The sequence below is a fragment of the Canis aureus genome, chromosome 20 (assembly GCF_053574225.1).
Source record: "Canis aureus isolate CA01 chromosome 20, VMU_Caureus_v.1.0, whole genome shotgun sequence".
Taxonomy (NCBI): domain Eukaryota; kingdom Metazoa; phylum Chordata; class Mammalia; order Carnivora; family Canidae; genus Canis; species Canis aureus.
This window is the reverse complement of record NC_135630.1, coordinates 37,257,372-37,359,611: the sequence shown is the minus strand read 5'-3', so window position 1 is coordinate 37,359,611 and position 102,240 is coordinate 37,257,372. Positions and strand designations below refer to the sequence as shown.

Below are 102,240 nucleotides of genomic sequence, written 5' to 3'. Positions count from 1 at the left end.
AATAAATAAAGAAAGAATAAAAAAATAAAAACAAAAGTAGATGTTAGAAAAAAATCCACATATATCAATAATCACAATAATATAAACAGATTAAATTCCTGAATTAAAAGAGATTACCAGATTGGATTTTTCAATACAATTATTTACTATTTACAAGTGGCACACCTGAAAACTAAAGATAAAGCAATAGTAAAAAATGTGTTAGGCAAAAACAAACCAAATGAAAGTTGAGGTAGCTAGATTATTATACAAAGTATACTTTATGGCAAAAGACATTATTAAAGATAGAGTCACTATATATAATGATAAAGATTTAAATATTTTAAAATTGCATGCATTTAATAATGCAGCTTCAAAATACATAAAGCAAAAAAAAAATGACAAATTCATTGTTATACTGGGAAATCGCAACAAAAATTGTGTGTGGGTGTATGTGTGTCTATAACAACATAATCTTAAAATCATAAGGTATAAGGAAATTACATTTTTCTCAAGAAAACAGAATGAAAATATATTAGACCTGGGCAAATCTCAAAAAATTCAAAGAATAAATGTCATACAGATATATTTTCCAAACTTGGCACAAAAAAGTTAAAAATCAAGAATAAAAGGCTATATTTTAAATGCCCATACATTTTGAAATTTAAAATATAGATTTCCAAACCATTAATCAAAAAGAAAATTATAATGATTTTTTCCAAAATTTAAAATGGAATGGTAATCAAATATCTCCTTATCAAAAATTTGAGGATGCAGCAAAAATATTACTTAGAAGGAAACCAATAGTCTCAATTATTCACTAAGAATTTTTTTTTTAAGATTTTACTTATTTAATGAGACACAGAGAGAGAGAGAGGCAGAGGGAGAAGCAGGCTCCATGCAGGGAACCTGACATGGGACGACATGGGACTCGATCCCGGATCTCCAGGATCACACCCCGGGCTGCAGGCGGCGCTAAACCGCTGCGCCACCGGGGCTACCCTATTCACTAAGAATGAATACACTAAGAATCGACCCAGTAAAAGTAAAAAGAAAGGCATACTAAATGGAGGATCAGAAATTGATGAAATAGGTCACTAGAAAGGACTGACCAAGTCAAAGCCTGGTTTTATGGTAAGACTAATCAAATTGATCAGTCTTTGATAAGTCTAGGCATGAGAAAAAGAAAGAAAAGACTCAGAAATAATCTTAGTATAAAAAGAAGACAAAACTACAGATGAAGCAAATTAAAAAGATAGTAAGAGAATACTACACATGAATTTATGTGATTAAATTGGACAACTTAGAATGGACAAAAATATAACTTACGAAAATGGATTCCAAAAAAGAAAGTCTGAATATTCCTAAGTTATTAAAAAAAAACTATCAGTAGTTTAAAATTTTTCCACCCCCACCCTCCAAAAAATTCCCCCAAAAAACCCAAGGCCCAGATGGTTTAGCAGAAAAATTTTTACTAAACTTTTAAAGAACAAACCATTCCATCTTATATAAACTTCTAAAAATTACAAAAAGATAAACTATTCTCCAACTTATTCTAGGAGGCAATGAGTGATAACAAAAATAGACAAGAACTATATGAGAAAGGAAAATTATAAGCCAATCTCACTCATGAACATAAATGCAAAAATCCCAAATAAAGATATCAGCAAATTTAATCTTGGATATATAAAAAGATTGAATACCATGACTAAGTTTGACATATTCCAGGAATACAAGTATAATTTAACATAAGAAACTCTATAAATATTCACTACATTTTTAAAAACATTTTTTGAAGATTTATTTATTTTAGAGAGAGAGGAAGCATGAGCAGGAGGGGCACAGGGAAAGAGAGAAGACTCCACACTGAGTGCATAGCCTAACCCAGGCTCCATCTCTTGACTCTGAGATCACGACCTGAGCCGAAACCAAGAGTTGGATGCTTAACTGCGCCTCCCAGGCACCCCCCAACATTTTAATATCTCAATAGATACAGAAACAGACATGGTAAAATTTAATACCTATTCATAATTTAATTTTTTAAAGATCTCATAGCAAAACAGGAATAGAAGGGAGCTTCCTTAATCTGATAACCTATTAAAAATTCACAGAAAAAAATTTACAGAAAATATTACTCTTAATGGTGAAATGTTAGCAGTTCACCTAAAATCATGGACAAATATGAGCGCACCTGAGTGACTCAGTTAAGCAGCTACCTTCAGCTCGGTCATGATCCCAGGGTCCTGGGATCTGCTTCTGCCTCTGCTCCTCCCCACTGCTCATGTTCTCTCTCTCAAATAAAAAAATAAGTGAGTAAGTAAGTAAGTAAAATCTTCAACCACGGAGACCAGAGACAGAAAGATGACATATTTTAACTGCCAAAAAAATAAAGAGATTCAACCAAGAACTCTAAATCCTGCAAAACTATACTTGCAAAATGAGAGACAAGGAAGATCCACTTCCAACGTGACAGCGAGAGGAGCTCCATTGAGCTCCATTGAGCTCCCTAGTGAAACTGGTGAAAATTAGTTTTTAAAACAGCATTTAAAGCCTCTAAAAATGGTTTTAGTGGCAAATAGCAAATGACAAAAGATATATTTAAGAAAATCTACCCCCAAAAAATTGGTAAGAAAGGCAAGAGTGTGTGGTATTTGAACTAAGACCATTCCTTTCCTCCTTCTTCCAGCTCATTGAGGTAAAAAGACTCCAGAATGTTCCAGAAAGACTCCAGCAAAGAACCCAGAGTTCCCTCTCCCCAAACCACCAGTTGAAGAGCTTTCTTAGGAGAAGCAGAACTTCAGTGTTTCTCATTGCACCCCCAGCTTCCTACTGCTGAAGCTAATTCCAAGCAAGTATCATTGAGAGATATAGGCTCCTTTCTACTGCCCAGCCCCTACTTTAGAATAGAGGCCCTACCTTGGGTGTGGCATGCTAAGAATACTGAGGCCCCAATTACCCTTGTTTCAGCTCATCAGGTAATGGTTACAAACCAAAGGGACTTCAGGCTACTGCCACTACTCTAACATTCACCTCCTGGAGCAGAGGTATGACTCAGAAGCTTGCCCTAGTTCCCACCTGCAGCTCCAGAGCCTTGGCTCAGAGATTAGTGTAAATGAAGCAGGCTATAAAATAGATAGCTCCTAATCTCTTCTCAAGGACCTGACTTCACTTTCAACAGAGCGTGGGGAAGTTCAAACCTAAGGGCACTGTCAAGAACACTCAAGGTTTTATAGAAAGGCAAAGGGGAGTTTTATGGATTTTAAGATGACATAGCCTAGAATGTCAGCTGGCTGGTTTACAAGAGAACCATGGAGTAAGATGGTTGGGGCTGGAAAGACCCACCCTGGGGTCAGAACAAATATCAAACACAGACCCAAGAAGCTATTCCTTCAAAGGAGCCACACTTTGATTGGATTAGTCTGTAGAACAATTTGTGCCTGAAGGCACCACTGGAAACAATAGAGCAATCAGCTAGCAATTAGTGGAGTTTAACAGTTAGGTGTGTTCAGGAAAAGAGAACTCTACCAATACCACTGTCATCCCAAGGAACTATGGGTATTTCCAAGTTGGATCCCTGAGGAGCAGTGAATTACAGGCTTAACACTGTATGGGAGGAAGGATAATCCAGTCACAAAAAACAAACAAGCAAATAAAAATAAACCCTTGTGTGTGGGGGTGAGGCAGTAGCCATAGTCCCTACAATATATTATCTAAAATGTCTACTTTTCAACAAAAAAAATTTTTATTTTAATTTTATTTATTCATGAGAGACACACAGAGAGAGGCAGAGACATAGACAGAAGGAGAAGCAGGCTCCCTGCAAGAAGCCTGATGTGGGACTCAATTCCAGATCCTGGGATCAGGAGCTGAGCTGAAAGCAGACGCTCAACTGCTGAGCCATCCAGGCATCCCCAACAAAAAAATTCTAAGGCATGCAAGAAACAGGAAAATATAACCCATATACTGAGAAAAAAATACGACAACAAAACTGACTGTGGAAATGACAAGATATAAGATTTCACAGAAAAAGGCTTCAAGGGATGCCTGAGTGGCTCAGCGGTTGAGCCTCTGCCTTTCACTCAGGGTGTGATCCTGCAGCCCCCCAGATCGAGTCCCACATCGGGCTCCTGCAGGGAGCCTGCTTCTCCCCCTGCTTATGTCTCTGCCTCTCTCTCTGTGTCTCTCATGAATAAATACATAAAATCTTAAAAAAAAAAAAAGGTTTCCAAATACCCATTATAAATATATTTAACTATGAAAGAGAAATGAAGACACAGGTAAACAAAAACCTAATACGATTAGTTTATATATAATATTAATTATACATAATATAACTAGAGATAATTCATCACTAGCAAGCCTGCTTTTACAAGATACACGAAAGGGAGTCTCCAGGCTGAATTAATAGGACACTAGACAGTAACTCAAATCCCCATGAAGAAATAAAGAACACTGGTAAAGGTAACTATAGAGGTAAATATATAAATATATTTTTTATTTATAACTCTTTCTCCCATCTTGTCACCAGTTAGACCCCTAGACCTGACTTTTACTGCTCACCTGCTTGTACCCATTGACCTCTGTCCCACATTTTTCCTCTAGCTCTTCTTTCCAGCTTGTCTCTTAACTCAAGCAAAAGACCCTAAAGGCATAACATCCCAGTGATGGAAATCAAAACTACCCCTCAAGTAATAATGACTATTCAGAGGTAGAGCTCTGTGGCCCAGACCACTCACTGCACTTAACCCCCAATTTATGTCAGTACAGTTGGACCAGGGATTGATCCATGGAGTAACCAATAGTCATCTTTACCCATTATAATATTAAAATCACCACCCAAGGAGGAGCACAAGCCACGTTTACATAACATACAGTGTATGCATAGGCCTTAAGGTGCATGCACAACTTAAGCCTGCCTGTATATATGAAGACAAACTCCCCTAGCTACATATTCATCCTAACTCTAAATAAAAGGAATCCTGTTCAAGGATTCATGGCTTTGGATATTATTCCCCAACATCTTCTTATTTGCTGCACATAAAGTCTCTTTTATGCAACAACTCATCTGATATAGTTTCTACCTGTGACTCATCAAGGAGTGAACTCAGTTTACAATCTAAAAGACAACACAAAGCAATAATTACATATCTGTGTGGATGGGCACACAGCGTATGATGATGTAATTTGTACAATAACATCACAAAAGAGGAGAATGGAATAAACGGGAGCAAAGTTACTGAAATTAAGTTTTTATTAGCCCAAACTAAATTGTTGTCAGTTAACATATCAATTATAAGTCCCAACACAATAAGAAAATGAGTTAAGATATATAGTAAAAGAAATGACAAGGGAATTGAAATGCCATACTAGAAAATGTCTTCAACACAAAGGAAAGAAGTAATGAAGAAATTGAGAAATAAAAGAAGATATGGGGTGCCTGGGTGGCTCACTCAATTAAGTGCCCAACTCAACTTCAGCTCAAGTCATGATCTCAGAGTTGTGAGATCAAGCCCCCCATCCAGCTCTGCACTGGGCATGGAGCCTATTTAAGATTCTCTCTTCCTCTGCCCCTCCCTACTTCATCTCTTCAACAGGAAAGAGAAGAAAAATACATAGAAAACAAATAGGAATGGGGCACCTTGGTGGCTCAGTCTGTTAAGTATCTGCTTTTGGCTCAAGTCATGATCCCAGGGTCCTGAGATTGAGCCCCACATTGGGCTCCCTGCTCAGCATGGAGCCTGCTTCGCCCTCTCCTCTCTGCTCATGTTCTCTCTCGCTATCTTTATTTCTCTCAAATAAATAGATTAATTAAATAATTAAAAAAAAACAAATAGGATGGCAGTCATAAGTCCTACCTTATCAATAATTGCATTAAATGTGAAAATATTTAACATCCAGTTAAAAGGCAGAGATTAGCAGGATGGATTTTTTTTTTTTTTTTACATACCTAACTATGTGTTGGCTGCAGAAACACAATGTAGATTCAAAGTCACAAATAGGTTGAAAGTAAAAGAATGGAAAAAAACATACTGTGCAAACAGTAACAAAAGAGAACTATGTCATAAAAGACTATGTAATAAAAGACTAATAGACTACAAGATAATATTTGTTACTAGAGACAACATTTTAGAACAATAAAAGTGTCAACTTATCAAGAACATATAACAGTTATAAACATATTTGAACCTAACAACAAAAATACATGAAGTAAAAAACTGTTGCAATTGAAGAGAGAAATAGGCCACTCAACAATAATAGTTGGAGACTTCAACAGCCCATTTTCCATGACAGGTAAAAAGCTTGATGAAAGATCAACAAATCAAAGATTTGAACAACATTATAAAACCACTAAACACACATCTATAGAACACCCCATCCAACAACAGCAGAATATACATTCTTAAGTACACATAGAACATTCTCCAGGAGAGACCATACAGTAGACTATAAAACCAGTCCCTATATGTTTTAAAAGATTGAAATCACACCAGGTATGTTCTTCAACTGCAGTGGAAAGCTGGAAAATAGCAGAAATACATTTTGGGAATTCACAAATATGTGGAAATTAACACGCCAGTTAGTAAAAGAAGAAATAACAAAGGAAATCAGATAATATTTTGAGATGAACTAAAACAAAAACATGATATACCAAAGCTTATAAGATACAGCTAAAGCAGTGCTTAGACAAAAATTATAGCTGTAAATACTTATATTTAAAAAGAAAAAAACATCTCAAATCAATAACCTGAAGAAACTAAAAAAGCAAAAGCAAATGAAACCCATAAAAAGCAGAAGAAAGGAAATAATGGAGACTAGAGTGGAAATAAGGAAAACAGAGAAGAGAAAAACAATAGAGGGAATTCACAAAGCAAAAAGTTGGTTTTTTGAAAAGATCAACAAAATTGATAAATCTAGACTGATCAAGAAAAACAGAAAGAAACCTTAAATGACTAAAATCAGGAATAAAAGTGGGCACTTTACCACTGACCTTCCAGAAGTAAAATAGATTATAAGAGAATACCATGAGCAATTGCCTGTCAACAAACTAGATAGATTTCTAGGGAAAATTCCTAGAAAAATCACAAACTATTGACACCAAGAAGAAAATCTGAATGGACCTATACCAAGTAAAAAAAGACTGAATTAGTGATCAAAAAAACTTTAGCCCTAGACAAGAAGGCTTCATTGGTAAATTCTACCTAATTAAAAAAAACAATTAATGATAGGTCTTTACAAACATTTTCAAGACATAGGAAATATAAGACATTTCCTGTTATGGGTTGAATTAGGTCTTCTCCACTGCACACCCACCCAAATTCAGTTCTATTCCTCAGTACCTCAGAATGTGACCTTATGAAGTGATGGGGTCTTTACAGAGAAAGTAAGTTAAAATGAGGTATTAAGGTGGGCCCTAATTTAATATAGCTTATGTCCTTATAAAAAGGGGAAATTTGGACAAATGTACACATAAAAGGAAAATGATGTGAAGGCTCACAGAGAGAAGACGATCATCTATAATCCAAGGACACAGGTCTGGAATTGATCACTCCCTGGCAGTCTCAGAAGGAGCCAACCCTGCTGCCACCTTGATTTTAGACTTCCAGATGTATGAGAACTATGAGACAATATGAATCAAGAAATATGAGGTAGTAAATTTTTATTGTTTAAGCCTCCAAGATTGTAGTACTTTGTTACATCAGCCATAGCAAACTCTATGCAGCCATTATCATCCTTATAATGAAACCAGAGAAAGACATCACAAGAAAACCACAGATCAATATCCCTTGTAGATAAAGACACACCAAAAAAAAAATCCTATATAAAATACTAGAAAATTGAACCCAGTAACATATTTTAAAATGTTATACATCATGACCAAGTAGAAAATCAATGTAAAATGCCATATTAATAGAAGAAAGGACAAAAACTGCATAACCATCTCACTAGATGTGGGGAAAAAAAAGCATGTGAGAAAAACTAACACCTTTTCATGATAAGAAATACATGATAAATTAAGTATAGAAGGAAACTTCTTCAACCTGATAAAGGGTATATATGAAGTACCTCTAACTAATATCATAATTAATGGTGAGAGCTGAGTGTCTTTTTCCTAAGATCAAAGGAAGAGAAGGATAATCATTCTCACCAAACTGTATTGGAGTCTTATCCTGGGAAATTGGGTAAGAAAATAAATAAAAGGCAGTGGAAAGAAAGAAGTAAATTATTTGTTTATAGGTGACATGATCTTATATACAGAAAATCCTAAGGAAGCTACTAAAAGATTAGAGCTAATAAGTGAATTCAGCAAGGTTTCAGGATAGAAGATCAATATATAAAAATCAGTTGCATTTCTATATCCAAGCAATGAACAATACAAAAATTATATTAAGAAAACAATTCCATTAATAATACCATCAAAAATACTAAAATACTTAAGAATAAATTTAACTCTGGGTGTGTGGGTGGTGCAGTTAGTTAGGCATCTGACTCTTGGTTTTGGCTCAGGTCGTGATCTTAAGGTCATGAGATCAAGCCCCACGTTGGTCTCTGCATGCTGCATGGACTCTGCTTGAGATTCTCTCTCCCTCTCCCTCTGCCCCTCCTACTCTTGCTCTCTCTCTCCCTAAAATAATAAATGAATCTTTGAAAAAAAAAGAATAAATTAACTCAATAAACAAGAAAAGTTTCAAATAAACAATCTAACATTAAACTGAAAGGAAGAACAAAGAAAGCCCAAACTGAGAAGAAGAAAAGAAATAGTAAAGATCAGAGAAGACATTGATTGGAAGAACAAACAAACATGGTTAAAATGTCTATACAAACCAAAGCAATCTATATATCTAAAGCAATCCCTATCAAAATACCACCAGCATTGGGACACCTGGGTGGCTCAGTGGTTGAGCGTCTGCCTTTGGCTCAGGTCATGATCCCAGGTCCTTGGATCGAGTCCCACATTGGGCTTCCTGCAGTAAGCCTGCTTCTCCCTCTGCTTATGTCTCTGCCTCTCTCTTTCTCTGTGTCTCTCATGAATGAATAAATAAAATCTTTAAAAAAAAAATACCACCAGCATTTTTCACAGAGCTAGAACAAATAATCCTAAAATTTGTCTGGAACCACAAAAGACCATGAATAGCCAAAGCAATCCTGACAAAGAAAAGAAAAGCTGAAGGCATCACAATTCTGTACTTCAAGCTATATTATAAAGCTGTAGTCAGTCAGCAAGACAGTATGGTACTGTCAAAAAAATAGACACATAGATCAATGGAACAAAATAGAAAACTCAGAAATAGACCAACAACTATATGATCAACTAATCTTTTACAAAGCAGGAAAGAATATCCAATGGAAAAAAGACATCTCTTTAGCAATGGTGCTGGGAAAACTGGACAGCAACATGCAGAAAAATGAAACTGGATCACTTTCTTACACCATACACAAAAATAAACCCAAAATGGATGAAAGACCTAAATGTGAGATAGGAATCCACCAAAATCCCAGAGGAGAACACAGGCAGCAACTTCTCTGACCTCAGCTGGAGTAACTTCTTACTAAACATGTCACCAGAGGCAAGAGAAACAAAAGCAAAAATGAACTATTGGGACTTCATCAAGATAAAAAGCTTCTGCACAGTGAAGGAAACAATCGACAAAACTAAAAGGCAACCTACGGAAAAGAGAAGATATTTGCAAATAACATATCTGGTCCAAAGTCTATACAGAACTTGATCAAACTCAACACCCAAAAAACAAACAATCCAGTTATGAAATGTACAGAAGACATTAATAGACGCTTCTCCAAAGAAGTGTGGCTAACAGACACATGGAAATACAAATCTTCATCACAGAAATACAAATCAAAGCTACAATGAGATATCACCTCACACCTGTCAGAATGGCTAAAATTAACACAGGAAACAACAGATGTTCCTAAGGATGCAGAGAAAGGGGAACCCTCTTACACTGTTGGTGGAATGCAAACTGGTGCAGCCAGCCACTCTGGAAAACAGTATGGAAGTGCCTCAAAAAGTTAAAAATAAAACTACGCTTTGATTTAGCAATAACACTACTGAAATACAAAAAAAAAAAAAAAAAAGCAAATGATACAAAAATACAGATTCAAAGGGGTGCATGCATCCCGATGTTTATTGCAGCATTATTAACAATAGCCAAACTATGGAAAGATCCCAGGTGTCATCAGCTGATGAATGGATAAAGAAGATGTGGTATGTGTGTGTGTGTGTGTGTGTGTGTGTGTGTATAAATATTACTCAGCCATCACAAAGAATGAAATCTTGCTATTTGCAATGACGTGGATGGAGCTAGGGTGTATTATGCTAAGTGAATTAAGTCAGTCAGAGAAAGACAAATACCATATGATTTCACTCATACGTGGAATTTAAGAAACAAAACAGATGAACATACGAGAAGGGGGAAAAAGAGAGGGGGGATCCTGAATGATAGAGGACAAAGATCAGAGCAGAAATAAATGACATAGAGACAAGAATGAAAGAAAAATAGAAAGAGAGGAAGGAAAGAAGGAATGAAGGGAGGGAGAGTGGGAGGGAGGGGAAAAAATCAATGAAACCGGTATTTGGTTCCTTGAAAAGATAAATGAAATTGATAAATCTTTAGCCAGACTTATAAAAAAAAAGAACCCAAATAAATAAAATCAGAAATGAAAGAGAAGTAACAATTGAATTATAAAGGATTACGAAGAATTAAAAAGGATTATAAAAAGTATTAGAAAAAATTATCTGCCAAAAAATTGGACAACCTAGAAGAAATGGATAAATTCCTAGAAATGTGCGATCTTTCAAATTGAATCAGGAAGAAATAGAAAGTCTGAACAGACTGATTCCTAGTAGTGAAATTAAATTGGCAATCAAAAACTACCAAAAAATAAAGTCCAGGACCAGATGGATTCCTGAGTGAATTCTACCAAACATTTAAAGAGGAGTTAATACCTATTCTCCTCAAACATTTCAATAAAGAAGAAGGAAAGCTTTAAAATACATTCTATGAGACAAGCATTACCCTGATACCAAAACCAGACACTACAAAAGAAGGAAACTACAGGCCAATATCCCTGATGAACACAGATGTACAAAAAATCCTCAGCAAAATATTAGCAAACTGCATTCAATAATACATTAAAAGGATCATTCACCACAATAAAGTGGGATTTATTCCAGGACTTCAAAGATGGTTCACTATTTGCAAATCAATGTAATACATGATGTCTGCAAAATAAAGGATAAAAAAAATCATATGATCATCTCAATAGATGCAGAAAAGCACTTGACAAAACTCAACATCCATTCATGATAAAAACCCTCAACAAAGCAGGTTTAGAGGGAACATACCTAAACATAATAAAGGCCATCTATGAAATGCTCGGGGCTAACATCATATTCAAACAATATGATGGTAAAAATGGTAAAAAAAAAAAAAAAAAAAAAAAGAGAGAGAGAGCTTTTCCTCTAAGGTCAGGAACAAGACAAGGATGCTCACTCTCACCACTTTTATTCAACTGATACTGTAAGTCCTAGCTATGGCAATCAGACAAGAAAAAGGAGTTAAAGGCATCTAAATTGGTAAGGAAGAAATTAAACTATTACTGTTTGGAGGTGGCATGATACTATACATAGAAAATCCTGAAGACTCTACCAAAAATCTACTAGAAGTAATAAATGAATTCAATAAAGTTGTAGGATACAAAATACCCAGAAATCAATAGTTTTTACATACTAATAAGGAAGTAGCAGAAAGAGAAATTAAGAAAACAATTCCATTTACAATTGCAACAAAAAAATAATAATACCTAGGAATAAACTTAACCAAGCAGGTGAAAGATCTGTACTCTAAAAATTATAAAACATTGATGAAAACAATTGAAGACCACCCAAACAGAAATATATTTATGCTCATGGATTAAAAGAATTAATACTGTTAAAGTGACCATTCTACACAAAGCGATTTACAGATCTATGCAATCCCTATCAAAATACCAACAGAATTTTTACAAAATTAGAACAATACTAAAATTTATATGGAACCACAAAAGACCCCAAATTAGCAAAGCCATCTTGAGAAAGAAAAGTAAATATGGAATTATCACAATTCCAGGCTTCAAGATATACTACAAAGTTGCAGTAATCAAAACAGGATAATCCTGGCACAAAAAAAACAAGTAACAACAACAATGAACTAATACAAAAGAAAAGGACACATAAATCAATGGGACAGAATAGAAAGCCCATAAATAAACTCACACTTATATAGTCAATTAATTAATGAGAAAGGAGGCAAGAATTTACAATAGGGAAAAGATACTCTCTTCAATAAATGGTGCAAGGAAAACTGGACAGCTACATGTAAAAAAAGAATGAAACTGCACCATTTTCTAACACCGTACACAAAAAAATAAGCTCAAAATGGATTAAAGATCTAAATGTGAGACCCAAAACATAAAAGTCCTAGAAGAGAACACAAGCAGCAATTTCTCTGACGTTGGCCATAGCAACGTTTTTCTGAATATATCTGCTAAAACAAGGGAACAAAAGTAAATATAAACTATTGGGACTACACCAATATAAACGTTTTAAGGAAATCAACAAAACAAAAAGGCAACCTCCTAGATGGGAAAAGATACTTGCAAATGATATATCTGATAAGGAGTTAATATACAAAATATATTAAAAATTTATATAATTCAACACAAAAAAATCCAATTAAAGAAAAGGGCAGAAGACCTGAATAGACATTTTCCCAAAGGAGACATACAAATGACCAATAGATGCATGAAAAGATGCTCAACATCACTAATTATCAGGGAAATACAAATCAAAACCACAATGAGATATCATCTTACACCTGCTGGGTTTGAGCTCCACAATGAGGGGGATAGGGTAGGGTAGGGTGGGAAATGGGTTCCGTTTGGGTCTGGAACTGGACAGATGGTGGTGTGTGTGTGTGTGTGTGTGTGTGTGTGTGTGTGTGTGCAGGTCTCTTCGAACACTTTATCCCTGGACTCAAAGCAGATGCAATCATCACTAATATTCAAGTGAATGACAATAAAACATTCAAACAAAATAAGAGCATAAAGAGGAATAGCAACAGTGACAGTACTCAAGGCAGGAGGTGTAATTGTCTCTCAGATGGGACTCACAGCTTTCAGCATCCTCCAAAAATTAAAGTCCAGCACAATGCAATTTGGGGGCAGACATCCAGCCATGAACACTGTCACACACCACATTGACAAGGACCAACAAATGTGTGTGTGTGTGTGTGTGTGTGCAGTCATGTCACTTGGATTATGATGACAAACATTATATTCACAGGAGGGGTGTGTGCATGCATGTATTTCCAGCTTTATCCAGGTATATATGCATTCTAGGGTTTCCCCTGTGCACACACTCACATTTCTCTTCAAACAACTGGTCAAAATGAGCTCAGTAAGTACTGACAGGTTGCTACCTGGCGTTTTTGTAGATTAACTTACCGTTTATTAGAACTCAGTGATTTAAAAATGAAACAAAAAAGTAAAAGGAAAAAAAGCAAAATCACATGGGGTGTTTTCTAACTCATGAGTGTGGAATGGTGAAGGGAGGTAAAGAGGGGAGACCAAAGAAACACATTGGGTTCAGAGCACATGCCCCATACTACGGCACAAATAGAAGATACAACATAGGGAATATAGTCAATGATATAATAGCATTATATGGTGACAGATACACTTGTGATGAGCACAGGATAATGTATAGAGAGGTTGAGTCATTATGTTGCACACCTGAAACTAATGTAATGTTGTGTGTCAACTCTAGTCAAGTGAAAAAATTAAAAATACATAAATAAGTAAAATGTAAAATAAAAAGAATAAATTTAACAAGAAGGTCTAAATATACTGAAATACACTGAAACCTATATAACATCATTGAAAAAAAATCAAAGAAGACTTAAACAACCAGAAAGACACTCCACCTTCATAGATTGGAAGATTCAATATTGTTAAGATGACAACATTCCCCAAATTGATCTACAGATTCAGTGTAATCTCTATCAAAATTCCATCTGGTCTCTTTTTGGAGAAATTGATAAACAGATCCTAAAATTCATATGGAAATACAAAGGACAGAGAATAGCCAAAACAATTTTGAAAAAGAACAAAGTTGGAGGACTCAAACTTCCCAATTTCAAAACTTACACAAAGCTATAAGTAAACAAGACTGGCCTAAGGATAGCCAGGTATATCAATGAAATAGACTTTAGAGTCTAGAAATAAACCCACACAACTATGGTCAATTGATTTTCAAAAAGGGTGCCAACTGAATGGCTAAGGAATGGTCTTTTCAACAAATGGTGCCGACACAACTGGCGGTCTCACACGAAAGAAAGAAGCTGGACCTCTATCTCACACCATATAAAGATTAACTCAGATGGATACACAACCTAATGTAAAAGCTAAAAGTATAAAACTTGTGCAACAAAACATAGATGTGAATCTTCATGACTATAGATTAGGCAGTGATTTCTTAGACATGGCATGTAAAGCACAGGAAACGAAAGACAAATGGATGAAACAGACTTCATCAAAACTGAAAATTCTCGTGCTTCAAAGGACAGCACCAAGAAATGAAAAAACAACTCACAGAATGGGAGAAAATATTTGAAATCCTTTATCTAATGAGGAACTTGTCTCCAGAATATATAAAGAGCTCTTACAACCCAACAATAAAAAGATACCTGATTATATGCTAAAGACCACCAGATTATATTCTTCATAGGTAAGTTTTATGATATGTGAATTATATTCCAATTAAAAAAAAGACAGTGAGGGCAGCCCGGGTGGCTCAGCGGTTTAGCACTGCCTGCCCAGGGTGTGATCCTGGAGACTTGGGGTCGAGTCCCACGTCAGGCTCCTTGCATAGAGCCTGCTTCTCCCTCTGCCTGTGTCTCTGCCCCTCTGTGTGTGTGTGTGTGTATGTGTGTGTATGTGTGTGTCTCTCATGAATAAAAATAAATTAAAAAAGACAGTGATGCAGAAGTAAATGTGAAGACATTTTAAGAATATCTTTTTTCTAAGAATATCTTAACCAATTTAATTCAAATATATTCTCCTGATGTGGATTCAGAAGTGATTTATGATGAAAATATTTTTCAAAGAAATACAAAATGTGAAGTAATTAGAAAACATTATGTAATTTTTAAATTGACAGTAATTTTTCTTTTATTGTTGCACCAAAATAATGTTACATCTTACATAGATAGCTTCTTCAAATCAATGAAATAGGGCATGACAGATCTGGCATTGCAGGTTACTAGGGGAAAGGAGGTAATCAATACATGGTTCTTGGATAATCAATTACATACGTGGGGAAAAAATCAAATCCCACCTTACAACATTTACTAAAAGTAATTCCAGATAAAGACTCAAATTTCAAAGGTAAAACATTAACACTTAAAGGAGAAAGTAGAGAACATCTTTATGACAAAGGGGCAGAGAAAGATTCTTTAACAAGACACAAAAGGCACTAAGCATAATATAAAAAAAAAACTCAACTATATTAAAAATTTTAAAGTCACTGAATGGTACATATTAAAGTGCTAAATTTGATGTTACATGAATTTCACCTCAGTAAAAATATTAAAAACTCTTGTTTATCAAAAGACACTTTAAGTAATATGAAATAGTAACTATACTGGAATTAAAATTTAAAACTTAATGTTAATTAATTAAAGTCTCATTTAAAAAAAAAGAACAGAGAGGGACAGCTGGGTGGCTCAATGGTTGAGCATCTGCCTTTGGCTCAGGACATGATCCCAAGATCCTGGGACTGAGTCCCACATGGGGCTCCCTATGAGGAGCCCGCTTCTCCCTCTGCCTGTGTTGCTCATGAATAAATAAATAAAATCTTAAAAAAAAAAAAAAACAGAGAAAAAAATTTGTAAGAACAAAAATCAATTTTCAAAAAACTACACCCCAAAAGAAAATTAGAGAAAAGATATGAATAGGCAATTCATAGAAAAGGACATATGGGGGAAATGTAAGCATACAAAGAAAAAATGAAAATAAAGGAAAATGCAAATGAAGATCACAAAGAGCAAACCATTTCCACCAAGCAGATGTGGAAAATTAAGAAGTCTGACAAGTACTGGACCCGTGTGGATCCGAGAGGGCTTTCATATTCTACCAATGACAGTATAAACTGATGCAACAACTTTAGAAAACAACTTAGCACTATCTTGTAATGTCAAATATTTGCCCTAATTTCCCCTAGAGATACTTAGAAACATTCCTGTAGGTGTACAACAGTAAAGTATTCCTGGGTCTTCTGGGAAGGCAACAACCTTGGCGTTGTGGGTGTGTAATCTCTCCAGATCTCCCACAATAATATAGGGCAGCCAGGACTGCAAAACTAAAGTCTCATGGGCAGTAACTATGACAGACTATCACCCAGATAGTCTGATAAACCCTAAAATGTAAACCCTAAAACTGTAAACCCTAAAACTGAATGGGTGGAGACACACCTATGAGACCTGCACGGCACAGCAGCTGAATCAGAGGAGGCGACAGAGTGTGTGATAGACTTAAAAACTTCAAAATAACTGACAGGCAAGCATGAGGAAGCCAGTGGGCCAACTGGAGAAGGGATCTGCTTACTCTGACATTAGGTGGGTGCCAGGGGCAAAGTCTGAAGGTCCTGGAGAAGATTGGGACCAAGAAATACTCAGAACTGACCAGGCCAGGCTCCCAACCAGGACAAACCCCAAATGAGAAGTAACTGCTAGGAACAAAATCCAAAGGAAGCACGTCAGGAAAATAGAGAAAAGAAAAAAAGGCCCAGATAAAAGTAGGGGAGGAAAACAGAGTCAGGAGATCTCAGGAAGGAAGGTGCCATAGTTCTTTGCTACTTAATAAAAACGACAGAAGAAGATGCTCTAAAATTGTGAAATTGGAACAACTCTTATACCTCCTTTCTAAAAGTTCAGGAAATCTGGGGCACCTGGGTGGCTCAGTGGTTGAGCATATGCCTTCAGCTCAGGACATGATCCCGGGGTCCTGGGATCGAGTCCCACATCCGGCTCCCCACAGGGTATATCTCTCCCTCTGCCTATATCTCTGCCTCTCTCTCCATGTCTCTCATGAATAAACAATAAATAAAATATTTAAAAATAAAATAAACTTCAGAAAATCTAATGTTATATAACACATGTTACAGAAAAAAAAAATTAAAGTCAAATCCCATACTGTTATCAAGGAAAAAGTAAGGAACAGAATAGCATCCCTGCAGACAAGGGAAGCAGGTCAGAGAAACGCACAGATGAAAACTGTAGCCTAATATTTCAAAATGGCAAAAAGATGGGGAGGAGATGGAATGAGAGCCTACAGATTAAGGGAGATTTAAAAGACACTTTAAAAAAGAAAACACAAAAAGCTGAACTGTAGCATTTAGGACTGGCCACAGTACAGCATGAACAGAGGTGATCAGCACAAAAATCCAGCTGGAGGAGTGAGAGCTACTGTTTTTGGAAATGGGAGCATTTCAGGCTGATGGGGTCCATCTCCTTGCCACAGAGGTGTTTAAATGCATTCCCTTGTTAATTCATTAATTTTCATTTTATTTTACACTCTATATACATGTGTATGTGTGTGCATGTAATATTATTTTAACAACTAAACTTCTTTTTTAAAAAGAATGTTTACAGAAGTATTGTTCATAATTGCTCCAAAATGGAAGGAGCCCCAATCCCATTGACAGGGGAACACACAAATAAATTGTACTATTCAGAGGATGGCTGATTATCCAGCGATGAAAATAAACCTCCCATTCCTCCAGTGAAACTTAGAAACAAAATATAGACAGAAAAAAAGCCAAAAAAAAAAAAAAAAAGAAAATTTTACAAAAAGCTATAGAATACCATTTTTATAAACTTTAGAAACCCAACAAAAGTTATACAATACATTGTTGAGAATCTGCATACAAATGCAATTTTAAAAACTATTTTAGGGAAGCAAGGATGGTAAATACATAATTTAGGATGGAATACGTACTTGTGGGATTTTAAAAACTACATGCGAAAGGGAATAGAATGAGAAACCCAGAATTCAGGATGGTTTTCAAGGAGGACGAGACAAGGAAGGTGCTCATAAACTTTCTTCTTATGTGATGTGGGGGGTAAGCAGTGTACTTCCCATTACTATTTCATAATTTACAAATCATGAAGAGTTTAATCAGATCTGCACACAGAGAGGGGATAACGTGAAAATGGCATTCTCCCTTTTATCAACCAGCCACTCCCTTACTCAGTGGCTCAAAAGATAGCTGCTGTGTGCCTATTGTATGCCAGGCACTGGGCAAGGCTCTAGGGCAGAGCAGTGAATGAACAGATGCCACTGCTGCCCTCTGGGAGCGCACCAAGCTCCGAGGACTGAAGACGGTGCCCAGTGTGAAGTGGCTTTCCCACAGCCGCAGGTCAGAGCCAAGAGCATCCACACTCAGCACTATCAGTGTCAGGGTGAGTGGGGGACATGGTCTTGTATCCGTCGGAGGAGCTGATTTTTAAATTAAGGCAATTAAACAGCCAACAGGAAATAGCAGAAAGGGCAGACTGGCACTCCAAGGCCACGGTCCCCCAGCACTGCCGATTCGGTTCCATGAGGAAGTTTTAATTTTCTTAAAAATAGAATACACATACATGCATGCATACACATACACGTATACACGTGTGCGCACACATGTGCTCACACATCCAGGTTGTTCCGAGTTTATGTTCTCCCTCTGTTGCTGTGTTAGGATCTCCTTTTAGTTATGTATTCAAGGTGATGATTCACGGTGGCCAAGCTTTGTTACATTCTAGGGAAGTCCCATTTTGTTTTGAATGTCCTTACGTGATAGAATAGAGAGCTGGGAATTCCAAATCAATCTCTAAGATTTAAGCTATTTATTATTTAAATCTCAGAGTCTGAGAATTGTCATCCAGAGCCATATTTGAACTCCAAGCTTTTTTTTTTTTTTTGAAAGAGAATGTCAGGAAAGTGGGTTCCCTCTTTATCTATTTATTTTTTAAGATTTTATTTATTTATTCATGAGAGAGGCAGAGACACAGGCAGAGGGAGAAGCAGGCTCCCTGCAGGGAGCCCGATGCAGGACTTGATCCCAGGACCCCGCGATCACAACCTGAGCCAAAGGCAGATGCTTAACCACTGAGCCACTCAGGAGTCCCAGGCTCTCTCTTTAATCCCAAGTAACTGGCCGTGTCAGGTGGTGGGAGAGAACTTGCCTGGGTTCGGGAGCCACTGGGGCTGACCTCCCAGCATAACCCAGCAGAGTGGGCAAGTTCAGCAGCTTCTCCTGACTCAGCTTCTTCATCCAGCAGAGGGGATAAAAGCCACCACACAGGCTGTTGCAACAATTAAAGGGGATAATACATGGATGGCAAAGAAGAGAATGCATGTAATGAGAGCGCTGGCTGGCTTAAGTCCTGGCACCTAAGAGCACCAGTGTGTGTGCTTACACATGAGTGTATATGCACACATCATGTATGCATGTGCATATCATTACAAATACAGCCAGTCCTGCAAGATGTCTCTATTACAGAATCAGCCTGCAAGAAGTTGTACCTGAACCACCAGGGATCCTCTGGGTGGAGTGTGCTGTGTCCATTCCAAGTGCTTAATTGGCTAGGCACTTCTTGATTCTGTTGGCCAGCGTAGCCAGCAACTGCACTCCTGTTAGTTCCCTTCACCATTTCTGCCATTCCTGAGAGTGCAGGAGCCTTATTGTCTTTATATCAACGTTTCCTTCAAATCGACTCACTTTTTTTCCTTGAATACATTAATTTTTAAAGCGTTCCTGTGGAGAAGCAGCATAGCACAGAGGTTAAGAACAAAGTCTAAAGCCAAGCTGTCAGGATTTCAACATTGCCTCCCCCACTTCTGAACCTGATTTTACTCCCTCGTGCCTCAGTTTCCCATCTATAAAATGAAAGCAATTACAGTTCTTGTCACAGAGGTTTATAATATGATTATGAGAATCAGCGATTTCCCTTTATAAGCATTTAAAACGAGCCTTCCAGAGTAAGTGCTATATAAGTTTGCTAAATGAGATCTCTAACATCAATGAGAAACCAGGATCACTTGCTTCTTAACACAAATTAAAGATAAAAACAAAACGGTGCTATTAAATTCTAGCTAGATATTTGCCTGCTAAATACTTAGCAGGGTAGCCCTGGTGTCTTCTTAAAAATGTAAAACAGAGAGGACGGCATGAAGCTAAGGAAATCTTTAAGACTTGCCAATGGCAAACCGAGGCCTCCTCCTCCCCTCAGCCAGAAAACCTGGGGGAGAAGTGAAACAAGAATAACTTTCTCGGGGTACTACCACCTGAAATCATTCCTGGGTGTGCTAGGAGGAGGCTGCATCCACTCCGGAAAGTTCTAGAAAGGCCTATCAGAGGTAAAAAGCTGAGAAAGTGAGAGGTACCCCACGTAGCACATCTAAATGAAAAATGAAAGCAGGCACCCCTGTGTCGCTCTATCAATCGCGAACATCCCTGAGTTGAGAGCAAAATATCTCACACTGCTAGGCTGGATCTGAGGCAAAGAATCTGTTTTCACTTTAAACTGGTGTTGTTGTACAAGGCGCTGAGAGTGGGACTGTCACTCACCTATATCCTCCTCTCTGACCTTCATCTGGGGGTGACTCAGCAGTTAGTGACTCCAGTAGATGACTCTAGGTGACAGCTCCCAGCCGACATGCCTCCTCTTCTCTTCCGTGGGCAGAATTGGCTCAATTGTCATCTATGTATGCTTTTAACCACCAGTGTCACCTGAAAGGGTGGCTGGAGGGGTAGGCAAGAGATGTGGGATCCTGGCACCTCAGAACCTCCTGTTCTGTGTGGTGCATGTTCCCAGCGCATGTCAGACTCAAGTGTCTGTGGGCCCTGATGGATGGGGTGAGCACCCCGGTGCAGCCACCCACCCCCATAAAAGGATTAAGGGTGATGTTCAGAAAGCAGAGCTCCATCCCCAGAGGAAAGGTGCCACAGAGCCATCAACACACAGTTCTGCATAATCAGTTCAACACCAGAACAACAGAAATGGGAAGGGAAGATTAAAAAATAATCCAAATTTCATAGCCCTGAGGGGTGTGATGGAATGGGAAATCGGGTGAAAGCATTAAACCCAGAATCACAAAACACTCACATCTGAGTCTTTTAAAACCTCAAGGCTAAGGTAGGAAACAACATTTTTGCCCTTGGGAGAATTATCTTAAGTCCCTCTGAAAGAGTGCCCACTTCTGAACTCCTCTCTTTGTGGCGACATTATGGAGTCTGGCCACCTCAGGTTAGTGTCAGGAATAATTCACTGGGCTGTTCTCAGTGGAGGGCAAAGTTGGGAGATCTCTCCATGCGGCCCCTGGTGGGAGGCCCAGGACTCCTGCAAGATGCTGGCAACCATCTCCCTCCAGGCTTTAGGTGGGGTGCCAAGGGCGGCACCAAGGGGCAGCATGGGCAAGTGGGGGTCAGGCATGCACAGGGGTTTCACGCCCAGCATCTCCCCAGCCCTCTCATGCTCTGCTCTATGGAATGTGCTTGCCCGGCCCTGCTGCCAGGGTGTGAGCCCCCAGGTTTGCATTGGTTCTTTCTCCTCCCTCTATCCTCCCATGCCTCCCTCCTTTTCCTCTTGGTCCCCTTTCTTTTCTCCATGCCCTATTTCTGTTTTTTAAGATTTTATTTATTTATTTGAAAGAGGGAGAGAGTATAAGCAGTGGGGAGGGGCAGAGAGGAAGGAAAGCAGACTCCCCACTAAGCAGAGGGCCTGATAGGGGGCTCCATCCCAGAATCCTGGGATAGTGACCTGAGCCGAAGGCAGACACTTAACCGACTGAGCCATCCAGGTATCTCCGTGCCTCGTTTCTACTTTAGTGTTTAAAGACTGAGATTGGGGACGCCTGGGTGGCTCCACAGTTGAGTGTCTGCCTTTGGCTCAAGGTGTGATCCTGGGTCCAGGTATTGAGTCTCTCCCTTGAGAAGCCTGCTTCTACCTCTGCCTGTGTCTCTGCTTCTCTCTCTCTGTCTCTCATGAATAAATAAATAAAATCTTAAAAAAAAAAAAAAGACTGAGATTGGAGGGTTTTCCCATTTCTGGGTTCCATACCGCCAAATCCAAAAATCAGAAATTGGGCTTTGACAATAAGACTGAGTCTTGGAAACTGAGACTTCCCAGAAGGTCCAGAATACAAGCTCTCTCAGACTGCATGACGAAATGCCCACATTCAAGATCGCAGTGGAGACATTCAAAGTTGGCTACCTGGTTGTATCCAGCTTTGTTTACCCTGCTCACCATGATATGAAAACGGTTTCAGATATCATGCTGACTCCTCCTCCCTGCCACATCCTTTTCTCCCTCCAAACACTACGGTTCTTAGAAGCCTCCCATGATTAACCAGAACCCAATATCAGTGTCCCAATGTCCTCTCAATCTTCATGACCAGGAGAGTGCATCTCACTCATATCTTCTTGGCCTTTCCAGAATTTTCCAGCATATGTACAGCTCACTCCAAGTGCATATACTAGGGGATGATTTTAGGTGGTAGCTAAGGAGTGTACATAACCAGCCAGTGACAAGAACTACCTACCGTCACTGAGCCATATTGTGAGCAGGCACCTGCTAAGCATCTGACAGACATCCTGATATTGAATCCTGATGACACCTCTTGCAGTAGCCATATTTGGCCTAGTGTTACAGACAAAGAAAATGGAGCTCAAAGTAAACTGCCCACAGTCATACAGACCCCAGAACCTGAGAGATTTCAATGAGCCACTGGGTTTGTGTGATACTGATTTAGGTATATCGTCAAATTTCCTCCACCCTGAAAATACTATTTCAGGTTTCCTCCTGCTGTTACTATGCAGAAATACTGAGGTACATCAAGCTGTGTTCATTTTGTATGCTATGTGTCTTTTTCTTTTTTTGGCAATCTAACAGCTAAAATATTTTTCATGCTTAAAACTTAAACACATGTATATAGATAAGAAATAAATATACAGGGATGCTTGGGTGGTCCAGTCAGTTAAACCTTGGACTCTATTTTTTAAAAATTATTTATTTAAGATTTTATTTATTTATTTATTCATGAGAGAGAGAGAGAGAGAGAGACAGGCAGAGACATAGGCAGAGGGAGAAGCAGACTCCCTGTGGGGAGCCCGATGTGGGACTCGATCCCAGGACCCCAGGATCACACCCTGAGCCGAAGGCAGATGCTCGAGCATTAAGCCACCCAGGTGTCCCGTGTTGGACTCTTGATTTCAGTTTAAGTCATGATCTCAGGGTTGTGGGATCAAACCCTGAGTCAGGCCCCATGCTCAGTGGGGAATCTGCTTGAGGATTCTCTCTCCCTCTCTCCCCTCCCCTACATCACACACACATGTGTGGGTGCACATGCACTCTATTAAATAAATAAATAAATAAATAAATAAATAAATAAATAAATAAATAAATCTTAAAATATATATATACCACAGGTATTCACCAATAGGATCTTATGGCTGACAGTTTGCTCAAGGATTTAACACAGAATTTCATGTGAATGAATTTAGATTTGAGTGTCTGTAAGTACCATAACGTGAAAACCTCTAAAATTTGGCCTGAGGCAAATTAGTATGTCTGGGCCTCGGTCTTCTCATCTGTAGGGAGAGGACACAATATCTTGTCCAAGGTTGTGCACAAGATCAGATATTCGTATACAAAAAGCCCACCACAGTCCTCACAATACATCAGTATCTTGTCATTTCCTTCTCAGGTTCCTTAAAGAAGGGATACACATTTGTTGGCATATTCTTACTAAATTCTTAAAAATCAATAATTTAGTCAAACCCAATTCATGTACATATACACCTATATATAATAAAATTATCCGCTGTGCATAAAATCATGTGAAAAGAATGACACAGTAACTATCACCTGACATTTTATTTAACATGATAGAGTGCCACTGTCTTAGTACAAAGTGACCTTAACCGCTTCGAAATTCCTTCCTTATTTTTCCAGTAACAAATCATATCGTGAAGGAAGACCTTCAGCAGGGTCATGTAATTCGAAAGGGCTTCTTTGGGGATATGTACTGGCATCTTTGGGGACTTTGGAGGAAAGACTCAGTAATTGGTTTTAATGAGGCTTTTCTCCCTCACAGGACCTATCCTGTCTCCCTTTTTATGTGTCAGGTCCTCAATGGTGGGAACCACATTTTATCTCTCTTTTGTATCCCTTAACCTAGCCAACTCATCAACAAACACATTTTAAGCAGATAGTGCATACCCAACACTGTGTCAGGACATGGAGAGAATACAAAAGAAGCAGAAATTGGGGTCCTAGCTGTGAGACACAAATAATCTCGTCAGGCAATTTGGGCACAGGCTGAGTTATCTGCATGTTATTGCTGGTATGTGAATTCCTTAATATAAGTTCCAGAAAGCCCAGGAGCTTTTAGAAGAATACAGATGCAATAGGGAAAGTGAGCCCATTCATTCATATGTAAATAAATAGACCTGTACATTTATTAAGTCCTGATATGTGCCAAGCCGTGGAGCTACAACCATGAATAAGACTTGCTCCCCAAACTTGGAAAGAGCCCCATTTGTGGGGAAGATCAACATATAAAAAAAACAAGGCAACAGTGTGTTCTAAGTGTTATAAAAGACCAGGGGGCCAGGGGCCAGGACATGGTGAGGACCCAAAGGAGAGCATAATTGAGTCTACTGGTTGTGAGGTGGTGGGACAATTAGGTCAAAGGAGACCTTTGAGTCAAGGTCATCCTTGACTGTCTCCCAAGATGAATGGTAGTCTGGTGGAGAAGGGACAGAGCATTCCAGAGAACAGTGTGAGAAACTTGAGGTAGGTGGAAGCATGGTGTGTCCAGAGAGAATACAGGGTAGGGACAGAAGATGGCTATGGGAAAGATGAGGCAGCTTCCAAATCACTAGCAAAAGGCAGGAGATGTGCCTTGAGATTAAACCAAGAAGTCCCTGATGCCATGCTAGAGTATGCACTTCATCCTGGAGGAAATGGGAAGGATCAGGGAGTGACACAGTCAGACTTGCATTTTTAAAGGATCACTCTGGCAACAAGCCTGACAGATGGACCCGATGAATGAGAGTCTGTAGGTAAGGACACCAGATAGGAGAGTGTCTTGATGTCACAGGAGAGTGTCGAGATGAGAAATGATGAGGGCCCAAACCAGGACAGGAATAGTAGAAAGAGAAGAAAGGGTGTTCTTGTGCAGTGTTAATTCTAGGAAGTCTGAGCTGACTCACCCTGAGGAGACATCTGAAAGTACTGAGAAGCAAAGGAGAGATCAGTCACGGTAGCTACAGTTAGGAATTTTTTTCTAGCATACTCATTGAGTATAAGGAGCCTTCCTTTTACCCCTAGAGTCCCTCCTGCCTTCCTTACAAAGATAGTGTGATACTTGGTTATGAGCAGGCTCTAAAGTCCCCCTCCATCATTTACAAGCAGGGTAAATGAATGAGTAAACCTATGTAAAGTGCTCTGGTGAGGCCCCACACAGACTACACACTCACTAAATACTGTTACTGTACTATAGCGTGAGGTCTCCCTTCTCATGGCTTGGCTTGTCCTACAGAGGTTGCTGAACCTAGTTGGGGGAAAGATACTCAGGCATGGCATTTTTAACTATGGCTCCTGTCATTCACGGGAGTTCTCCATAAAGGGAGCAACCACAAACCAGAAGCCAAGCAACTAGCACACCCCAGTTCTTCCTTTTTTTTTTTTTTAAGATTTTATTTATTTGACAGAGAGGGAACAAGAGAGGGCATAAGACCACAAGCAGGAGGAGGGGCAGAGGGAGAGGGAGAAGCAGACTCCCCACTGAGCAAGGAGCCCGATGCAGAGCTCCATCCCAGGACCCTGGGATCATGACCTGAGCTGAAGGCAGATGTTTAACTGACTAAGCCACCCAGGCATCCCCACACCCCAGTTCTTAACACTTCAATACTACAGGCCCCCTCTATGCACATGGCACTCCCCAAGATCTACGCCTCATTGCCACCCCTGCTGTGAGGGCCCTGTACCCTTGAGTGCACACACTTCAGAAGGTACTAAACAGAAGGATGGCTAAACATATATTATTTTGATAAGAGGTCAGATACACATTTGAAAACAAGGGAAATCTCATTTTTTGTTCGGAAGAACAAAAAAAGAATATGACCTTGAAAATCTGTAAAGGGGGCATGATGTTTGTTCAAAGACATTAAGGATCTTTTCTGATTACTAGAGTTTTTAACTAAATATATGATAGGAAGTTCTGTTGGTTATGGAGGAAACAGATTTCCCCAAAAGCCCATGCAGGAGAGAATAAATCTTTCTTCACTCCTGAAAAACATGGTTAGCATTGGCCAAATTTTGTGCTTTTTTAAAAAAATCAAATGGCATCATTCTCTCTTCAATTCCAATTTCTTGTAATAGAAATTAACTCACTTCAGTGAGTTAAGTTGGGAGAGTAATTTAGACTGTATACATATTTCAATCAAACATCCCAAAATGAAGCCCCACAAACTAATCTATGGGATAGAAATCAGAACAGTGGCTGCTGGTGGCAGATAGGCAGGGAGAATAGGGAAAGAGCATAAAGGAAATGTCTGAGGTGACAGGCATGCTCTGTAAAGATACATATTGGACTGCAGGGTACACATTTGTCACAACTCTTGGAACTATACATTTAAGATCTTCACGGATTAATACATGGAAATTATACTTCAATTTTTTTTTAAAGGAAGGAAGGGAGATTTCCAGTTAAACATGATAGAATGACCATATTCACCATATCATTTTTGAAAACCCTACTAAAATTGAGTAAAAGGATAATATAGGTATACTAAGCCCTTGAAAACAGAAAGACCAGAAGATAAAAGGACAACAGAGTTCATCCCATTTTGGAGATGGAAAGTGGACAGAGAAGTAGGACTTGACAAGGTATAGTTGAGTTGGAGGAAGCTCTGACTGAAGTGCTCACAGAAAGTGATGTTCCTAAGAAGCTGGCTCATTTATCCTTCCCGGGAGCCCCAGGCCACTCTGGAGGTTTATTGTCTGGGCTCTGAGGCCTAGAACACCATGAAGAAACAGGCCTCCCTCAGAGGAAGAGCCAAATTACGGAGCTTTTTAGCACCTGAAGCTTAAATACAAGTGGACAAACATTTAGGGAGTGCCTTTACCGTGTAAGAAAGAACTGAAAACAAACCACTGGGAAAAGGAACATAGAAGAAACAGACACAATATAAGCAGTGGAATAAAACATTTAGCTAAAATGGTAATTAATAGTATCTTTAGAAAGAAAAGAGAAAAAAAAAAAGAGAGAAAAAATCAAAAAAAAAAGAAAGAAAAGAGAAGATATTACACCCATAAAATCAGGAAAGGATACTACAGAAAGTAAATAGAGAACTAGAAAAAAACATTGAAAATATGATACCAGAAATATTTAAAAATAGAAAAATAGGAAGATAAAACTTAGTAAACTTCCCAGGAAGGAAAACCAAAAGACAAAAGCTAAAGGCCCAGAGGAACAATCTTGGGAGTCCAATATCTGGCTAATAGAAATGCCAGATAGAACAGAGGAAACAGAAGAAAGAAATAATCAGGGGCACCTGGGTGGTTCAGTCAGTTAAGCATCTGCCCTTGGTTCAGGTCCTGGGGTACTGGGATAGAACCCCACATCGGGCTCCCTGCTCAGTGCAGAATCTGCTTATCCCTCTGCCTCTGCCATTCCCCCCACTTGTGCTGTTAAATAAATAAATAAAGTCTTAAAAATAGAAAGTCATCAGAGAACCTACACAAGAAAACTTCCCCAAACTGAAAGACCTGAGTTTCCAAATTAAAAATATCCACCAAGGTACTCCAAAGTACTTTCTCTTTCACCAAAGAGAGAGGAGTTATCTCAGAAAACTGTGATAGAAGTCTTTTAGTAGGATTGACTTTTTTTTAACTTGGTAAAAAGTTACACATATTTTTTAATTCTCAAAAAAGAAGAGAGGGTTCATTTGATAATTTAGACAGAGTTTCATTCTGTTCTCCATTTTTATCCTTTTGATTGGTAACAGAAACCAAGAGGCTACACTGTCCTTCCTTAAATATTAAGTTGTGGGCAGCCTCAGTCAGCGGTTTAGTGCCACCTTCAGCCAGGGTGTGATCCTGGAGACCTGGATTGAGTCCCATGTCAGGCTCCCTACATGCTTCTCCCTCTGCCTGCTTCTCCCTCTGCCTGTGTCTGTGCCTCTCTCTCTCTCTCTCTCTCTCTGTCTCTCATGAATAAAGTCTTTAAAATATATATATTAAGTTGAGCCAACACTAGTATGTTGTACATGAATTTGTGATTACAAACACATGTGAAAGAAATCTATGTCTTTTTTTCTTTAGTTTTTATTTAAATTTCAGTTAGTTAACATGGTATACTATTAGATTCAAGTGTACATCCTATTTCTTTATTTTCTTAAGTCTGATTTTGGGTCCCCATCTGGTCTGAAATTCAATCTCAGTCATTATTGAGCTTCCTTATGCTCTACCTATAGGTTATGTAAAGGTCCTGGGGCAAAGTATTCCAGAAGACTCCTTTAGTCTTCAGTTCATGCTGGTTTTCCCAGAGGTGCCTGTTGTCTCTATCCATGTGGTCCTGAGAAGCTGAGCAACCTGCTGGCTCCTGTGCAGAGTGGAGGTCCAGAGTTGTGGGCAGAGTGGGAGGGCCCGTCCCTTTCAGGGTAGCTATTTCCTCTCTAGAACACAGACACCTGCCAGAGGTAGAACATGCCTTGTGGAATCATTCCACCCCTCCAGCCCACTCCTCCTTCCCCTCCACCCCAAGCCTCAGCAAAACCTGCCTGACCAGCTAAGGCTCCAGGAAAGACCAGAAGAATCTGTCTTTGATCTGCTTCTGCTTTCACACTTCAAGTACCCCGGGGTTGAAACACCAAGAGCCTTGACTACCTCAGAATGAGAGGAGAAAAGAATACAGGGAATGGCATACAAACTCCCATCTCAATAAACCACGCTGACTCCTTGGCCTGGAGATCTGAGGAAGGCCAGTTAGGAGAACCTTTGGACATGGGTCTCAACAAGTGTCCATCACCTATGGGAGACCTAAGACCATAGAATGCTTGTGAGGTCAGGAGAGCATTCTATGGTCTTAGGGCTCAGCATTCCACTCGGGGCTGCAACAGTTTGGAAAAAGGAGAGCTGGGGAGGAGTTGGGAAGCTCCCACCTGATGCAGGCCTTCCTAGGATGGTCCTCTCTCCTTTCTAGCTCCTATGTCTCATCTCAAGTGTGACCAAGTCTCTCCACAGCATCTTAGCCTACAAGCCCTCCCAGCTATGGTACGTGCATTAAAGAGCTAAGTGGCACTGAGATTGGCACTGAAAGACTCTAGCCTGGGGACTGAAATTAGACTCCTAGAGTTCCCAAAGCTATAGAGAGATCTCACCATCTTGGGCCCTGCTCCCGTGGCAATCCAGCTCTCCATCCTACAGTTTTCTTCCATTGGCCAGACTTGAGTTGAATCATGAAGAAAACCTGTGGAGGCAGTTCTGAACTCTGGCAGATTGGTTTTTGATTGTGTTCACAACCTTAAAGCTGCATTTCTTTTTCTTGTTTTTTTTTTTTTTAGATTATATATTTATTTATTCATGACAGAGGCAGAGACATAGGCAGAGGGAGAAGCAGGCTCGCTGCAAGGAGCCTGATGAGGGGCTTGATCCTAGGACCCCAGGATCATGACCTGAGCTGAAAGCAGATGCTCAACCACTGAGCCACCCAGGTGCCCCAAAGCTGTATTTCTTAATTTATTTGATAACCTAGAAATAAACACAAGGCTTTTTGTAAACTATTCAAAGCATATATAGGATGCCACATGTGAGTATGTCCAGCCTTAAGAAGGGAAGAGACAGCACCTCGTGCAAACAATTGCCATGTCCTGAGGTGGAAGTTACTCTGCTTCCAAAGCTCTGGGCTCTGTGTAAACTCACCTTTACACGTGGAGAAGGATCGCTTCCAGGCCCTTCCACTGAGCAGAATGTCTTCTCTAATATCACTGGTTTGGAAAGGGATTTGTTTAAGCATCTAAGCTCAGCTAAACAAAAGAAGTTGCACATAATGGAGTATCCTTGGAAGCTTTAACAAAGGATCTCTTAAAACTTGCTTATTGCTTTTCAGTCTTCAGTTTTAAAAAATAATGCTTGACAAATAAGCAGGGCATTTAGCAAAGCGTAAACCCATTATGGTATTCTTTTTAGAAATAAGTAAGATTATTGAGGTCTGATTAAAGGTAGGTATTGGCTTTAAAATAATTAGGCACTGACTTTTGAAATAAATTTGAATTTTAAGCAGGTGCAACCATAGGATGACCTTTGAACAAGAGTACAGAATTCCATACCATTTACAGGCTGAAAGCTCTGACTTTCAGCTAACGGAGTCCGAGGCTGATCTGACAGGTAGACAAACATCCACTAAGCACAGTCACTAACGAATGCCCAGCCCTCTCGCCCTTGAGACTTTGGGGCCCAGGCAGACTCTGCTGACACCTGGTGGCAGACAGCAGGCAGGCAGGGCTGAGTCCAATGCAGATCTCCCTCCACCTGACCTGCTGCCTGGATTTCTAGTCTGTGTAATGAATATTGCCTAAAACAGCAGGGAAGATATTATCTTGGAGGAAGAGCTGTTCTACAAGATCTAAAGATTAATGGCCGGGCATTAGCACCACTGAAGAAGTCTGGGCAGACGTGGAGAATGCTCACACTGCAAAGCCTGCCTTTTGCAAGACTGTTCTTCCCAAAGACTGTATCTGTTTGAATGACCTCTGATCTACCTCAGGATCCATTCACTCTCTCACCTCTATCCCATGCCCAGAGAACAGAAAAAGGGATGGCCTTATTCTTTTTTTTTTTTTTAAAAAGATTGTATTTATTTATTCATGAGAGACAGAGAGACAGAGAGAAAGGCAGAGACACAGGCAGAGGGAGAAGCAGGATCCATGCAGGGAGGCTGATGTGGGACTTGATCCCAGGACCCCAGGATCACACCCTGGGCCAAAAACAGATGCTCAACCGCTGAGCCACCCAGGTGTCCTCGGATGGCCTTATTCTTATGAAAAGGAAATTTAAATTATTCTGCTGTTGTTAATGAACTCGGCCCTAACTGAAAAACATTCCAACCGGAAGAAAGAGGACGTGTACAGGATACATTTGATAGGTAATGTGCTAAGGGTGAACTGCATCCAAGGGCAAGGCACTCAAGGCAAGGGAATGGGGAGGGAAGATTTCTTGGAAAATGAGAAGTGAGTCCTTCCCTGGGTCCCAGAAGCAGGCCTGGGAGCTGACAGGTATAGCTGGATGGGAGAAAACAGACGAGCAGTGGGAAATACCTAACTTGTAGGAAAAAACCCGGCTTGACTTCCCAGTTTTTGATATGCCTTCCCAATGTCTCATTCTGTGCCTGAACCTTCCCTGTGTGCAGTGGGAGTCATCTCCTTTGTGCAACAGCAACACAACAGATTTCCCCAAAATAAAAATGTGTGTGTGCCAGGCACTGAGCCCAGCCATCTGACTGAAACCTCAGAGCACTTCTGTGAAAGTTACCCCTATTTAACAGGGAAAGAAATGGAGATGCAGAGACTGGGTGGCTGGCCCAAGGTCACACCTCCAAACTAGGGACAGTGTGTGCAGTCTTCCAACCCAAGGCTGTATGACTTCAAAACCCATCCCCTCTCTCCCTCCTCGTGCTCACCAAAACCAAACACCAAGGGAGAAAGGATTCCAATACATCCCAAAGAGCATCGCTTGCTTTTTTCAATTTGTGTAAATTTAAATGTCACCACAAGTTCGCTTCTAGGTCACTTTTAAAACAAGCAGCTTTGCTTTGTGGCAGGTGGAGGGCGGGGGGGAATCTGCTGTAATTTGCACAGCTGTAGAATCCACTGTTCAGTTTTCTTCTCGGCTGTCCAGGGAAACAGAAACAAATGGCAATCTAGGACACTTACCTTGCCTGTTGTGAATAACCACCAGGGTGCTTTTTCCACCTGGTGAAAAGCCCTCAACATGAGGCGCAGGATTGCCTCCAGGCATGCACAGCAACTGCACTGCACAGGACTGTCAGCTGCATGGATGCGCAGGTACAGCAGCAACCAGCTTCAGACCAATAAGGACAAGCTGTTGATGAGATTGTTAATCTCATTTCCTCAATTCCATTTGAAATATGTATGCACTCAGGACTCCCGACCAATGACTCGAGCCTAGTCTACGATCACGTATAAACCTAGATGACTATTCTTCAAGTGCAGAAGCTTCTAGTGTTCATCCAATCTACACAGGTCTACTTTGCCATGAAATGGGTTTTCAAGAATCAAATACAATCTCAAAGTCACTTATTCACTCAAGAAAGATTTAGGCTGGCCTATTACATTCCAGAGACTGTTCCATACACTGGGGGCATTCTAATGGCAGGAGACCAGAAAAAGAATTTTTTTTAGAGTTAGAGGGGTAGGGAGTGCTGCAGAAGGCAGGCATTTGTTATTTTATATAGTATGACCAGAGAGGTTTTCCTTAATGGCATTTATGCAGACACCTGACAGAAATGAGGGAAACTCCCAAAAATAACTAGGAGAAAGGCACTGCAGGAAGAGGGAATAGCAAGTGCAAAGGCCCTGAGGTTTGAATGTGTTTGGCATACATCAGGAAGGGAAACAGGCCACAGTGGCTATACGGAGAGAGAGGAGAGATCCTGGATGAAGTCACAGAGGTGGCAGAGGCTGATCACATAAGACCCTGCAAGCCTCAGCAAGAGACTGGCTTTTTTCCTGAGTTAAGCATGACAGACTTTATGTTCTAGAACAATCACTCTGGCTGCTGGGTGGAAAACGGTAGTAGGGCAGGAGTAGGAGCAGGGAGCCTGGTTGGGATATTGCAGTAATCCCAATGGGGGACAGTGGTACCTTGGACAAGGTGTAGCGGTGAAGAAAGTGAGCCAAGGCTGAATTCTGGCTATACTTCAAAGATGGAACAAACAGGGTTGACCCATGGACTGGATGAGGGGGTCTAAGGAAAGAGAAATGACTCCAATGCTTTTGGCCTACACAAACAGATGAGAGTTCCTTCCTTTGGTGGCAAAGACTGAAAGAGTGACCAGGTCACGGGAGAAAGAGCAGAAGCTTGTTTTCTGACATTTTAAAGTCTGAGATATCTATTAGTTGATAAGCCACCTAAATGGAGATGTATAGTGGCCAGTTAGATATATGAGTGCTGGGTTCCAGGGGGTATCTGGGCTGTGGGATAAAATTAGGAGCTTGCAGCATGTTATTATTTAAAGCTGTGAGATGCATGAGCTCATCAAGAGGGTTGATGCAATTAGAGAAGCCCAAGGACTGAACCCTGGACTTTCTGATGCTGGAGGAGATGAGGAAGAACCAGCAAAGGAGATGAGAATGAGTGGCCAGTGGAGCATGAGGAAGCTACATAAGGAAAATATTTGTTCCCAGGGTCATGAGATCAAGCCCCATGTTGGGCTCTGCACTCAGCACAGAGTCTGTTTGGGATTCTCTCTCCCTCTCATGCTCATGCTCTCTCTCTTAGGAAGGAAGGAAGGAAGGAAGGAAGGAAGGAAGGAAGGAAGGAAGGAAGGAAGGAAGGAAGGAAGGAAAGAAGAAAGAAAAAGAAAGAAAGAAGAAAGAAAGAAAGAAAGAAAGAAAGAAGAAAAGAAAGAAAAGGAAAAGAAAGAAAAGAAAAGAAAAAAGAAAGAAAAGAAAAGAAAGAAAAGAAAAGAAAAGAAAAGAAAAGAAAAGAAAGGAAAGAAAAGAAAAGAAAAGAAAAGAAAAGAAAAGAAAAGAAAAGAAAAGAAAAGAAAAAAAAGAAGTTAGTTTGCAAGAAGGAAAGTGTCCATTGGTTCTATGTCGAATGCTTCTGACAGGTTAATTTGAAGACAGGGAATCATACCGCTTTGGCAGTAGGGGAACCACTGGTGACCCTGACCAGAGCTATTTCGGGAGATGGGGACAGAAAGCCAACGGGAGCGAGTTCAAGAGAAAATGAGAAGAAAGCAGGAAAAGGAAGGTGTGGACAACTCTGCCAGGGTTTGCTAGGAGACACCACAGCATGTTCACATGTGGGTGGGAATGACCCAGAAGAGATGGGGAGGACCGCACTGCAGTGATGCTCTTGGCAGGATGCCGAGATGGAGGTTGGACATGGACTGCTGGCTCAGCACTGCCATCTACCAATGGCCTGTTTCCTCAGTGAAATGAGGCAAGGTTAACAGCCCAGAATGAGGAAGAGGAGGTGTCAGGAGTTGATGGCCAAAGAGAAGCTGGAGGATGAAGGGGAGCAGGGAAGTGTGGAGCTGCAGGGCAATGTTCAGAACTTACTTGAGCCTCGCGGTCATGAACCAGAGCTCCAGTCAGCCCACATGCTTTTACCTAGCCATGTGCAGTTAATCCAGGCGCACAGTGGGATTTTACCCAGGTGCCTGGGGTAGAGGTGGGGATGAGGATGAGGACCAGAGGACCTCAGGTTAGGCAGAGGGCAGGGAGAAGGTGGTAGGGAGACATCAACTCCAGGTGTGGCAAGGCTGGAGAGGTGATGGTGAGCCAGGAGTGAAGATGGTGAAGGAATGAGGCGGAGTGGCCTGGGGGCCTACAGGTGTCTGCAATAGCAGGTGGGGAGGTAGACAATGCTGAGTGTGATGGCATAAGGAACAAAGCTGGGGGTACAGGGAGGAGGAAGGGCAATGATTAAGAAATTAAATGATTTTTTTTTTGCTAAGTAGAATTTAACACTGAAAGGATAGGAGACAGCTCTTGATATTTTTGGCTCTCACTTCCCAAAAGGTGAGAAATGCAGGGGGAAGAAGTCGTCATGACCCTGATCCTCACCACTTACCTTAGTCCTGTTGAAGAAATGGAAACTTCAGAGTACTCTGGCCACTTCTCTCAGCACAAGAGCATTTCATTGGCAGCAGCATCTTTCCCTGCATATTGGACTTAACAGGAATGAGGCTAAAACCAGAAGTTTGAGGGGCACCTGGGTGGCTCAGTGGTTAAGCGTCTGCCTTTGGCTCAGGTCATGATCCGGGTCCTGGGATTGAGTCCTGCATCAGGCTCCCCGTGGGCAGCCTGCTTCTCCTTCTGCATAGGCCTCTCTATGTCTCATGAATAAATAAATTTTAAAAATCTTTAAAAACCAAAACAAAATCTTGAGTCTCTAAGCAGCATTCTCAAAACGACCTGCCTTCATTTATCTCATGAGTCGTATGACATTATCTGGGACCTGAAATGGATTTTCTCCATCTTGAACCTCACTACCTAATGAGTGATATTACTTACCGAATACTCTGGTGAAGTACCAGAAGCACCCAACAGAGCAAGGTCACTGCTCTCTAAGAACCACACCGTAGAGCAGCATGACACACATCCTATATGTTTCTTCTAAATCATTACATATGATATAATCCTCTCACCAACAAATAATAAAAAAAAAAACAAGTCTCCAAAGGCCATTATCTAAAGTCAACGTTAGTTATTATAACCCAAAATGCACATTTGGGTAAGGAGGGGAAGGGTCTCAGGTCTGATTCATTGGATAAATAGATTTCCTATAATGGAAGGAAATCACAAAAGCTGTGCTCTCCTCTACCACCAACTCCCCTCCCACACATAAGCACTGGCAGTGGAAAGTGGCAAAGAGTTTCATGCTTTGGGTCCAACATGAGAGATGGGAGCTCCCCAGGCCTGCAGAACCCAAGTTCCACTCTCTTGATGGTGGAGTTCAAAATACTAACCTCAAACCAATTAAGGAACTATTATGCTTAATTCTATCACCTTTGCTAATCTGATGAATCAGAAGAGTTTTGAGTAAAACCAAGGGAAACTACAAGCACCCGATAATCAGAGCCCTGCCCCCAACATGTGTGCACACACAAACACCATGGGAAAAAGATGACAAGACTTGGGGCCTCAGACACTGTCATACTTGGACTTCTCTTTCCACTAGGGATGTGGCTCTATGACCTCAGATGCCCCTTCTTTGCCTCCACATGCAGCTACAGGTTTCCAAAGGGGCCTAGGCAAGGCCACCTCTTTGGGTGTCCCAAGTAGGCATGAACATCATCACCTCTTCTGCTTGCATTTGGAATAGGCAAAAAGACAAGGCAAATAAAACATCTTTGTAAACTCACATACAACTAGGTTTGGCTCTTTAGTGGGAACAGGGCCTGTATGTTCTTGTGGCACAAGAAGAGAAAGTAAGTTCTCTTCCAACGAAAAGGGCAAAAAATCAGGCAGGAGTGCCAACCACCAAGAGTGGGACACTGTCTCTTGGCCTGTGATTAGCATCCTTCCTGCCCTGTTTCTCCAAGGGCCTGACACCCCTTGTTTTCAAAGAGTGGCAGAATGTGGGATCTGAAGCCAGAAGAAACCTGCTCGTGGACTTCATCTGATTGTAGGTCTTGGGCAAGGACTTTATGTCTGAGAGCATCAAGGTTCTTGGTTTCAAAATAAAGGTGACGCTGCCGCACTGCTCATAAGCATCATAAGACACTTACTGAGCACATAACTCCGTGCTAGGCCCTGTCTACTAGGTGCCCTGTAGGCAATGTCTCGCTTGATCCCCAAAACTCTGTGAGGTGGGTATTATCTTCTCCATTTTACAGATGGGACTACTCACAGTTCTTTCCAATGAGAGGACTTAGATGGGATAATATTTAAAACACATGCAGTGTCCCTCCCACAGTGATGATTCGAAAGGAAAATGAGACACTTCAACTATATTTAAGAGAATTATAACATTTTAAATATTCAATGGCAGCGCTTTAGAATGCACATTTTTTAAAAATTTATTTATTTATTTATACATTGAGAGACAGAGAGAGAGAGAGAGAGAGGCAGAGACACAGGCAGAGGGAGAAGCAGGCTCCACACAGGAAGCCTGACATGGGGCTCAATCCCGGGTCTCCAGGATCCCACCCTGGGCCGAAGGCAGCTCTAAACCGCTGAGCCACCCAGGCTGCCCTAGAATGCACATTTAAATACTGATATATGTACAAAAAAAGTATGGAACATAAGGCTATGCAAAAGAGTGACCTTTGAAGAAAGGAATTTTTACTTACCTTAGAGTTGGCTGTTTTTAAAAAGCAGATATTACCTGTATAACTTAAAAATACACCAAAAATATCAGAAACACTGAAAAACCTAGGAGATAGAATATGCCAAAATGTTGCCTAATGGGTTTTTTCCTTGCTTCTTTTAATTTCTATACAGGTATTACTTTTTTCTAATTCTTAACACAAATATATTCTCCAGGTAAATATTACAGATGAGGCTTTTAACACCGTCACCCTCTAACACTAGTCCTCTCCCCAGAGGTAATCAGTGTGATCAATTTGGTGTATGTGCTTTTGTACACATGTATAGAGGTATACACATGTGCATATTCATATACATGTACACATATATACATAGTATAGTTTTTTTTTTAAGTAGGCTCCACACCTCACATGGAGCCCAACTCAGGGCTTGTACTCACAACCCTGAGATCAAAACGTGAGCTGAGCTCGAGTCAAATGCTTAACAGACTGAGACACCCAAGCGCCCCTATAAATATTTTGTGCTTTTAAACAAATGACATCACAGTTTGAATCTCTCTGTAATCCATCGGGATGTCCCAAAGATGGCCCCATGTCCATAAGTAATACATACATCTCTCACTGTTTCAGATTAAGAAGTCAAGAACATAGATACATCATAGTTTGTTTGGCTACTCTGTTACTGACTTCAATTAAGATGTGCACAGTGTTTTTCTATTGCAAATAACACTGCAGTAGATTCCCTTATAAAATGCCTCCTTCTGTAGGTATGAGAGGGTTTTCTTGGGGCAGATTCTAAGAAGTGGAACTTCTGGGTCAGTGGAATCTGCACATTTGTTATTTTAATAGATATCACACCATATTGCTTGCCTAAGTGACTGTACACGAATTTATATTCCCACTGGCAGCGTGGGCACACATCACTGCCAATACTTATTACCAAACCCTTTACACTCTTTGCCAACTTGACAAATGAAAATGTATCCTGTTGTTTTGAATTTCCTTGAATAACAGGATGTGCATCTTTTCACATGTTTATAAGCCACATAGGCTTCCTTTTTAATGAGCTACTTCTCTATAAAATGTGTCTGTTTTTCTGCTGCATGTTTGTCCTCTTCTCATAGACTTATTATATAAGTCATTCACAAATTCTGGAAGCTAATCCTTAGTCTACTTTATAAATGCAAACAGTTTCTTTCCATCTTTGTCCTTCAATCTTTGATTTTGGGGGGAGGGGAGAGCTAGTTTTTCATACAGATACATTAAAGTTAACAAATTAGAGTGTTTGCACTTTGTGTTTTAGGGAGAATTTCTCTATCCCATGGTCATAAATATAATCCACATTTTTTTCTAATAAGCTCATTTCATCTTTCATGTCAAGTTATTTAATCCATCTGAAATTTCAGTGAATGATAGGAAATAGGACCCTTAATCTTTTTTTTTTTTTTTTTAATGCCTAGCCAGGTGCTAAATATCCTTCTTTTCTTTCAAGTACTTTTATTATACAAGTTGTCATATAAATTAGTCAGCTTTATTTGCTATTCTACTCCTTTGATTTTGGAGGGGTCTATTTCTATATCATCCCCCAGCTGTTTTAATTACTATACTTATAAAATATATTTTGACATCTGGTAGCCAATCCCCCTTGCCTTTTTGGTTTTCCAATTGATCTTGGTTCCTTTTGCATATGAATCTTTCAGTTTGTCAAATTACAATATAAATCCTTTGGGATTTTGATGGAGGTTACACTAAATTACAGATTCAGTATAAATCTATGTCTTTGCTATACCAAAGCTTCCATCTATGAACATGTGATCTTTCTTTATTTAGGCCTTTTACATCCTCTAGTAACATTTCTGTAGCTTTTGTGCACATGGTTCGTTATCAAGTGCTCTGGAAGTCTTTTATTACTTCTCATAATGTGTCAGTTGATCCTCTTGCAATCCTTTTGTCTGCAAATGAATGGTTTACCTCCTCCTTTCCAGTATCTATGCTTCTTATGACTTTTCTTATTGTATTAGCTACAATAAGACCTGCAGAACAATTCTGAATAGTCTTAGCAACAGTGGTCATCTTGGTCCTGTAATTTCTCTAATAGGCCTGCTTAAAACACTTCTCCATTAAGCAGGTTTTCTGTGGGTAACTTTTGTCAAGTGAGAGGCATCCTATTCTAGTCTTAGTTTTTATTCATGCCTGAGGTTGCAGATCATCAAATGTTTCTTGGCATCTATTGAGATAAGCACAATTTATTTCTCCTTTAACCTGTAGGTTTTGTGAATTACTTTGATTGGCTCAAAACTATAGAAAACCTATCTTCCATTCCTGGTAAGAGCCCGTTTCAGTTATAATATAGATCTGTTTGATTTTCATACCTCTGTCTATAACTATATGTAACTGTCTAATTAGGAAAATATACACCAGAATGAAGGATTATAAATGCATATATTTAAAAAGAAAATATAAGGTAGACATAGGCTTAAGTTGTCTTAGAAAAGAGAAACTTGTATGTAAATGAGCAAATGGAGTGTGCTTTAACCTGTTCTATGCACTAAATTCCCTATTTGGGTTTACATTGTCACCATCAGGACACTCACTCTAGTAAGAATCACCGAGCCTCCACTCCTCTTTCTGCTACACCTTCCACATACAGCATTCACTAGGTCCCAGGATCCCATCAGTCACTCCACCCCACGCCTCTAACGGGAGGCCACAGGGCAGAATGGGCAAGGTAAGGACTTTAAAGACACACCCAGCTCCAATCCCACTGCACATGGTTGTTGTTTTGAGTGAACTACTTTACCTCTCTGGACTTCAATCTTTTGATGTATGAATAGACAGGATATTAATTACCAAGACTTAAGAGCTGTGGTAAAAATTAAAATGAGATAATACACGTAAAGTACCTGACATGATGCTTACAGTGAAATGCATGACCAAATGTTAACACTATCTCACAGAAGTCTCCTCCCCTCTTCTTCCCCTGGGTCATGCCCTTGGTCAGATCCTCCAGTCTTCATCTGGTCCATGACAACTGTCCTTCTGCCATCTGGACATGGCTGCCAAAGCTCCCTTTCTAAAACACAAATCTAGCCATGTAATTTATCTGTTTAAATCTTTCCACTGGCTTCCCACTATCTACTTGATAAAGGACCAACTCCTTAGCATGATGGATGAGGCCTACATCAATCTCCCTTCTGGCCCTCCCTTCCTCCACTCCGGTCTAAGGGCTTTATACTCCAGTACACTGAAATCTGTACTTTCTACAGAAAATCACAAGCTCTCTCACAGTGCTCTGCCTCTGCATATGTTGGTCCCTTTTCCTAAAAGCCTTTCTCTTATTTTCTACTAAGCAAAAATTCTTATTCAATTTTTTAATAAAAAGCTCAACTGAATACTTTTTAAAATAAAAAAAATAACCCCACACAGAATTAACTACCCCATCGATGCTCCCATAGCATTTCTCACTGCTATTCTATTAAAATTACTTCCTTAAATATCTTTCTTTACTCACTGAGGCAAAAGCTGTGTCTTATTTAATTCTTTATTAACTCTCCAGAAGCGTGGGTCACTGGTCCTTTTATAATGAATGAAACAACAAATAAATTTTGTTTTAAACATGGCTCTAGGGATCCCTGGGTGGCGCAGCGGTTTGGCGCCTGCCTTTGGCCCAGGGCGCGATCCTGGAGACCCGGGATCGAATCCCATGTCGGGCTCCCGGTGCATGGAGCCTGCTTCTCCCTCTGCCTATGTCTCTGCCTCTCTCTCTCTCTCTCTCTCTGTGTGTGACTATCATAAAAAAAAAAATAAAAACTTCTGTTGTTTTTAAAAAATAAATAAATAAACATGGCTCTACTAAGTCTCTCAGCAAAGTAAAAAAAAAACCATATTCTTATTATCTTAACCAGACTTTCAAAGCTGATTTTTTTCTTAAGTTAGCCTCTACCACAATGAAATCAATCTGCCCTACCAGCAATTTTAAGGTTCTTAGAATAATTCTAGAGCCAAGTAACCCCGTGGAGTTCTGATTAGATATACATGCTGGCTGAGAGGCCCCTTTTGAAATCCCTACTCTTCAGGTACTGGTAGTAGCCATTATCAGAGAGAGTATTGCATTATTTTGAAAGAATGTATCTTCCATGACTTAGACTTGTTCTCAATGAACAATTTTCTTCCAGAAGTGCAAACATCCTGCTACCTTCTCTCTCCAAAGAAATGAGTTTGGTTCTATTATAGCTGCTCTTAAAGTAAGGAAACATAACTCAGGGAGGAAAAAAAATTCAGCCATGTTATTTGTGTGGGATGAAATATGAAAAAGAAGAAGAAACCCTCTTATATCAGAAAACCTCTCTAAAATGCACACAATTCAATTAATGCATGGTGGTGTATCATCATGAGCAAAAGGTAGCACTGGTAGTCATGAGAGACTCCTAATCTCTGCTAACCAAAGACAGTAACAGTGTACAGTGGTTCTGATAAAACTATGAGAAAAATACAAAATGAACAGAATGACCTTAGTCTTATAATCTTTTCAAAGAACCCAACATGCAAGCCATCCAAATAACCCCTAATTTCAGAAAAATAAGTTATGACTAAAAGAACCAATATTCCATGATATTTTTCTTTATTTGATACAGAGAAAGAGAGAGAGAGAGAGAGAAAGAACAGGGGGAGGGGCAGAGGGAGAAGCAGACTCCTCACTGAGCAGGGAGCCCAGCGTGACGCAGAACTCAATCCCAGAACCTTAAGATCATGACTTGAGCCAAAGGCAGACACTTAACCAACAGAGCCACCTAGGAACCCCTCCATGGTGATTTTTGGATAACTATTTCTTTTACTTTTTTTTTTTAAAGTGTTTTTCTCATAAATACACTATTTCCCAACAAGAAAGAAAAAGGGCAGACCTGCAGAAGGAGAAAACACAACAGACTTCAGCTCAAACAGCAGAGCCTGAGATTAATTTTTAGTGTATTTGTCAATTTCAAAAACTCACTAGTGGAATAAAGAGCTTAATACAGGTATGCAAAAAGGAAGACCCCAAGAGGTTTTCACCAGGATGAAATGGGATTAGCTTTGTAGTTCTTATAATCTTCTTCACAGAAGAATGCAATTTCAGTTTCATGAGCTGAAAAAAAAAAGACAATGGAAAAATTTTAATGTAAAACTAGATCTTAAGCAAGTATTGAAATCCATATTACTCTGATTCAGTGTTTCAGATGCCTAAGGTGAGAAAGATGAGCTACTTGTTTGGTTTCACATTTCACCAAATCAACAAGAGGCATCAGCTGTCTATATATGAATTTAGAATTCAAATAATTTAAAAGTAAAAAGAAAAATAAAAAAATTAAAAACAAGAATGAGTACAAGACGCTGGTTTCCAGGAAACCATAAAATTACTCATGCTATAGTCCCCTTAACAATCCTAGAAAATAATCGCTTATTTTTTTCCAAATGTGCTGCTCAGTTACAGAAGGAGGAGGGAAAATGCTTTTTTTTCCCCTCTGAAATTAGCCTGTAGGTATAATAATTTAATACTTAGAGGATCAGTAGAATACTTTACAGATCACTTTACATTCTCCCTCATGACCCATCAAAATATGTGTCTGAAGAAGTTAATTTTTTGCCTGCTTATGCCTAATTCATGAGGCTTCAACAATATGCAAAGTGAAAGACACAAATTGGCTTCTCCCGCAATACCTTCAAACACCTCTAATTATTCACAGGGGATATGGCACAGCTAAAGGACCCGCAAAGGAGCAGAGCAGTCACAATTCTTTCAACCTAGCAGGTCAAGGACTCCGTCTTCTAAAACAATAAGTCAGCAACATTATTAATTCAGACTGGAGACAAATCTGATGGAGAGCCTTCCAATTATTAAACATGCAATTCTTGAAGGTGTGCGCCAACAAGTTCCACATTCATTTTTTTTTTCTAAATTAAACCAGAAGTTAATACAGTCTGCTTAGCTTTTACAGAAAGAGCAAAAGGGCCTGCAGACTCTCGACAAGAAAACAGACAAGATTATTTGTAATGAATACCGATCACTCAATTAACATATCCTCTAAAAACAGCCAACTAAAACTCTTCAAGCCAAATAAATAGAATACTAGGGAAAGATGCCAAGGATTACCACTGGTTTCTTAGTTTACCAAACTCATCTCATCACTAGAATTTATCACAAAAGAATGAAATGAAGGAGCTTAGCATGACATTTCAGGTAAAAAAAAATGGCTTTGCTGATTTTAAGAATATCAGATTTATTGTTTCTCAATCATGAGTGACCCATGCTCATTACAGAAAATACAGACGTGTTGAAAGAATAAAGTCACCCATTGTCTCAGATCCTCATTCCAGTCCCAGTGCATCTTCAAGATTAAATGAAGATTAATCTTGATGAAAATCAGATTGCAAACTCTCAGCACAGTGAGCCTAGGGGTGGGATGGGGGCCGAGCTGAGACAGAGAATCGGTAAGGAGGGGCTGGAGACAGATGAACCCTAGGCAAACAGGAAGTTCATGTACAGCTGAATTTTACAAGAAAAGCGCATTTGAAAGACAGCTAAGAGGATCCACACTTGGAATCAGTAAAATGCTGAAAAGGGGGCTTCAGAAAATTCAATATTCAAAGAGAAGATATTTCGAGATTTATTCCCTTATATAAAAGCTCCTGGGGTTTCCTTTTTTGAAGGGAAGCCATCCCAAAGGTAGACCTATGTCATTTGCAAGTGCTGCTAATCATCCTCCAAATGGAGAACAAGCTAAGAAAGCACTCTGTTCTTCATAATCATAATGCAAGGTTTTATCTACAAAGTTGCTATTTACATACAGAACTTTACATAGTGCTTTGCCCACGCAGCACTTTGCTCAATACACACTAACTGTAATTACAATTTTCACTTACAGCAGTTGACATTTATCTGTACCCCTTTTGAGAAACGAACGCATCATATAGTTCCTCGGGATGGTAATAATAGGTTCAGAATAAGCTGAAGAAAGGACTGACAAAGCATTTTTTTGTTTTGACATGTAGGTTTTCTTGGGTCTAATTAACTTATAGGTCAATTCCTTGCTTATCTAAAGTTTTTATATGCCATCTCTCACAATACATGCTCAAAATGGAATCCCCCAAGATAAAGATTTTCAGATGAATATCTTTTTTTTCAGAAAAAAAAAAAGCAAACAAGACTGACAAATGGATTAAACTCCAATACTTCACAAAGGCTGATAAAACTTAAACCCTTCAAAAATTGGAAAACAGCACACAAATTCAAAGTGGGTTACTCTGAACAGTCAAAAGTAAGGCCTAAAATGTATTTTAAACTTTAGTAATGTGGTCCTCAAATAAACAGAATGCTTTTGAAAATTTGTAAAATTCTGTTGAAAATGCTTGAGGATGATTTCCTGTAATTATACCACAAATTTACTTGCCAATTAAAGTGAAAACAAATTACAGAAGATTTTCAAGACCTCTGCATAATCACCCCTTCGGCCATTATCCCTTAAATTCTTGCTTCCTCGATTCTATTTAAAATGGCTCCAGAAGAACCCTCAGGAAGTCTACTGTGTGCCAGTCCCCTAGGGCACCTGATTTTAAATTAAATGTGCTGCAGGCAGCAGGGCACTCAGGTGTATAGTGCCCTGGCAAGTGAATCTGAAATGAATGTAAAATCTAAAATCCAATAAATACAGTGCTGGATTCATCCCTTTGTCTTACTATCAAATGAAATCAAGTAAGAAGTCTCCAAATACTGTGCACCCTTTTCATACTGACTTACAAGTTTAATGAAATGAATGCAAGCCAGGACATTCAAACTTGGAAAATGAAATGAATAATTTTATAATGTGTTCAAATAGGTCAACCCCATACATACACATCTTTCTTTTTTCATTCTTCATTTTTTTCATTCTTTTCATTTTTTTCATTCATCTTTAACAAGAAAATAATAATGACTTTAAATAAAAGGATGTAAAAAAAAAAAACAATGTTAAATGGTAAATCTCAAGAAAAATTCAAGGCAATATACTTAAGCTCTTAACTATTTATTCCAAAAAAAATCACCTATCAATGAGGATTTATTGTATAGTTTCAAACTCCCTAGCCTGTACTAGTAGGCATGAAAGCCACAGTAACTGTTATCTGAGAAGAGAGACCTATACATGTGCATGGATTCTGTGGTACAGACAATTAATGATCAGGCCAGGCTGTAATGTGATAATAATTGCAGGTTATTGGCCAAAAAAGAAAAAAAAAATACAGAAAGAGTGAGGTCTGGTTTCTGCAGCAATTTGAGACCAAAATAACAAAGTTTCACCCTTTCTCCTGGTCCAGGAGTATGTCCCATCCTTCCAAGGATCATAAAATCCTAATCTACAAATTATTCAAAACTACACTCACAGCTGAGTTTTTTTTTTTTTTTTCTTTTTTTTTTTACAGCTGAGTTGTTCTTAAGTTTGCACCAAAGTGATCTGGCCAAGAGTTCCCAATCACAGTGTTTCATTTTATATTTGCTTCAAGCATTTGTTTTGTTTTGCTTTGTTTTGTTTTGTTTTGTTTTGTTTGATCAGCAGGCAGAGAGGATTTCAAACAAGTTTGAAGAAAACAGATAGTAAAATAAATCTAACCTCTGATAGACTGGACACTGCCCTGTGATTCCCACAATGATGAGAGAACGGTAAAAAGGAAGGACAGTCCAGACCCCTTGTTCTGGAATCCCAAATTCACCTACCTTCCTGAGTACTGTTGTTTTGGTGTTTAAGGTAAAGAACAGCCCCTGTAACACGCCATGAAGTGAGGAAAGCATGTGGGCCCTAAGATATTACTACTCCAAAGAGAATGGGAGAGACCTGAAGGTTCAGGAAACACAAATCAAACACGATCTTGATGAAGTGAGAGCCAAAGAATCCTACAATATTAGCTATACATCTGAGATAATCAAAAGGTGCGGGTCACAAAGTCAGGGTTATGGTTGTGGGCAGACGACAAGAGTTGACACGCAAAATGAAAACAGACCACAGGGGAGCTTCGGCATGATTACAGGAGCAGGCTTAATGCACAAAACTCTTCCCTCGGATAAGCACTTATGGTTTGGTCCATGGTATCTTGTTTTAAAATCTTTCCAGTAAAACACAGCTGGCTTGAAAAGAGTTACCCTGCCACCATTTTCCTTAGGAGATAACAGTAGTAGAATGAGATGAAACGACATCCCCAAAATACTTACATGCAAATTTACCACTTAGGGGAATTAGTCCACAAAACTACAATCATTAATGACAAGGTAAAAAAATCTTTAAATTACAAATAACAACTCTGAGTAAAGCTTTTTCTTCTTCCTTCCAAAAAGCAAATCTTTTTATTTATGTCCTTTAGCTCTGAGTCCACAAGCAAAAATGTGCCCCGACGTCAGGCGCAGAATATACAATTGGGATCTGCAATGCAGATAAAAGGCCAGAGCAGGAACTGGAGAATTTCCTTGTGAGAAAAGAGATCTTCAAACAAGTTTGTTCCCCTAATTTCCCCTGCCCTCCAACACACACAGTCCTTCTCTTCCTTTCATGAATTCTGCAGGAAAGTCAAATGATAAATTTGTTACATTGGCATCATTCCCATGGCAACTGGCTGTGATGGCAGAGTGACAGCTCTACCGAAGGATCAAGTGGTAAAAAGGGAGAGTGATAACTTAGAATTTTTCCCTTTAACCACTTAAAAACCTAACCTGACACAGCACCAAGGGAGGGGAAATTTCCCTAGAAAAAAATCACACACTTCGAGCGTCATTTTTACAACTTGACTCCCAGTCAGAATTTTTTGTTCCTCTCCAAGGGCCATCGCCTCCTTCCCCGTGTGTAAGCGAAGCTTCTTCAGGGCATAGCCACACTGGCTTCAGGCAACACGGAGGGACACGCACAACAGAAAGCCACTGGGGCTGTGGGCTTGCCAGGGCGGAAAGGCAAGGTAAGGTTCTCACACCACCCTCAAACCAATAGGGAACTCGGGAAAAGAATCAGATTCTCATCAAAGATCCGTGGCCTTAAAACAAGAATGACGATGAGTTTGATTCTTACCTCTACAGGGGGCTCATTACACGAGTCTGAAATTAACGACAGTGAATTCAACAACTCAAGTTTTTAATAAATTCAAAACATTTGCTGATCGCCTTCTCTAAAATGGTTTCCAAATACGTATTTCTGAGGGTCTCCATGTGCATTGTTCCAGATGTTTTCATGTCATGTTTTTTTCCCCACTCATCTCTTAGGACAACACTTTGAAACAGGTTTAATTGCTTCTGTTTTGTTTTACAGAAATCAAAACAGAAGTTCAAAAATACTAAATGCCTTATGAAAGGTCACAAAATAAGTAAAATGTGCAAGCCTCACTCAAATCAATTTTCTCCAACTTTAGGAGTCTATTCTTTGAAATTGGGTCCTTAATTTACAAATAGTACAAGTGTACTGTAGAAAAATTTTAAATTACAAGAACAACTAGATAATAGCAAGAAGGAAAAAAAAATCGCTTGCCATGCCACTGCCCAGAGAACTATTTCTACAATTTTGTTACATAATCTTTTCTTCATATATGCCTATAGATGTGTAAATATATACCTTCTTAAACAACAACGGTATCACACAACACATTCTATTTCCATTCAGTAAAGAAAGCTCTACGTTGGTGATTCACAAATGAGGAAGGTGAGAGAAGCCTGCCACCCCTCTGAATGCACATCTCAACCTCAGGGGAGACACAGAGGTTGAGGAAGCATATTCCTGTTGGCCTGGTTAACAGTTGCAACAGAAAGTTAAGAGTGACAAAGTCTTATTGGCCAACTTGACCTACAGGAAGTTAGAGGAAATATACGTTCCCAACAGTGGTACAAGAGAGTATCCACTTCCCAACACTCTCTTGGATACCATCACTTTTCTTCATGTCTGCAAGGCTTAAAATTACTGCCTGTCCAAGGTCACCCAGCCCGTACACAGCAGAATCAGGCTGTAAACCCCACGCACTCTGGCTCTGGTCTCTAATTCTTAACTACGAGACTAGGATACTACATAAAATAACATCTATCTTCATGTGCATTTCTCTCCGGACTAATAAGGCTGACCTATTTTTCATGTTAGCTATTTCTTCCATCAGTAGGATTTCTGATCTTTTTTCAAGCTAATTGTAAGAGCTTTTTATAAATTCAGGCTAATGACTTTCTGTCATATGTGAAGTATATTATTGTATAGTTTAGTGCTTCTCCTTTTAACTCTGTTTACATTTTTTTAGTTTTTATGTAGGCAAATCTATCATTTCTCCCCACTTTATTACTCTGCCTTCAAGGTCATGCTTGGAGAGCTCTTCTCCCCAAGATCAGGAAACTACTAAGCTACATTTTATTTAAAATTCTTTTTTTTTTTTTTACATTATGACATATAATCCATCTACAATTTATTTTGAAATAAAGGTTGAGATATAATTTAAATTTTATTTTCCCAAATGCTTTGGCAAATGGGCCATTTTCTAGCTAATTCATTCTTACCCCCCTTCTTTGAGAGGTAAAAACTTTATCATTTTGTGAAATCTTAACTTTTTTTAAGTTTGTTTCTGATCTTTTCCATGGAGTTTTCAATCCCTACATCAATACCAAACCAGTCTGTTATAATAATTATATCTTTATGCTTTAACAACAAGCAGGCCTAACTTCTAGGTGTCACTTGCTATAGTAAAATAGTAGCATTGGAAGAAATAAATGCTAAAATAAAAACTGTTTTCAAATAACAGCAATCTTACATATTTATAATATGAAAAGACACTAAAGGTAGCTCATGGTAGACAAACAAGGAAAGTAAGTCTAAGACTTTGTAGCATGTTATTTAAAATCCTAATTAAAAACAAAACAAAGCAAAACAAAAATCCTATTTAAATTAGAAGACTTGTCAGGAACCCACTTTAGCCACACATCACTCAAAACTGAATTCCTAAAAAAAAAAAAAAAAAAACTGAATTCCTGACATATGTCACTAAAATAACTCAATAGAACACCTGTCAAAAAAAACTGTAAGGCTTCCTAACATGAACCTCACTCTAGAGTGCCCCTTAGCCAGTGTGTATAATTATAAAGTAAGTGTGATCTGTGCTGTTTCATTAGAGTCGCCAACCACAAAGGTATGTCAGGGGCATAGCATCTTCAACAGCTCATGGTCTTCGTAAATCTTTACTCCTATTGCCAGATAATCTTTAGACGTACATACACAGAATTAGAGTGACATCTAATGGTGACAAAACATGGCACATGGCGTTTCTTTAAAACAGAACTACTTGCACACTGTAGGTTGAAAAGCTAACTCGGGCCCCCTTCTAACTGCACACACGGGGCTCCAATTTGAAATTCCGTGACTCAGAGGGCCCTGAGTGAACTACAGGACTATTAGAAGTCACGCTGCATGTTATACAAACAACATCTCACTTCATTATTCCATATTAGTTTTACCAGGTCCATTTCTCTCAAACCATCAGTTCACATGATGCTGATAAGAGTAAGTAGGCTATTAAGTGAGTAATAATCTGTCAATCACTTAAAATAACCCTCAGCAGAATTCTGAGCATACCTGCAGAAATGAACTTATTTGCATTCTGCACATTTGGAAAGCAGATATCTCCTGCCCTCAGTCAAATGATCTGAATGTACATCATTCTCATCCTCCTCCTCTGAATAATTATCAGGGAGTGTAAAGAGCACCAAGGGTAGCATTTACTTTGCGGTGAGTTATCCAAACATCATCAGCCCAGCATCAGCAGAGAGGGGAAGCGAGCACCCCTCCAGCACCATACCACGTTCTTTCTCACCGATTCCAGCGGCTTGCAGCGTGCTGTCTTCTTTCAGCATGAGTGTGTCATCATCTTCCAGACTCAAAACAAGCTCATTTGTCTAGAAAGAAAACCTGCATCTTATCAGTACTCGTAGGTGCTTCATATTTGGTAAGACTTCTCGAAGACACAGAATAATGTTACTCTGGATCACAGCAATAACCAAAGTCACATGCTGTTCCCATCACTGTCAGGGCAGAAGCAAATGGATGTGAGTGCCTACTATGTGCACAACTCCATAAGCACTGAGGAGACAGCACCCTGGCATAGAGCTTTGGGGCTGGGGCTGGACAAAAATCTGGGTTCCACTCATGCCCCCTATGTTCTAAACAAACTACACAGCCTCTCTGAGACTCAGTTTCTTCCTCTGTAAAAAAAAGGAAGGGGGCCCTGGGTGGGTCAGTTGGTTAAGAGCCCAACTTGATTTTGGCTCAGGTCATCATCTCAGGGTCGTGAGATGGAGCCCCATATCAGGTTACAAACTGGCCCAGCATGGAGCTTACTTAAGATTCTTTCTCTCCCTGTCCCCCTTCCCAAACCATGCTCCTCAATCTCTAGCTCTAAAAAGGGGCTGGGTGGGGGGGGAATGAATCTTCTCTTTTGCCCTGGGGTAAGCATGAAATGAAATGATGTACAGAAAACCGTAAGGGAGTGTCAGCCACAGAGCAAGGCCTCTCCATGTTAGCTGCTGCTCTTCTGTGGCTGTCATCCTCCTCCTCCTCCTCATCTCATCCTCACAACACACTAGGAGTCAGAGAAGTTGAGAAACAGACCCAGAGGGTGTGCCTGGGTGGCTCAGTAGGTTAAGCGTCTGCCTTTGGCTCAGGTCATGATCCCAAGGTCCTGGGATCCAGCTTCTCCTCATTGGGCTCCCTGCTCAGTGGGAAGTCTGCTTCTCCTTCTCCTTCCTTCCTTTCTCCCACTCTCTACTCTCCCACCCTCTTACCCCCCACCCTACCCCCACTTGTGTGCACACGCACACATTCTTTCTCAAATAAATAGGAAAAAAATAACTAAATAAGTAAAATAAATAGGTAAAATCTTAAAACAAACAAACAAAAACCAGACCCAAGAGTATATGGAACTGAGGCCTGAGCTCTGATCAGTATGACTTTGGAGACAAGCAAGTTTACCTTGATGGCCAAAAGTCTATGCATCTCAAAACTTTGCCCTACCTAGTAAACACCTGATCCGATGTCATATTAACTTGATCCTGTGTCATACTGACAGTAACCTTTCTCTATGAGGTTTGGGATGGCGGTGGATGAGTTTGCCCTCCAATGAAATTTACAAATCCAGTTAAACATTATAACTATAGGAGAAGATTTTGAGTTGATATCTGCCCCTAAAAAGCATAGAGGTGACCACTAGTTAGACAAACCACCTGTCAGCCAGAATGTAGCTGCTTAGCAACATAGTCTATTTCTAGATGGCTAAAAGAGAACAGAAAGGCCACTCCAGTAGCCAAAATAGAAGGCCCAGAAGCCTTGCTCCACAGACCATAACTTCACCCACTGGAAAGTACAGGGCTTTGACCTCCAGAGCACAGAAATTAAGGGGGGGGGGGGGTTATTTGTTTTGTTTTTTAAGATTTTTATTTATTTTTGCAAGACAGAGAGAGCAAGAGTGCACACACATGAGCAGGGGGACAGGCAGAGGGAGAAGCAGACTCACAAGTGGGGTTCAATCCCAGGACTAAGATCATAAATAAATAAATAAAAATAAGAAATACATAAATAATAAATAAATAAATAAAATGCACAGATCTTAAGGGGAGTTCAGTTCAATGAGTGTGGACAACTGAATGATCTTCACTAGCATTCCAAAGTTTTCTTAAAGATCTTGAACATTTCTTATAAAATTTATTCTAGGATATGACTTCTTCCTTTCATAAACTTTTAACAAGAGTAGCTATCTGCTTTCCAAACTCACAAAGAAATTAGAGTTTTTATTTTAAATCATTTTAATAGGAATTATTCTGACTCTGCAAACAGCCCACTGATTATAATCCATAATACATACACAAGTACATTTTCTTGATAACCATAAATCATATTATGGTAATTACTTGCACTGTACTATTGATTCATCTATTCAATAAAAACCGAGCTCATAGTCCAAATAGGAGGCTCTCGTGAGAAGGTATCCAGGCAGCTTTTTATTGCAATAATAGGAAGAAATTTCTGTGGATATCTGGTAATTAAGAAAGCCTCTAAATGTAGAATATTAGGGGAATGGGGAATATGCCTTTCGTGATTAAGTTCATGAAGATATGGGAGTCATTTGGAAGTCTCTTCCTTTGGCTGAGAAAGGGAACTAAAATCACAGCTGGGTTGGAAAACTGATGGGCTGGTCCCACGGATGCTGACAAGCCCTACAGATGCGGAACAGAGAATGGGAAGTAGAAGCAGATGGGGAAATGAGAAAAATGTCTGGAAGCTGGATAAAGCACAACGAGGGCTTTTGGGTAAAATTTTTCTGAAGTTTTAAAACTGTATCTTTAAAAATATAACAACCCCTTTCCTTATAAAAGCTAAAGAAAAAATGTGAAGAATCATCCCCAGGAGGTATATAGTCTGTACTTAACTAGAATTGTTATGGTTTAGATGAAAATTTATAAAGCCAGGTTCTAGAAACATTCTAAGCAACTTAATTTGTTTTGGGAATCCCTCTTTTAATACATTGCTCAACTGGAAAGATAAGCCCTAATTCTATAACTCTAACATGCCAGGTTGGAACATGTGTTTATAATATAAGAAACCATTCTAAGAGATTTCCAAATACATGAGGAAATGATACTTGATTTAAGTATCATAATATCAATTATTTGAATACTACAGAATTAGGTTTTCATTTGGAAAATATGAGCATATGAACAAGCCCAACAATGTAAAAATGCAACATTAAGTAGAGAATGACATGAAATATTCTACAACTTTTTCAAAGAGCATATTGTTTCATTATAACTTTATTTCGTGTATGTGTGTGTGTGTGTGTGTATTTTCCCCCTATGACAAACCCACACTTCCTATTCTCCACACTTTAGAGACAAAGTTATAAACCCACCTGGCCGAGAAAAGAGAAAAAGAATGATGTCTATGGCCAGACACAGTGGACATTCTAGTACCCATACAAAGTGCAGATTCCACACCACAACTCCCGACACATGTGAACACTAAATTTTAAAGCATTGTCAAGTTTGTACATACAACCTTGGTATAAAAAAATAAAGTTACTAGAAAGAACCAGTCCTGCCCTTGATTTTAGCCTAGTGAAAATGATTTTGGACTTCTGGCCTTCAAAAAACTATGAGAATAAACGTGTGTTGTTTTAAGCTACAAGGAAAAAAATGTTTTTTGAAGTTTCTAAGTCAGAGTCGACAGCCATACCCTCATGCCATTTTCTTTGTACCCTGGTATACAGTTATTTGAGAGAGCTGAATGAGTTTATGGTGGGTATCCAGGACTAGAGAAAACAATGAAATTAAGTGAATTCAAAAATAAATACTTGGGGCACCTGGGTGGTTCAGTCAGTTAAGCAGCTACCTTTAACTCAGGTCATGATCCCAGGATCCTGGGATGGAGCCCCTCATCAGGCTCCCTGTTCAGAGAGGAGTCTGTTTCTCCCTCTCCTTCTATGTGTGCATGTGTGCGCTCTCTCTCTCTTTCTCTCTCTCTAATAAATAAATAATCAATCAGGAAACACTTAATTCAAAAATTGTTACAGAAACACTCCTATGAATGAGGCATTATGCCAGCTATTGGAGATACGAAGAATAATTACGGACCCTTGCTCTTGAGTAGTTTGTATTACAGAATTACAGAATAAGATAATGGCTTTAATGAGGAGTCAATGCAAAGTCACTGAGATTCAAGAAAAAAGATTGCTCTAGTCTGTATGAGAAGCAAACCTTCGACTGTGGCTTTATAAATATATTCCTCTAAAAAGAATGAGAAAACAGAAATGTAAATACATGATAAACAAACAGTTCTGTTTGGGGCAGGTAAGATACTGTTAGGACCGCAGGCCATGACCTCTCTGCAAGTAGGTTTGTTCCCAAGAGTCACAGTGCTGGATCTTCTCTTACACACACGAAGAGTTAGGTCAGAAAAAGCAGATTATTTCTAACTGTTTTTGGCTCTTTCCTTCTGGTACAGAATTAAGTAAATTAAGTGGATCAGACTGCCAGACAATGAATGGCTTTATCTGTAACCTCAATTTACCAAGTTTTGTGCTTGTGCTTGTTTTTGCTTTTCAAAAAATTAACATTTTTTAAAAGGATCTCCTACTCACAGGGACTTAGTGGGTTTTTTTTTCCCTTAATGGCTGTAGAAAGCATATTTGCAAAATTTTTAAAATGCTATTATAATGGAAAATAATTTAGAAGTATGTGTGTTCATTCACTTATTCACTGAGAAAGCCAACAATGATTACTTGCTATGTGCCAGATACAGTACATATGAAACATACCTTTGCTTTATGTGCTTGATGAACAATCTTGAGTTTATCTGAAAGGAAAAAAGAAGTCTTTGTAAAAGATTATTTTAAAACTTCATTTGAATAATCTGAAATGGGAGGCTACAGCTGTGAAATTGAGAAACTTAAGTCCTTGCCTTATGATCAGCTCCATTTAAAAATCTAGAATACAGTAAAAGAAAAATACTTTTATATAGCATCATGTTAAAGGTGACTGATATATAAAGATATTTGAAAGCCTTGGTCTTAAAAAAAAAAAAAAAAAAAAAGCCTTGGTCTTTGACACATGCAACTGTGTGCCATAACCTGCAGTGAATTCAGCACATTTTCCCTTAGAAGAGGGTGGATATTACTCTATCCTGGTTTTTTTTGGAGTCACAAAAGGCTATGATTAGCAAATAATATAAAACATGTCGGACATTAATGTAAATAGTTGAAAAAATCCTACCAATCTCTCAGAATACATACAGTGACAGGAGGTCAAATTATCATCCTGACAAATTATTACCACTCTCAGAGTTCAGGCTCACTGGTAATCTGAGCAGGACTGCGAAGGCCCAAAGAATATCAGTATTTGCCTCCTGGTTTTGAAATGTTGCACAGGTTCACACCACCTAATCTGCTTTATTCAATCCTCCTTCACTCCTTAATCTGTTTATCTTGAAGTCAGGCTACACTGTGCTTTTCTAATAAGTCATTTCTCTACACTGGGTAAAGTCTGACTCTGCAACAGTGAGCTCTTAATTATAGCCAGGGCTGAGCATTCAACGGGTTTCAAGTCAGAAAGTTTCCAATTCTTCACTCAGTTTTATTTAACCAGCTAATTAATGTATTATGAAAACATATACTATTCTCTCTGCATAAACTCATAACCTAAACTAAAATTCATTTCTAGCAATCATACCATTCAATTCAATAAAGAAGTCCAACAGTAAAATGAAGTGACAGGATCTACTTAAAAAACAGGCCTTAACTGTTCTAATAATACAAGAGAATAGGATTGCAATCCACTTAAGAGCTCTAGCACTCTGAATTACCCATGATTTTAAAAGGTCAACTTTCAATTATCTATTGCAATTTTTTAAATATTTAATTCAATTTGCCAACATATAACACCCAGTGCTCATTTCATCAAGTGCCCTCCTTAGTGCCCATCACCCTTTATTGCAATTGTTAACACAATATCTGCCTAATCCTAGGACTGTAACTACATATAGTTGAGAACTAAAACTAAATCTAAGTGAAAAATGCATATATGGAATGTAAATATACCACAATTGTTAAAAATAAGCTCAGAACGTACACAAGAAAATAAACAAGTTGGCTTTTGGATTGTCTATTATTCTGAGTTACCTATTATCTTTTTCTCACTATAGATGGGTATCGGTTTATTATTAAAGACAAGTTAGTAAAGCCAGTAACAGTTTTTTAAGTAAAAGAATTCTGCTTAAAGTCTGTTACAACCAAAATGCAAAACTGTAGTTTGACCTTCCCAAGTATTAATCATGTTTTATATATTTTGCTAAAGAGCCTTTAAATTAGATAAATCCTTGCTCTATGGGTCCTGCAAACCCACAATAAGAAAGCCACATTTTGGGGATCCCTGGGTGACGCAGCGGTTTGGCGCCTGCCTTTGGCCCAGGGCGCGATCCTGGAGACCCGGGATCGAGTCCTGCGTCGGGCTCCCGGTGCATGGAGCCTGCTTCTCCCTCTGCCTGTGTCTCTGCCTCTCTCTCTCTCTCTCTCTATCAGAAATAAATAAAAATTAAAAAAAAAAAAAAAGAAAGCCACATTTTTTTTTAAGCAGAAGAAGAAATGACTTGAACAGAAATTTTCAGATTTTTGTCTCCAACAGAAACTGGTAAGACTTGTTAAGAGGGTCAGAGAAAGGGATCCCTGGGTGGCTCAGCGGTTTAGTGTCTGCCTTCAGCCCAGGGCATGATTCTGGAGTCCCAGGATCAAGTCCCACGTCAGGCTCCCTGCATGGAGCCTGCTTCTCCCTCTGCCTGTGTCTCTGCCTCTCTCGGTGTGTCTCTCATGAATAAATAAATAAGATCTTAAAAAAAAAAAAAAAGAGGGTCAGAGAAACTACAAGCTGGCAAAAGACACTGTACTAATAATGCGCCTTTCCTTGTTGAATAATCTTTCACTTGTTTTTACTTCTTTTTTAAAAAAAATTTCATTGTTAACAGAAACAACATCTGTGGGTATTGTACCCTAAATACAAATTCCTTGAGGAAAGTAATCTCCTAAAAATAAAAATAATATATTTGTGGGGCATTTGATGTGTTCACACAAGCATGGTTTAATCTCATACGGCCTTATGAAATAAACAGTATCAGTGGCCCCGCACTGCACAGCCACCAGTATTTACTGCACACATGCACAGTGTCTAGGTAATAAGGATTTAAAAATAAGACAGCATCCAATGTGCTTTAGAACACAGTCTGGTCGGGATATACCAATCATAGATATAGATGCCAATTAAATAGGAGGAGGGGCCCTGAGAAATCTCAGACTCCCCGTGGCCTGGACAGCAAGCCCGCCCTTTGCCCAAGGGCACAGAGACCGCAACCAGAAAAGCAGAAATCTGACTCTGCACCCTTTCTACTCCTCAACACCCAATGTGTTCTATTTCCACAGAGCAGGTGGCAATACTGGAGGACAATGACATGTGAGAAAGTGACGTTTGGCCTTTCTCGCTGGACACAAAGCAACAGATTGTTACAGAGCCAAACCCAACTCAGACTGAGTCACTGGAAGTCTATCAAAACCCTGGTGGTTGTCTAGTTTCTAATGTCAGAGATAAATGTATTTACTTCTTCTGCCAATTCACCTGAATAGTATTCAACTCCTAGGACAAAACTGTTCATAAGGTGGGAAGATATAAAAGGTACATGATCTATCACCATGATGAGTAACAGTCAGATACTCTAATGCTGTAGGTATCTAAAATTTATCTTTCAAATAGTTTACATGGAACACAAGTTTGAATATGTATGCATATATACGCACACACACATGCACACACACACACACACACACTCCTCATGCAGAAAAGGAAATGGCATCTGTAGGTTGATTCAAGTTTAAGATTATATTGCAAGTCATTATACTCTGAAAGCCAGAATTGAGAAGTTTCATATTTACTTAATCGTGCTTTTTATTCCTTTCTCTTATTCAATATTTAGTATGTAAATTCTTTAAGCCCAATAAATCAAAGTACTTTCCGCTTAGTGCCTTCAACTTCTGCTTGACTACCCCTTATGACCTCACAATTAGTCTCTGGATATTAGAATGCATACACACGGTGAAGATTGTGATTTCAAAGTATTTTAGGTCATAAGTTGCTCCACCAAATGGGAACAGAATTAAAAGGCACTCCAAAAAATGATCCGAGGTAATAAAAAATTTATACTTCAAAAAATGTCCCTGTACCAATTAACAGAAATATTTATTAGATGCGTCATAATTTTCAAGTGAGGTCTCAAAGTTTGGTGAGTGTCACTGTGCTGAAGGTTAATAACTGTACCATCTTTATATCAAATAATGAAACCAAACTACCTGCCTAATTACTGCATTTTTTTAAATCAACTACTACAACAAAATTACTATATACTGTGCCCAAGTTAGTGATATTTAAAATGTTTAACCTCTTAATTCTTAGTCTTAAATCATTTTCCTTTCCCGGTTACCTGACAAATTCATTTTAGACATCATTTGCCAAACATGTTATTTGTTGCTCACAAATAGGCCACTTTCATATACTATTACAATTCACTTCAGGGATACACCAGAATTCCTATACTTCTAAATAAGTTTTCCTGTTGGTTTTTATTTATAGATAGTAGATTCATTTTTTTTAAGATTTTATTTTTATTTATTTATTCATGAGAGACAGAGAAAGAGAGAGAGGCAGAGACACAGGCAGAGGGAGAAGCACGCTCCACGCAAGGAGCCGGACACAGGACTTGATCCCGGGATTCCGGGATCACGCCCTGAGCCGAAGGCAAAGCTCAATCACTGAGCCACCCAGGCATTACAGTAGCTTCATTTTTGAAAACCCAATTCAAATTGCTATCAACATGAAACTAATGTGAAATTATATTAATATGTTTTTAAAAAGTAAAATTAGTTACCATATTTATAATTTCTGAATGGTGGTGGCAGGCTGGTCCTTAAAGGAATATCTGTAAGAGAAATATTATTTTTATCATATTCATATAGACACTTGCGGTATATGCATAGTCTTTTATGTTCTTCTAGATCTCCAGACTAAGCCCACTTCAAAAATTTGACAGAACACAAAATGAAGCTAACATGCCATCAAAACCCAAAGGTCATCTAAAACAATGGAAGCATTGAGGAGATGCTGAGCTGTTATTAGTTGAACTAAGAATTCAGTCACATTATTAAATGAATTGTCATTTTATTAAATACAATAGCATTTGCTATACATAGCATTCCTGGGTGAGCTACTATTTTCCATATGGTGACATTCATTTAGCATATGAATCTGAGAATTGGTCAGGCCAGTATAGAAACCAAGGATCAAGACAAATGTTATTACTCTTACCAAAATTCAGATAACCTACAATGTAACTACTCTAACTCCTCAAAGAAAAGAAAACAAAAACAAATTAAATATTCTTTTTAAAATAGAATTTCAAATGCCTGAGAGGGTGTGTATGGCAGAGGGCAATTTGATATAGATCAAAATTACATATGCATATATCCTTCGATCTAGCAATTCCACTTCAAGAATTGATCACAGAGATACACTTTGCACACTCTCACACCTGTGTGTAATAAGACATACATACAAAGGTACTAACTGTAGTACTGTTTACAATAGCAAATGCTCATAAAAATCCAAATGTCCTCCACTGGGGAGACTTATTAAATTATAATATGCCCCAAAAAGGAAATATATTTTTCAACTAAAAAAAACAAGATGCAAAGGAAATGCTCTATTAATGAGATCTTCAAGATATGTTAAAGATAAAAGAAAGCATAAGGCAGACAATTTTTTTTTAAGGATTTTATTTATTTGACAGAGCGTGCAAGTGAGGGCACAAGCAGGAGAAGCAGCAGGCAGAGGGAGAGGGAGAAGCAGGCTCTCTGCTGATCAGGAAGCATGATGTGGGGCTTGCTCCCAGAATCCTGGGATCATGAGCTGAGCTGAAGGCAGATGCTTAACCACCTGAGCCACCCAGGTAATCCCCAGACCATTATTTTTAAAGTAAGCCACCTTTCAAGTAAAATAGGGGAAAAGTAAGAATATATGTTTGTATTTGTTTTTATATTCTTGGGGTTGGGGAGAGCATGGTGTACTGGTAGAAGAGAAGTGGGAAGGAGATTTTTTTACTGATTTCCTTTTATGTTCTGACCTTAAAACTGCATGCATGTGTTATTTATAAAGAAAACTTGACAAAATCCACACATCGGAATTAGGGAGTGTTTTTTTCTAGGCACATTTACCTTTTAGAGGGCCGAATATATACAAAAATTAAAATATCATTTATTCATTTATGTTACATGCATTTAAAATACCTACTACCAAGCATTCTGTGGACAAGGTAAATAAGAAGTTACCAAGACAAGTCCCCACTCTTGAGAGCACATATTCCATGTCACACCTTTAACGAAGGTATGTTCACAGCCAGGGCTAGGTCTTACTAGTGTGGTGCTCTTCTGCTACACAATAGAAGCCCCCAGTCCAGCATGAATGGCTCAGACTCAGCGGGCTGGTCCCAGGCACAGATGTTCAAACATAAAACAAAAAACTAAAATGATTCTTAGCCAAACACATTCACATGGGCCAGCCAATTGACCTGAGTGAGCAGACAGGTCAAACGGGGTGAGGGGTGCTGTGAAATCTGGGAGCATGCATCCTATTAAAGGGGCTGTTGCCATGCCATTCTTATTGGTTGCCTAAACATTTAAATGAAAACACTAAAAACAAAACTCTGAGGTTTTAGGTGAAATTCTCTGACTTTTAAAACCCTGTAAAAAAAATAATAATAAAAAAAAAAATAAAACCCTGTAGGTCCAAGCAAACCTCTCTAGAGCCAGGATTCACCTGGCAGACACTTGAAACCTCTTAGCTTAGGCTTGCCAGAAAACAGAAGTTTCATTTTCTCCTTTTGTATTTCTCACTTATAATTCCTGAGCCAAAGAAGTGTTAATGAAACATTAGAAAGGGGAATTAGATCTGTTTAATTTATTACCACTTATAGTTCCTGAACAAGACAATGAAACACTGTGAAGGCACGAGGTAAGAACAGAGGGCTCCATGAAATGGCTCACACTCAGAGGTGCCTACATTTGAAAAAAATCAAATCATTGTCTTTCGTTCAGTCTGGACTCCTCACTGATGTTTTAAGAGTCTTCGGTGCAAAAGTCTTATCCTCTAGCAAATGTATCCTATTTCATATTTTGTGATGCTATTACAAAAAGTTTTTTGTAAGTTTCCAGCCATATATCAGTAATAACAATTGATTTTTGCGTATCGGTCTTGTACCTACAACCTGCTTAAGCTCCACTTATTCTAGTAGTGTTTTTATAGACTCTGCAGGATTTTTATAAGATTCATAACAAAATCATAATAGATTATTATATAGATAATCATGTCACCAGTGAATAATGGCAATTTTACTTCTTCCCAATAGCGAAGCCTTTTATTTCTTTTCCTTGCCTAAACAGATTGGCTAGAACTTCCAGCTCAGTGTTGAATAGAAGTGATCATGAGCAGATAACCCTGCCTGGTTCCTAATCTGAGGAGGAAAACACTCAGACTTCCACCGTTAAGTATGATGTTGGAGACCCATTTTTCATAGATATCCTTAATCAGTAGAATAAGTTCCCTTCTATTCCTACTTTGCTGAGAGTTTCTAACAGGAATGGATGCTGAATTTTGTCTTTATCTACTGAGATATTCATATGGTTTTTCTCCCTTAATCTATGCATATAATGAATTACATTGACTGCTTTTTGTCTTTTTTTTTGTTTTTTTTTTCATTGACTGCTTTTTGTTGCCTTTTTTACATTGATTTTTTGATAGTAAATCATCCTTGCATTCCTAAGATAAATTTATTATTCCTCTTTAAATACTGTTGATTTGATTTGCTAAACTTTGGTTATGAATTTTTTCTATCTCTTTTGTGTGAAAGATATTGGTTGGTAGTGGTTTTTTTTGTTGTTGTTGTTTTTTTTTTTTTTTTTTTTTTTTTTTCTGATTACATTCTCTGGTTTTGACAGCAGGGTAAGGATAGCCTCAGAAAATCAAGTGATAAATATTTCCTCCTCTGGAACTTTATGCAAGTGTTTCTGTGGAATTGGGAATCTTTTTTTCCTTCAGCATATAGTAGAATTTACCAGCGACTAAAATTGGGACTAGAGTTTTCTGTGTGGAAATGTGTTTTAACCGTTGTTCATTTTAAGATACAGTATTATTCAGGTTATCTGCTTATTAGTGGGCTTTGGTAGTTTGAGCCTTTCAAGGAACTTCTCCACTTTCCTCGGATAACATATTTGTGGCATCAAGTTTTGTTTTGTTTTGTTTTGTTTTGGCATCAAGTTGTTTAACTTATTCCTTTATTATTCTTTTAATATCTATAGAGATTCTGTAGTAGTGCAACAACTCTTGCTGCTGATACTGATAACTTGTGTTTTCTCTCGTTTTTTTCCCAATCACTCCAGCTAAAGCTTTATCAGTTTCATGTATTTCAAAGAATCGACTTTGGTTGATTATTGATTTTTTTCTGTGCTTCCTATTTTCTACTCCAATCTGTATTATTTCTTTTATTCTGCTTACTTTGGATTTAATTTACTTACCTTTTTCTCATTTCTTAACATAGAAGCTGAAGTGATTTGAGACCTTTTCATCTTTTTAATTTAGGCATTTCTAGTCCTATAAATATTCCTCCAAGTACTATTTTACCTGCTTCCCACAAATTTTGAAAAGTTGTATATTCATCTTAATTCAATTCATAATACCCTGCCTTTTGATCTCTGCTTTTACTCACAGGTTATTTTTTATATAAATTTATTTTTTTATTGGTGTTCAATTTGCCAACATATAGAATAACACCAGTGCTCATTCCATCAAGTGCCCCCCTCAGTGCCTGTCACCCAGTCACCCCCACCCCCCGCCCACCTCCCTTTCTACAACCCCTAGTTCATTTCCCAGAGTTAGGAGTCTCTCATATTCTCACAGGTTATTTTGAAGTATGCTATTTGGTTTCCAAATATTTCAGAATTTTCCAGAGATTCTTTCGTCATTGATTTCTAATCTAACTCCACTGTCAGAAAACATACACTGTAGGACTTTAATCCTTTTACATTTGTCATGACTTATTTTACAGCTTGAAATATAGTCTCTTGGTAAACGTTCTGTGTGCACTTGAGAGGAATGCATATTCTGTTATTTGGTGGAGTGTTCTATAAATGTCACTTGGGCCAATTTAGTCCAATAGCATTACTCAAGTTTTCTGTACCCTTACTGATTTTCTATCTACTTGTCCCATCAATTATTGAGGGAGCAATGCTGAAATCTCCCACAGTGACTGCAAATTCATCTATTTTTCTTTGTAGGTTATTCGTTTTGACCTCATATTTCTGAAGTTGTGTTGTGTCAGGTGCATAAGCATTTAGAATCATTATGTTGTCTTGATTAATTGATGCCTTACCATTATAAAATAATAGTCTTTATCCCTAGTAATAAACTTTACTCTGAAATCTACTTTATCTGATGTTACTGTAGTCACTCCAGTTTTCTTTTGATTGGTATTAGCATGGTGAAACTTTTTCATCCTTTTACCTTTAACTGGTTTTTATCTTTATACTTAAAGAGCATTTCTTATAGGCAACATATAATTTAGAACTTCCTGTTATAGGTCTGTCTTTTAATTAGGGTGTTCAGACCATTTACATTTATTGTGATTATTAATATGATTGAATTTAAATCTACCACTTTGTTATCTGGGTTCTGTTTTGTTCTGTCCATCTGTTATTTCCTCTTCTATCTCCCTTTGGATTGACCTATTTGACAATTTATGATTCCATTTTAACTCTTTTGTTGGCATATTACCTATAACTCTTAGGTGATGTGTTTGTGCATGCACATGGTTGTTTTCAAGTCTGCAGTAAATATCTTTAACTTATTGTTCTATCTCCAAGCAATACTGTATCATTTTATAGATTGTGAAAAAATCTTGTGCTTCCATTTCTCCCTCCTAGCCTTTGTGCTAGTGCTGTCATCTATTTCCATAAACCCCAAAACATATTGTTACTGTTTTTCTTTACATGGTGAAATATATTTGCAGAAAAATTATAAAATAAGAAAAAAAGGCTTTCATATTCACAAAAGATGGGGCCTGTTTCAGATTAAAGGAAATTAAGATGATATAATGTGCCATGAAAAGACACAGTGGAAGCTTAAATACATGTTTCTAATTGAAAGAAACCAGTCTGCAAAGGCTACGTATTACATAAATCCAAGCACATGATAGCCTGGAAAAAGTAAAACTAGAGACAGTAAAGAGATCAGGGATTACCTGGGGCTTGCAGGAGAGGATAAATAAGTGAAGCATGGGGGATTTTCATGGCAGTGAAACTATTCTGTATGACAGTGTAATAGTGGCTACACAACATTATTCATTTGTTGAAACCCATAGAACTTTTTATAGCACAAAGAGTGAACTTCAATGTATGCAAAGTATAAAACAAACAAACAAACCACCGTTTAGGAGGACAGAGGATCCCAGGAAAGAATGCAGATGGTGACAAGAGAATCCAGGAGTATTGCAAATGTATGAAACAAATTTCCTGAAGGTGCTGGAAGAAAAGCTGCTGACCTCAGTGACTGTAGCAATGAAGAGATTTTTTTTTAAGACTGAGGCAAAAGGAACTGCACAGAAGCACTGTACTCTAGTTAATAACAAGTTGCTTCCCAAAGGATACAGATTAACAACTCTGATACTGCTAGCCATGGATAAGGGAATTCGAAAATTAAATCCATGGATGGCAGATGACAGGAGCCAGATTCTCATTCTTGGAGTGAGAATACAAAGAGGCAGTGGGGTGGGGGAAGGGGGCACGGGTGGAAGCCAGGAGGTACATGTTGGAATGGATTGGAAAATATCAGGAAGGACACATGTTTAACATACAGATACAGATGGTGACATGAAAATACTGATAGATATGTGTATATACACAGGCTGATACATTTCTTCACTCTTTCAACTGAGAGAGCTTTAAAGAACAATACACTAGGAGTAGTGAGCACCCCTAGCACCCAGATCTGACTTTCAGGAACCAGAATTCCTTTGAGAAATGGCTGATTCTGGGACTGGGACAGGAAATACACTCAATGAGCCTGAAGCATCTTATAGTACCAGAAAGTGACTAAGTACTCAATACACACACACACACACACACACACACACAGATGGCATATGTCAAAGGGGCACAGAATACAACTAAAGTTCTCAGGGGCCAAAGCCAGAAGAATTTACACAACAAAATAAAATCCCCCCCCTGCATAAAAATTCCAAATAAATGATATAGATATTACCCCACTTAAGGAGGGAGAACATAACTCCCCACTCTTGAATTGTGTCTGAGCTGTTATTCCAAACAGTGTGATATGAAAAGAGGGGAGAGTAACTTCACCTAACACCACCACAGCCAGATGATCTGATGGCAAAGATCATAATGATGTACAAAGCACATACCTCTGATAGGATGGAATAAGTGACATTCTACCTTCAAGACCTTCCTCTCAAAAACCCATAACCCCAGGCTAATGACAAGAAAGGTATCAAGCAAATTCCACTAGGGGGCTGTCCTACAAAAGGCTTGACCCGTGCTTCTTAAAACTGTGAAAGCCATCAAGCAGGTTAGATGTGACAAGAACCTGCAGATGCCCCAGGAACCTAGGGCGATGTGATAATTGAATGTAGTGTGGAGTTCTAGAAGAGATCCTGGAACACAAAAAAGATGTTAGATAAACACTAAGGAGACCATAAGAAACCATGGACTTTAGTTAATGAGGCATCAATGTTGGCTCATTCATTCCAACAAATGTAGCAGAGTAGTAATATAAAATGTTACAAATGGGAAACTGGACAGAAACATCAGATACAAAGAAACATATGAAGACAAAGAAACCCTAACTCTTCTAGGAGTCACCCAATGGAACAGCGGCTTTACAGAGCAACATACCACCATGAGTCAGGCGGGATAAAGAGGAGTTCTGAACTAGTAGGTTGGGCAAATCCTCTAGGTTTTTTTTCTGTTTCACCAGTGGAGTGATTTTATGTTCAGAAGCAAGACCTGGAAGATTACAAAATATTGAAATGTTTTCAAATCAAAGAATAAGTGAAAGGTCTTATATTATCCAGATAATTGGTTGGTACACTATTCTAAATCTAGAAAATTAGCCATCTATGTAAGGTAGTAGTAATACAGTACGTCTGTGATCAGAATATCTGATTAACATCCATTCCCATATGTTAATAACAGGTTTATTATATTTATAAACCTACATATAAATAATCCTATATGTTTATATTTATACTTTTTATAAATATGTGTTTATATTTATTATACAACTTTAGGTTTTAATAGCATGTTGTTGAAGAACAGTGCTTCTCAATAGAGAATGAATCCAATTTAACCAAAGTTCTTTTGCTAAGGGAGAAACAGACAGTTATGACAGGAGACCAGAGTAAGGATGGCAAAAGGTGAAGAACAGTTAGAAAAGCAAGAAGGAATCTAAAATAACCCCTCTCTTCAAAGAATAAAATAACCCCAAAAGATCTCATCACAATGACCATTTCTGGCTGTATGCAAAATTCACTATGCCACAGTGTCAAATCACTCTTCCAGCTTTCAGCTTTCAGTGTTCAAAACACTAGAGCAAAGGGAACTTAATGCAACGACTCTTCTGACACTGAGTGAATCCATTTACTTTGGAGATCCCACTTCAGTAAGTGAGGCAGAACAGAAGAGAGACAACTTAGTGTGGTGTTTAACAGTACATATGCTAAGCGAAGTCAGTCAGAGAAAGACAAATACCATACAAGTTCATATATATGTGGAATTTAAGAAACAAAACAAATGAACATAAGGGAAGGGAAGAAAAAATAAAATAACATAAAAACAGACGGGGACAAACCGTAAGAGACTCTGAACTCCAGGAAACAAACTGAGGGTTGCTGGAGAGGAGGAAGGTGGGGGGTGGGGTAACTGGATGATGGGCATTTAGGAGGGCACATGATGAAATGAGCACTAGGTATTGTGTGCAACTGATAAATCACTAAATTCTACCCCTGAAATAATACACCATATGATAACTGAATTTAAATAAAAAAAAAAAAAAAGAGTACATGTTACAGTTAAACTGCCAGGGTTGAATTGCAGCTTTGCCTTTTGTTAGCCATGTAACTTCAGGCAAGTTTCTTACCCTCTCTGTTCCTTAGTTTCTTCACCTGTCAAATGGGGATACAACAGTTCCTACTTTAGAAGGATTCTGTGAGGATGAAATGAGATCATCTAATTTAAGTTTTCAGTAAAGTACCAGACATACAGTAATGTTTGCTGTTATTATTACTTGAAAAAATGCCAGAAATAAACTCTTTGGTCTTTGTTATGTACAAAATTATAAAAGGTAGATATATGGCTCCCTAACCTTTCAGAGAAGCTCCACAGTGCCTCTAATCAGATAGGCTTGGGCACAGAGCCCACAAATGAAAAGAGTCTGCACCCCAAAAGTTCACCTTTTAGTCAGTGGGACACATTTCCCACATGCACAATTGAAACAAGGAGTTATGTTATTACTAACACAGGTGAAAGATGTGGGCAGGCAGGGCTGAGCATCTAACCGTGATCCGTACAACTACTCTAACGGAGAAGGCATCTATGGTACCCAGGAAGGGAAGAACACAGTAACCCAGGTGGTGGTGGTGGTGTGGGGAGTTAACATCTTCCCCTGCCACTGCAGCAGCCTGAAGATTATACTTCATTCTGAAGGACTATGAGAAGAACCTATCCTGTACTGTACCAAGGACATCATGGCACTTACTACCACAACACTAAGAGCACTATAATCCATAATATGCATAAAGATTTCAAAATAAGAAACATGGGGATTTGTTTTTATTTCAAAATCCAAATATGCTTCTGGTGTTATCTTTTCAAAAGCAAGACACTCTGTAATTGGCAATATCTTAGTACCAACTCTCAATTTCCCCCTAATAATTAAGAACATAGCAATAACAACATATGCTCCATATGTCAGCTTATAGTTACTTTAAGGAGTAATTATGTTGTTCTTATGAAATATTTTACAGTCACTACAAAGTAAAGCCTGGTCTATCTTCTGTGTAGGTTTCCTACCTTGCCTACTCCTTACTTAGGTAATACTGAGTAAAGTAAAACCACCCAAAGTTGGTGAGTAGGTGGGAAGATAAAAGAGAAGAGTTTAGAAATTTACAAAGTCAATCAAAAAGTAAAATGTCAAGAATTCACATTTTAAAAATTTAGCTATATACATTTGTATTGCATATATATAGATCAGGATACTGGTTTTCCAAGATCATTCTCCAGGAATGAAATCAGAGTTCCTCAGAGAAACAGCTGATCCCAAGGCTGGCGGAGGGAACAAATAGAATAAGTCTGGAACATCTTGTACCAAAAATAAAGAAGCACTCAAAGAATTATGGGGGCATGTTATAGAAGGACGTGGGGAAAGATTAAAGTGGCTACCACTGGCTAAAATAGGGATAACTGGAGCATCCAAATAAATCTTGATAGTAAAGAATTATAATCCTTTGAATAAAGTAAGAATCCACAAGTCCACAATGCTATGAACAAATGATTAAATACATGGGATGGTGGGAATAGGGGTGTGAAACCTCTTCCTTAGTGTAGGAAAACAGGTATCATATGCAGAAGCAATGACAGATTAAAAAAATTACCATTTTGCCCATTATCATCATTATCATTGTATCCAGGCAAGAATCATAAAAGAATGCTAAACTGGTGCTGTAAGTTGGATAGTAACAGGATGGTCTCAGGATATGTTCCTACAAATCACTTGTCCATTACAATTAATATTTACAGTGGAGAAACTTGACAGACCTCACTTTCACCAACTGATGAAAGTTACCATTCGCCAGTAACAGAGTTGGCGAGTGGTAGATCCTCCTGGGGTGATGCACAGAGAAGTTAGCATCACTGCTATGATTTCTCTGCCAAAACATTTAACCTAAATCTAACTGTGAGAAAACAGAAAAATCTACCTGAGTTGCATTCTACAAAACATCTGACCTGTGCTGTTCAAAACTGCCAACACAAAATAAAGACTCCAGATTAAAGAAATTCATTTCAGATTAAAGGAACTGAATGTAACATGCGACCTTGGAATTTTTTTTTGGGGGGGGGGTTACAAAAGGCCTTATTGGAATAATGATAATCTCAAAAAGGTCTACAGAATAGGTAATAATATTGTTTCAATGTTAAATTCCTGATTTTAATCACTGTACTGTAATTAGGTAAGATAATTCCTTGCTTTTAGGAAATAAACACTTAAATATTTAGAAAGGAAGGAGAATCATGGCAGCAATGTACTTCTAAATTCAGAAAGAAAACAATGAGGGGGTAAAGAGAATAAGAGAGAAAAAGGGAAAAAAGAGGTAGGGGGGCAGGTTAAAATAAATGTAACAAAATACTGACAGTTCAGGAACCTGTGTAAGAGCATCCAGGAATTCTATCCTATTTTTGCAACTTTTCTGTGTCTGAAACTTTGTCAAAGTTGAAAAAAAGAAAAGATTAAGACATATCAAGTGATACATGTAGTGTGACTGGGTGGCTCAGCTGGTTGAGCATCTGCCTTCAGCTTGGGCTGTAATACCAGGGTCCTGGGATCGAGCCCCGAATCAGGCTCATCAGGGAGTCTGCTTCTCCTTCTTCTTCTGCCCCTCCCCCTACTCATGCTCTGTTGCCCTCTCTCAAATAAATAAAATCTTTTTTAAAAAATAAAGTGATATATTTGTCAAAACTATGATCTGTACATTACACCATATGTAAATTACATTTCAATTAAAATAATAAAAGCTCATTCTAGATGTTTTATCAAATGCTGGTGATTAGAACATGTCAATAATTAAAAATGGAGGTTAGAAACCCATCAAAGTCTTATCAAAAGCCTTTGCTGACTACATGCCTATTGAATTTTAAGCTAAAAATGATAAACTACCACCAGTTGGTCTGGTTGTTATTTCTATAATCACAATGACCAATAGCTCTCATGATTTTCTGGCTGTACAGACAGAGACCTGCCACTTTCCTACTGTACTTCTTGTGAGGTCCTCTGTATACTCAGCCAGGTAATACAGTTAGCTACATTGCATTCCCTTGTTAATCAACCTCCAAATACATAAGCCCATTAGAAGCAAATCTAAATATTTCTTTAATAAAAAAAAAAAAAGCAGGGAAAAAAGGGAGAAGCCAAACACGATGGTAATAATTCCTAAGGAAGGCACACACAAAGCTAAATGAGCCTCAGGAAGATACTTCCAACTGATAACAAGGCCCAGAATAAGAGCTGACATAGCACCTGGCTGAGAACCTAGATTAGTATCTTTCAGAGTATTTTTAAAAGATTACCATCAGCATCAGCCTTTGGCTCAGGTCATAATCCCAAGGTTCTGGTACTGAGTCCCTAGGCAGGTGCTCTGCTCAGTGGGGTGCCCGCTTTTCCCTCTCCTCCTGGCTTGTGCTCTGTCATTATCTCTGTCTCTCTCAAATAAATAAATTCTAAAAAAATAAATGATTACCATCAATGTAATAGTCATCTACATTTTTCAAAATACTAATAAAGCAAAACGACTAAGACATCTCATACCTTGCTTTAGAAAGACTATAAATTCCTTTGTAGTTTGGTCCAAATTAACTCCATGATATACTATAGGCTTGAAATTGCGATGCTCAAATGAACGAATGAGGCGAACTGTAATGGTCACTTCTTTGGAAGCCATGTGGAGAAATTCCTGTGGCAAGGGACATGAGAAGAGTCTAAGTAACATCAATTCACAATTATCTAAAAGTCTACATTTCCACCCACAAGGATCCCAAGGTTACTCCTACCTATCCACTGTGACCCTGGACAGCCTTGTCACAGTCACTGATGTCCTGACTGGCATGAAACTGACAAGGCAGGGATGCCTAGGTGGCTCAGTGGTTGAGTGTTCCTCTTTGGGGAGTGATCCTGGGGTGATCCCAGGGTCCTGGGATCAAGTCCTGAATCAAGCTCCCCGCAGGGAGCCTGCTTCTCCCTCTGCCTGTGTCTCTGCCTCTCTCTCTGTGTCTCTCATGAATAAACAAATAAAATCTTAGAAAGAAGAAAGAAAGAAAAGAAAAGAAAAGAAAGAAAGAAAGAAAGAAAGAAAGAAAGAAAGAAAGAAAGAAAAAAGAGAAGAGAAAAGAAAAGGAAAAGAAAAGAAAAGAAAAGAAAGAAAGAAAAGAAAAAAAAGAAAAGAAAAGAAAAGAAAAGAAAAGAAAAGAAAAGAAAAGAAAAGAAAAGAAAAGAAAAAAAAGAAAAGAAAAGAAAAGAAAAACGAAACTAACTGACAGGGCCCAGAAGATGAACACAAGTGGTGTGGGTGGGTGTTTGTGTGTGGGGAGATGTGGGATTGTCAAACACAGATACATGGCATAGACATGACTCATCTGGATTTGCCATGCCAGGTGTCTTCTTGCTTGTTCCTGATTTGGAGTACATTTGCCTTAGAGTAAACTAACAACAGATTATCAACAGATCACATTTTGTACTCACAAATAGTGCCAGATTTCAGTGTCAACTTCATTTTCTGCCATGGTATTATCCATCTTCCACACTACTGTAGAAGCACATTTATTTCATCCTAAAACCATATGCTAGTGCTATGTGCTCGCTGTTTATGTTATCTTCCTTCATTCTATCACCAAACCACGAGGTATTATACTCACCTTACAGATGAAGAAACAGGTGTGCCTTGATTGGATCAGTCAGTAGAGTATGCAACTCTTGATCTTGGAGTTTTAAGTTCAAGCCCCATGTCAGGTGTAGAGATTACTTAATAAAATCTTAAAAAAAAAAAAAAAAAGGTGAGGAAACAGACTCAGAGAGATTGTACAAATCGTCTAAGGTCATAATGTGGATGAACAATGGAGCCTAGGGTGCCTGGGTGGCTCAGTCCATTAAGCATCCTAACTCTCGATTTTGGCTTAGGTCATGATGTCAGGGTTTTATGGGCGGAGAGCCTGCTTAAGATTCTCTCCCTCTTTCTTTGTCTGCCCCTCCCATCCCCTCTAAACACAAAACAAAACAAAATCAGGAAAAAAAAAAAAAGACGATGCAGCCAGGTTTCAAGCATCAGTTTGATTCCCAAGTCCATGCTCTAATGTACTATTGGAAAATCATGCCATATTATTTCCTCTCAAAAAATCTACAAAGTTGCCAATGTTCTAAGGATACAATTATGGTACATTCCTATCTAGTAGAAGTACTTCATGCTACCTTCAACTTTACAAATAATTTTCTGCCATAATATACAACTATACTAGGGAAAAAACACCTCTAATGCTACACATAAGAAAGGACATCCAACCTCCCTAGTAATCAGAGAAATTCAAAATTATGAGACATAACACTCACTGAAGTAACAAACTAAAAAAAAAAAAATCTGATAGTACCTAGTGTTGGCAAAGAAGGGTGTAGAACCATGAGAATTTAATCAGGGAAGGTAGGCATCCCCAACAGATACCTTTTGATCCAGGAATTTCATTCAAAGGTACCCTAGGTTTTTTTTTTATTATTTTTATTTATTTATGATAGTCACAGAGAGAGAGAGAGAGAGAGGCGCAGAGACACAGGCAGAGGGAGAAGCAGGCTCCATGCACCGGGGGCCCAATGTGGGATTCGATCCCGGGTCTCCAGGATCACGCCCTGGGCCAAAGGCAGGCGCCAAACCGCTGCGCCACCCAGGGATCCCCAAAGGTACCCTAGGGAAACTGAAATACGTGTACAAGAAAAGCACTTAATTGCAAAAAAAACCCTGTGAAAACAACATCTCTGTCAACAGAAGAGATAAGGAACTTATGGCATACAGTGAAAGAACACAAGCAGTAAAAATGAATGGACCTATAATCAACAAAAATGAATCTCAGAAATATTATGGCAAATGAAAAAAAAAGTGGCAGAAGAGTCAGAGATCTCACCACTTATACAAAGTTAAAAAACATAGCTTTTATTATGTATAAAAGGAGACAATTATTATTTCTGAGGTGAAGGAAGGATTATGCAATTAGAAGTACAAGGGCCAATTATATCGGTAGAATTTCATATCTTGAGCAAGACGTTAGGTATATGGATAGTGTATTATTCTTTGTGGCTTTTAGTGTGTCTGAACTATTTCATAATATACACAAAAAAGCCACACTAATTTGGCCTAGAAAGTCTCTCTGTATCATACAATGCTTATATAATGCTATAATGCTATATAATATTTCAAAGAATATATAGCACATTATGTGTGAAAAGCAAAGGTTCAAACTGTCTAAATGCATAAATTTATAATTATAATTTATACTGTATTAAAAATTATTTATATTGTATTTAAATGAATGGTTCTTAATAAACTGAAAATTATTTTCTCCCTCTAAAATATTAGGTAAGGGTTCACCTTATAATCACGCTTAGTGCTTAATGACCTCAAATTAATAATTGGAATAGATAATTCCAGTATTAGCTATGACACTATTTCTTCCTAAATCTGGATTATGATGCTCCCCCAAAATTCTGATCCTAGGGACACCTGGAGGGCTCAGTGGTTGACCTTCTGCCTTTGGCTCAGGTCATGATCCCAGATTTCCAGGATCAAGTCCCACATCGGACTCCCCTTGGGGAGCTTGCTTCTCCCTCTGCCTATGTCTCTGCCTCTCCTTCTGCATCTCTCCTGAATAAATAAATAAAATCTCTTAAAAAATTCTGATCCTAGAATCTACTAAAAAGCAGTTCAGCAGCCATCTACAAAATTATGATATAAAATATATTGAAGTACTGAATATAGTTCTTGAAAAAGGCATAGTGTAAAAGATTTTAGAAGCAGTGTTAACTGAAATCATGACTTCTTCCTCCTGTCATCGAGCTCCCACAACAACAAAGAAGCCCTCCAAAACATAGGTACACACATCCAACCACACATGCCAGGAAGCCTATAGTGTAGTCCAAGTCCCTAAAGAGTTTAGACATGAACAGATCTACCTCAAAATCAACTCCACGTGTTTGCTGCAACACATATTTGGATTTCATATAGAATCTCAATTAATAGTAGCCGCTTTTAGCAACAGTCAACTTGGGAACAGCTCATGTAGGCAGGAGAAGATGCTAGATTCTCAGGTGCAATAAATAAGTCATAAAAATGGTCTAAGAAGCCGGGCAGACTGGCACATGCCTGCCTTATGAAACTTTTTTAATGAGAGGTTTGTTCCTTTCACTTAATGAAAAGCTGCCCAAATGTCATAAATAGTTGAAAGTTTGAATTTGCTTTAATATCTAATTTTGGTCAGCAATGCATTGTCATCTTCATCAGAAATTTGTTATAATTCATACTTAGTCCCTAAAGAATTATAGCTACTGTCAGAAGGCAACCATTTTTTTTTTTTTTTTTTTATGATAGTCACAGAGAGAGAGAGAGAGGCAGAGACACAGGCAGAGGGAGAAGCAGGCTCCATGCACCGGGAGCCTGATGTGGGATTCGATCCCGGGTCTCCAGGATCGCGCCCTGGGCCAAAGGCAGGCGCCAAACCGCTGCGCCACCCAGGGATCCCCGGCAACCATCTTTTGATCTGTCTTAAGGACTGCAGGAATTACAGCTTGTAGGGGCACCTGGATGGCTCAGTCTGTTAAGGGTCTGCCTTCAGCTCAGATCTTGATCTCAGGGTCCTGGGATCAAGCCCCCAGTCACATCAGGCTCCATGCATCAGCTTCACCCTCTGCCTCCCACCCAACCCCCCACTCAACCCCCCAACTAGTGCTCACTCTCTTGTATTCTCTCTCTCTCAAATAAATAAAATATTTTTCTTTTAGAAAAAGGAATTGCAGCTTGTTAGTTTAGGGAGGTGGACATACTGAAGAGGTAGTTTAAAAAGCTAATATTACAGATTATAAAACGTGACATTTTCCCAGCAGTTCAACCTACTGAAAAAAAAAAGGATCTGGCCAAATTTAAAAGGCGTCCTACTGAAGCAACAGAGAAGCCAAAACCAATAAAAACTTTGGAAGAAATTAATAAAATATATTCAAAGATGGACAAAAGACTTGAATAAATGACCATGACCATGTTGTTAACTATGAAGGCTTAAAGTGTAAAGAAATCAATTCTCCTCTAAATTAATCTATAAACTGAATAAAATCTTGATCAAAATGTAAAAGTGTGCGTTGGAGGACCTGTCACAAATATTTCTAAAATCTATCTGGAAGAATAAATTTGTGAGCTTAGTCAGCAAAATCATAAAAAACGAGGCAGCACCAATTATTAAAACACATTATAAAGCAATAGCCAGACATATAATAGACATGAGTAAGCTGGTATGATTCATACATTCACTAAAGTCAGCAATAAAAATTTTAAAGGACAATTAAGCTGTAGTAATTCAAACTGTGACAATGAAGCAGGAAAAACTAGCAAATCAGTGGAACACAACAGGAAACTCAGACTCAAGATTAGGGAATTTGGTATAAAAGTGGGGAAAAGATAATTTAATATTTAATACATGGCATTGAGAAAACTGGTCATATATTCAGAGAAATATCTTTATCTCATCCCTTATACAAAAATAAATTATATGTGGAACAAATATTTACATTTAACTATAAAATCACAGAGAGGCATCAGAAAAATGGGTACATATTTCTATAATCTTAAGGTAAGAAAGGCCTATTCCTAAGTGAATAAAAATCAGCAACCATCCAGAAAAGTGCTGATAGGTAAAACAAAAATATGTAAGAAAAGATCAATCAGTACCTTAGTAGAAACATGGCTAAAGGTAATTGGCTATCTTTAGGGGTTCCTGGGTGCTTAAGTGTTGTCATTGGCTCAGATCATCATCTCCAGGTCCTGGAATCAAGCCTCACATAAGGCTCCCTGCTTAGTAGGGAGTCTGCTTCTCTCTCTCTCTCTCTCTCTCTCTCTGCCTTTCCCCCTGTCTGTGCCCTCTCTATATATAATAAATCAATAAAATCTTTTTTAAAAAAGGTAATTGGCTATCTTAAAAAAAGTCAATAATGTGAAAAGTTGATCAACTTTACTCGTAAGTGAAGAACTGCAAATAGTAAGATATCAATTTTGCCATCAGATTGGTAAAATGTTTAAAAGCTTAAAAAGTGGCCAAACCAGTGTCAGCAAGAACATGGAAAAATATTTTTATATGCTATTGCTAAGAACCTAAAACGAGTATGGCCTTTCTGGAGAGGAGTGAGGTAATTAAAATTTTTAGTTTGCACACCCTTTTACATGGCAGTTTCTCTTCTATTAACTTACCCTGAGAAGATAGTCATATCAAATATTTTAAAAATCCAAGAGTTCATAATGATACTTTTTAAAAGGCCAATTAGTCACTCAAGAAGCTAACAGGGCACTTATTTTTTTTTTAAACTGATTTAACAAGGTGGAGTGGGACATACAAATGAAAAAAATAATAAAATATTTTATGCTCTTCTTATACAGACTATTTTAAGGTTACCAAACAGCCGATGAAGAAAAGTTATTGTTTTTTTCTAGAAGAATTATAGCCAAAAAGCACAGAAAGAATGACAGAATTTTAAAATCATGATTTACATACCTATCAGAATGGCTAAAATAAAACGTAGTGATAACACCAAAAGTTGGTAAGGATGCAGAGAAACTAGATTTTTTATTCATTGCTAGTGGGAATGTAAAATGGTATAGCCACTCTGGAAAAGAATATAGCAGTTTCTTACAAAATTAAGCATATAACCCGTCAACTGCACTCTTGGGCATTTATGCCAGAAAAATGAATACTTATGTCTGCACAGAAACCTGAATATGAATGCTCATAACATATTCATATTTAATACCCCAAAAGTGGAAACAACCCAAACATTCTTCAACTTGTAAATGCTTAAATAAACTAGTATATCCATATCATGAAATATTACTCAGTAATAAAAAGGAATAAACTATTAATACATGCAACAATCTTGATGGATCTCAAGGAAATCAAGCTGAATGAAAAAAGCCAACCACAAAAATATCATACTGCATAATTCCATTTATAAGTCATTCTTGGAAAGACAAAATTATAGAAATGGAGAACTGATTAGTGTTGCCAGGGTTAGGAGAGGAGAGAAGGGATTGGCTATGCCTTTAAGAGGGTAGCATGAGAAAGCCTTATGATTAAAAAAAAAAGAAAAAGAATCACAGCATTTCTAAGATTTTGTTTATTTGAGAGACAGAGAGAGAGGGAGTGAGAGGAAGAGAGAATCTAAAGCAGACTCTGCACTGAGCACAGAACCTGATGCAGGGCTCAATCCCACAATCACAAAATCATGATCTGAACCAAAATCAAGAGTCAGACACTTAATCACCTGAGCCAACTAGGTGCCTCAGAAATGCTCTGATTCTTGACTGCAGTATTAATCCACATTTATCAATACTGGTGATAAAATTGCATGTGCATATAGAACTAGCAAAATCTGTATACTGTCTGTGGATTATATCAATGTCAGTTCCCTGGTTGTGATGCTGGACTATACTTAAGCAAGAGATTACCACTGGGGGAAACTGGGTGAAGGGCATAAAGGAGCCCTCTACACTATTTCTTGCAACTGCATGTGAATCTACAATTATCTCAAAATTTAAAGTTCCTAAAAATCATCATTTTGAAAATTCTAATGAAGTCATACATGTAAGCAAAGATTGTAAAGGGGTGCCAAAACCATTAGGTACAAGACTGATAGGAAATGTTAGAATAGATACACTGGAGTTGATAGCCCATGAACTTACTCATCAACCTTATGAAATGATGCAAGTCTCCAGATCTAATCCCCAGTTTATGGGCTATGACGACGTGTGGAAGAACATGTCAAATGACACCAGAGAGGCCAGTAGCCAAGTTCAGACTGGAAAATTCTGCTCAGTAAATGACTTGTTTTTTCAATAAATAAGTAACACAAGAAATAAAGAAGGGGAAGAAGATTATAAATTAAAAGAGACTTAAAGAGATCAACCAAAGCATCATTTTAGATGGATTCTGATTTCATAATATTAGATATTAGTAACTATTAGTTCTTTTTATTCGATTTTATTATGTTTTTGAGTTCTTGTCTTAGAAGAGTAAGGCATATATAAGTGAAATGGTATAAATTACTTGCTTTCAAATGCCCTAGCAGAGGAAGAACAGTATGAGAGCACAGATTAAAAGAAAGAATGGTATAACATTATTAACTCCTTAAGCTGGGCATATATGGGACCTCATCATACTATTCAATTTTTTATATGTTTAAAATTTCTCACAATAAAAACATTTTAAGAAAAGCACACAAACATGTACATTCAAGGAACTTGGTTTTCACTGAAGTGTTTCTAATAGTTAACAAAAATTAGAATCCATCTAGATGCCCATCAACGAAAAAATGGTTAAGTAAACTCTGTCACACGGTCACCATAAGATAAAATCCTCTTCTGCCATTAAAAGGCAATACGGATCCATAGATACTACTTTGAAAGATGGCTAGGACACATTAGTGAATGAAAACACAAGACAGAAAACCCCAGGGATGTAGTACCTCCATGAGCACACAGAGAGGTCCAGAGTAGCATTTACCAAAATATTGACAGTGGCTATCTCTGAATGGTAGAAATAGAAAAGACTCATCTGTTTTATATTTTTAGTATTGATTGATGTGTTAATAATGAGTAAGCATTTTTAGGTTACTCTGTTTCCCTGTATACTTACAATTGTGCTTCTCTGGTGTGTTATGCATCAACAAAAAGTTATTTTTTTAAATTAAGCCATTTTTAGAAGGGATAACAGAACAAAAGCAAACAACACAGAACTTCTCAATACTATCAAGGATAGAGACAGCGAGAAACTTAGTTATGCAACTGACATGCAGTAAGGGATACCAATAAATCTCAAATGCATGCAGTAGTCAGAGGTCCCAGAAGTAGGTCACACACCCAGGATGAGTCTAATCTTGTCTAAGAGGGCACAAAGGCCCTCCATACCCAGTCCCTCCCTCCTCTTGATGCTGTCACAACCACAATCTACCTTCCATATATCACTCCAGCATCAAATACAGCCCATAGTTTCCCACACATACCACTCTGTTTCCAAGCCTCGGCCATACCCTTCTGCCTCCAGCTTTCCCCAAACTCCCTCTGTCCTGCACCTCTTTGCATCACCAAGCAGGCATCCTTCAATACTCAGTGGGTACCATCTGCTCCACAACACCCTTGCTATCAGCTCCTCCTCTGCCCCAGGCTCAGCTACCAGCCCCTCTGGCTGCCCACAGCACCTGGTCATGCCACAATGAAGACAGCATTGAAAGGGTCTGGCCTATCAGCCCCTTGAGGGAAAGAATACTATTTGGCTTCTTTTTGATACCCAGCAACATGTGCAGCCTGAGGCACATCAGAGCTTCCAACAACATCAGCAGAACTGAGTGCAGCCAAGGGGCTGAGGAAAGTCTGAACCCTTTCCTACACTGTAGTCGTAGTACCTCAGGTCTATGAGCTTTGTCACGGTCCATGAAAATATTTGAGATCTTAAAAAAAAAAAAAAAAAAAAAAGACATATTGCTTCAGATCATGAAAACTTTTCAAAACCAAAATTAACAATTAAATACCTACGACATATAACATTTCAACAACCAACTCAACTTTATTCATAATTATATGTTAGGTTTAATATAGGATATGGATATATTTTATATGATTTAGGGGGGAGATTTGAAAAGAAACAGTACTAGGGGTGAGGAACGTAAAAGAAAAAAAAAAGAGAGAAAAAACAAAGTGACAGTGCCTAGAGCTTAGGAAGGTCTTTAAACCTCCTTGCCTTAAAAAAGAAAATAAAAAACCTGTTCTGGCTGATACTTACCCAGCTGGTTTGAGATAATGAAGAAGAAGCATCCCTATCCAAAGTAAACTAAACTCTTCAAAACTAACAAATAAATAAAACAAACACAAGATCTGCTTAGGAACCTCTCTCAGGGAGCTCCCAGGATCCTGACAGGTAACCAGTGTCTCATCAGAGCCAAGGATGGATGCAGCCCAGCAGCCTCCTCTCCTGAACTAATTCTCTCTGGTCCTTACAGGACAGGTTGTAGCTGTTTTTTTTTGTTGTTGTTGTTTTTGTTTTTGTTTTTTTTTGTGGTTTTTTTGTTTTGTTTTGTTTTGTTTTATGGCCCAGGCTCCAGCATCATGAATAAATAGCAAAGGTGGAAATTCAGCGTGGAATGGACAGGGAAAGGCAAGCCACACAGCATGGCAGCCTCCCTAAAGGCCCAGCTACTCTCATTCTAAGCTGGCTCCTCTCCTCATGGCAAAATTCTGAGCCAAAGGACTCTAAACCGGTTGGCATAAGCTCCTGAAGTGAAAAAATAGGCACAGTACATAAAAGCTCAGAGCCTAGTATTGTGACCATTACAAAACATGCATACCCACAGAATACTCGGTTGTTGACATTAGGCTGACCTCCATCAGCTCAAAGGAAATAAATGAAAAACTAACTACAGCCAATTCTGGTTATTCGCAGTGGATAAGATCTATAAAATGGTCTCGAACACTGAATTAGTGAATACTGAAACACTGCTCCTAGGGAAATAGGGTTAGGGTTCTCATAAGTCTCTGGTACATCTGGTAGCAACACTTTCACCAACCGATCAGTACATAACCTTGTTTTACGTGTGTTTATGTTTAAAGATGCCTTATTTTATATTGTTGATTCATTATTAACATTTAACTCACAGCTAACAGCATTATAAATCGAGTGTGAAAAAAAGTTTACCTAATGCACTTTTTTTTTTTTTTCTCCTTCGGGCACATCATTGCCTTCTGGGCACTGCAGGTGGGGGCCATTTTAAATAGCGGGGTCACTGACAAAAAGTACAAAAATGTGAAAAGCATGGCACTAAATAGAACACAAACCAGACACTTATTTACAACATGAAAGCTGAAACAAAAAGGTCCCCTGGTTTGACCTCAGCTGGGAACATTGATAAGTAACTTAAAATTTTCACTGTTCTACACATGTTACTTCAACCAAAAACATACTTTGAGTATTGCTTTCAGGGTTATAAATAAATTTTGGTTGAGTAGGCAAATTCACAAAGAATATGCAAATAATGAAGACTGACTTTATTTCCCCCCCCCAAAAAGGACATGAGCCTTTGAAAGCATTTGAAGGAAGCATATTCTTGACCTTTTTATAAGAGAATGGAATCCAAAATGAGTTAAGTATTAGAAGTTTTAAGAGTATGAAAGCACTCAACATTCAAGCAGCTAACATGGAGGAAATTCTATAACCACCAGACAGAAGAGGGCACCAGGTGACCTTCCCTTCTGCAACCTGCAGGTTTCTGAGAAGTAGTGTATAGGACTTGAATTTTAACAGAACTCCAATGGTGAATCATTTAGGAAAAACTAAAAATCTTTATAAAGTTGTATCTCCTTCCCAAATCAAAGTATTATAAAACCAAAATTTTCATGTAAGAAGTTTGCTTTAAAGCTTGTCTTATTCACATGGGGCCTGGCTGGCTCAGTCCATAAGCATGTGACTCTTGACCTCAGGGTTGTAAGTTAAAGCTCCACGTTGGGTGTAGAGGTTACTTAAAAGTAAAATTAAAAAAATAATAATAAAAATAAAAAAGCTTGCGTTGCGCACATGAAAAAGGTACAACTTTCAAAAAAGTAATGTTCTAACCAAATACAAAAAATATATATGCATATTGCACTAAATGCCTAGTTTTCCCCTAGAGTTAGGAACTAATACTACAGGGCAAAAAGCCTATTTGCCTTCCTTTTAAAACAAATCAATAAAAAGAGGATAGGAAATACAGCTTATTGTTCTTTTATGTGAGGTAACTTAAGTGGCATAGACAATTAGGTATAAAACCAGGATAACGAAGGAATTCTGTTAAGATGACAATCACTGGAACACAAATGATCCTAAAATTGCACCTTACTATTTGTGGAGTAAATAATCGTATGTATTGCTAAATATCATCTTAAATAGGTCATTTCACCAAAAAAAAAAAAAAAAATTGTTTAAGACCAGGGGAGGGGGGGGAAACATTTTTATTACTTTTTTTAAGATTTTTATCTATTTATTTATGAAAGACACAGAGAGAGAGGTAGAGACATAATGAGGAGAGGGAGAGGCAGGCTCCCTCTATGGATCCTGATGCGGGATCATGCCCTGAGCCAAAGGCAGATAGATGCTCAACCACTGAGCCACTCAGGTGCCCCTAACTTATGAATGATTTTTAAAGTCTTTAACCTCAACCTTTTCTTTTTTTTAGGTAGGTTAAGAAAAACAGCCTTCCTCCTTAAGTGTTTACATAACACAGTGCATACAAAATAAATATTAGCTAAATCTGATGGCTACCAAAATGCTTCAGTGTTGTAAGTACTTCATTGCATAATGCCATCAAAGCTGCCCTTTCCTGAAGAAGGGTCATAAGCAATTCTAATCAACAAACTGTTGAAAGCTGTTCACTCTGAGTTTATGACCCCTGAAAAACCAACACCTATAATTCCATAGACTTGCCTTTGTGACCCTCAAGGTGGGGCAAATACACAAAATCACAATTTGTGTTCTCTGCCCAATGCAAGTAAGACTCCCAGGGAACTGACACTCCTGGACACTTACCTTTTTGGAAAGAATAGTTCACACGCTTCCCTTCTCAAACAAGGTATACCAAATACAAGTTCTCTTTTTCTTGATTCACAATCATCAGTGAGAATGTTAATCCTCGTACTGTGTGTTGGGAGGTGATTCTCCACAGATCTTTCCCACTTCTGCAGTTCTTATGAGGAACTGGCTGCTTCAGTTCTGAACTATCTCTGCAAGGGTGTGTGTCTAGCAAACAAGCTAGAAACACAGAGATATCCTCTCCCTCCAGAGGCAAAGGCAGGATTGTTTACTGTCCAGTATAAAAAAAGTAGTGTCTCCCTCCAGGCTGAGGTTGGGCAGGTTTCTTTGCAGCACTTTATGAGAGATCAGGATTACCTACACTCAGGGTTGTACAGCTGCAGACTCATAGGGCAAAAGGAAATACACACACATGGTGCTCATGCTGTTGGCTGTGCTGTACTACAGTCCTCTTTGATCCAAGAGTCTCGAGTCTTCTGCCAGCACTGAGATTGGGATTTCCTAAACTCAGGGCTCTACAGCCTGACTCAAACCCATGCATGGGCAGCATTCTTCTGAGCCACTTCACATAGCCCCCATGGGATCTGTGGGGCAAGAGGCAGTGACACAAACATGCAACTCATGCTGCTGGCTGTGCTATAGCGACAGTCCTCTGTCTCTGACCCCAGAGTGCCATGTCTTCTGCCAATGTCTGGCAGACTGTGATGGGCTGTCAGCTTTCAAGTAGGGTAAAATCTCAGATTCTTCACAGTTCTTGGCAGTTGTTGCTGACAAGAATGGATGCTGGCACAGACTTTTGTACTTTTTGGATCAAAAAGGGCTTAGGGGCTATAAGAAGATCCCCTGGGATCTGATAGCATATGCTCTTGTCCAAGTGGTGGGTGTGGAAGAAAAGGGGTTAATTAAACTTTTAGAGGATGAGCAGGAAGGCCAGGACTGAAACAAGCTGTCCAGTGGTGCTCTGGCTATCAATCACTCTGCCTGGCGATGCTGCACATCACCTCACCTCTCTGATGAGAGGCAATGTGGCTGTGGCACAGTAAAGGAGTCCCCAGAGCCTAAACAAATGAAGTCGGCAATGAGGATCTAGAGCTTTGGGTGACTGAATAGTTCATTAAGTTGAGCCATGAACAGCCAGCAGGCCACTTGGAACTAAAAGTGTGCCTTGCTTACTGGCATAGAGCTGCTCTCCTGCTGTGCATCTCCAATCCTCCCCCTCACCCTCTACCCAGACATCTGCTTTAAGAAGGAGGATGATTATATTATGGGTACGCTGAGGTCCCCCAGTCCCCAAGAGAGACTAAAGGCCTTATGCACCCAATTATGCTGGGGAGCTTCAGGGAGGGAAGGGACTCCAACTTTTACGGCTCTGGATACAGGCACCTAGGTACCATCATACCTGGTCCTGTGCTGGGAGGAAGTATCAGATCAGCCAATGGGATTTGGACAGGATCCACAGTGAGAAAGAGATAGATGCCACCCAATGGATAGAGCCCTTCAGGCCAATTCAAAGTACTGTTGTTTTGACATTTGAATGTATGAATGTGCATGTTACATTTACTTACACTTCCCCAAACTTAGAGAGTGCCAGAGGAGATTCTCCCCGCATCAGGAAGAGCTACAGGTAGAGAAATGCCACCATGACAAGCTCCCCTGCCTTCCCTGTGAAGAACGAAAAATGGAAGCAGTCACTCTGCTCAGTGGGAAAAACTCAAGGCCATTCCCCATAGCTTTGGCTCATGTTCCCACAAATGGATCTTATATTTTTACTGACCCTTGAGGTGTCGCTCAAGGCCTAGTGGTTTGACTTGCCTCTGAACCATCTGGGCAACTCATCCAGATGTCCACACATCCAGATGCTCTCTGATGAGACCCCTGGACTCCAGCTGCTGCTGGAGCCTGCACCACCCCGACCACTGTTGCTGCCTTGGTCCATCCTGGTGCACGGACACAGCAAAAAGAACTCCACCTCTGAAGCGGAGTCACCACCAAACTTGTGACTCCAACCAGAAGGTGACACGTTGGTCCCGTGGTGAGAGAAGCCACATCACAGAGACTGCTGCCCCAACCCACTCCTGGCAGATGGACTACTTTCAACCTTGACCTTCTCTCAGGACTCCACACTCCCGGGAACATTTTTTGTCTGGATTTCAGTGTTCACATTCCAAATCACCTGACTGACTCTGGTCATACCACCTCAACCCTTGAAATGAACCCATCCTGTGTGTTTGGTTTCCCATCCTATTTGCAGCCTGATCATGGTTCATCTTTTATGACAAACACTGAGGAACGATGGGCTCAAAGTCGAAGTATTCCATAGACTTCCCACTCCTCTCTACCATCCACAGCCATCTGGTATCATGATGCCCTGAAAAAGCGTCCTGAAAAAAATCAACTCAAAAAGATTTCTCAGGCACCTGGGTGGCTCAGTGGCTGAGTGTCTGCCTTCAGCTCAGGTCGTGATCCTGGGGTCCTGGGATCGAGTCCCACATTGGGCTCTCTGCTCAGTGAGGAGCCTGCTTCTCCCTCTGCCTATGTCTCTGCCTCTCTCTGTGTCTCTCATGGATAAATAAAATCTTAAAAAAATATAATATATATATATATTTTTTTTTTAACCCTCTTTGCTTAACCTCCTGGAGCACATAACGTAGCACAGCAGTCCGTTCACTGAACGTGGCTGCCCCCAGAAAAGGACCATCTTCTCGCAGCCATTTCCTGGGTAATGACCAGAGCCAACAGGACTGGGGTAGGGGCAGCAGGAGTGGGGGCGCATATACAGACCAACGTGAAATCCTGTGATTCCACCCTGGTCATTCCCTTGTATAATGCTTCTTTCTTTCATCTACAGAAACCCCCCTGCCAGCCTAACTGGTATATCCTCCATGAGACAAGTAGACAATGGGGCTTAAGGGATTTGAATTCTGGTTCAGCTACCTGGATTCTCTTGCTCAGCTGACCAGACTCTAAATCACAAGAATAAGGATCACTTGAATACACTGTAGGTCACAGTGGGGAACATAATGTCTCTCTGTGGGTTTTATAAAAACTCCCTTCATGGGGGTGCCTGGCTGGCTCAGCTGATGGAATGTGCGACTCTTGATCTTGGGGTTGCGAGTTTGAACCAACCACATTGGGTGTAAAGATTACTTAAAAATAAAATCTTAAAAAAAAAAGTCCCTTCAGGGAGCTGATTAGAAGAAAAGTAAAATTACAGCTACTGGAATGAGACATAACGATTTTTGTAGAGGTGAAGGGAGAGAAATAACCTCAGCACTTACACACAAAACAACTATACCCCAGGAAATACAGGTGGAGAGGATCACTCATTAGAGATCTTTTGTCTTTCAGAACTACCTGCCCCTACGAAAGTCCTCATGAATCAAAACCACCTGCCGAGTTTCTCTCAAATTATTCTAAGCACCTCCATTTACTGGTACCTGAATCTGCCGACTCCTGAAAGATGGCTCTGACCACGATATGATCACCGTCACCAGAACGGTCTATCAGAAACCTATCTCAGCTCTATGCCTCCCATGCAAAATACCTGTCAACATTTCTAGGTGTCTTCTCCACCTGCCCCCCCCCCCCCCCCAGCCATCCCGTGAGACAAATGCCACTCAGCTGGTAGCATAGACAAACAAGACAGATCAGACTGCCCTCAGGCAGTCCCTCCAAAAACAAGTTCCAAATGCAATGGTGTGTACTCAAGTGAAAAACCTAATGCTTACTAGCTGGCCAAAGGTTACACTGGAGGCCTCGACGCTTTGTATTCTCTGAGCCACAAGGGTCCTAGTCATAAACTGTAAAGGAATTTCTTTCCAAGGATACATGTGCACCCCCAGGCCTATGATTTTTGGAGAAGTCAGTATTATTAACTTGACTTCCTCCCCAAAACACTGTTATTTCCATCTTAGACCTGCAGGTGCTTTTTAAAACACCATGAGCAAGCTCTCAGGTAACCAACAAGCAGACCAACAGTAGCAATCACTCCAAAACTAATCTTACACAGGAGGAGCTTCCAGGAAGATTACCTGATTCATTAAGTGTACCCTACAATGAGTTTTCTAATTAGAAAAATGGGGGTATTAAATCTGTCCCCAGTTTTAGCTAAAGTCATCAGTAAAACTGCTTTGCAGTACAGGGCATTCAGGTCAGGATCACTTATCAGCCAGGCTTGTTATGGATGACAGAATCATTCTAGACTACAGAACTACATGCCTTACGAATATAGATATAAACATCCTTAAGATAGAGCAAATAGAATTCAGCAATATATACAAAGAATTATAGGTCATGACCAAGTGAAGTTTCTTCCAAGGAAGAAAAGCTAGTTCAATACTCAAAAAGTAATCAATGTAATCTACCACATTAAAAGGCTAGAGACAAGATGCATGGGTGCCTCAGTAGGTCAAGCACCTGCCTTTGGCTCAAGTCATGATCCCAAAGTGCTGGGATAGAGTCCGACACTAGACTACCTGCTCAGTGGGAAATCTGCTTCTCCCTCTGCCCCTCACCCTGTTCATGCTCTCTCACTCACCCTGCCTCTCAAATAAATAAAATATTTTTTTAAAAATTTTAAAACAAAAGTTTAAAGAAGAAAAATCACATCAATTAATGCAAAAAAAAAAAAAAACCATATGACAAATGTCTACATCCAGTCATGATAAGAACTCTCCAAAAAATAGGAATAGAGGGGACTATCTCAACTTGATAAAGCACATCCACAAAAAACAAACCCATAGCTAACATTATACTTAATGGTGAAAGACTAACTGCCTTCCCCTCAAGATGAGGAACAATGCAAGGATATCTACTCTCATCACTCTTTTAATTTTGTTTTTACTCTCATCACTCTTATTCAACACAATACTGGAAGTTCTAGCCAATGCAATATGACAAAAAAAGCAAATAAAAAAACACATAAATCAGAAATAAAACTGTACCTATTTGCAGATTTTTGACATGACTATCTATAGAGAAAATCCAAAGAATCTACAAGAAAAAAATACTTCTAGAAAAAGTGAGTTCAGCAAAGTCACAGATACAAGATAAACCTACAAAAACCAACTGTATTTCTACACACTAGCAATGAACACATGCATACAATTAAAAATACTATACCATTTGCAATCACTCAAAAGCAAATATTTCAGTATAAATCTAACATGGGACACCTGGGTGGCTCAGCAGTTGAGCGTCTGCCTTCAGCTCAGGGCATGATCCTGGAGTGCCGGGATTGGGTCCCACATCAGGCTCCCTGCATGGCCTGCCTCTGCCTATGTCTCTGCTTCTCTCTCTCTCTCTGTGTCTCTCATGAATAAGTAAATAAAATCTTTTTAAAAAAATAAGTACAAATCTAACAAAACATGTACAGGACTTATATGCTAAAAAATACAAAGTACTGATTAAATAAAAAAGGTCAAAATAAATGTTAAAACATAAGGAGTTCATACATTAGAAAACTTGAGAATAAATATATCAATTCTCCCAACGCTGATATACGAATTTAATACAATTCCTATCAAAATCACAAAATGATTTTTTTGTAGACATACACACTATTGCAAAATTTATATGAAAAGATAAAGGAACCAGAATAGCTAGAACAATTTTGAAAAAGAGGAATAAAGTTGGAGGAATCTGTTTACCCACTTTCAAGACTTCTTATATAGCTATGGTAATCAGGTCTATGTGGTATTAATGGAGGAACAGATGCATATACCAATAAAACAAAGAGAAAACCCAGTAAAAGACCACATAAATATGCACAACAGAGTACTGATAAAGGTGAAAAGCAGTAGAGGAAAGATATTTTTTCAACATGGTGCTGAAGCAATTAGACATCAGAGTTTTGTAAAAAAAAAAAAAAAAAGAACCTCAAGTGAGTGGGGGAGATGGGTTAAGGGGATGCATTTGCTGTGATGAGCACTGGGTGTCATATGTAAGTAATGAATCAAATTCTAAATCTGACTAATAAATACACTGTGTGTTAACTGGAATTTAAATAAAAACTTGAAAAAAAAGAACCTCAATCCAAATCTTACACCATATACAAAAATTATGTTATTTGTATTATTTGCATTTATAAATGCAAAACCATAAAACTTACCAAAAAAAGAGGGGGAAATTTTCAGGATGTAGGACTAGGCAAAGAGTTATTAGATGTCAGAAGTGTGATCCATAAAAGGAAAAATTGGTAAGCTGGATTTCACTCAAAATTTTTAAAAACTTGTGCTCTATGAAAGACTCTATAAAAGGATGAAAAGAGGGATGCCTGGGTGGCTCAGTGATTAAGCGTCTGCCTTTGGCTTGGGGCATGATCCTGGAGTCCCGGGATTGAGTCCCACATCGGGCTCCCTGCATGGGGCCTGTTTCTCCCTCTGCCTATGTTTCTGCCTCTCTCTCAATTTCAATCTCTCTCTCTCTCTCTCTGTCTTTCATGAACAAATAAATAAAATCTTAAAAAAAAAAAAAGGATGAAAAGACAAGCTAAAAACAGTGAGAAAATATTTGCCAACCATAGATACAACAAAGAACTAGTACCCAGAATACATAAAGAACTCTCAAAACTCAACATTGAAAAAATACAACTAAAACATGTACAACAACACAAAGAGACATTTTACAGAAGAGATATACAGATGGCAAAAAGCACATAAAAATAGGTTCAACATCATTAGCCATTAGGAAATGCAAGTTAAAATCACAATGAGATACGGCTACAAATCAAAATCCCTAAAATGAAAGAAAGTAATAACATCAAAGGCTGGCAAGGATGTGGAAAAATTGGATCTCTCATTCATTGCTAGTAAAAATGTTCACAAAAAATCTGTATATGAATGACGAGTGGCAGCTTTATTGGTAATGGCCAAAAAGTGGAAACAATATAAATGTCCTTCAGCAGACAGACTAAATGCACCAATCAAGACAGGGTGACTGAATGGATTAAAAAAAAAAAAAAAACTATACCCATCTATATATGACCTACAAGAGACTCACATCAGTTTCAAAGACACACAGAATGAAAGTGAAGGAATAGAAGAAGATAGTCCATGTAAATGGAAATGAAAAGCTGGAGTAGCAATACACATATCAGACAAAAGAGAATTTAAAACAAAAAATGTAACAAAAGACAAAGAGGAATATTACATAATGATGAAGGGGTCAGTTCAACATAGGATATAACATTCATAAATATTTATGGGCCCAACATAGGAGCCCCTAAACATATAAAGCAAATATTAACAAAGGGAGAAATTGATAATAATACCATAATAGTAGGAGACTTTAATACCCTACTTACATTAATGAATATATCATCCAAAGAGAAAAATCAATCAGAAAACATTGGCCTTAAACAACACATTAGGCCAGATGGACTATACAGATATACCATTTCATCCAAAGGCAGAGAATACGTTCTTTTCAAGTGCATATGAAACATTCTCTAGGATAGATCACATGTTGACCTATAAAATAAGTCACAATAAATTCAAGAAGATGAAAACCCAGGGATGCCTGGGGTGGCTCAGTAGGTTAAGTGTCTTCCTTCGGCTCAGGTCATGATCTCAGAGTTCCGGGATAGAGTCCCACATTGGCCTCCCTGCTCAGCAGTGGGGGGGGGGGGGGGGGCGGGGGGGGGGGCTGCTTCTCCCTCTCCCTCTGCTCCTCCCCACCACTCAAACTCTAGCTTTCACTCTGTTCTCTCTCTCTCAAATAAATAAAATCTTTAAAAAAAAAAAAAAAAGAAAATCCTATCAAGAATCTTTTCTGACCACAACGGTATGAAACTAAAAATCAATTATAAGAAAATTGGAAAAAACACAAACACATGGAGACTAAATAACCAATAAGTCAAACAAGGAAATCAAAAGATACCTGAAACAAATGAAAATGGTAACATAATTTTCCAAAATCTATGGGATGCAGCAAAGGCAGTTCTAAAAGGGAACTTCATAGCAATGCAGGCCTATATCAATAAAGAAGAAAAATCCCAAACAAACAGTCTAAACTGAAGAGAACTAGAAAAAGAAGAAACAAAGTCCAAATTCAGTAGAAAAATAAAAATCAGAGCAGAATTTAAAAATAGCAACAAAAAAAGAAAAAGATGAACAAAACTAAAAGCGGGTTATTTGAAAAGATAAACAAAATCAAGCTTTTAGTGAGACTAATTCACCCAAAAAAAACAAAACAAAGAAAGGATCCAAATAAATTCAGAAATGAAAGAGAACTTACAACTGATAACACAGAAATACAAAGGATTGGGACACCTGGGAGGCTCAGCAATTGAGCATCTGCCATCGGCTCAGGGCATCATCCCAGGGGTTCCAGGATCAAGTCCCACATCAGGCTTCCTGTGAGGAGCCTGCTTCTCCCTCTGCTTGTGTCTCTGCCTCTCTCTCTCTGCATCTCTCCTGAATAAATAAATAAAATCTTTTAAAAAAATAAAAAAGAAATACAAAGGATCAAAGAGAGTACTTTGAACAATTATATGCCAACAAATTGGAAAACCTAGAAGAAATGGATAAATTCTAAGAAACATACAACCTTCCAAGGCTGACTCACAAAGAAATAGAAAATATGAATAAACTGATTATATGTAATGAAATTGAACGAGTAACTTTAAAACTCTCAAAAAACCAAAAATTCTCAAACAGATCACTTCACAGATGAATTCTACCAACATTTAAGGAAGAGTTAGTACCCACCCTTTGCAAATTATTCCAAAAAATTGAAAAGGATGACATATTTCTAAAATCACTTAATGAAATTCAGCATTGCTATGATAACAAAACCAGATAGATACTACAAAAAAGGAAAATTACAGGTCAATATCCTTGATGAACACGCATCATGCAAAAATCCCAAGCAAAATATTAACAAACCCAATTCAACAATACCTTAAAAGACCATACACACAATCAAGTGGGATTTATTTTAGGCATGCAAGGATAGTTTAACATTATTTTTCCCCATTTTCTCTTCCTCTGTCTCTTTAACTCACTTTGAAGAGTTTATACAAATCAATCAATGTGATAAAGCAAATCCACAAATTGAAAGATAAAAATCATGATCATCTTGATAGATGTAGGAAAAGCATTTAACAAAATTCAACATCTCTTTATAACAAAAACTCTCAATGAAGTGGGGAGACACAATAAAGGCCATATATAACAAACCCACAGTTAATATAATAATAAAAAGCTTTTCCCCCCATTAAACAATTTATCACAACGCTACATCCACTATAATCAAAGTGATGCTGTTTATAGACATCATATAAACATTTTTATTGAGAACTGCTATGAAAAACAAGTATTTACTTGACTTTTTTTCCATTTGCTTCCACATAATAATGGCCAAGTTTATGTAACCAGTAATAAAGCTGCAAAAGCTCTTTTTTTTTTTTAAAGATTTTATTTATTTATTCATAAGAGACACAGAGAGAGAGAGGCAGAGACACAGGCAGAGGGAGAAGCAGGCTCCACGCAGGGAGCCCGACATGGGACTCAATCCCGGGACTCCAGGATCACGTCCTGGTCAGAAGGCGGGTGCTAAACTGCTGAGCCACCCAGGGATCCACGTTTGTTTGTTTGTTTTTGTTTGTTTTTAGTGCATTATCTCAAAATAATGTTTTTAAAAATGGCATTATCTCCAAAAGTATTATCGGCCAAAATACCTGTCATCAGATTTTAATATTTCTAATTTTCTTGTTGAAAGGCAATAAAAAAGCTCACTGGAGGGGCTCCTGGGTTGCTCAGTGGCTAAGCTCCTGCCGTCAGCTCAGGGCGTGGTCCTGGGGTCCTGAGATTGAGTTCTGCCATCAGGTTCTCCCCAGGGTGCCTGCTTTTCCCTCTGCCTGTGTCTCTGCCTCTTTCTGTGTGTCTCTTGTGAATAAATAAATAAAATCTTAAAAAAAAAAAAAAAAAAGCTTAATAGAAAATTCACCTGACAACCTAGTTTCAACGCATTAATCAAGGGTCTGTCATGTGCAAGTAGGAGCTAGGGAAACAGGCAAAATGAAAATGTAGATGTAGAAGAGTTTATACTTCTAATGAGGTTGAATAAGAACTACAGTACTGAACTCAAGATATCTTCCTAAGATGCTTCATTACTCCTATCCATAATCCTAAGTATTTCTAAACAAGATACAGGAGTCTCAGCAGCGTTTATGTTTACTTAAGTTTAAGTAAGTCTTCTCTCCTCTACTCCCAGCTAGAATAGGACACTTCTCCACCACAACCCCCTGCTCCTAAGCCCTGGTCTCCAAGTCTCAGCTCAGCTCAAACCACGTTAACTGGACAGAAACAGGACTCAGGAAAGGAGTGGCTTATACACAAATAAGTCACACACACGCTTAACTCACACCCAGCTTGCTACAAGCCCTCCCAATATAAACACCCAAAAGGAACAAAAGAACGGCAGAGGGTAAGGGCTGGTTAAGATGTGCAGATGCCTGGCCCCCAGAAAAGGAGTTATGCCATCAGAAAAGTTAAAGAGACAGAGGAAGAGAAAATGGGGGAAAATAATAAAAAGAGGGAAAGGAGAGAAAAGCCAAGCTGCATTCTCATCCCATCTCAGCTCTTACCTCACTCTGCCTTCACAAAACAAACGCCCCCAACTCTGCCCACCTCCTACCCCAGAAGTATTTCCAAGTGCTTCCTTTCCTTTAAAACATACTAATTTCCTCCCACCTTTGCTTGAGTCTTGCCTCAGGAATCACATTTCAAGAAGTGAAAATAAATACCAAATGGATGTAATTCATCATTTGTGAGTACTCCAGCCCTTGCCTTCTAGTAAAGCTTTACTGTAACTGTAGTCCTTTTTTTTTTAATGATTAGGTTGCTTTTAGAAATTAGAGGTTTAGCTTATATCAAGAAACTTAATATTAAACTACTATTCACACCCACTGGGCATGAACAGCTTTCACTTGTTAACATACTTTGCCCATCTAGCTTTACAATGAGACCCAGTAGCTGTGAGTAGTTGAAATAGGCATCCCAAGGATGTGAGGACAGGTTGCAACAATGACAAGAGCATCTCTATGAATGGGGACAGTAATTAGGCTGCATAGGGGCTCATCAGGTTCCCCATCTTCCCTTAATATTTCAGGTGTTCTGTTTCCAGCTGGGAGTGACACAAAGAGATTACATGGTCTTTGCACCAGAATTCATCTACTAAAATAGGCTAAAGACTATTTACCATAGCCTATAGTTGCACATTCAGTTTTTTTTTTTAGATTTTATTCATTTATTCATGAGAGACAGAGAGAGAGAGAGAGAGAGAGAGGCAGAAACACAGGCAGAGGACGAAGCAGGCTCCATGCAGGGAGCCTGACATGGGACTTGATCCCGGGTCTCCAGGATCCCGCCCTGGGCTGAAGGCAGCGCTAAACCGCTGAGCCAACTAGGCTGCCCTCAGTTCTAATAAACTTAGTTTCCAAGTTCATGGCTAATCAGAATGACTACATTTCAGAGAAAGCAAAGAACTCTATTCATCACCTGCTATTTGCTCAGTGCCTAAGGAGTTCCAGGGACTTTGAGACAGAGTACTGACCAATACAAGGTGATCCCTATTTTCCCTGCTCATATAGGGGAGAAAGATCAGACAGAAGAATAAATGAATAAAAATGATTATAAATAAAATTATTGCAAAGTGTGCTAATTGCTAGCAAGGATATAAACATAGCTGAGGAACCTGCATTTTCTGGGGATGTGAAGAGCAATTTCCTTTCCAATGCTATGGAAATGTAGGAATAAAAATTCATAATTTAGGGGATCCCTGGGTGGCTCAGCGGTTTAGTGCCTGCCTTTGGCCCAGGGTGCAATCCTGGAGTCCCGGGATCGAGTCTCACGTCGGGCTACCAGCATGGAGCCTGCTTCTCCCTCCTCCTGTGTCTCTGCCTCTCTCTCTCTCTCTATCATGAATAAATAAATAAATCTTTTTAAAAAATTCATAATTTATTGAGCCCTCAATATGCTCTAAAATTTACTTTAGAAAATAAATCTCAAGACGCTGGCTTATTATCATCTCTTTATTTTAAAAGCCAAATGTCATTCCAATTGCCTAGAATAGAAGCAGTAAATGGAGGCCTTAAGGGAGCATTTGGAAATTACCCAAAATGAGTCCCTGAGGAATGAGGGAAGGAAGCAGGACGTGGGCTGAAGAATATGCTCAGCTATTTCAAAACCTGGCCTAAAAAAAATAATAATAAAATTAAATTAAAAAATAAAAAAAATAAAACCTGGCCTAAGATGAGCCCCATGCAAGCAAGGAAAATCACTTAGCACCCTGCTCCCTGGGACCCACAATCCTTACTAGCTACATACTTAAGTTGCATTAAGGAACTTTTGTGGACTCACCCCAGCACAGAAACACCATGTGGAAAATTGGTTATGGGTTTGTTGTTGGTGGTGTTGTTTTTAGGAAAGTGGAGTATATTCCAAACAAGTAAGCAACAAATCAACTCCACTTAAACCGGCGATTGCCAAGTTAAAACACTAGCCTTGCTTTCTGCGGTGTCCAGACAAAACTACATCACATCAACCAATATTTGAGGAATATAAAGTACATTGTTGGAGTTACCTAATCTTCTCAAGTGTGCTAAACACAATAACCTAATGTTAAAACCTATGGACTTTAAGGTACATTTGACTATACATCTGACCCACACAGACAATAATCTGAATTTCCATCAAGAAATCTGTAAGCACTAAATGATGGAACAAAAAAAGAATCCAGATTTCATCTGTACCTCAGAGGGGGAAAAGAACAGCTTTGAATTGTCACTTTGCGGGGGGGGAGGGGGGGGGAAGGGGGGGGCGGCTACATTCCTTAAGATTTAAATGTAATCTCCCCAAATTTAACTCCAAACTTTTTGTTGATACTTGTTTGGCTTTGCTTTCTCTACCAAAATTATTCACAGACTGAAGCCTCCAGATCTGCTGTCTGCTACTGCATCTCCGCTTCTTCCCATTTTATAAAGGCTGGACTACCACTAGTTAGGAAGCTGTATCTGAAAGCTTCCGCCAGGCCTTTCTTTCTAAACACCTGTCACTGTAAATGAGGGGAGGGGAAGAGGATTTATAGTCTAGTCCTCTTGATGCAAATTGGAGGAATGACCTCCAGAGAATTTTCCATCCATTTCCTCCCTTCACCCAGCTCTGGAACCACCAGAAAATTCTCATCAACCTCAAATTCTGGCATCCACCTGTGCTGCTCTTTCTGTCCCCATAGAGAACATCAGCCTCCGTGACAGCTTTGCAAAGATGAGCTTCCCCTCAGTCTCATCATTCTGTGCCTACCAGCCTCTGGCTTCCCATCTCAAAATAAAAGTCAAAATCCCCAAAGTTCCTATAAAGCGCAAGCTCTGCATCGTCTAGCCGGCCTGCGCCCCTTTAACTCCGCGGTCTCATCTCTTTTACCCTTTGACTCCACTCCTCGCTCACACTTCTACCCTTATTTTCTGCCTGGAACCCTCCTTCCCCTCCTCGAGGGTTTTGTTTTTTTTTTTTTCCCAAGTGTTGTCTTCCCTTAACCCTCCACCTCCCGTGGAAAACTGTAAACTTCCAACTCCCTAACCCCCTAACAATCTTTCTACTTATTTCACTCTCGTCCCCAACATAAGTGGCAGGAATGTAGGTTTCCTTAACTGCTGTGACCTCACGGTCTAAACGAGGGCAAGTCCGGCAGCAAAGAGCTCAGTAAACATTTACGAACGAAGGAGAGCCACTCGCTCAACAGAGACTTGCTGGGAACCGGCTCCAGGTCACGTTTGCTAAGACAAGACAGGGGCACGGGCTCTACGGCACCCGGTAGAGCAATTCACGATCAAACGCGCGGGGCCGGTCGCAGCGCGCCCCAAGCTCGGGCGGAGCAGGCCTCGGTTCCCGCATCCCCCGACCGCGCAGGCCGCAGGCGCCGCCCCGGGGCATCTCCGGACCCTCCCCGGGCCCGCGGGGCGACCCGTCCGGAGGCGCGACTTCCGGGAGACACGAGACCCGTAGAAGTCTCTGCCCTTCGGCCGCCGCCCGCTCCACCCCGCCCCCGGCCCTCCCCGGCCCCCGGCCCCCGACCAGCCCCCGGCCCCCGACCCGGCTCCGGCCCTCCGGCCCCTCCGGCCCCCGCCCACCCGGCGCCCGGCCTCCCCGCCCCCCACCTGCTCCCGGCGTCCCGTTCGGCTCCGCACTGCGAGCGCGCGAGCGAGCAAACCCACGTGGGTTGGGGCGAGTCGGGCGGCGCGGCGGCGCTGGGCACGCCCCCCGGCCGGAGCTGGCTGCTGATTGGCTGCTCGGCGCCGGCCCGGGAGCCGCCCGGGAGCCGCCTGCGGCTGCGCCTCTAAAGGCCCTGCCAGCCGAGCGCTGCGCCGCCGCTTCCTGCTCTTCGCCGCCCCGCCCGCCGTCCCGAGGGCTCGCGACCCGCCAGCATGTCTCAGGTAGAGGGCTTGCCTCGCCCGGGGGCCGCGGGGGACGAGGCACCCCCGGGCACGGCTCCGCGGGCTCTCCGCCCCCCGGCCCCGCCGCGCCTGCTGGCCCCCGCCCAGCTCCGACTCCCTGCACGGGGCCCGGGGAGCGGAACTTAGGGACGCGGACGCCGCTGCGCACCCGCAGCTGCTGCCAAGTTGCCGGGGGGCGGACTCGGCGGGGAAGCCGGGTCAGGGGTCGGAGGGGAGGGTCCTAGGTGGAAAGACGATAGGTCGCAGGGCTCCGTGGACTGAAGGAGCGAGGGGACGAAGTTCTCCATCCGGGAGGTCAGGGCAGCAGGAGGGACGCCATGCGGAGCGGAGAAGTAAGGAAGTCCCGGCTGACCGCTTGGAGGTCAGGGCACGTAGGGGCTCAGCGTGCAGCGGGCAGGAAGGGGAGGGCTTGGGGACAGATAACCCAGAGGCCTTTTCCCTTCTTCCAGTACAGCCGCTTTTCGGAGATGGAGTTGTGAGGCCTGACCTCCGATTCGTCCCACCTCCCTCCAGTCCCAACAGTGGGATAGAGGTCAGCGCTGAGCGCCCAGTCCCGGGGGCTGCTGACACCGCCGCCCTCAGGCCCGTGCCCTTCTCACCCGATTCGAACCCGCCGTGCTAGCCCTATCCACACAGCAGGGCTTTCTGGGGACCCCGGCCTGACCCAGGAGTGGTCAGGCAGTGACCACGCTGGTTTTTTCAGGGAAGTACATGCTTCCTTCACCACTGCGTTCCTAGCACCTGGCACATGGTGCGGTGAGAGCGTCCAGTACCTATTGTCCATCAAACGAGTGAACCGATGTGCTGCCCCTCCTCGTTCTGCTGGGTCTTTCTGCCTGCCCTGTTGGGAAGATAAGACCCTGCTTTTCCTCACGGGCATGGCAGGAGCGCTGCCTTTCCAACGCGTCTCTCCCCGTTACTGAGCTCTATTTAGCCCTCTCCTCTCCCTCATGTTTAGGCTGAGTTTGACAAAGCTGCCGAGGATGTTAAGCACCTCAAGACCAAGCCAGCAGATGATGAGATGTTGTACATCTACAGCCACTACAAACAAGCAACTGTAGGTGACATAAACACAGGTATGCTGAGATGAGCTTGGGAAGGCCCCTACTCATCAAAGCAGGCTCAGCAGCCTTGATGAGTGCTAGTACTCTTAATCTGTGGGGACTGCACACTCAAAACCACCCAGAGTCCGACTCTTCACGTGGGACATGGTAATGGCCCATGGGGTCCTCCCCCAAAGATCATGTTCCTGAATGGGGCTCATAGACCCTGCACTGTTCTTGGTGGCTCAGGTACCAGAATTCAAATCCTAGTTTTGGAAGGGCTTTACCAGTTACCACCAGCATTTTCTATCAGCTTGGGAGGAAGCAGAGACCCCAGCCTGGAAGAGATGTGGTCCAAGCTGTCAACTCTGTAGCAGCTCTGTTACTAGACAGAGCTTTGTAGCAGCTCTGTTGTAGCAGCAAGTAGCAGCTCTGTTGAACCATACTACTTCCACCCCAGATAGGCAGGATCAAAATCAGAGCACTTGGCAGCTGGGCCAAGTTCAGATATCAGGAGCAGAGAAGCAGCTGGCTTCCTGTGGCAGATCAGAAGCGTTTTTGCTGACCATGGTTCCTCCTGACTGTTTCTTCCATATTGAAAACTCTTGGTGCAGATTTTGATGCGTAGTTTAGACTACCGTATTCTGAATACAGTCTTTCCTGCTTTGGACAGTTTTTATTCTGCCTCCTAAATGCCTGAAGCTCAGGTGTGTACTGAGGCAACAGCATGATGCAATCTATGCAGGGACTCAGAGGCAGTGGCCGTGGCAGCCTAGAAGGAGGTCACTCCACTCCTCTGTTCAGGAGGAGGGTGAGTATGGCCAATTCCACTATACTTGGGGTGGGCAGTGGATGGAGCATGTGGGTGCCTGCCAGCCATCTGGAAGCAGGAAATGGTGCCCAGAGCTAAGGATTATGAGCAGTGCCAAATCAAAGTTACCAGAAAGGGCTTAGCTGAGAGAGGCTTTGGGGCAAGGGTGAGTTCTATGTTGGGTTTATAAACTCTATATTCTCCTAAGGAGGAGGAGGCCATTAGGTCTCCTATGAAGTGAGGGTGACCAGAGGGGCTGAGATGCTTTTCTGCCAAACAAGATTTTCCCAGACACTGGCCTCTGCCCTGCTTTTACATGATGAGTATGTGGACTGGCTTCGGGAAATCTGTCGCTTCCTGACTGGGAAGGCATCAGCTCATTCTAGGGCTGCACTGTCCAATATAGTCACTACTACGTGTGGCTATCTAAATTTAAATTGAAAATAGTTAAGTAAAATCCAGAGCTCAGTCCTCAGTTGTACAAGCCACATATCAAGTGCCACAAGTGGCCAGTGACCCTGAATTAGTGCAAATGTGCATATTTCCATCATCACAAAAAGGGCGGTTGGAGTGTGCTCACTCTTCCTACATGATGACTCTGTAGGTGCCTTTTCAAGCATCCCTGGGAATGCTTCTCTGAAAGCACCTGGGGAGTCTTGATGTTTCTCAGACACCGTGGTCCAGGCCTCAGGCACTGAGATTGCTCCTCTTGCCTTTTTTTCTCAGCATGGCAGTAAAATAGGTCAGCAGGGAAGTAGTGAGTATGTTCCCAGGTGCCGCTGATGACAGGTCTGGAAGCATAAAATCATGATATAACCTAAAGAATACTTTGCCTTTGGGGCGGGGTGAGGGGACGCCCACAAATTAACAAGAATTAGACTAACAATTTGGTAGAAAAATGGGGCCAGGATATGAACAGACTGTTCACAGAAAGAGTCACCAGAAAACTGATAGCAGTAACAACTGAAGGAGAGAAATTGGGTGGCTGAGAGCATGGGTGGGAGGGAAGCTTTATGGTATTCCCTTTTTAGCATTTGAAGTTTAAGCCTTATGAAGGTTGTAGTATTTGTTTAAAAGGAGAAATTTTGGAGTTATTTAACTTTTTTTTTTTTTAAGATTTTTATTTATTTATTCATGGTAGACATAGAGAGAGAGAGAGAGAGAGGCAGAGGGAGAAGCAGGCTCCATGCTGGGAGCCTGATGTGGGACTCAATCCCGGGACTCCAGGATCATGCTCTGGGCCAAAGGCAGGTGCTAAACCGCTGAGCCACCCAGGGATCCCCGGTGTTATTTAACTTTTAAGACAAAGACTGCCTAGTGATGAGAACAGTTTTCTCCCTGTTTTCTCTAGAGCTTAAATTTGGATTTCTGTACATCTGGGTTTCTGAAGGCAGAACCCGCTATGTTAGACCCACTTAACAGAGCCAGGGAACAATAATGTTCTCCATTAGACCTTGAAGCAGATCTAATGTCTTTTCCTTCTCTTGTTTCAGAACGGCCTGGGCTGTTGGATCTCAGAGGCAAGGCCAAGTGGGATGCCTGGAATCAGCTGAAAGGTTATTGTTCCTAATCCATTTCCCTAGTCTGTGAAGCCCAGGGATAAAATATTCTCCCTTATGGAGTGTAAGGGATGAGGAGAGAAAACAGAGTAGATGAAGGCACATGCTAGAAACCAGCCTGACCCAGCCAGAGTAGGAAAAAAAACTGGGCCACCTACTTTTTCTCCTAATATCATGTCTACCTTCTCCAAGAACACCATCTCTGAGCAGTGGTATCATCTGGAGAGGAGGGGCTGGGGACCAGGTTACTTAAAAACAGACTGGGGTGGAGTGGGGGTGAAATAGTTGGCCTGGGCTTTATATGTATTCACAAGAAGGAGTGGTTTCCTGCCCATACCTTCCTCTTCTTCACAAGGCCAGGCAGTGACCCCATCCCCACCCCCACCCCCCCAGCTCAAGCAGCCCTCCCCAGCTCCTTTGCAACCAGAAAGGCACATAAAGGAAAGGAATGAGCTAATGTGTGGCAAGCTGCTGGCACATCGTAGGCCCCATGAATGGAGCTATTATATGCTAAGCAACAGCAGCCAAGAAGTATCCCAGCTCCGACTTCATCACGTGCCACCTGCGGCAGCAAGACCCAAAAGTTGGCACTGAAGTGCCTGCCAGCTTTTGTGTTCTCACTAGCTAGTTTCTGAATAAGTCCTCTGTCTTCCTGCAAATGAAAAACCCTGGGATTCAAAAAAGGCCAGAATACAATAAATACACTCCTAGGATTTGCAAGTAACTAGAACAGGAATGCCCATCTGACTGCCCATTGTCACTGGCCATTCGTACATCAGCGTCCAGGCACTCTGCAGTGCTTCAGAAAGCTCTCCGATCCCCAGTGTCTCTCCTCCACTGCAGAATCCAGGAAACTGGGTATTACTGCCTCTGAGGGACATGGTCTGTGCCCTTTGGACTGCAGTGTAAAAGTGAAGATCTGCCTCCTTCTCCTGCACAAGCCAGCTGCTTTTGCTCAGAGTTCTCAAAACTTTTCTCACAACTTCTCTCCAGGGAGAATAGGGTTCCTGGCTTTTCTTTTTCACCACCAGCTTAAATCTCTGATAGAAAATCAGCCCCGAAGAGAGAGAGGTCAGAGCCAACCACAAGAGTCCACAGGACCAGTAAAATCACTGCCGCTCCCCACTTTTAAGCTTTCCTACCTGTCTGGATTGTCCAGCCTTTCTTCCAGGGCTCAGGTTGACACTCACTCAGATTAGGAGACTCATGTGGCCAGTAGACCAATGACAGTCCTCAGGACAGCTGGACACAGTAACGGGTTCAGTGCTTTATGGAGCATCCACTGTGGGCTGAACTCCTTAAGTATTTCAAGTTGAATTCTGGCCAAGTCTGTGAGGTGCAGGGAATAGAAACCCTACTTGACAGGTGAGAAACTGGGCTTTAAGTCTGCTGTTTTTCTACCATGTTGCTCCTCTATAAATAATCCTGTTGATCTCTTACAGGGACTTCCAAGGAAGATGCCATGAAAGCTTACGTCAACAAAGTAGAAGATCTAAAGAAAAAATACGGAATATAACAACTGGATTTGGCTGCCAGCAGTGCATTTTGTCTAAACTGATCTAATGCCTTGTTTTTCTAATACTGTAGATGACATGAAATCATGCAAATAGCCCGTTAACCTAGGTCCTGAAGACCATGCAGGACATGGCTCCAACAGAGTAGGGGCTGCCATGGTTACTGACCTGCACTGAGTAGTTTTTATCCAGAAATCAATTAAAGTTGCATTTGTTACTTTAAGTCTTTGGTAGTCTGGGTCCTTGAAATAGTTTACTCTGTTCTGATTGCTCTTCCTCACTTCCTTCTTCTAAAGATGGTGTCTGGAAGTGTTTGAGCTCGCCCTCTACTCTGCTGGGGTGCAAGGTAGGTGGCCTGCCTCTTCCAAGCCTGAAGCATACCTTTGGTGGGGAGGAAAAGGATTACAGAACTAGCCTTCCTTCCTCCTTCCTTCCCCTTCCTCCCCCTTCCAGCCACACTGACCAGGTGGGCTGGCTGAGACTTTAGGCCAAA

General features: G+C 39.7%; 2 protein-coding genes and 1 long non-coding RNA gene across 12 annotated transcripts; 2 read left to right on the top strand and 1 right to left on the bottom strand.

Annotated features, from left to right (window-relative positions):
* Window positions 1-41,708: 41,708 nt before the first annotated feature.
* C20H2orf76 (chromosome 20 C2orf76 homolog) lies at window positions 41,709-96,654 on the bottom strand. Of its 7 annotated transcripts, none has more exons than XR_013359082.1 (8): window positions 96,524-96,653; window positions 71,437-71,553; window positions 70,334-70,478; window positions 58,563-58,613; window positions 54,418-54,455; window positions 49,912-50,008; window positions 42,095-42,226; window positions 41,709-42,005 (listed from the first exon to the last, which is right to left on the bottom strand). XR_013359082.1 is itself a non-coding variant. In XM_077861406.1 (8 exons), the coding sequence occupies exons 4-8, from the start codon at window positions 70,464-70,466 to the stop codon at window positions 42,150-42,152; spliced, it is 396 nt and encodes a 131-aa protein (XP_077717532.1). In that variant the 5' UTR covers window positions 70,467-70,478; window positions 71,437-71,553; window positions 83,931-84,027; window positions 96,524-96,627; the 3' UTR covers window positions 41,709-42,149. The 7 variants fall into 7 exon arrangements, 6 of the variants coding, with proteins under 6 accessions (XP_077717532.1, XP_077717531.1, XP_077717535.1 ...); XM_077861406.1 differs by adding an exon at window positions 83,931-84,027 and having other exon boundaries at window positions 41,709-42,226; window positions 96,524-96,627; XM_077861405.1 differs by having other exon boundaries at window positions 41,709-42,226.
* On the top strand, window positions 57,743-61,493 carry LOC144291704 (uncharacterized). Its single transcript, XR_013359083.1, has 3 exons — window positions 57,743-57,823; window positions 59,481-59,639; window positions 61,129-61,493. It is a non-coding gene; the product is annotated as an uncharacterized LOC144291704 (long non-coding RNA).
* DBI (diazepam binding inhibitor, acyl-CoA binding protein) lies at window positions 96,641-101,970 on the top strand. Of its 4 annotated transcripts, none has more exons than XM_077861413.1 (4): window positions 96,641-96,799; window positions 97,779-97,896; window positions 100,168-100,230; window positions 101,676-101,970. In XM_077861413.1, exons 1-4 carry the CDS (start codon window positions 96,791-96,793, stop codon window positions 101,747-101,749), a joined length of 264 nt encoding a protein of 87 aa, XP_077717539.1. In that variant the 5' UTR covers window positions 96,641-96,790; the 3' UTR covers window positions 101,750-101,970. The 4 variants fall into 4 exon arrangements, with proteins under 4 accessions (XP_077717539.1, XP_077717538.1, XP_077717541.1 ...); XM_077861412.1 differs by lacking the exon at window positions 96,641-96,799 and adding an exon at window positions 97,008-97,152; XM_077861415.1 differs by lacking the exon at window positions 96,641-96,799 and adding an exon at window positions 97,053-97,181.
* Window positions 101,971-102,240: the final 270 nt, after the last annotated feature.

What these genes read in the sequence shown, in the direction of transcription:
- DBI (XM_077861412.1), top strand. An exon ending in TGTAGGTGACATAAACACAG is followed by an intron (nt 97,897 to 100,167) that starts GTATGCTGAGAT and finishes CTCTTGTTTCAG; the next exon opens with AACGGCCTGGGCTGTTGGAT. An exon ending in TGCCTGGAATCAGCTGAAAG is followed by an intron (nt 100,231 to 101,675) that starts GTTATTGTTCCT and finishes GATCTCTTACAG; the next exon opens with GGACTTCCAAGGAAGATGCC.
- C20H2orf76 (XM_077861405.1), bottom strand. Translation starts at nt 70,466, where the DNA reads ATGGCTTCCAAAGAAGTGACCATTACAGTTCGCCTCATTCGTTCATTT. An exon ending in ATTCAGAAATTATAAATATG is followed by an intron (nt 54,456 to 58,562) that starts GTAACTAATTTT and finishes TTTTCCTTTCAG; the next exon opens with ATAAACTCAAGATTGTTCAT. An exon ending in AATCGGTGAGAAAGAACGTG is followed by an intron (nt 42,227 to 49,911) that starts GTATGGTGCTGG and finishes TTTTTTTTTCAG; the next exon opens with CTCATGAAACTGAAATTGCA.